Genomic DNA, 143,147 nt, shown 5'->3' with positions numbered 1-143,147 from the left:
AAGGAAATTGCTCTGACCGAGCTGTCAGATGCCCCACGTTGCACAACAATCAGTGTCTGAAGGAATTTGTTCCCATGGTAGTTCCACCTGCACGATTGGCTGTGCTTGTTCTCTTCCGGATGCAGCCTTTCCAGAGCCTGGGTTTAAGCTACACTCTTCATTCAAGCACAGATCTTCATTGAATCAAGCCAACAGGAAAGAAAATCAGCATTCAGTCTTCACCACCCCACTCGAAGAAGTCAATTATAAAAACAAATTAAAAAATAAAATCAACGCAAACACATCTCTGACAAGTGGACAGTAAACGAAGAGATGCCTGGATGAGACACGCGGGTGCTGGGGACAAAGAGAGGGAGATCTGAAAGGTTCCCCACCCCTGGGAGCATCCTGAAGGTGCACACATGACCAACACAGGGCTTCAGGTGCTTCTCCCAGCGGTGGAATTGCAGTTGGGAAGGGCCAGGCTGTTCCTGGCTGTGGAAAAGGGGCTCAGGCAGCAGGAAAGGACCCACAGAGCCGACCCATGACAGCAAATCCATGATGGCAGGAATGGGGAGAGCTTGGCTCTGTAGTCTCAGCCACCTTCCATAGCCCAGACCCCATTCCCAGACTGGGAACACACATGGACACACACAGGAACGTGTCAAATGTGGTCCCAGGTACCACACAACATGCAGAGGCCACATTCCCACTCTTATGGGAAACTGAGCCCTGATTTTCCAAGCCCCCCATTTAGGATTGAACCACAAGCTTTGAGTGTCTTTTTTCCTCCCCTTAAAAAAAAAGAAAAAGACAACAAAGGTGCTAGCAAGTGTTTGCCCAAAAGCAGGAAGGCAGGACAGAATGTGGCAGAACTGTCACCATCTGCTCCCAAAGTACCAGACAGCAGCACAGGGGACAGCCAGGAACTACTCCCACCACCAGGATGTCCCCCTGCCCTCGGAGGAATCAGCTGCATTGCTTTTGGTGTCAGGCCAAGGTGCTTTGCTCAGGTAAAGCCTTTGCATCCCCAAGCAGCTTTCCCTGAGCAAGGGCCCGAGTCAGAGGCTTCTCTGGGAACATTCAGCTGGTCTAAGGTACAGTAACAGCGACCTGAAAAGGCTCCTCCTCCTCCAGCTCCACCCAAAACCCGAAGCTTGCAGGGATGGAAGAGCAGCAGGAGCCGGCCCGGCCCGGCCCCGCCCCGGCTGCAGCGGATCCCGCGTGTCCTTGGCCCTGTCCAGAGGATAGTTTGATCTGTGGTGATGGCTGAAGTATTTACAGGTATTTGCAGCAGGTATTTACAGTCCTTCTGCAGCCCGCAGGCCGATTTTCTCCTCCTCTGCTCCCAGTCAGTCCGGAGTGGGCTTCCGTAGGGAGAAGGGCCGGATGTTGAAGTGCCTGCTCAGCTGGCTCACCTGGGGAAGGCAGACACGGGACTGGGTTATCCTGGATCCCGGGGGGTTATCCTGGATCCCGGGGGGTTATCCCGGCTCCCAGGCATGAGCAGCAGAGCCCCAGACCTGCTCCTTATTCCCACCAAGCCCCTGCCAGCCACTGTGCCCAGCCCACCCCTGCCCAGCCCCATCCCTGTCCCTGGTTCCTCAGGGAACAGCCCTGCTCCCTTCCCAACCTTCCCAAACAACATCTGGGAGCAGGCTCACCCTCTACAGGGGCAGGAGTTGGGAATGCTGAGCCCAGACCTGCAGGATTTTACCCTCCTCCTTCATTACTCTGTTTAAATTCATTTGATCATCTCAGATATCTCTATAAAATATTCCTGAATCCATTCAAAGTCAGAGCTGGATAATTTACTTCCTGCAAAAGGAGGCTGAGCTTGACAGAGTCAGGGCAGAGGCTTTAATCCTAATCATTCTCCCCAAATTCAGAGCAGTTTGGGATTAAGCCCCAATCCCAAAGCCTTTAAAGGCTCTTCAGCTCAAAGTGAAGAGGAGCTGGCACAGATGGGCCCTTGGAAAGGCAGAGGGAGGGAAAGAGGGAGCAGAGCACTGGGAATCTCCCAGGAGGGCAGGGGCAGGAGGATTACACCACCAGCTCAGCCCCATCTCCAGCTGTGATTCCAAGACCAAATTTATTTAAGCTTCTTAGTAATTCAAATCCTTCTTGCCCAGAAGCCTCATTACACTAATTGGAACGACAAGGCAACCTGGCTATTACTCCTTGGCTGTAATTACAGCTGGGACACGACTCCGTAGGCTCTGGGGTGGAACTGGGGCTCCCAGGGGAAGGGGCTTCCCAAGGAGGGTGTCCCCACTTCAGCTGGGACACGTGGCCCCGTGCCCTCCTTCCTCAGCAGCTTCCTAGTGGGACTCTGGGCTTCTCCAAGTTTGTTCTCTCTGTTAATCCAAACTCAGAGAAGGAAACCAATCCCTGGATCTGTGCACAGATGGACAGGAGGAAGGGAGGCCCTGCAACTGCTGTGTTCCCACTTCCCCCAGCAGCAAAATCCCCACTCCAGCCTGGCTCTCTCAGCACCTTGGAGACCTCAGTGGGAGACTCAGAGCCCCTTGCAGGGCCTGAAGGGGCTCCAGGAGAGCTGCAGAGGGACTGGGGACAAGTCATGGAGGGACAGGAGCCAGGGAATGGCTCCCAGTGCCAGAGGGCAGGGATGGATGGGATACTGGGAATTGGGAATTGTGCCCTGTCAGGGTGGGGAGGGGCTGGGATGGAATTCCCAGAGCAGCTGTGGCTGTCCCTGGACCCCTGGCAGTGTCCCAGGCCAGGCTGGACACTGGGGTTGGAGCACCCTGGAACAGTGGAATGTGTCCCTGCCATGGCAGGGGTGGCACTGGATGGGCTCTGAGGTCCCTCCCAGCCCAAATTCCAGGATTTTGTGCTTGGTTTCCCACTCATCTGACACACCCCAGGGGAAGGACAGCCCCTGACACATCCTGTGCAGTCCCCTTCAACTCCATGCAACCTCCCCAAGCCTCTCACAAGGAATCCACCCCAAATCCCACAGGGCTCACAGAACCATTCCCAGTTTCACACAGAGCACTCCCTGCCCCAAGCAGCAGCACTCCCAGCCACAGCCCAGCCCCAGGAGGTGTCACCTACCACGACCACTCCGTAGTGGATGTGTGCCAGGGTGAGGAAGGCAGTCAGCAGGTACAGCAGGAGCGTTTCACTGCCTGGAGCCAGCCCAGACACCACCAGGAGCAGCACGGCCGCAATGGGCAGCAGCATCCAGTTGAGGGGCTGGCACCGTGTGCTGCTCATCTGGCACACGATCAGCTGGCACTGAGGGGACAGGGACAGAGCCTGAGCCTGCTGTGGGCTCTGGGAGCAACAGATGTTTGTCCCCAGAGCAGAGGGGATGGTCACTTGTGTGATCTGTGACACTGTCCCCAGTGCTGGCACTGCTGGGGCACCTCCAGTGCTGGGGGCAGCTCTGGGCCCCTCCTGCCAGGAGAGACCTGGAGGGGCTGGAGCGTGTCCAGGGAAGGGAACGGAGCTGGGAAGGGAATGGAGCCCCAGGAGAGGCTGAGGGAGCTGGGAAGGGAATGGAGCCCCAGGAGGGGCTGAGGGAGCTGGGAAGGGAATGGAGCCCCAGGAGAGGCTGAGGGAGCTGGGAAGGGAATGGAGCCCCAGGAGAGGCTGAGGGAGCTGGGGAGGGGCTCAGCCTGGAGAAAAGGAGGCTCAGGGGGGACCTTGTGGCTCTGCACAAGTCCCTGACAGGAGGGGACAGCCAGGGGGGGTCGGGCTCTGCTCCAAGGGAACAGGGACAGGACAAGGGGAAATGGCCTCAGGCTGGGCCAGAACAGGCTCAGGGTGGACATCAGGAGGAATTTCCCCATGGAAAGGGTTGTTAAACATTGGAAAAGGCCCAGGGCAGTGGTGGAGTCCCATCCCTAGAGGGATTTTAAAACCTCCTGGATGTGGCACCAGGAGCAGGGGTGACCTTGGCAGTGCTGGGGGACAATTGGACTCAGTGGTCTCATAGGGCTTTTCCAACCTTAACATTCCCATTATTCTACCACTAGGCAGCTAAATTAAATTTTGACCAAAAATTTAGCCCTCCCATTTTAAGTTTATCCCCAAAAGGAGGCAGGAACTCCTTTCCCATCAGCACTTTGCTGCTCACAGCACATGTGAAAACTCAATTTAACCAATTCTCCAGTCCCTCAAGCATAAAGCAGAAGCTCTTACAGAGATGTTGGCAAAGGCTGTTCCAACCATGAAATAGAAGAGCCTGGGCTGGACCTCCAGGATGTCAGTGGGGGACAGGAAGATCCAGGTGGTGCAGAGCAGGAACAGCAACACCGGGGACACCAGGGGCAGCAGGATTTCATACACAGAGTGGTGCTTCAAGGTGTTATTTTTATAGGCCCTGAAACACAAGCAAAGAAATGAAAATACATGGAATGACTGAGAAATCCCTGGTGCTGCCTGCAGTAAGAACCTGAAGGGGCTCCAAGAGCGGCAGAGGGACTGGAGTGATAGGACAAGGGGGAATGATTTCCCACAGCCACAGGGCAGGGATGGATGGGATGTTGGGAATTAGGAATTCTTGGTTGTGAGGGTGGTGAGACCCTGGCACAGGTGCCCAGAGCAGCTGGGGCTGGCCCTGGATCCCTGGCAGTGCCCAAGGCCAGGCTGGACAGAGCCTGAAGCACCCTGGGACCGTGGGAGCTGTCCCTGCCCATGGCAGGGGGTGGCACTGGATGAATTTTCCACCCCCTTCCCACCCAAACCCTGCTGGGGTTCTACAAAACTCACTTGTAGAAGTTGTACAGGCTCATGGGCAGGGTCACAGTGAGGGCACAGGCTGGAAGAGAAAAGTGCCACGTTAGTGCCCCAGGGCACAGGGGACATCCCATGCACCCCGAACAGGAGGCTCTGGCTGGGCTCTGCTTTAAATTCCCTGCACCAAAAATAGCTCCTGGTGCCCCAGGAATAGCTCAGCACATTTGGAAGAAGCTGCTCTCAAGTCTGGCCCAAGAGCTGTAATTAAAAGTTAAAGTCTGCTGTAAGTTGAAGACATTTCCATTTGAAAGGGCTGCATTAAGGAGCTCGGGGTTTGTGCTTTTAAACAGTGACAAAGCTTAATTATAATACAACTCTAATGAGACACCAGTGCACACTCCTCAAATGACGTGGCTGGGCACAAAAGTTTTCACAAGAAAGACAATTTGCTGTTTCTCTGGCTGTGTGCAGACATTTCCAGTGGCCACGTTGCCAAAAAGTTGTCATTTAACTGGATAAATGATACAAAGCACCCACGTAACTGAAAAATCCTGACCTAAATCAGAACCATCAACATTATCCATGATATTCCAGCACAACTCCTTCCCTGTTTATCTAGCAGAAGGTATGTGAACAGAGCTGGAAATATTCCTGCTTTAATAACCCAGCTCCTCTCCCCCGTGTGGGAACTGGGCTCAATTTCTCATATAGGAAAAGCATATTCATTATTCATGTCAAGTCGCAGCTGTCAAAGGAAAGCTGGGAACATCTACCTGATAAAAGTGCAAGTACATTTAACACACTAATTAACTCAAAATTAAGCAATTACAATGAACACCTGAAGGGAAACAGAAAATAAACTGAGCAGAACTTGTGATTTAGGCAATGGCATTGAACAACATCAGCTCAGCTCTACCCTTTGCAGTGGCTTATTTTGACTGACCACACTCAGAGAGTGAGGCTGGGCCTTTATTTCAAATTTTTTATAATTATTATTATTATAATGATGTTCAGGTGGGTGGATGGAGGGCAGGATCCCCAAACAGCAGAGCTCCCACCCACCTCCATGGCTGCAACCTCCCTCCCACGCTGTGTTTGGGCTCTGGGGTGAGAGGGAGCCCCAGAGCAGCAAAACAAAAGTGTCCTGACCCCTCCAAACCAGCCCAAGGCTGGGGAGGCTCCACTGACAGCCAGGTCCCACCACCCCCTGCACATTGGGCTTTATCCCCTGGAAACTCTGGGTTTACCGCACTGGTTTTACCCCCAGGCTCTCACTGAGGACAAACTAAGCTTGGCTGGAGTGAAGTCAGCCCAGGCAGAGCAGAGTTAAGTTCTCCAAAATAACTCTGCAGGAGACATCCCTGTTTTGAAATCCTGGGAAAGATTTTCAGGCTGTGAGAACACCCTCAATTAGTCACTTCAACAACAGCCCGGGGGCAGCAAACAGAGCAGTGTTAGCAGGTCATTAGCAGGGGGTTTGGGAAAAAGGTGAAGTTTAAAAGACAGGCTTCAACATGGAGTTTCTTACCAATAATCATTGCAGTGAATAGGTCTCTATATAAGAAATTAAACAGGAAAGGTGCATACCAGGCCTCAACTCCCACAAAGGCTGTCACTATGTAGACAATTGAAATGGTCTGAAAGAAAGCACAGGACAAGCAGGGGTGAGAAATGAGATGGGCAAGTCTGGCAGCACCTGGCTGGCAGCACCTGGGCTGGCAGCACCACACGTGTGCCAGGCAGCTCCAGGGAAAGGCAGCTCTAAGCTATGACATGTTCAGTCCTACCCACCAGCAGGAAGGAGAAAAATAAAGCAAATCCACAAATATCCCATGTGAGCAGGTGTAGGAAGGAAGATCTGCTGAGAAGGGATTGGATTGGGCAGTGCCCATGCCCTGTGCTGGCACTGCTGGGGCACCTCCAGTGCTAGGGGCAGCTCTGGGCCCCTCCTGACAGGACAGACATGGAGGGGCTGGAGCGTGTCCAGGGAAGGGAACGGAGCTGGGAAGGGAATGGAGCCCCAGGAGGGGCTGAGGGAGCTGGGAAGGGAATGGAGCCCCAGGAGAGGCTGAGGGAGCTGGGAAGGGAATGGAGCCCCAGGAGGGGCTGAGGGAGCTGGGAAGGGGCTCAGCCTGGAGAAAAGGAGGCTCAGGAGGGACCTTGTGGCTCTGCACAAGTTCCTGAAAGGAGGGGACAGCCAGGGGGGTCGGGCTCTGCTCCCAGGGAACAGGGACAGGACAAGGGGAAATGGCCTCAGGCTGGGCCAGGGCAGGCTCAGGGTGGACATCAGGAGGAATTTCCCCATGGAAAGGGTGGTCAGGCCTGGCAGGGGCTGCCCAGGGAGGTGGTGGAGTCTCATCCCTGGAGGAATATAAAAACCACGTGGAAGTGGCACTTGGGGCCATGGGCCAGCGGTGGCCTTGGCAGTGCTGAGGACAAGGCTGGACTCGATGGTCTCAGAGGGTTTTTCCAACCTCACTGATTCCATGAGGAGGACATGACCAGGAGCTGCAGGAGAGATGCCCCAGCACAGCCTTGAACTCTTGAGGTGACCACAGCACAGGTTTTACACAAGTTGCAGTGACCCTGGAGGGGTCATTCAGGGACTCTTCCTTATCCATCAGCTGCTGGATTACAGGGAGAAGCTCACCAGGGCTATTTCAGCTTTAATAGTCCCCTGAAGCTGGGTGGAACACGCTGCTCTGCCCTCCACCCCTGCCTTTCTCCAGCAGGCAGCTCAAAGACCTGGGTTAAGCAACATTTTGGGAGAAAGGATCAGAGTACAGTCAGGGCCCAGCTCTGGTCTGCTTGTAGTAGGAGAAATGATTATTCCAATTAATGCAGCTGCATTAATTGAACTCTCCAACTCGTTGCATTTCCCACCCAGCATCTGACAAACCAGAGGATAATAAATGGACATAAGATAATGAGGTAAAAGGAAGAAGCTTTTTTACAATGAGGGCGCTTGCCCAGAGAAGCTGTGGCTCCCTCATCCCTGGAAATGTCCAAGGCCAGGCTGGACAAAGCTTGGAGCAGCCTGGGCTGGAGGAAGGCACTGCCAGGTGAGCTGCCTCATCCCCAGGTCCCAGTTCTCTTCAGGAAGAGCTTCCTGCAGAGAATTCCTTAAGGAGGGATGGACACACCAACACCCGAAGGGGCCCATCACCATCAGTCTCCACACCCACTGCCCAGGGACCATGGTCTGGAGGGGCACCTCCCCAGGGATCTTTGCTTCGGGAACAGCAATTAACAAGCCAATTACCTCTGCTGAATTTTTGAGCAAGATCCTGCTAGTGCCAAAAGGCATCCCAAACTTCCAGGCTTTACCCACACTGGTACCACGTAGGGAACTACACAAAGCAACCATTCCAGTGGGCAAAACATGCAGGAAGCAGGGAGAGGAGAGCCAAGGCCATGTCCATCCTTCAAGCCTTGTTTGTCATGGAGAGTCCCTGTCCATGGACTGACTCCATGACTGACAATGCTTTGGATCCACAGCAGAACACCCCTCAGTGGGCAGCACTGCACCCAGCACCTTCTCAGGGTGTCAACTCACCACCTGGCTGACGTCATATCCCCAGGGCAGGAAGAGAATCCCTGTGTTATACTTCTCCCAGTGGGAGAGGATGAAGGAAAACAAGACCACCCACAGCAGGAGGTAGAGCACGAAGACGCTGACGCCGGTGGAGCCCCGGCCGAAGGTGGAGTACACGGTGACCACAAAGTACACGCAGGCCCAGCTGTCCAGGCCGTGGTCAAAGAGCTCTCCCAGGGGGGTGCTGGAGTTGGTCCGGCGTGCCTGCTTCCCATCAACACCATCTGGGAAGAGGGAGGGAAAAATGGATGATGTGTTAGTCTTTGAGCCAGGTCTTAGGAGCTCTCAGAGAAATACATCACACCTGAGATAGCTCAGCTACCCAGAACAGCATAAAATTAGCAGGATGGCTTCTGAGGTAGTGTTGGAAACAGAAAAAGGTTTGATAAAAGGCAAATTAACAAAGCTCTTACGGAGAAAAAATGAGCCAGGGGCAAGAGGTTCTTGCTCCTGCTAAAACACCCCACATCCTTTGTTCTCTTCTTTATCTAGTGAATTACCTAGGTGGGACCTCTTGGCCTCTGTCTAATCAGACAGCACCAGGTTTGAGTGGAAGTCCAAAAGGTCCTATGAGGTGTCTTTTGAACCAAATTGGGAGAGAAACTTCTGGGCTTTTTGCCTTTTTAAGCAGATAAAGAACAATTTAGTCACTCCATCAACAGGGGGCACATTCCTACACATGGAGCTCTCTTGGACACTCCACACAAAGCAGTGGGCCAGGGAACAGCAGCTTCCCCGACCTCCACCCTCAGTCAGTGAGTGGACTTCCCACTCCTGCTCCATGGGAGGCTGGAAAATGCAACAGGTCTGATGAGATTATATTTATTTCCTTATGTTTCCTTTATATTCCTTAGAGCAGCCTCTTCCTGTGCCTAAAGGAGGTCCAAGAGAGCTGGAGAGGGACTTGGGACAAGGGATAGAGGAACAGGACACAGGGAATGGCTTCAAAGTGGAAAAGGGGAAATTTGGGTGGGATACTGGGAAGGAATTCTTGGCTGTGAGGCCTTGGCACAGGTTGGCCAGAAAAGCTGTGGCTGCCCCTGGATCCCTGGAAGTGTCCAAGGCCAGGTTGGATGGGGGTTGGAGCAACCTGGTGTTGGATTAGGCATGTTTACACAGGCGTGTTTTGTTTGTTTACAAACAAATACATACTATGTGAACCTTTATCAGACTTTAAGAATTCTCTACAAATTCATTTCCCACATTTGGGATAGTGGAAAGTGTCCCTGCCCATAGCAGGGGGTAGAACCAGAGGATTTTGCAGGTCCTTTCCAACCCAAACCATTCTGGGATTCTCTGATTCTTTAGAGCAGACCCAAGACAGAGTTTCACAGTTCATCTCACAGTCACTTCCAGTATCCTCCTTTCCCATCAGATGCTCAGAGACAACTTCCTTGTCTCCACATTGCAAAGCAGCTCCCAGAAACTGCTGGGAGCACACAATATAACACTTCCCACGGGGAGAGAGGGAACACAATCACAGCATGAGTGGGTGACCCTGAAAACTCTTACCTAACGTGTAGGCCATGAAGTTGAGGAGCCCCACCACGATCCACACACCATTTGGAACATGCTGGTGATCAGGAGCTGCAGGGATCAGACAGACCAGAGTCAGGACAGTTCAGGATGTGCTTCCTGAGGGTTTATTTTGGCCCAAGAGGCAGAGCCACACAGTGAATCTGGGATGTGAGCTTTGCAGGATGTGATGGCAGAGCTGCCCCATAGCAGCTCATGAAACCAGGTCAGTGAGGACTTTGCCTTTCAGGATATATTTGTCCTTTGCTCCCAGCTCTCTGAAATCATGGCATCTGAGAACTGGGGCCAGTTCTGCAGTGCCACTGCAGGCTGTGTGGAAGTGTGTGCAGAGGACACTCCTCAGTCAGTCACTGGCTCACAGAGCATCAAGTGGAGCCTCTTTGATGTGGCAACTCCCTGCCCCCGCAGGAACATGCCAGGATTCCCCGCCCAGTCTCCAGTCCCATCCTGCCAATGGAAACCGAGCTCGTCCCTAACAGCACCTCCACCTCCTCCAGCACGGCTCAGGCAGTGAGCCAGCAGAGCTGGCTGCACCTCACCCCATACCCACACTCGTGCAGCAAGGCTTTGTGAATTTCCTGGGATCACACCTTCAATTTCTCCTCTGATGGACAATGTTTTATTTTGTATCATGAGAAAAATGGAATGAACATGAACATGATCCAGATTCAAGCTACTACCTAAAATAAAACCTAATTTGGGACTTTCAGCATGCTGATTAATACCCACACTGTGTTGGTTGTGGTAGAAGCAGAGTAACAATTAATTCTTCTTGTCCAGCACCTTTCTCCCCTGTTAATATTTATTTCCTAATGGATATCATGGTAGGCTGCAATCAGGAAGCCCAAAGAGAAGGGCAGGAAGAGGCATGGATCCTTGGCAGCAGGAGGGCACAGGGAGGTCTCTGGGGGAACAGTGAAATGCCACCTCCTGTTTCCTCAGGGCAGCAGGATGGTGCCCTTCCAGCAGCAAAGGGAAGGAGGGTACCACATCTGCAAAGCCATCCAAGGAGGAGGGAAGGCACAAAATTCTGGAGCAGCACCAGGAGAAGTTCTCTCTCCGAGCAGGACATGTAAAACATGTATGTGAAAGGGTCCCAAGCTATGAGCTTCTCCATCCTTCCAAAGCCAATTTTTGAGAGGCTGGGAGAGTTGGGGATGTCCAGCCTGGAGAACAGAAGGCTCCAGAGAATTCTGAGTCCCTTCCAGGGCCTAAAGAGGCTCCAGGAGAGCTGGAGAGGGTGGAACAAGGGGGAATAGATTCCCACTGCCAAAGGGCAAGGATGGATGGGACACTGGGGCTTGGAGCAACCTGGGATAGTGGAAGGTGTCCCTGCCCCTAGCAGGAGGTGGGACCAGATGGGCTTTAAGGTTCCTTCAACCCAAACCATTCTGGGATTCCATGATTCTGGATGTCTGATGTCCTAGAGGTTTTCACCTTGAGCTACTGACAGCTTTTGCTCCCATGGCTCATGGCTCTTTACAGCCCAAACCCCGGCCAACAGCCACAGGTGTCACCTGAACCTTCAACAGCTTTGACTTATCTACCAATAAAGGCAATCCCAAGAAAGCAGGATTTCTGCCATGTAACTGTGTTTTGATGATGGGTCCAGTTTAGAACTCCACAAACTCTCCTGAGCAACCGAAACCAGACCTGGCAGGGTCTAAGGGAGAGAAAAACACAGAGGAGAAGCTCCTGAGAATTATCACACTGCATTAATGCTTTCCCTGGGACTCCTCCATGTGCAAAGGAACACGACTGAACTATTGGATTCGCAGACAGATGAACATGGGGACTGTTAGAAAAGTTTAAAGCTGTGAATGATGAAGCTCAGAAAGAGGATTTGGCCTTGTTAGTCTGATGTGCTGGTGGTTTTGCCAAGAGGGGAACGAGCCGGGATGTGAAAAACAAGGCTCTACCAGCTGATTTCAGGGAAGCAGCACTTCCTAACATTTTCCTGTTAGATTTTCAAACAAGGGCACTGGGTTGTTTGCTCTGCAGGCAGAGCCAATTCCAACCCAAGATTCCAGCTGTCTCCTCCTCCCTGTCCCACCCGCTGCCAGCCAGGAGCACCTTTCCCTGGCAGCCAGAGGGAAGGTGTCACACTCTGACAAGTCCTTGTCACAAAACCCAGAGAGTTCAATCCCCTCCACTGTCCCAGTCACTTTGGGAAGGCCCAGACCCAGAGGCCTCACCAATTCCCAGCAGAGGAGGTGACACAGATTTCCCACCTGACCAGGAACATGCAGCCTTACCAGAAGCATAAAAGTCAGGGTCGAAGTATGCCATGAGGAAGAAGTTGAAGACAAGCAGCAGGAAGCCAGAAAACGTTATCAAATTTGGGGCCAGCCAGGTAGGGAAGATCTATGGGAAAGCAGCAAAAGAACAGATGAACTCATTAAAACATGGACTGAGGAGCAGACGCTGCTCCAGCCATGGCTGCACTGTCTGGGTGTTAGACAACACTGCCAGGAGCATCCTGGGGCAGCAGGAAGCATGGGGCTGGGATGCAGGCATTCGGGGATTGGGGGCAGGCTGCAGGCAGCCCCTCACTCATTAGTGGCACCACAAACGAAGCAGCTGATGGTGTTACAGAGCTGACCTGGGCTGTGCTGTCCTGCCCAGGGTGGGACAGGGACTCACCTTCACGATGGCGTTCCAGAAGGGATGCATGACATACAGGGACAGGGGGTTGCTGTCCACGGCGCTGTACTGGGAAAGGGAAACAAAAACCAACACTTAGGACTCCAGCAATGTGCAGAAACAGCCAGACATCTGGAATCTTCTGAGCCACATCTGTGTGGAACCCCCACAGGACTCCTGATGTACCCCCCAGCCTTTGGAAATGCCAGCTCCAGCTCTCTGAATGGACACAAGCAAGGAGAAAAATGCTCATCCTTTCAACTGCTTCCAACTGCTCTGCCCCACCTGGATGAGGAGAAATGCTGTGGGTCCTGTCCCCCGACAGGGCCATCTGTCACCTTTGGAAATGCCAGCTCCAGCTCTCTGAGTGGACACAAGCAAGGAGAAAAATGCTGATCCTTTCAACTGTTTCCAACTGCTCTGCCTCACTTGGATGAGGAGAAATGCTGTGGGTCCCCCCAACAGTGCCATCTGTCACCTGCTCTGCTGTGACCCCTTTGTTCCCTTGCTGGTCTCAGTCTCCATCTTCACTTCCAGCAGTGGGACTGGGAGCCCCTTCAGCAGGATGGATTTCAGAGGTCCCCTCTCCACTGAGGAGCTGAGATTTCACCAGAGGCGGCTTTGGGAATGGGGAGGGAGAGCTCTTACCCCTCACCTCATCACTTTCATAACATTTGGGGTGCTCAGGGTGTGTTTGTGGTGGGGGAAATAAAAATAGAAATAAAAATCAATGATCTGGACAAGGCATGAAACAACCTCCAGATAGAAAGTTAAAATTTGACATCATTTGGCTCTCAAGAGCAGCACGAGCCATTATCTGCTCCCACAGCCCCTTCCACACACAGATTACCCTGGCTAAAGTCCTCTTCTCCCAGGAACACTTTGATAAGAATGCCAAGAACAATTCCATAGGCTACCAAACTCCTGGGCTCACATGCTCAGTGCTGGGCTAGGCAGAACCTGCTGCTCACCCACTGGCCTGGGACAGCACCCCCAGCTCCAGCAGAGCATCTGCCTGAGTCCAGTCCCAACCACAGAATCCCAGAGTGGTTTGTGTGGGAAGGGACCTTCCAGAAACTCCAGTGCCAGCCCCTGCCATGGGCAGGGACAGCTCCCACTGTGCCAGGGTGCTTCCAGCCCCATCCATCCTGGCCTTGGCCACTGCCAGGCATCCAGGGGCAACCACAGCTGTACTGGGCACCTGTGCCAGGGCCTCACCCCTTCACAGCCAAGAATTCCTTCCCAATATCGCACCTAACTCCCTTTTTTCACTTTGAAGCCATTCCCTGTGTCCTGTCCCTCCATCCCCAGTCCCTCTGCAGCTCTCCTGGAGCCCCTTCAGGCCCTGCAAGGGGCTCTGAGCTCTCCCTGGATCCTTCTCCCCTCCAGGTGAGCACCCCCAGCTCTCCCAGCCTGGCTCCAGAGTAGAATAGAGGGACCCCAGCCCATGGAGCAGCTCTGTGGCCTCCTTTGGACTCATTCCAACAGGTACCACATTTGGTTTGGTTGGTAAAAGGAAACCCCTCAGCAAAGAGCAGCTCCAAGTGATCCCCCAGCCGATGGCATTGAACCAGCCCCTGTCACTGTACCCATGGATTGCTCCAACCTGTTCCTCTCCTTGTCTGCATTCTCCACTTTTCCCTGGAAGCCCAGAAGTGGTGGGAAAGGGCAAAGCAACACCCCCCAAGAAATACAGCAGGACCAAGAAGGGATAAGGGACCAAGATGGGTCTCGCTGGGGTCCCATCTTACAGCATTTGCTCCCTCCTGGGTGAATCCCATCCTTGACAAGGATTTCTGTACCCCCTCCCTGGGGGTCAGTCCATCTCCCTGGGATTCAGCCCCAGAGGCTGTGTCCCCACAGGAGCAGCAGAGCAAGAAGCAACAAACCCCAAAGCCGTATGGAGGCAACTCTAAGCCGCAAGGAATTTCCAATCTCAGCTTAATGCAATTTTGGGGGGCAGAATTCCAAATGCTTTACAAGATAATAGGATTTTGAAGCACCAGTTAGGGGAGGAGGAGAGACTGATTTAATCTCATTATCCCCAAAACAGCCTGGAACAAGAAAACAGATGCAAGGCTTGGAGTGAGGCAGGGGAAGAGCTCCACAGCCTCCATGCCCATGCTTGGAAGGTACCTCAGGGAAATTTCACCAGGCTCATGGCTTGGGAAGTTTCCCTTTCTCCCTGCAAGAGCTGGGGATAATATTCAATAAACAGCTTTCCCCATGGCCACACATGTTCCCCACCTTGCTTGCAGAACTCAAAGCTGGCAAGAGCAGTTTCTTGCAGAAAGGGCAGCTGCTCTGCAGAGGTTTGTTAATGCAACCATGGAATATCCTGGGTTGGAAAGGACCCACAGGGATGCTGGAGTCCAACCCCTGTCCCTGCCCATACCCCCAACAATCCCACTCTGCACATCCCTGAGAGCATTGTCCCAATGTTCCTGGAGCTCTGGCAGCCTTGGGGCTGTGCCCATTCCCTGGGGAGCCTGAGCAGTGCCTAGCTCTCTCTGGGGGAAGAACCTTTCACAATATCCACCCTAAACCTCCCTGGCACAGCTCCAGCAGTTCCCTTGGGTCCTGTCCCTGTCCCAGAGATAGAGCTGCCCCTCAGGAGGAAGTTGTTGACATCCATGAGCTCTCCTCTCAGTCTCTTCTCCAGCTGAACAAGCCAAGTGCCCACTGTGTGCCCCCTCCAGACCCTTCCCCATTGGGTCTGTGCCCCTCTGGATGCTCTCCCACAGCTTCAGATCCTTTCTATGCCCCCCCAGCTCCTGCCAGGCTCCAGCCAGGGCACTCCTCTGTGTGCTGAGCAAGGTCAGCCATGCTGTGCCCATTCTGGGGACACCCTTGGGCACAGGGACAGAACCAGGGCTGGCTCTGGTGCCAGGCTGGCTGCCACCCTTGGGGACAGCGCTCTGGACAGCCAGGACATGGCTGTCTGCCCAGGACAGCTGCTCCCAGAATACCAATGAGCTGCCAGGCACCTTCAGGGACAGATCCCAAGACATCCTGGCCATGCTCAGCCTCCTCCAGCTGCTTTTCCTGTCGGGGTCTTCCTTATAAACATTACTAAAGTTGTCCCTTCCACCTCTTCACTTGTCAACCCCAAACCCAGCAGTGTTTGAGCCTGGCACTGGCTCCATCATTCCCTCACCTCATCCTCACTGGAAATCAGCGTCACCTTCTGTATTTTGGACCTCCACACACTGGTCTAGTGACTCACATCCCTCTATAAAACGTTCTTCTATCACGACCAGTGATTCCCACCAGCCTGGACTCTGGATTTCCACCCCTTTTTCAGGGAAAGAAGGTTAAAGGAAAAGGAGAAGTGCCCAGAAGGAATTTCATACACCCCAGAGTCTCCTTCCCAAAGCAGCCAGGCACTTGTAAATGGCCCTGCTCTAAAATAGCTCCGTGCTCACAGACAGCTTCTCCTCACGGCTGCAGGGAGGAGCCAACCAGCCCAGACAGCTCCCTTGGGATTGGGGTCAGAACTCCTCAGGGAAAGAGCAAAACCAGCAGCAACAATCCCTGGCAGCACACAGGAGCCTCCTGTCCATGCCAGGACGGCTCCAGGGAGCCACAGGCACCCCAAGAGTTGGGGACAGGCCCGGTGGCTGTGGTGCCATCGCAGACGAGCTGGCTGGCATCGTTATGGGATTTACAGACACAAATGGCTTGTATGGCTTCAACCCAACATTAATCCTGCAACCAGGACACCTCTGGGAGATCCAATTATGTGTCCAAAGAGGACAAAAATACAGATTTATAGCCCAGATTCTACTAATGGTCTTCCTGTCCCGGAAAAAACAATTCTGCTTTGAAGTAATCTGGTTACCCAGAGCCAGCAGCAGAACAAAAACTGCCACAGAATCCTGGAGAATCCTGAGCTGGGAGGGACCCACATGGGTCACCAGGTCCAGCTCCTGGCCCTGCAGAGGACATGCCAAGAATCCCACCATGTGCCTGGTGTGATTCACACCATCACCACTGTCTGGGCCCAGAGGTGTTGGGGTGTGACACCCAGGTGGGCTGGGGCAGCGCAGCACTGGTGGCACCTGGGCTGAGGACAGAACAAAGATGGATTTGCACATCCCATCTTGCTCCAGGCAGGATCAGGGCACTCAGCAGAGCTGCTCCAGCAAGTCCACAAGGCTGCTCCCTACAAATCTCCTTAAATACAAAGAGGGCACAAGGCTAAGAACCTTCTCCCCTCAGGCTCAAGATAAGGCAGGAGGCAGAAAACTCCACCAATCCCAGCAAATGGAAGCGAGCAGAGCCGTGCCAGGTAAAACAAGGCACGTTTGCCCTATGCCCACCCTTGGCCAGCGCGTGAGGAGTCACCTCACCCTTTAATGGTACTGATTAACTCAAGCCCTATTTGCCTTTTCCAAGGTCACTTCTCAGCTGGCAGCAGAAGGGAGAGTGTTGGCAGTGCAGAGCTGCACCCACCACATGAGCCCATGGGTTTGGAAGCTGCAGGAAGGATGTGGATGTCCTGGCTGTGTGTCCCAGCTGCAGCTCCAGCGTGTCCCTCCTCCTGCCTGGGTTGCACTGTGCAGGGTTCAGACATCCAGCAATGAAAGATGCTCCAAAATAAAGCATAAAGTCACAGAATCACTGAGGCTGGAGAAGTTCTCTCCAAACATCGAGTCAAACCATCCTCTGGCACTGCCAAGGCCACCACTGTCCAGTATTCCCTGGTGCCACGTCCACAGGGTTTTTAAACCCCTCAAGGGATGGAGACTTCAGCACTCCCCTGGGCAGCTGTGCCAGGGCAGGAGAGCCCTTTCCAGGTGGGAATTGTTCCCAACATCCAACCTGAGCCTGCCCTGGCCCAGCCTGGGCCATTTCCCCTTGTCCTGTCCCTGTCCCCTGGCTGTCCCCTCCTGTCAGGGACTTGTGCAGAGCCACAAGGTCCCCCCTGAGCCTCCTTTTCTCCAGGCTGAGCCCCTTCCCAGCTCCCTCAGCCTCTCCTGGGGCTCCATTCCCTTCCCAGCTCCCTCAGCCCCTCCTGGGGCTCCATTCCCTTCCCAGCTCCCTCAGCCTCTCCTGGGGCTCCATTCCCTTCCCAGCTCCCTCAGCCTCTCCTGGGGCTCCATTCCCTTCCCAGCTCCCTCAGCCCCTCCTGGGGCTCCATTCCCTTCCCAGCTCCCTCAGCCTCTCCTGGGGCTCCATTCCCTTCCCAGCTCCCTCAGCCCCTCCTGGGGCTCCATTCCCTTCCCAGCTCCCTCAGCCTCTCCTGGGGCTCCATTCCCTTCCCAGCTCCCTCAGCCCCTCCTGGGGCTCCATTCCCTTCCCAGCTCCCTCAGCCTCTCCTGGGGCTCCATTCCCTTCCCAGCTCCCTCAGCCCCTCCTGGGGCTCCATTCCCTTCCCAGCTCCCTCAGCCCCTCCTGGGGCTCCATTCCCTTCCCAGCTCCGTTCCCTTCCCTGGACACGCTCCAGCCCCTCCAGGTCTCTCCTGTCAGGAGGGGTCCAGAGCTGCTCCAGGATCCAACTTTCTCTTCCCAAAGCTGCCTACAGGAATTACAGCAGAGAATTACTCTCTTGTTGGCAGGAGCCCAGGAGTGAACACCTGCAGGGTCCCAGCAAGGCCAGAGCCCCATTCCTCAATAAGGAACTGCCACACTCAGCAGAAACCTCCCCAGCCCCCACAGCACGTGCTAATTCATTGGGAAAAGCACATTCCTGCCCTGCCAACACGCTCTGATATTCACAGCCTTGCTTCTCAGACATCAGCTGGGAGATTCATGGAATCTCAGATTGCTTTGGATTGAATGGAGCTTAAAGCCCATCCAGCGCCACCCCTTGCCATGGCAGGGACACCTTCCACTATCCCAGGGTGCTCCAAGCCCCATCCAACCTGGCCTGGAACACTTCCAGGGATGAAACAGCCACAGCTGCTCTGGGTACCCTGTGCCAGGGCCTGCCCACCCTGCCAGGGCAGAATTCAGTGCAGTCTCTCCCTCCAGCAGGCTCTGGCTCTGTCCTGGCACTGGAATCACGCCAGGGTGGGAAGGAGCTGACCAAGTCCTGACCCCATCCCACTGTTGTGTTGGGGAAGTCATTTCCCCATGGATACATCAACACTTGATGTTGATGGCAGGCTCTGGCAAGCAGCCTGCCAATTCCAGTTGCATCCAGCAGCTCCCTGTGCTTGGGAGCAGCAAATATCCATGAATATGGGTCAGCACCGCTTCTGCTGCAGTGGGAGGCGATCAGCTGCACAGGGCTGCACAGATGGTGAGCTCAGGGCTGGGAGTGATGAACCTTCAGGGGTGCAGGCAGGAGAGGATCAGTCAGCAATGAACCCCTGGAGTGGCAATGGAGGGATCAGAGCAGCGACTTGGGGGAGGGGGAAAAAAGGGCAGAGTCAAAAATGCAGGAAAAGGAAACTTGTTACAATAACACTGGGACAGCCAGAAGAATTTCCTACGTTGCCAGAGCTGGTCTGGGCTTCAAAAAAAATAGGGGGGACATACCTGAGAGGGGGATCAGACCATCTCTGTGTGCCCAAAGAGAACAGGAGGGACCAGGAGAGCAAGGCAGTGACAGCAGAGAAGGCAGCAGCCTCGCACCACCCCCAAACTTCCACAGCCCTGTGCTCTCCCCAAGGGCATATCCCAAAACCTGCTGCCTGCAGGGTCAGTGAGCTGCTCCGGCACCTCCAGGCTGGGATGCCCCTCACAGAGGGCATGAGCCTCCAGGGAGATCAAACACTGGAAAGACCTCAGCCCCTCTGGATTTGATTTGGATTTGATCCTAACAAACCAACTATGACAACAGGACAGGGGGAATGGCCTGAAGCTGAAGGGGGGTGAGTTTAGATTAGGCCTCAGGAAGGAATTATTCCCTTTGAGGGTGGGCAGACCCTGGCACAGGGTGCCCAGAGAAGCTGTGGCTGCCCCTGGATCCCTGGCAGTGCCCAAGGCCAGGCTGGATGGGGCTTGGAGCATCCTGGGATAGTGGAATGTGTCCCTGCCCATGGTAAGGGGTTGGAATTAAATTATCTTTAAGGCACTTCCCATCCAAACCAGTCTGGGATTCTGTGTCAATGCACAAATCAGTGGAATAAAAGAGAATTTCTTACAATCCCTAGAAAAAGAAATCAAGTTGAACTTTTCTATTCAAGGAAGCCACAAGCCCAGACACATCAGGGGATTATTCCAGGTAAAGCAAGGCACTGCAGGGAAGAAGGGGCAATGCTACCCCCATGTTTCAACATTTTATAAAGGTTTTAACCTTTTTTTCCAAAAGCACATTTCTGCCTCTCTCTCATGCTGCCTCTCCACAAAGAAGAAATTCACAATTAACAGGAAAAACCCCACACTTCACATCCAGCTTTGTGCAAGACGTGAGGCAGAGTGGGTCAGGTCACTGACACAAACCCTTGTAATGTGGCCATTTTTGGAGCCAGCCACGGGAAGTGATACTTGAATTTCCACAATGCCTTCCCAGTTCTCTTCCAAACCCTCTGGACAGCCAAAGACTCGCTGTTCATTAGCAATGAGTAACTTTTCTGATGGAATTCCCTGCAGCCAAGACTCAACAGACACCAGTAAACATTGCAGCAAAATTTCAGTGCAATTAAAGAGCCCCAAGATGGGCTGACAAGCAGCCCACGCTCTGTTTAAGTGAGAGTTATGCACACCTTGCAACACTCAAGGCATAAACTGGGACCCAGATCTGCTTTGCATGCCAAGGAGAGAGTGCAGGAAAAGCCACCCAGCCAAAGGCACCGGCAGGCTCAGCACTTGTCACCACTTCAACTGCTCCTTCTTCTCCACAGGCCTGTGGCTGCTCATCACGGCACCTCTGTGCCCACACTGACAGCTGGGGTTGGCAATGCAGCTTCCTGCTGCTCCACTGGGCTCACATCCATGAGAAATCTGCTTTTAGCAGATGGCCCCAGCCACCAGCTGGGAACAGCAACCTCCTGCTTCAGGTGGGCCTGAGGCTGCAGGATGTGTGCAGCAGGAAATGGGCGCAGCAGGAGCTGTGTCTTTCACCAAGGGAAGAGACCAGGGGGTTCCTGCTGTGGGACAGGACAAGGAATCCAGGAAGACGGACAGCACCTGGCTGTGTGTGCTGACACCTGGAAGCCCCCAGTCCTGGGCTGATCCCCCACTGTGGGCAGCAGGGCAGGGGGATTCTGCCCCTGTGCCCAGGTGAGAGCCCACCTGCAGAGCTGCCCCAGCCCTGGGCACTCCAACAGCACAGGGACCTGGAGCTGCTGCAGAGAGCCCAGAGGAGCCACCAGAGCTGCTCCAGGGCTGGAGCCAGGCTGGGAGAGCTGGGGGTGCTCACCTGGAGGGGAGAAGGATCCAGGGAGAGCTCAGAGCCCCTGGCAGAGCCTGAAGGGGCTCCAGGAGAGCTGCAGAGGGACTGGGGACAAGGATGGAGGGACAGGACCCAGGGAATGGCTCCCACTGCCAGAGGGCAGGGATGGATGGGATATTGGGAAGGAATATTCCCTGGGAGGATGGTGAGGCCCTAGCACAGAGAAGCTGTGGCTGTTCCATCCCTGGAAGTGTCCAGGGGAGGTGTGGCAGCCAACACAACCACAAGCTGCCTGTGCCTGGGCGAGTCATTGTCTCATACAAAAACCCACAAAGGTTTGAAGTTCCTCTTGAAAACCCTGCAGGACCCACTGGGGACTGAAGGTGCAGTAGGTCCTGACCACAAAGAGCTTCATCACCACCACTGTGTGGCTAAAACAGACGAGTTTGGGAATCCCCCACCAAAACATGGTTCAGTACCTTTGACACCCTGTAGAGCAAAGGCCACTGCTCAGAAACCAGCAGCACCTCAGCAGCAAGTTCAGGGCTGCTCTGGCTGAAGAGATGCAAACACAGCCAGAGCAAAAGTCCCAGGAGTGGCACCAGCTCATCACTCATCAAAACCCTCCAGCACGTCAGAAGTGTCCCTAGAAAGCAGCACAAATCCCTTCCCCTCATCTCATTGCTTAGCACAGGGGAGAAGCTCAGCCAAGGCTCGTGAGCTGAGTCGCTCCCAGTTAATCCATGAGCACTGCTGCCGTCTCCTCCAACCACGGCACTGTTCAGACCACCAGAGCTGCAAGGGACATGCTAAGCTGGGCAATGGTTCAAACCCCTGAATTAAATCACAGAAAAGGAGAAGAAAGAATAAAACCAGCTCTAACTTGGAAATTACAGAGTCTAGGAGGTGCTCAGCAGGTGCCAGGCAGCACCTTGGGAAGCTGCATGTGTTTAATGGCAGGCACACACCCCGCTGTCTCAGAGCAATTAGAGGAGCCCTTGGGGAAGGAGTTAAGTGATTCCAGAGCTGGGCTCAAAGGCTTCCCCTCCTTCTCATCCTTCCTGCTATGGAAAAGCCGAGCTCGAAGGCTGGGGGGTGGCCTTTAATCGCTGTGGCCTTGAGCCTCAGGGCCACGGCCCGGCAGCAAAACACTTCCCTTTCCTGCTTCCCTTGCTCCTGGTGTTGATGTTCCATCGGTTTGAGCTGCCATCGGTGTTTCTGAACACCCTGCAGAGATCTCTTCAGGGCTCCTGTCTGCAGAGCAGCCTAGAGAATCCTGCCAGGAACAGCTCCCAGCCATCTGCTTCCCACAGCCCAGCATCTGCACAGCCCGGTTCCCTGTGGCTCTCCAAGTCTGGAGGAATGGGATTTCTGGTTGAGGAGCAGAGCACCCTCTTCTTCAGGGCACAGATGGGACCAGCAGCTGGGTTCCCACCTGGAAGAAGGGTGCAGGGAAGGGAAGAGAGCATCCAGAAGGAAAATGCTTTCTACAATAAATTACAATCCCTGAAGCCTGACCCTTGGGTGCATTCAGTGCCCCAGGTCTCCAAGCTCCTCTCTGAACATCCTTTCCATCTAACACTGGAAATTAGGAATAGAGTGGTTTCCCTGTAAGAAAACTCTTTAAGAATTTGAATAATCAAATGTGGGAAGGATTTTCTACAGATGGGGCCTGACAATCACATGGATCAGAGGTCCATTTGCTGCTCCCTCACGCAGGATTCCCACTATCCAAATGGATGTAGTATCTATACTTTTCCCTCCTTAGAGTGTCAGCTCTAATAAACAGCATTTCAAAGGGCATCTTAAGGTCCCTTAAGGTCACCACCGGCTCCTGCTGGACAAAGAATGGAGGGTTTTTGGAGCAGCAGCTTTGCTATAAAAGGTCCTTCCCAAGCTTCATTTCAGTTTCCTCTTGCTGAATTCACACTGGTTCCAGAAGCTTCTGGGGTGAACCACCAGCATGGTCCACCTTTGGACTCAAACATGACACGTGTCATCACCTGCCCTCTCCATTCCTCCTGCGCCTCAGGTAAGGAGTGGCATTCCCACCTCCTCCTTCGCTGGCATTTACCCCAGATCAAGATCCCTGAGGATAAGATCCCAGGAATGCCTGAGGCCCACGTGGCATCATGACAAAGTCCTGTACTTGTGCTTCACAGGGAGGAAAGCAGGGCAGCAGACACTCATGTGCAGCCAGAGCCTCCTGCACAACACTTGTCACCCCAACACCTTCCCTGCTCCTACAGGACCTGGATCAAAGAGCCACAAAGGGATCACAGCCCCTGGAATTGTCACCTGCGGCTCCATCACACCAGAGACACCAACAGAGGACAGGATCCCTTGGGGTAGAGCTGGACAACGTGGAATCACAAGCAGCTCAGACAAGGCTGGGAGAGAAAAGGCTACAGAGAAGGCAGGGCACGTGACTGGAATACAGAGAGACAGGGACAAACCATCAGAGCTGGCTGCAACTGCCAAGGACACGTGAAGCTGCAGAGCTGTGTCCTCACCTAGAATCATCAAATCCCAAAATGGTTTGGATGGGAAGGGACCTTAAAGCCCATCCAGTGCCACCCTTGCCATGGCAGGGACACCTTCCATTGTCCCAGGTGCTCCAAGCCCCAATGTCCAGTCTGGCCTTGGGCACTGCCAGGGATCCAGGGGATGCCCTCACTGGAAACAGCCGCTGTGGATGTGGCCGGGGAGCTGTGGGACATGGCAGGAGCTGTGACAGCCTCCCCTGGCACAGGGGACACTCCTGCAGGGGCACAGTCTGTACGAGCCTGAGCTGCCCTCGCAGCCCATAGAAACAGCAATCCATGGAATGGGTTGGGCAGGAAGGGGCCTCAGAGCCCATCCAGTGCCACCCCTGCCATGGCAGGGACACCTCCCACTGTCCCAGGTGCTCCAAGCCCCAATGTCCAACCTGGCCTTGGGCACTGCCAGGGATCCAGGGGCAGCCACAGCTGCTCTGGGCACTCTGGGCCTGTCCACCCTGCCAGGGCACAATTCCTCATTCCCAAGATCCCATCCAGCCCTGCCCTCTGGCAGTGGGAGCCATTCCCTGGGTCCTGTCACTCCAGACCCATGGCCAAAGTCCTCTCCAGCAGAGGAAGCACAGCAGAACAGTCACCTCTGTGAACACTCCCAAGGGCCCCATTTCACACTCGCCCATACATTTACAGAAGGAGGTTGCCCAGAAGCTGGCCACAAGGCCATCTGCAGACAGCTGTTAAGAACTCGACCTCTGGCATCCAACTGCAAGTTTCCACTCCAAAACAGCAGCTGGTTGCAGCTTTCTTGGCAGGGGACACCCCACACCTGACAGTAACAGTGTTGGGGTTTGGCAGAGGACATTCAACACCCAACCAGAGCAGGGTGCCTGGATTGCTTTTTCCTGGGCATGTGGACACACAAATCCTGCTCCATGGCCTCAAAACAAGCACTGGAGTTTGGACACTGAGACCTCCAGCCTGCCAGGAGCAGCCATCACCTGTCCCAGGCTGGCAAGTCACAAGTGCTGGAGCAGACAGAGCTGGCATTTGTCCGGCCTCAGGGGAAGCCTCAGCAGCTGCCAGGCAGGGCTGGGACACATCACCTACAGAGCATGGATTTGGTCCCTCTGTTCCCAGCTTAGGTGAGCCTGTCTCCAGAGGGATATTTCCTCCAGCCAAAGAATTCCCTGCTGCAGGAGCGTTACAGGCACAGAATCCCAGGATCACTGAGGTTGGATAAACCCAGACCATCAAGTCCAGCCTGTGAGTGATCCCCACCTTGTCACCAGCCCAGAGCATTGAGGGCCACATCCAGGCATTCCTTGGACACCTGCAGGGATGGGCACTCCAAACCTCCCTGGGCAGCCCCTGCCAAGGCCTGACCACCCTTTCCATGCAGAAATTCCTCCTGATGTCCAACCTGAGCCTGCCCTGGCCCAGCCTGAGGCCATTTCTCCTTGTCCTGTCCCTGTTCCCTGGGAGCAGAGCCCGACACCCCTGGCTGTCCCCTCCTGTCAGGGACTTGTGCAGAGCCACAAGGTCCCCCCTGAGCCTCCTTTTCTCCAGGCTGAGCCCCTTCCCAGCTCCCTCAGCCTCTCCTGGGGCTCCATTCCCTTCCCAGCTCCGTTCCCTTCCCTGGACACGCTCCAGCCCCTGCAGGTTTCTCCTGGCAGGAGGGGCCCAGAGCTGCCCCCAGCACTGGAGGTGCCCCAGCAGTGCCAGCACGAGGGATGGGCACTGCCCTGGCCCTGCTGCCACCCCAGAGCTGGCACAGCCCAGGGGCCATTGGTCTCTGGCACACCTGGGCTCATGTGCAGCTCCTGGCACCAGCACACCCAGGAAATCTCCAGCACCACTAAACCATGACCCCCTCTCTGCCAGCTCTGCACCTTGTGCTGCACGGCTTCCTCAGGCTCAGGAGCTCCTCAGTGTCCCTTCAGGAGCAGCCAGAGAACCGTTCCCTCTCTGCCCCTGCCAGCCTGGCACAGCAGGAGCACACTCCTGCCTCACCCCAGCCAGCAGGAACGTGCACACTGCAAACTGAGACCATCTGCACTCCTGACTCCATGGCAGGAGGGACCCAGCCAGGGCTGGAGAAGGCTGGGCATCATCCTGCATGAAGCTCCTCTGCTCCTGCTCTGTCAGCTCCAGGGACACCAGCTCCTCTCCAAGGAAAAGCTCCTTCCCTCTTGGGGACACGCTGCCTCCTCCACATCCCCCCAAATCCACTGTCTCTTCTCCAAATCGATGGTGTGTGGCCAGAGAGCTTCTGCCAGGCACAGCTCAAATGCTGAGGCACAGCCAGGGACTGGCACAGGGTGCCCAGAGAAGCTGTGGCTGTCCCTGGATCCCTGGAAGTGTTCCAGACCAGGCTGGACTGGGCTTGGAGCAACCTGGGATAGTGGAAGGTGTCCCTGCCCATGGCAGGGGGTGGCAGTGGATGAGCTTTAAGGTCCCTCCCAGCCCCATTTGTGAGTCTGACAAGGTAACCCAGCTTTGGAAGCTGCAAAGGGCAGAGCACACCAAGCCTCAATGCCTAAATCAAGGCTGGAATAGGTGACCCAGTACTGAGATTTGTGCTGGATCAGCCACTTTCCCAAGGCTAAAATAGCCAGGAACAAAGCTCCCCAAGGAAACAAGACACGGAGCAAGCAAGGAAGGCAGCAGGGCAGAGACACGAGTGGGGCACAGATGCTGCCCTTGGAGCACTCAGTGAACCCACCCACTCCTGTCCAAGCCTCTGCTGACTCAGTAAAGCCCCAGGCTCTGGGGCAAAGCTCTCCTGTCCTCGGGCACAGCTCCATCAGAGCCCTGCTCCCACATTCCAGCCCTGTGCCCCCAAAGCAAGGCCAGGGAGCACCCCAGCAGTGCCTAACTGGGGACAGGCTGAGGCTTTTGTGCTGTGGGACTTTCCTCCTCACCCCGGGTGCCTTTCAGGGTTCTGCTCCCAGATTCAACTGCAGCAGCGTTTCTGTCAGAGGAGCCTTCAGGAAATAACCTGGCAGCAGTTTTGGTCCCTGCCACATGATCCAGAAGGGTGGTGAAGTTGGGACCCCCTTGTCCCTGCACTGGTGCTGAGAGAGACAGCAGCAACCCCAGCAATCCCTCCAGCAGGACTGGAAACAGGCTGAACATCCAACAGTCTCCCTCTTGGAGCAAAAGAGTTGTCTTTGCAGGAGCCAAACCAGTCCCTTTGGGAGGCCTGGCTCACAGCTGAGTGTTTTGATTACCTTTCTCCAGCACCCACACAAACCCACAGTCGTTCCCTGCCTTTCTAAACACGCAGACATTTTCCTGATGAATCCCCACACAGCCAGCCTTCCACAGGGAATCTTGTGCACCCTGACACATCATCCCAAGTCCATTTCTCTCTACCTGACCAGGGTGCAAGAGGAGTGTGAGCAAGCCCTGGCCACCCCAGCCCCCACAGATGGCTCCAGGAGGAGCTGTGCTCCATGAAGGCTTCAGACATGTCCTGACTGTCCCACACTCTTAAGTGACACCCCACAAGCCACCCTGGAAGGATGACTGGAACATGACAGGTCCCATAAGAGCAAAACAAAGAAGGTGAGGTGAAGACTTTTTACTTCACAAAAGAAGAGTGTGGGAGAAGAAAGAAATATGGAAAATACGGAAAACCCTCCTCTCCACATAAACACAGGATCCAGCATTCCCCCGTGTTCAGGATGTCGCCTACTTTGGCCCAAAATCAGGCCCCAGGGATTTAAATGCCATGGCAGAGGCTGCTGCCACTTCCAGCAATTCCTTCCAAGCTTCCCAGCACTTTGAACAAGACACAGCTCAGCATGAGGAGATGGGAATGATGTGGGTTCCATGGGTCTGACTGCAGGGAGCACCCACGGGGCAGAAGCACAATGGTCCTGAGCTCCATTGGGGCAGTTCCTGGGCTGGCCCTGCTCCAGGGAAACCCACAGTCCCTTCATTGTGGGGGACAGCCCCAGAGCTCGCTGCGTGCAGGGACAGGTCACCACTGCCTCCCCGGACCCCAGCCCAGGAGGAAAAGCTCCCAGTCACATCCTGATCATGCCAGCAAGGGGGATCCTATGTCACACACGGTCCCACCTTTACCACACTGGTCCTCACTGCACCCACAGCCCCCCAAATCCCAGCTCTCACTCACTGCAATTCCTCTGCCACACAGCTCCGGATGTCTCTGCAGCCCCCCAGCATACAAACCTCGGGTCTCACTGCAGCCATTCCTCCAAACCCTGTGTTTCCCTGCCACCACCCCCAAACCGGGGTCTCACTGCAGAGCTCTCTGTAACCCCAATGTCTCACTGGAGCTTCACCCCAAAACCCAGATTTCACTGCAATACCCTGTCCCCAAACTCCAGGTTCCCCTGCAGCCTCCTGCCACCATCCCAGGTATCATTACAGCACCAACCCCCAGTCCCCAAGCCCCTGGGTGTCACTGCAAAGCCACCAAACCCTGGGGCTCACTGCAGCACAAAACCCCCTGTCCCCAAGCCCCTGGGTGCCACTGCAAAGCCACCAAACCCTGCGGCTCACTGCACTTCCCACCCCTTCCACACCCGGGTTTCAGGTCTCACTGCAGTCCCCCAAAACCCCGCACACCTCTGCAAACCCCCTCACCCCAAAACCCCACATCTCACCGCAGATCCTCCCAACACTCGGACCGCCCTACACTTCCCCCTCGCTCCCTTTAAATCTCAGGTTTCACAGCGGCCCCTCCCTCCGCCCCAAACCCCCGGACTCCCTCCATATCCCCTCCCCACACCCCGGCTCTCCCTACAGCCCCTCCGGATCTCCCACCACGGCTCCAGGCCCCGCCGGAGCCTCCCCTCCTCCGTGCACTCCAACCCTGCCCAACCTTCCCTCCCAGCCCCGGCTGCCCCTCAGCGCCCCCCTCACAGCGCCAGGCCCCGAGCCCGGCCCCCGTCAGCGCCGCTACCTTGTACTTGCTGAAGCCGGCCAGCTGCTCGGGGCTCACGTACTCCATGCTGGCGCTCCTGCTGTTGCCGCTGCCGCCGTTCGCAGTGCTACCGGCGCTCCCGGTGCCGCTGTTCCTGCTGTTCCCGGGGCCGTTCCCGCTGCTCCCGGTACCGCCGCCGCCGCATCGGCCCACCCGGCGTGGCAGTGACGTCACCACTCCCCGCCCCACCGCGATGGCGCCCCCTGGCGGCCGGGAGGGCCCCACGCGTGAGGGGAGCCAGGAAAGCGGGAAAAGAGATCCCAAAAAACACATCCAGGCCTGGCCTGCGTCAGTGTGGAGAGATTCTCCGTGTCCTGGCACTCCATCCCTGCTAAAAAGTCTCTCTTGGATCTCCTTTAGGGGCCAGAAAGGGCTCACAGGTATTCCTGTACCATTCTCATCTCCCTAAGTCCTCATGGATTCCGTGTGGAAGGAGACCCTAATGCCCATCCAGTGCCACCCCCTGCCATGGACAGGGACAATTCCACTGTCCCAGGGTGCGACAAGTCCCGTCCAGCCTGGCCTTGGACACTGCCAGGGGTGGGAGAGCCACAGCTGCTCTGGAGTGGGAGGGAGAACATGGGGAGGAAGGGAAACTAAGAGCAAGACTGGTCTTCTTAGGCCTCCCCTGTGAAAAATGCCAATCTCTTCTTTTAAAAGCTTTAAAAGTTTAATAGTAATAAACTGTTTATAAAATAGTAATACTAATTAGAGCAATACAAATTTGGACAATCAGAATTGGGACAATAAAGGATAATAAAAGCAAAGAATTATGAATATTCAGACATTTTCCTCTAGAAAGCATGGCTCACTCACAAAGGATTAGCCCATAAAAGCAACAGCCTGTTGCACATGCATATATCTCATACATGATGCATACATTACTTTCAAACTAGGGATTTCTCTGGTTATTCTCAACTTTCCTCCATAATCCTCTTGGCACCTCAAAGATGGGAAGGAGATGGAATAAAGTTTGTCTTTTCCAATAAGGTGTCTTCTTGGGGATTTTGGTGTCTTGTTGCTGTTATCTCTGTGTGACAAATTTCTTAAGCTAGTTAGAAAAAGTATCTTACATCGTATAGTTTTTATTTTTATATTATGTTGTAGCCTTAAACTATATTTAACACACTACTAATATTATTAATGCAATATAACTTTTTAACATAACAGATACAATATTCATGTTAATATTTGCGAAAAGCCAATCATAAAATATGCACATTTCACACCAGCCCTGCTAAAAAGTCTCTCTTGGCTCTCCTTTAGGGACCAGAAAAGGCTCAAAGGTATCCCTGTACCATTCTCATCACCCTAAGTCCTCATGGATTCTATGTGGGAAGAGACCCTAAAGCCCATCCCGTGCCACCCCCTGCCATGCACAGGGACAAATTCCAGTGTTTCAGGGTGCTCCAAGTCCTGCCCAGCCTGGCCTTGGACACTGCCAGGGGTGGGGCAGCCACAGCTTCTCTGGGGAAGGAAGGAGTAGAGAAGAGGAGGAAGGGAAACTAAGAGCAAAACTGGTCTTCTCAGACCTCCCCACCTGCCCTTCCATCTCCATGTTATAAATGAAGTCCCATGTGTCTAATTTAATAAACCACAAACTTAAAATTTAGCAGCAGTTTTAACTGGGATAGAATAATACAATCAAATAGAATTCAGTTGTTACAAAAAGAAATTTGGCAGTGGTTCAGAAAACGCATAAGGAAAAAACGATTGATTGGTGTACAGGGTGGGCTTCCCACCCTGCTTCATGTACAAAGGCAAAAGGATCCAAACACAACTTATATACTGCATGCTAATACATATTCATTGTGAAAAACACCAATCACTTCTTTTTAAAATTTTAAAAAGTTTAATAAGAATAAAATGATTATAAAACTAGCAATATAATTAGAGTAATAAAAATTTTGGAAAAGTTGCATTAGGACAATGTGAGACAATAGAAACAAAGAGTTACGGATGTCTGGGTAACTTTTTCTGGGCAAAATAAGCCAGAAAATTGACACACGTTAACAGAGGATTAACCCTTAAAAACAATAACCGGTTGCATGTTCATACACTTCATTCATGAAACATAAATTCCATTCAAACACAGGACTCTGTCTGGTCAGTGTCAGCTTCTTCCTCTTAATTCTAACTGCCTCTTCAGGGCTGAGCAAGACAGGAAGAAGCTTGTTTCTTCTGATAAGGGAGCAATAAATTCTATTTCTCTGAAAGATTTAGGTGTCCTGTGGCTTCTATCTCAGTGAAAGTACCTCATTCCTCTCTTTAAAAAAAGTATCTTACATAGCATAGTTTCTATTTTAACATTATGTTATAACCTAAAACTAGATTTAACACGCTACTTAAGAGAATTACTACAGCATAACTTTCTACCATAACACATATAATAACACATATTTAATATTTGCAAAAAGCCAATCATAAAATACGCATTTTTCACAGCATGCTAATACATATTCATTAATATTTTCCCATAAATCTCCTCCTATTTTTGATTCTTGAAATCTACATCACCATCCTACAGCCCTTGCTCCACTTGTCTCCAAGGGTTCTTCTGGCTCTTCGGTGGTCTTTTCAGAGGAATGCTCATTGTCTTCCTTACTGTCCTGTGAATAACCTGGCACGAGGCCCAAGCCTTGTGTTACAGAAGCCAGCATTATATTCCAAAAATAAGGCATATTATTTCATAGACACCTGGAATCATTTCAATTCTGTCCATTTCAAGGCTGATTTTGCTTTGGGATTCGTAACTTCTGCCAACTATGTGTAGGGAATTTTTCCTCCTCAAGGCCATTTCTACTTTTGAATATTCTGCTTACATCCTATATCCTGTTTCTCACAAGAATCATCTGTAAGAGAACCCCCCTGCTCTTTAATACTAATCATCTATACTTTTTCTTATTATTGGATTACCATTATTTTCTAAAAAATATTTTCTAATATGAAAAATGTTACAGTTTATTTAGCACTAATCATGTCCATTTTTTACACCCATCTCAGTTCCTCCCAGCCAGGCACCCCAGGCCTGTCCCCCTCCATCTCCAGCCCCATCCTTCTCAGCATGTGCAGCAGACAAACCCCACTGGAAAGTTCCTGCTTTGCTTTACAGTCACACCTGTTGGGAAAATCAATTCACAAACATCAGAGGTTTATGTCCAAAAATTTTTTGTGAAAAATGCATGTTATGTTATTGGCTTTTCACAATCATTAAATTCAATAATATATGTGTTATGTTGGAAAGTTGTGCTGTATAAATCCTTTTTAAGTGGTGCTATACTAATATTTTTAAGTAGATTGGTGAATATAGTTTTAGAAACTATACATACATACATACAGAAACTATGCGATGTAAGATACCTTTTCTAACTAGCTCAAGGAGAGATAACAGTAACAAGACACCAAACATCCCAAGAGAAGAATTATTGCCTCACTGTACGGAAGAACCAGACTTTGAGGGACCAAGACGATTGATTTACAAGAGGAGGGGGGGTTGACAATAACCAGAAAACACCCTTTGATTGAAAATAATTTTTGCACCATGTATGAGATATATGAATATGCAGCAGGCTATTACTTTTAAGGGTTAATCCTTTGTTAGCAAAATGTGCTCTGTGGCAGAGCAGAGCACCGACTTCTGTAATTCTTTGCTTTTGTATTGTCCTTTCTTTTCCTAAATCTAATTGTCCAAATTCTTATTACTGTAATTTTTGTTACAGTTTTTTAACTATTTTATTACAATTAAACTTTTAACATTTTAAAACAAGTGGCTGGCATTTTTCTGGCTTTATTCCAATAAAGGGAGAGGCCATGGGGCATTCCCCTGAGGTCTCTCCAATTTTTGGAGGATGCAGCCTCCTTTTTATTCCAATTTCCCGGCCACATTTCCCTTCTCTCTTTCCCCATTGCCTGAGATACTTGAGAGGCACAGACTTCCCAAAACACCTGATACCAGAGATTTTCCCTTTAATGTATAAGCCTTCCTTTTAGTTTTTAATTCTTATGGAATTTAGGAGTTTTCCCCATTGTTTCTTTAATATTTCAGTGTCCAATTTAATTTATCAGAAAACCCCAAAGTTTATTTGTAAATCTTTTTCCATTCATCAATCAGTGGAGTCCTTCCCTTTGTTTCATCTCCCAGTGCTAGTTTTACCTACCAGCAGACCCACAGTTTGTTTGTAAAGACAAATCCACCATTCCTTTCACACCCCAACACCATCAGCTCTCCTCGGGACCCAGGCAGGCTGTCATAGACTGGAAAAAGTTGATCAAATTCCTTGATTTTCTATCTTTTGCCACCAAAGCTCTTTATAATTTTGATCGCTTGAGAATATCTGCTTGGTATTTTTTCTGTGTGACAAGCCAGAGTAAAGAAACCCCAATTTAGCCTCTTACATTTCAATGTTTTAAGTTGTTACACAGGGTAACCTCACCCTTAGTCCCTGCTAGTGCAACCTGGGAGAGCTGCTGCATCCCAGTATGAAAAACGCCATTCACTTTTGGTAAAATTTTAGAAGTTTAATACTAATGAAAATAGTAATGAAAAAAGTAATAAAACTTAGGACAATAAGAGACAATAAAAAGCAAAGAGTTACGGATGTCCTGGTGCCTGGCACTCTGCCAAAAAGCACACCTCGATAAAAAAAGTTTACCCTTTAAATGCAAGAATTTATTGCCTACTAATATATTTCATATATGATTTAAATATTTTTTTAACTAAGGGTGTTTCTGCCTAATTTCATCTTCGCCCCCCATCTTCTGAATCAATCTTCTTGGTTCCTCGGAGTCTGAGCTTTCCCGATAAGGAGGCAATAATTCTTCTCCTGGGAGCTTGGTGTCTCTTGCTGTTATATTTATCCAGAGTGGATCATGAGAAGAATTTCTTGATTATCTTTTCCATTCCTTGAGCTAGTTACAAAAAGTATCTTAACATCGCATACTTTCTATTTTAATATTGTGCAATTGACTAAAAACTGTATTTACCACACTACTTAATTTAATACAGCACTACTTAAAAGAGATTAATTCAGCATAACGTTCCAACATAACACATATGGTATTCATTTTAATATTTGCCAAGAGCCAGTCATAAAATATGCATTTTTCACACCAGTGTCACTGGAAGGCACTGCATCCAAGAATTGTTGAGGTTGGAAAAGACCTTTGATCTGTTTGTGCTCCTCCCCACAGCAGGGCCTGCAAGGAAGGAGGTGCCAGACGATGCCACTGAGGGAGACTTCGGCCAAGGAGTCCTGGCAGAGACAGGGAAAGGTGCAGAGAATGGTCTGGCTGTACTGGAGAGGGAGCTGGGACAGGTGAGGGACCCTGCACCCTCCTGATACCCCAGCCCAGGCCTGAGGCCACCCCCGCCTTGCTGCACTGGATCCTCTCCACTGCCCCCCTTGTGGCACTGGGAACCCCCAGTCATTCCAGTGGCCACACTGGGACATTCCCCACACAGCCCAAGAGGTGACACCATGGCCAGGGGCACCTCCACTCCCAGTCTGGCTCCTGGATCCCAAGAGCACACCAGTTAACTGAAAACAATTTTCATATATGCTTTTTCATTACATTGGTCAAATGCATATTCATGAGGATTATACATATTCAAACATTCCTTTGAGTTTACATGTTCAGGGAATTCTTTTGCTTGGTTCAACACTTGATCCGTCTTCTTAAAGCATGTGCCACTCTGCAGATGAAATTTATATTATTTATTTCCTCACCAGACCCCCTTTTCCGTGGTTTGGGAGTTCTTGATAGCCTGGTTCTTTTCAATGTTATCTTATCATATGGATAAGATACTCCACAAGTACATGAAATCAGTATTATCTGTTTCACACAATTATCTGAGTTATTCTCACCACTGTTAGTTAGTTACACAAAAAAATAAAAACCAGTAGCTACTTCAGTGTCACCGACACCTTTTCATAAAAATCCTTTCTTTGGGATTTTTCCCCCTTCTGAGAAGCTGTGGCCTCAGCAACAAAATGTAAACAATGGTTATATGTTGGTGTGGAATGCAACAGGTGGATCCGTGATTGGTCTCTGGTGGATGTTTGGATGAGCTGGGTCTCACTCTCTGATGGGACACAGACCTTTGTTCTTGATTCCTTTTCTATTCTTAGCTTAGCTAGCCTTCTGAGAACTTTTCCCTCTATTCTTTTTAGTATAGTCATAATGTAATATATATCATAAAATAATAAATCAAGCCTTCTGAACATGAGGTGAACATTCTCGCCTCTCTCTTCATCCTGCAACCCTTGTGACCACTGTGACACTTCTGCAACAGTTAATGTGATAATAAACAGCAAATAGTCTCTATTTTAGTATTTTGCAGGAGCCTAAACTATATTTATCACACAAAAATATATAATCTACACTGGGATTATGGTAAAAAGGCTGACAAATTAGACTGTACAAAAAGCGGTTAAAAAGTGATTACAAACTGTACTATACCAAAATAATTTGGAAAAGCCAATATGACAGTGAACGGCAATGACTACATGGTTATTTCTTACAGACCATGGCAGCAACACAGCAAGGCCAGGTGTCCCCAGTCCCTGGCAGTCACCCGTGCAGCACACGCTCACATGGCCCAGCTCTGGCTCCTGTCACTGGCTCTGGGTCTGCTTGGCCAGGGCTGGGCTTGGCAAGGTTTGGGCCCATTCCCCTTTTATCCTGCAGGTTCCCAGCTGAGCAGCTCCAGAGCACAGAACCTCTCTGGGATCAACCTTCTCAGCCCTCCCTGTGTGTGACAGGCCAGGCTTGGTTCCCAGCCCTGCCTCCCTTGGCACCTGCCACCGACATTGGTTTCCCTGCATGTTGTGGTTTGGGGCTTCCTACCCTCTCACTGTCCCTGCAGACAGTGAAGCTGCTCCTGGAGCAGAGACCCTGAATGGAGCAGAGCCTCTGCTGTCCCACACCCTTCCCCAGTGCCACCCCCTGTCCCCTGCCTGTCTGCAGCACACAGAGCTCGAGTCACGCCAAGCTGTGGCTCCCCTGAACACAAAGGAGACACAGAGCAGTCCAAATCAACTCCTTTATTAGCACAGTGTGAAAAATGCCAATCACTTGTTTTAAAAATTTAAAAGTTTAATAGTAATAAAATGAAAATAGTAATAACAAATTAGAGCAATAAGCATTTGGACACCCAGGTTAGGACAATAGAAGACAATAAAAAGCAAAGAATTATAGACATATGGGTGCATTTTACACCTTCTGCCAAGCAAAAGCACACCTTGTTAACAAAGGATCAATCCTGAAAAGCAATAGCCTATTGCATATTCATATATCTCATCCATGATGCAAAAATTATTTTCAAACAAAGGGTCTTTTCTGGTTATTGTCAACTCCCCCCACATCTTGTAAATCAATCATCTTGGTCCTTCAAAGTCTGATTCTTCCCAATAAGGAGGCAATAATTCTTCTCTTGGGATTTTTGGTGTCTTATTGCTGTTACCTCTGTGTGAAGAATTTCTTGATTCTCTTATCCATTCCTTGAGCTACTTAGAAAAGTATCATCCATCACATAGTTTCTATTTTATATTATGCTATAGCCTAAAATTTATACTTACCACACTACTTAAAAGACATTAATACAACATAACTTTCCAACATAACACATACAGTGTTTATTTTAATATTTGCATAGAGCCAAGCATATGATATGCGTTTTTCACACAGAACCTGCAGGGGATGAAGCTGAAGCAGCCCTTCAGCAGCTCTCCAGGAGGGCTTGGCCCTCCCATTGCCAGCGGGGCTGCAGCACCTGCACAGCAAAAGCCCCCACAGCTCCCTGGGGCAGAGCCAGCTGGTGCCACCTTCTCCAGAGCACGGCTCCGGTGCCACCAGCCTGCCTGGGCAGCACCAGCACTGCCCCGAGGGCTGCTGCAGAAGGTGCTGCAGACAGGATTCTCCACATGGGACACTCCAAAGGCTTTTGCTCAGCAGAGAGGCCAAGGGCAGGAGCAGCTCCTGCTGGGGCTGAGGGCTGGAGGGAAGGGCAGCAGCCCCAGGCACCTGAGCAGGAGCGGCTCCCCTGGACAGAGACACAGCACCTCTGAGACAGGGAGTGAAAGCACTGCCTGAGCCTGGGGCAGTCGTGTCACTGCTTTCCTGAGCCTGCAGGCACAACAGCTCCTGCTGGGAGAACGGCCTCAGTTGATGCAGGAGGCTGCAATGAGGGAGGGAAGGATGACACCCAAAAACCAAGCAGCCAAGCTTGCAGCCAGTGTGGAGCTGGCCTCAGGCCCCTCAGGCCTTTCTCCAAGCAGGACAGCTCCTTGCTGCAGGAAAACTGTCCTTGGGGTGTCAGATTTTAGGTGCTGTAAGAAGGTCAGGCAAGAAGGCAAGAGCATTTTGGCTTTCTCATGAAGTGAGGCATTGCTGAGCAACGGCCACAATAACTTGCCTTATTTCACCAAATTTGGGAAATTTAGATGCCATTAGGTGAACATGGTTTGAGAGTGTCATCATTGTAACTGCATTTTGTCGAGAGCCTGGTACAAAGTTCTCCTAAACTACAAAGCTGTTGACGTTCTTCTTCCACATTGATGTGGCCTAACGCTTATCCAGCTCAGACAGTGCTTCCGCCTTGGTAATTCTCCGCCACGCCTCAGGGATTTCTCCTTTTCCCTGAAATTTCCCATTGTACAAAGCTTCCAGCTGTGTCCTGAAATGAGACACAAACCATTTCCAGTACGCCTGCATGGATGAATCAGGAAGAATGTTCCAAGTGGAAAGAGGAGGTCCAGCATTACGGTATGTTTTGTAAGGGATCCATGGGCCATCACCAAATCTGAATGTGCAGTTACTCGCAACAAGACTGGAACAAATATCGATCGTGAGATGGTCTGTCCCATGCCACTTCATTCCCGTCAAAGCTTCTGGGCGATGGAAGACCAGCTGATGGTCTCCGTCATGTTTCTGCATGGTGTTTGTGCAGACAGCCCCACAAAAGGGACACTGTGCCCAGCACCCTGAAAAATGCTCGGCCAGGATGGTGTGAGGCTGCCTTGGAAACGAGCTCAGGTCAGCACCAGCCAATTCTTTCATGAGCCTTTCCCTCAGATCATCCAGAGCTTTTGCCATGGCACTGCTGAGGAATTCAATGTCTGTGACCTCCTGGTGCTCGATGCCCTTCAGGTCACTTCTGGGCAAGTTGATCACCTCTGTTAGTTCCCTGCAAAATTCATCCAGCCAAAGAGAGACATTGTCTTCTCTGTCTTTTCTGTCTTTGACAATTTGGGTTGATAAAGAAACAGCTGAAAGGATGTTTTTATAGAGAATACGAAGGGAGGAACCTAAAAAAGTCTCCAGCCTCCGACTCCCATCTAAATAGTGACTCCTTACACGTTTCTCAATGTAACTCTCACAAAACTGTTTTGGAGACATAAGGTACTGCTTGAAGTACTCAAAATTTTCCTGTTCTGCCAGGAATCTCAGAATGCAAACTTCCAGATTGCCTCTGCTGCCCTGGAAATCTGGGGATTTCTGCATGTCCTCAGCAATGTCTTTAGCTGTCCTCTCATAGACTGCCTGGCGAAGAGCTGATTCAATCTTGTCACAAAGGAAAACAGCAAAAGTTGTGACAGAAGTGGCTCCTTGGCAGGATATCTGGAAACACTGGAAGAAATCTTCTCTCCTGCTGTTCAGGTACACAACTGGGTCATTTGCCTTTCGGAATGCTTCGTGCATGGCTTTAAACCTTTCTGCTGCCATTCTGCACAGATACAGAGACAAATCCATGCTGTACTGTTTGTTAAAAGTATATTTTGCATCACTGGGGACAGAGTTGACACCTTTCTGTACTTCATTGAGTATTTCGTGAATAAAATTTCTACTGTAATCGCGTTTCTCCTCTTCCTTCTTAGCAATGTTTGCCATCACACAGGCTATGATGTTGTCTGTCATTTGCTCAAAGTTGCTCAAATCAGCATTGAAAACGCTCCTGAAAACTAGCGTTATGTCAAAAGACCTTTTCGTCATGATGTGTTTTTTTGGATCAAAAGAAAACCCTCTGCCTCTGGCAAATGACCTCATCCGTGCATGGAAACCTGGCTCCTTAAAGTGCTCTACAAGGACATCTTCGATTTCAGCATCAATATCCACCCATTCCAGAGGACGAGCAGCACGGGAGACTTCGGCAATCCACTGGTTCCAGACATGAGTAAAGTTGTCCTTCAGTTCTCTCTCACTGAGGCTCTTCCCTTTCAGAGTCACAGCCAGTTCCCGACTCCTTCTCAGGAGCTCATCTTCATAGTCCAACTTCCTTGCGTCCAGTTTCTTCTGCTCCTTCTGTAGCTCAATGAGATTCTCACATTTCTTTTTCGTTTCATGAAGAAGAGTCTCTTTTAGTTCTTTCAGCTTCAGCTCTGTGCTTGATTTCCACTGGACCAGTGTCTCACAGTCTGTGTCTTCCGTGAAATACTTTTCCACTTCTTTCTCAATGGCATCACTTGTCTCTTGCACCTGCCCTTCAAGGTCTTTTATCGTGACATTCTGCATCTCCCCATTCCGAATTTTGTTGACCAGTCTCATCTGTACATCTAAGATGTGACTCCTCAGCCTCCAGGTCCACTGACTAAAGGCAGTTTCCAGTCTCCTGTACACAGCAATCTCCAGGGAATTCTTGAAGCTGAACACAAAGTTTTCATTCAGCAAAGCATTCCAGAGGTCACCAATACGATCTTTCAGGCTTGAGAGCCTCAAAATGCTGCGCTGTGACTGCTTCTTGGCAGCCTGGAGGATTTTGCTCTTGAGTTGCTGGATGTGCTGACTGTAGGTGGGGTTGGGTGGTGCCATTGGGGGGTTTCCTTCCCACAGGTGAGCAAAGTAGTGAATGTGGGTGTTCACATCAAAGCCAATGACATCACTGAAGGAGGAGACATCACAGAATTCCTGCTGAGCAGCTACCACAGTCATTTCATCCAGCTTTTCCTGCAAGCGCCTTTGTCCTTCCATGTTCTGCTCCTTGGCAGTTATTTCTCCCACGTTTTGATGGACAAAGAGGCAGCTTGGGGAAAGATTGACTTTCTTCATCCTCAGGAAAGCCTGCACAGCGATCTGGAGAACATCCTGCATTTCTGATGGATTTTCTCCAAAGATATTGATCACAGTCAAGTTGCCAACACCAATGACAAAGGTGGCCAGCTCGTTATCATGGTTCAGGGACTGTTTATTGGCCATCTCGATGGCACGAAGTCCCTCTGTGTCAACCACCAGCACAAAATCAAAGCCCAAGTCTTGCTGCAGCTCCTCGCCCACTGGGATGAGTTGCATGAAGGCCCCGCGGGTGCATCTCCCTGCGCTGACGTTGAACTGCAGACCAAACATGGCATTCAGCAGGGTGGACTTGCCTGTGCTCTGGATGCCGAGCACGGAGAGCACAAACACTCGTTTGTCCCCCAGCCTCTCAATTAAGCTGTCAAAGATTGCTCCCACCCAGTGCAAGGGCAGGTAAGAAGCGTCCCCATCCAACAGCTCCACTGGGTACCCTGAAACCATCAGCTCTGCTGCAATTTCTGGCAGTTTCACAAAATTGTCTTTTTTGCAGTTCATTAATTCCAGAGCTTCATAAATCTGCCCTACCTCCCTCAGAAGGTGCTCCAGGCCGATGGATGAATCGTTGATTTCATCAGAGAGGGCATTTAAGCGACTCAGTAACTTATCATTGCCACTGGTTTTCTTCTTGCTTTTCTTTCTGGAAAGGATTTCAGACCACAACTTGTGATAGTCCCTCCTCAGTTCTTCAAGGTGACCACAAGACAGCTCATGCATAAAGACCTTCATCCACTGCAGGAAGTATTTCTTGGTATCTGCTGGCTGAGCCTGGAGAAAGCCAAGGAATGATTTCATCAGTGCGTTGAGAGGGAAAGCTTGGTCAAGTTGCTTTTTTCTTATTGCTTTCTTCTCATATTCAATTTGGCTCCGATGATGCTCAATGCTCTTGTTCCTCTTCTCCTGCAAGCGAGTGAGTTCTTTGTCCTTTTGGCACCACTGGTACCACAGTTTTCCTTGAAGCGGCAGCAGCCGGGATTTGATCTCAGACAGCTTCTCTTTCTTCAGAAGCTCCACCAGCTCTTTTGCCTTTGCTTTGGCTGTCACACACGCAGGTTGATCTGCATCCACTATGAATCCATGCTGGCGAGCTTTGTCCACGCAGGCCTCCAGACTGCAACATGTATTAGAACCCTCCAGGAGATTCCCAATTGTCTTGGTCAGCTCCTCCATCAGTTCTGCTTCATTTCTGTTCTTGATCCCTATTGTTACAGCTTTGCTGGCTTGTCCAGCTGTAACGTGCTCTTTTTCTGTGAGAAGACAAACAAAAGGCCTTTGTGACTGCCACAGGCCCTGCAGAAGCTTTTTCCCCCTGTTGTCCATGTGCTCCCAGTCAGACACAAGAGCCACATTTACAGCAGATATCTCCTGCAGAAACTGCAGCTGTGCTCCGTGGTCCCTGGCATCTCCATGCAGGTTACAGAAAGCCACGCAGCGCTCAAAGGTGTCACTGGGGCTTCCACCAGGGCAGTACCAGGTGATTTCCACCAGCCCTTCCACCAGCAAACGCTCTCTGGTGCTGCCTCTGCAGTGGCGGTGGAAGAAAGTGTCATGTTTGTGTTTGCTGAGCAGAGCGTTGAGGATCTGGGACTTAGAAGAGGAGGCTGAGCTGCCAATGCGGATGAAGGATACGATGGGTGTCTGTGCCTGAAAGATGAGTTTGTTGCTGAAACTCTTTGTTTGGGCTGGCTTTCCTGACTTGTCCACCTCTTTCCAGCTCCTTTGGATTTGGCTGAGGGCGTAGAGCGGCAACTCAATGCATGAAGTGCACGGGTTGGGCACCAGCAGAGGCAGCGCCAGTTGGCAGAAAGCCAGCTTGGTTGCCAGGGACTGTCTCAGGAAGTCATCAGCACAATGGAAAATGGCCATCTGCAGGTCCATGGGGTGCACATGGCTGTCCCTGCTTGCACATGCAGGGGCTGCTTCCATCAGCTTATCAAGAAAGTTTTCAAAGGAGTCTGATTGCTGGTTCTCTTGCTCCCTGGTTTGTGGCGCAGGTGCAAGGCCTGGGTTGCTCCCTTCCAAGCAAGTCAGGTACCTCACCTGGTAATCCACAGTTAAAAGCTTCTGCAAGAAGTATAGGGGCAGTTCCTTGTCCTGGCTGGGCTGGCCGTCCTGCAGAGATGTCTTGCAGATGGTGCGGAAATCTCCCATCCCCATTTTCCTTGGATAGTGACTTTCCAGTCCAAGGCGCTTGAGTAACTGGAGGAACTCCTGGTTTGCAATGGCTTCATTTTCTTTGGATTGGCTGCTGTCTGACTTGGACTGGGACTGACTGGGGGCCTCAGCTGTTGGAAAAGTGTCGTCCAGGTCTCTGAGTATGTTCTGCAACTTCTGTTCATCCCATTTGTCATCCAAGCACCCATTGATCAAGGAGTCCAAGTCTCGTTCCAGCCTCTCCCAATCTTCGTCTCCACTGTGCCTTTGGAGGAGATTCTTTATCCGTGTGGACCACAAGCCTTTCATGTGATCTTCTATGACAACTAAACGCTCCCTCTTCTGCTCAAGGGACAGCTTTTGACTTTCAGGTGTCACAGTCAGACCTGTCAGCAGGAGGGAGGCCTCAGCTCTGTCGGCATCTTGCTCCTTCAGGTTCACATACTCCGCATGTGCCGCTTCCATTTCTCTGGCCAAGTACTGAATTTCTGGGTGTCCAAGGAGGTGCTGGAAAGTGCTGCTTTCTACCTGGTACCCTGTGCTGGTCGCAATCAAGAGCACCAACAGTTCCATGTCCTTGTGAGCCTGTTCCTGGAGAGACTGGAGTAAGGAATAAATGGCCAGGCTGCTGGTCAGGGTGGCTTCTATCTTTGCTTCATGAACATCAGAAGCAGAGCTTCCTGGTGTGTAGGTGACAGCATGGATGTGCTCCTTCATTTGCTGCAGTGTTTTGATGAGCTCTTGAAGCTCAGAGACTTTGGGAGATCTGGGAAGTGGGTGCTCAGTCTGGAAGATCCATTGCATAATAAAGGAAGCCTCAGGGAAGTCCTTGACAGAGTAGATATGAGGATTCAGGAGGCTCTTCAACTTTACCTTGATAGAGGTGGTGTTTTCTGGAGGTGATTCCTGGCATCTGCGCACGGTATTCACCAGGAAGTCCTGCAGGGCTTTGTCTGACAGGCACACGTTGATCCACACACTGGGGTTCCGGGTTTTTGCGCTCAGATCATCTTTAAGATCCATTAGCATGAGCAGCTTGTTTTCATCCACCATCACCTCCCAGGTCTTCACAGTCACCATGAAATCTCTGGCCTCTTGCACTGCACTGCCCAGTTCCTCTCCAAAAACGGTGCCGACGCTCTGATTTGTCAGCACTTTGTACCCAGCCCTGAGGGCTCTGCTCATCTGACCAGCAGACTTAAAATCCCCGCAGTGATTGCACAGGATGATGTCCCACACTGGGATCAGCTCAAAGCCACGGTCGATAACGCACCACGTTGTGTTATCAGACACGAGCCCCGTTTTCCACTGAGGAAGGGAAGATGTGTCTGCTGGGCCCCCTGTATTGACCACGTAGAGCTGAATTGCTGTATGAGAACTCGCTCCGGCTCTCCCCAGGACAGAAGCCTGTGAGCTGGATTTGGAAACATCCAGGGTCCCTTCTACACTGGCCCCAAAGCCACCCCAGCTGGCCCCAACAAAGCTGTTCAGTGCTTCAGATGTTTGTTGCTTCACCTCTTCCCACTGCTCAGCTTGGAATACTTCTGTAGATGCCTTCCACCAGAATATCCCCCCAAAGTGGAGGGGACCCTGGTTTATGTGGGACCCAAACCTGCTGAAGAAGCTCTCACACATCTTCACCAAGTTGGGGTTGTCTTCTTCCCAACTGAAGCTCAAAAGCTGCTCCATGTCTTGCAGCTCCCGCAGAGCCGCATCCGAGAGGCGAAGCTGATGCCTTTGGAAGTAGCAGGAGGCCAGAGGGATGTACTGGTACTTGGTGGTGCAAAAGTAGCTCTGCTCAAACTGAGACTGGTGGGTGTGCTGTGATTGCGAGGAGCTGCTCTGATCTACACCCGCTCCAAGACTAATCCCCCAGAATGAGGATTTGGCAGAAACGCTCATGCTGAACCCCAGCTGCTCCATGGACTTGGTGAAAGTGGATTCTGCTGCAGAGGAGGAGAACTCCTTCCTCTCAAGCAGCGATCCTTGCTCCGGACCGGCGAGCTGGAATCCCTCAGGAACCCTGAGGAGCTGCTCTCGCTTTGCCAGCACATCTTCAGGTCTGCTGGTTCTGTAGATGCCCTGCAGGGCCAGTCCCCCTGATGCCCGCCTCAGCACCTCCGTGTCAGGGATGTTCTTCCCACTACCTGCTGACAGCTCCTGCTGCTCCAGCTGCTTCTGGATGCTCTCCAGCACATCTGCCAAGGGTTTCTTTGGTGCTGGCCAGAACTCTTTGGGAATCTCCATGGCTTGCCACAGAGTCTCTGCTTTCTCCCTCAGAGCATCCTGGCTGTGGCTGTGGCTGTTGAGCATTTCTGTCAGATCCTTCAGAGCTTGTTTGGCCACTTCTTGTCTCTGCTTTGTCTTCTCCGAGTTATGCTTTTGCATCTCCTCACACGTTTTGTCATCTGTTATTTTCAGGAGTTTCTGGAGTGCCTTTTTCTCCCAGGGGTGCTTTACCTCACACTCCAGCCTGAGGTAATCTTTATATTCCAGATGCTGCAGGGCTTCTCTGCACTTGATTCCCAGGATCTGTGTCACTTTGGGCAGCCAGTATCCAGCATCCAGTCCTTCCTTCTCAAATGCCTCTGCCAGGAGCTGGGCCTTTGCATCCTCCTCCTGTGTGTCCTCCTGCAAAGCCATGTCTGTGGAGGAAGAACAGAGACTTTCCCTAAGGTGTTTTCAGAGGCACCCAGGTTCCTGACAGAGGCTCTGCAGCAGCTGCAGCCGTGGGGATTGCTCCAACCAGGCTGCTGGAGCCTGGTGTGGGATGGCACAAGAGCCAGGGTCTCCTTCCCAGCACCCTGGATGTGCCTGTTGCTTTCCAGTTTGCAGGATCAACCCTGAAGGTGAGTGTGTATCCCAGAGACTGCACAAACAGAAAGAGATACACAGACACAGAGACCCAGACACACACAGACACACACACAGACAAATGCGCACACACACACACAGACACACAGACAAATGCACACACACACACACAGACGGACACAGAGACAGAAACACAGGCACACACAGACTCAATCAGCCACACAACCTGCCCTGGAAAAGGTGCTGCCTTCACCATCACCCACATCCTCCCAGCACAACTCCTCCATCCACAAGTGCAGACAGCCGGGGCCATTCCTGGCTCCCTGGAGCACTGGCACAGCCCCTCTGCCCATCCAACAGCCCTGCCTGCATCCTGCACCCTCTGCCCAGCCCACGTCTGCCCTGCTCGCTGCCTGGCCCAGCCTGCTGCTCCCAGCACCCGGAGGCAGCGCTCACACACTCCCCCCATGGCACCCCACACTCCCCAGGCACACTCCCCCCACACCCCCCACGGGCTCTGAGCTGTGCTCCTGCTCCAGCTGCCAGCGCAGCCCCTCCCTCACCCCTCTCTGGCCTCTTCCAGGAGCTGCTTCCTGGCACCTCAGGGGCCCACCCCAGTGCAGGGGGAAAATCCACCTTGTCCCTGCCCACAGCTGTGCCTGGGACATCCTGGTGGCCCTTCAGGAGAGACTGGAGATGCTGGGAGCAGACTCAGAGAGGTGCCCTCTGAGATCTGCTGCTCATTAGCGCAGATGATCTTGTCAGCCAAGTGCCCATTTGGTTTAGTCTTGGCTTCAGCCACCACAGAGCCACTGAGCTTAAAATCTCTAGTGGCAGGAGGAAAAGTGCCAGCAAACCTTCAACCCTGGCCTTGAGGGGAGCAGACTTCAGGCTGCTCAGGTGCAACTTATAGAGGGCCCCAGGGAAACGGCTCTGGAAGGTGCTCGGGTCCTGTCTGGGGGTTTGTTCTTATCCCATAGCCAGTTTGGTTTTTAATTTGGTTTGTGTCTGGAGTTTTTACTGTCTCCCCTCTGATTCAGGAGTATCACGATTGTTGAAGAGTGGCCCAGGATTCTGTGTGGGGTTGGGGACCAGGGGCTGCTCTTCCTTCCAGCAGGGGTGATCAACACAGGGGCCATGCAATAAAGTGGGTCTGACCTGAGATCCAGTTGCCCTATGTTTTTTTCCTTTCTTTCCCCTCTTCCTTTTTTCTTGTTTCAACACTGTGACCAGGGATTGCCAGCTTGCTTCTCTGCTCCTCTGCTGCTTGGGACCTGGGAGCACCCCCAGCCCCACTCGGCTCGACCTCAGGCCCAGCCATCACCGGTAAGCCGTGCAAAGGAGCGGCTCCCCACCCCGCCCCTAGTGCTTCAGGGGTTTTTGCTACACTTCAGTACACCGCCCTGAGTTTTCAGTGGCACTGAGAGCAGCTGCTCCCTGTAGGCTGTCCAGGGGAAGCCAACTCCTCTGTCCCCTGTCGCCAGAGCCGCCATTGCCAGCGGAGAGGCGGCCTAGCTTGTGCCACAGCGCCCCCTTCAGCCGCGGAGGAATCATCGCACCTGCCCTGCCCAGCTGGGAGCCAGCAGCGCCCCTGCTGGCTGTGCCCGGAACTGCACCGCAGGGGCAGTGCGTGATGGGTGAGACAAGGCTGGGATTGGGTTTCTGGTTTTGGTTGTTTGTTTGTTGCCACTGCTGTTGTTGTTTGTTTCTCTTGGTAAATATATATGTATATATACACACTCTAGTAAATACCTGTTATTCCTTTCCCTATATCTTTGCCTAAAAGCCCCATCATTTCAAAGTCATAATGATATGGAGAGAAGGGAGTCATATTCTCCATTCCAGGAAGGTTCCTGCCTTTCTTGCTGGACACCTCCTTTTAAACCAGTACAGGTCCATCACTGCTAGTCACTTTTCATTGAAAAAGCCCTGAAGGATAGGGCAGTCATGGGTGACAGTCAGTACGGACTCAGGAGAAAAAATCCTGCTTGTCACCCTAAATTTCCTTTCACAACACATTAACACATGGAGTTGATCAAGGACAGCCAGTTAATCTGAGCTTTATGGATTTCAGTAAAGCTTTTGATCCTGCCTCTCCTAGCACCATGGTGTGTCCCTTCCAACTCAGGCCATTCCATCATTCCACAATTCTGTACCTAACGGACCTTGTGCTTTCACTGGGCATCTACCTTTAAATCTTTGGGATTTCTGACTCTTTCACACAACTCCAAGAATTGCCCAAGTCTCAGTTCAGTTGGATACTGGAGAGATTTATTCCTTGCAAAAAATCCTTATGAGCATTCACCTTCCATCCCACCAAAGCCACAACACTCTTACCAGAACAGGAATTGACCTGAGGGGCTTGGACTCAGGTCCAATAGAGCCGAGGGCTCCTGCACCCTTCCAGAGCCTTCAGGGGCAGCTTTCCCTTGGGAATCCCCGCAGATTTGCGCAATCTGAGCAAGGGCTGTGGGCTCAAATTCCACTCACCCAACTCACAGGAGAGGCTCCCGTCACTCCCTTGGCTTCCCAGCAGACACCAGCAGCTGAGGGCCCCAGCTCAGGGGACACAGCACCGCAGCAGGAACAGGCCTGGGGTACACGGTGGGTGTGGAGAAGAATATGGGAACCCCTTGATAAATGAGGAGGAAGAGCACCAGGAAGGAAAGGCCCAAAATCCTAAAGGAGAAAAACAGACAGTCAGGAGAAAGTGACCCATGAGCATGGCAGATTGTGTTGTAGTGTGCTATTATATGTTTTAGTTGCATTAAGTTGTACTTCAGTTTATCACAGTTCCCCCCTGTTAGAATGGTTCTGCCCCTGCTGCCTCTTCCCATCCTTTTAATATCAATCTCCCTACCCCGTCCCCCTGTTCCCCAAAAGTGGCTGAATCCTTCCCTTAACCTCTCCCCAGTGTCCTGTCCTTCACTCGACGGCCCATCTCCTCCCTCTAGAAACTGCTACTAAGGGTGTGATTGGTTCAGGCACCAGGGCCTCTCCCTTGGTTGGTGTGGGATCTCAGCACAGCAGTCCTGATGTGCAGAGATACCAAGATAACCCTTGGGGGGCTCGGAGGTCCTGGAATGTTGCCAGAAGTGTCTGGTGGCTGGACTTTGATCCTGCACAGGAGACGACACCTGTATGAGGATGGGAGGATTTCACGGGGATAAATGGTGAAGGGATAGGTTAATTGTAGTGTGAAACACAGGTTTTAGAATTTCGGTACAGGGGGGTCTAGAGAACTAAGATGGAGGAATTGGGGCATGTCCTGTCCTTCTTCTTCTTGGCCTCCATCTTCTGTGGTGGTGGTGGCACTTTGGGATTGGTTCTTACTAAAAGTGCACTTGTCAATAAGGGTGAAAAGCATTGGGGAAAATAGGTAAATATCTTATACGTAGTTTTAAGTATAAAGATAAGTGACCGCCCCGAGGGCACGGAGTGTGCTCATGGCCAGCGTGCTGTGCGGACCTCTGTCGGGCCGAGAGAAAATCTTGTAGATAAAAACTAATAAACACTGAAGACCGAGAAAAAACCTGAAGACTCTTTTCGTCCTTTGGAGCGCGGGCTGTCCCAGGGCCATCCCCAGCCTTTCCAGGCCATCAAAAACAGCCAAGGAACGGGACAGGTTGGCTCATATTCGTCCCCCTACCTGCCTGTTTCCCTGATCCCCACGGCCTCCTGTATCCCCATTGGTAGGTGGGCAAACCCATCCCTGGTTTATCCACTCCCCCACCCCTCCTTATAACAACCTGCAGACCCCATTCTGGCCGTCTCCAGCTGGCTGATTTCCTTTGGTTAGGAATCTCATTAGAGCTCCAGAATAAACCAGGAATTGTCCCCAATTGGAGTCCACTCTCCTTCTTCTACCAACGTTGTGCTAGTGTCTTGTCTGAAAGGCGAAAGCCTTAGCTGCTCTCCCGACCTCCCGAGGAATGGGAGAGTGTCCCTTGCTGCCTGCAGTGCCAGAGCAAGCTGCGGTGACTCCGAGCACACACTCAGAGAGGCACTGCGACAAGATTAATTCCAGGAAGCACTGGAGGTCAACCTTTCTCCATTGGGGACCACAGAAGCAGGAAAGGCCTCTGGCTTGAAACAAGGGCAGTTCAGCAAGAGAGGAAAGCTGACAGAGCTCGGGAAGGATTTCAGACACCAATTGTTTTCTTTGGCCTCATGTCCAGCTGCTCCCTGGTGTTATGAACAAAAATTCTGCTAATTTTTTTTGTGAGAAAAAGGTTACCACTGTTGCTGCTGGGGTGCTGCTTGTATGTTATGGTAATTATGGGTCATTGTTGTTAATAGTTGTTTTTGTATCAGTAAAAGCCTAGCTGGGGCCGAGTTAATGGCTCTCCTCTGGGACAGTGAAGGGTGAGGACCTCCCCAAACAGTGAGGAGAAGAGACTGGGGGTGGGGGGGGGATATGCAAAATAACTCCAGGACCAGCATGCCATGAGAAGCTACTGCTTCTAGCTTGTTAAAAAAAACCCCAAACAACGAGCCAACATAGAGTTGAGAGATTTGAGTGATGTCTGGACATCAGGAATGGAGTGCTGAGCCTGCAGACATGCTGAGCACCTTCGTAGTCCCTCTCACCCTGAGCACAGGAGTCGTCCCAAAACCGGGAGCAGATGGGGCGAAGCAGTGAACAGCAGCATTCGAAGGGGTCACCACGCCCTAAAGGCTCCCACGAGGACTGGACCCCCAGCTCTGCCCCTAGTGGATGAAGCTGCGCATATCCTCCTCCTCCTCCTCCTCGTCCTGGGAGAGATGACGGGAAGTTGCAGCCCTGATGAGCTGCCCAATCCTGAGCTGATCACTTTTAATAAAGGCATTAAAAGGAGAAAAAATCTCCTGCCCTGTTTATTTCAGGTGGGGTACTCGTCTGGGATAGCCACACTGGAAGAGGACACCAGGACTGGCCATCTTGGACCTCCAGGACAGCTGGCTATCACGACCAGAGGGATCGGCTCAGGACCAGCAATGCAGAGGAACACCGGAGCACCGGACTGGTGAGAAATCCGGTGGCGAGAGTGGGAGACAAGCACATGTGTGTGTGAGTGAGACGAGGGCCGGCAGCCAGACCTCGACCTGAGAGTGGACCCCTCAGTGCCACATTTCCATTCTTCCACGAGGAAGCCGGCCAGGAACAGGGGGAAGGGAGTGGAATTAGTGTGAGTGAGTTGTCTCCTAAGGGGGAAAGAGCCCCCCCCTCCCCCCCACCGGGCGTGCGGAGGGAATAGTTGTATGAGTGGCACGCACCCAAAAGTCCTGACAGAGGGAAGTCAGGCAGATTGTAAGTCCCGAGAAGGATTCGGGTAAGCTCACAAGCCCTGCAGGCAAAGTAAGTCCTGACAAAGGGAGTCAGGCACAAATCCCAGCAAAGGAGGCTGCGGTTTGTTTTTAAGTCCTGATACGGTGAAGCCTAAAAATTGGTAGGTTAGGCAAACTAAAAATCAGGCAGTTGTTTTTCCTGACTGAGGGAGTAGGCATGACCTGGATTCTTATGCCAAGGTTTCGTGTGTTCAAGTCCTGATAGATGTAAGACCTGATGTTAGGAAAGTTGGGCAATCAAGAGATCGGGCAGTTATTTCAGTATAAAGTCCTGAGCATCAGGCAAAAATGTGAAGTTCAGTGGAGGAGGCTGAAGCTCCTCAAACAAGATTTTTCTTAAAATTACCTGTCAGTAGAGGCACCTTTGGGACTTTTTACTGTTGAGACCTGAAAAATGGGAGGGTGTAATAGTAAAAAGACCGGCAAGAGACTGAGGAAAATACCTCCCAATAGTCCCTTAGGAGAACTGTTAGAGAAATGGGATTCTATAGAGGCCACAGAGGGATTAGATAAAGTGAAAATGATCCACTACTGTGTAGAAGTCTGGCCAGAATTAGAGGTGTAAGGAGGATGGCCTTGGTGTGGGACAAAGGATAAGTGGATGTGCCAACAACTAAATAATTATCTGACAGCTCGAGGAGATACTGATCCTGAGCAATTATTGTATGTATCTTGCTGGTTAAAGAATGCTATTGGGGATGAAGGGGTGCAAATTTGTAAGGTACAGAAGAAGAAAGAGGGGAATGAAGGAGGGGATGATGGAATTAGTAAAAGATGAGACTCCCTGGATTATTTGCCTCCTTCTGCCCCTCCACCTTATAATCCTCTTCTACAAGCACCTCAAATGGCAGGTCCGGTTCTTCCCCCGGCTGCCATCTCATTACCACCTGCTCAAATTCCTCCTTCCACCTCTTCAGCTTCCCCTATGATAAACCCAGTATCTCCCCCAGTAACCACTCCCTCACCACCTTCAGCTCCTCCAGTTCCTTCTGCATCACCACAAGTGCCTACACCTGCTGCATTCTCCACCCCTTCTCCAGCTCCACTTAATATCCACTCAGGCTCTTCTCCCCCTCCTATTGCTGTCACTTTACCTCCTCCTAGTTGGGACACAAATACCTCCTTGCCCGGTAAACAGCTATCACCAAATACACCTGCTGATGTGCAGAAAGTTCAGGGTAACCCAGATATCCCTCAAAGTAGTTTGGCATCTGAAGATGGGCCGTACTGTAGCACCAGATCCAAGACCTCCAAGGCAGAGAGACTCTTTCCCCTCAGAGAGGTTCCTATGGGAGGAGTAGCAGGAGGTGTTGGCTTTGTGAATGCTCCCCTAACTGCTTCTGAGGTGAGAGGATTCAAGAAAGAGTTGGGGCATTTAGTTGAGGACCCAGTGGGCATAGCCAACCAAGTGGATCAATTTCTAGGTCCAAATATCTACACTTGGGGGGAGATGAATTCCATCCTCAATGTATTATTTTCCCCAGAAGAGGTCCAGATGATAAGGGCAGCTGGCATAAGAATTTGGGAGAAAGAGAACCATCCAGGACCTCAGGTGCCAACAGGTGAACAAAAATTGCCACTAACAGATCCCAGTTGGAACCCTAACCAGGAGGAGGGGAGGAAGGCCATGATGGAATAAAGGTCTTTGATAATACGGGGGATCAAAGAGTCAGTTCCCAAAGGAACTAACACCCAATTGGTGTTTGAGGGTGCACAAGAGAAGGATGAAGCTCCTGCTACTTGGCTTAACCACCTAAAGCAGAACTTCCATTTGTACTCTAGAATAGACCCAGACACCCTAGAAGGTCAAGTGCTACTAAAAGTCCAATTTGTTACCAAATCTTGGCCTGATATAAGGAGAAAATTGAAAAAGATTGAAGATTGGCAAGAAAAGGATTTTAATGAGTTACTAAGAGAGGCATTGAAGGCGTATTTAAGGAGGGAGGAAGAAAAAGCAAAAGCTAAGGCTAGGATTATGGTTGCTGTAGCTAGGGAAAGTGCAGTCCAAGGTAACCAAAGAATGGGTGAATCCACCACCAGGAGGAGGCAGAGATAGGCCAGTACTGACAGGCACACGAAGGATGGAGAGACCTCAAGTCCCTTTGAGAGAACGACAATGCTATTACTGGTGGAGAGGCATGGCACATCAGGGGGTTTTGTAGAAAGCTCAGTCTCGATGAGGCAATAGCCAGGGAACAAGATAATTTAGGAAGGATCCTTAAGGGTGACAATTAGGGATGTCAAGGGCTTTTTACTATAGGGGACCCAATGTAACATCTAGAAGAGCCCTTGGTAAACTTTGAAGTGCGACCCCTAAATGAAGAATTTGAATTTTTGGTTGGCACAGGAGCAGATAAGTCCTGTCTCAACAAAATACCAAAAGGTATGGAAATTGGGAGAAAATTTTGTGAAGTGTTAGGTGCGGAAGGGAAACCATTTAGAGCATCAGTGATTGAAGAAGTGAAAATAATTAGAAACTCAAGACAGTGTGAAGCTAATTTTATTTATCTGCCTAAGCTAGAAAAAAGTTTGTTAGGAAGGGATCTGCAAGTTGATTTGGGGGTTGGGATTGTTCCAAGGGAAGGGAGGATGGTAGTACAAGTGATGAAGGAGATGTCGCAGAGATAAACCCTGACGTATGGGCTGAGGGGGGAAAGAGAGGCTTATTAGACATTCCACTAATAACAATAAAGATGCAGGATGATACCTCACCCATATGGGTTAAACAGTATCCGATTTCCCTAGAAGGAAAGAAGGGGCTTGCTATAGTCATTGAGCAACTGTTGCAAGAGGGAATTTTAGAACCCTGCATGTCACCACATAATACCCCTATACTGGCAGTTAAGAAAGCTGAAGGAAAATATAGGCTGGTACAAGATTTGAAGGAGGTCAACAAAAGAACCATTGCCAGACATCCAGTGGTGCCCAACCCGTATAGTCTCCTAAGCCGAATTCCAAGAGAACATGCTTGGTTCACTGTTATACATTTGAAGGATGCTTTCTGTGTGTGTCCTCTGGCAACGGAATGTAGATTGGTTTGCCTTTGAATGGGAGGACCCGAGTACAAAAAGGAGACAACAGCTAAGGTGGACCCGATTACCACAAGGGTTCACTGAATCCCCCAACCTCTTTGGACAAGCTTTAGAGAGTTTGTTGGAACAATTTGTCCCTGAAGAAGAAGTGCAGATCCTGCAGTATGTTGATGACCTGATGGTGTCAGGAAAGGGAAAAGATCAGGTCAGACAAACTAGTATTAAGCATTTGAATTTTCTAGGGGAAAAAGGACTAAAGGTTTTCCCAAGGGAAACTACAATTTGTGCAATCAGAAGTAACATACTTGGGGCACATAATAGGAGGAGGGTATAAGAAATTAAGCCCTGACAGAATTTCAGGTATTTTAGCTCTCCCAGCCCCAAAAACAAAAAGACATGTGAGAAAACTCCTGGGCTTGTTTGGATATTGTAAGTTATGGTTAGATCAATACACACAGAGTGTGAAATTTCTATACAATAAATTAGTAGCTCCAGATCCCCTAATTTGGACAGCTGAAGATGATCAACAATTGGAAAACCTAAAAGACAAATTGTCTTCTGCCCCGGTCCGAAGCTTACCAGACCTCAGGAAGGGCTTTGACCTGTTTGTGAGTGCAGAAGGAGGTATAGCCTATGGAGTATTAACTCAAGAGTGGGGAGGGTGCAGGAAACCCGTGGCATACATCTCCAAATTGTTAGATCCAGTGGCTAGAGGCTGGCCAGTTTGTATACAAGCAGTAGCAGCAACTGCAATCCTGATAGAGGAGATCCAAAAATTGACCTTACAAGGAAAAATTAAAGTGCATACTCCTCATGATCTTAAGGCAGTACTGAGACAGAGGGCTCAGCAGTGGCTAACCGATGCTAGAATATTAAAATATGAGATAATACCAATGAACACAGAAGACTTAGAATTTATCACATCCAATGTCCTCAATCCAGCACAATTCCTAATAGGAGAAGCCTGGTTGTGCTTTAAATGTGATGCTGCTGAAACAAGCTCAGTATATCTAGTAAAAAGAAAAGAAATGGTGAAAACAGTTAAGAAAGATGGTTTCCAACAAGTATTTAACAGTGAAGTATTAAGCTACCCAGTGGATCCTAAGAGATCCAAATAAATTAGAATCTATTGAGAAAAAAGAAAGAGACAAGTGTACTCACCATGAAGTTTATGAATGTTATGAGTGTACTGAAAAAGAGATAATCCCCTTTTGGAAAATGAAAGAACTGTGTAAATGTTGAGAATGCCCAACAGAAGCTGAAAACACATTTCAGGGGAGCTCTGAACACCTAGGTTTGATCTCTGATACCACAGCACACACCAAATTGTCAGGAGACTGGTCTGGCAGCTGCACAGCTAGAATGATAAAACCAATTTTCTTCTTATTACCCAAAGAAACTGGATCAAGTTTAGGAGTTCCTATATGCAATTATTTGGGAGAAACTAAACAGAACAATCAAAGTTAAATAGAAATTGAGAAAATTCAAAATTGTAAAAGCCAAGTTCAGACCCCAATATCTATGTTAAACAAAGTCATCAGGCTCCAGGCAGTATTAAAAATAAAGAACGCAATTATTAGAAACATTTCAAACAAAATTAAAAAATTAGCATGTGTAAATAATCAAAAACAAACTCCTACACTTGATTCCAGTTGGTGAGAGATCCTGGAGATTTTCAAAAAGGATGTATGGGAAAAAGCATTTTTTCTCACTTTGTGCATACTTGGAGGATTGCTCTTTTTACTATGCTTATTTATCTGTTTCATTGAAATAGTATTTGCCCTGCAGACCAACCTAAAGAAACCAAGGTAAGTAACAAGGTTAAGTAACTGTGATTACCAAAGTGCTCAAGAAATTCATAGTCAATACAAAAAATTAAATATGAAGCTCATTAGTCAAAAATTGCAGGTTGATGCAAGCTTAAAATTTAAGTTCGATCAAAGAAAAAGAGGGTGGACTGTCATGAACAAAAATACTGCTAATTTTTTTGTGAGAAAAAGGTTACCACTGTTGCTGCTGGGGTGCTGCTTGTATATTATGGTAATTACGGGTCGTTGTCGTTAATAGTTGTTTTTGTATCAGTAAAAGCCTAGCTGGGGCTGTCCTCTGGGACAGTGAAGGGTGAGGACCTCCCCAAACAGTGAGGAGAAGAGACTGGGGGAGAGGGGGGAATATGCAAAATAACTCCAGGACCAGCATGCCATGAGTAGCTACTGCTTCTAGCTTGTTAAAAAAAACCCCAAACAACGAGCCAACATAGAGTTGAGAGATTTGAGTGATGTCTGGACATCAGGAATGGAGTGCTGAGCCTGCAGACATGCTGAGCACCTTCGTAGTCCCTCTCACCCTGAGCACAGGAGTTGTCCCAAAACCGGGAGCAGACGGGGCGAAGCAGTGAACAGCAGCATTCGAAGGGGTCACCACGCCCTAAAGACTCCCACGAGGACTGGACCCCCAGCTCTGCCCCTAGTGGACAAAGCTGCGCATATTCTCCTCCTCCTCCTCCTCCTCCTCCTCCTCCTCCTCCTCCTCCCCGTCGTCCTGGGAGAGACGACAAGAAGTTGCAGCCCTGATGAGCTGCCCAATCCTGAGCTGATCACTTTTAATAAAGGCATTAAAAAGAGAAAAGTCTCCTGCCCTGTTTATTTCACCTGGGCAGCAGAGCTTCAGTGCAGGGCAGCTGCTTAGGATGGGACCTGCTGGCTCAGTCACTGCTGGAGCTTGTCCACTTGAGCCATTTGTCCCAGCCCTGTCCTCTCCCACACTGTCTCCCACTGGACCACTGTGAGGAGTGGTTAAGTGTCAGGAGCCAGAAGCTGCCCTGGACAACATCAGTCCCAGCCCAGCCACACCCTGAACCTGCCCCCAGGCACCCTTGGCACTTCCTGCACGGCTTCCCAGTGCTGCAGGAATAGGGAACATGTCCCATGTGACTGTGTCAGTGCCCGCAGAGAGGCACTGAGCACATTCAGGGCATAACTCGGGACCGAGCTCCTCCTTGGAAGCAAAGGCGAGAAGCAGCAAGGCTGGCACCAGGACCTGCCATGGGAATGCCTGCACCCCGTTTCACTGCTACTCCCCGCTCCGAGAGTGTTTTCCACAGCCCTGGCCCAGGGAAAGGGGCTCTGGGAACACCGCTGCCTTTGTGTGGCTGTCCCAGGGACCAGAGCGCTCGGGGTGGTGATGCTTAGACTGTAAGAGAGGAGAATCGCACCCTCCCTGCATGGGCAGGAAAAGGAATGATCCCCCCGGCTCCTGCCCTCAGGGGAGCGCAGCCATCCGGCCCCACGGCGGGGCTGGGGGTGCCCGGGCCGGGCAGGGTCGGCCCCGCCTGCGGGGAGCGTTTCCCGGCCGGGCACGGGCTGGCGGCAGGGAAGGGGCTCCGCTCGCCATCTGTGCCCAGCCAGCCCCGCTGCCGGCTCTCGGGACAGCCTGTGCGCCTCTGCAGCCTTCCCTGTGCCCCTGCATCCCCGCATCCCTCCTCCTTCCCCCGCCGCTCCGCTCCCACCGCTCTGAGCCCGGGGCCCCTCCCAGCTCAGCCCCCGCAGCGCACACGGCTCCCCCGAGCTGCCCAAAGCGGTGCCAGCAAAGGCGGCTTCCTGCAGCCCACGCTCGGAGCGCACAGCGCCCGCCCGCTGCCCTCAGCCCCCTCTGCTCCTGCCCTGCCATCTCCCCAGCCCTGGCAAAGCACAGGGAACAGGAGGGAGGAGAGCAACAAGATCCCGCTCCCGGCTGCTCCCGGCTCCCAGCCCCGCAGCTCATCCCCATCCTCATCCCCATCCTCATCCCATCCCCATTCTCATTCCCCATCCCCATGCCCATCCCCATTTCCCATCCCCATCCTCATCCCCATTCTCATCCCCATCCCCATCCCACCTTCTCTCTCCGGGCCCCGCAGCTCCCGTGCTTGGAGAACTCCAGCACAGCCCAAACAGCTCTGGCTGTTTTGTGTGGAGCTGTAACCCCTTTTATGGGGCCTGTGGGGGAGCAGCTACAGCTTTCCTGTAAATCATGTGTTTTCCTGCAGCAGTGTGAAAGCGAAACTGCTGCTGCGTGTTTTGGGGTGAAAACATTTCCTGTAAGAGATTGACTTGAGGATGTTGGAGGTCTTTTCGAACCTTAATGATTCTGTGATTCCATGGAAAGCAGAAGGAGCTGGGCAGAGCCTGGGGCTCCTGGCTGGATACCACCCACCCTGCTCCCCTTAGCCTGGATCATGGAATCCCAGAACTGGACGTCCTGTTCCAAGGCCTGTCGACCCTTACAGGGAGGAATTCCTAATTCCCAATATCCCATCCTGGAACCCCTTCAGGCCCTGGAAGGAGCTCAAAGGTCTTCCTGCAACCTTCTCCTCTCCAGGTGAACACCTCAAGCTCTGAGGAGAGGAGCAAAGTGGGGAGATGTTTGTGCCATCACATCAGATCTATTCTTTGAACAACTGAGGGACACCAGAGGCAAACTCCAAAGCCATCAGCTCCTGAGCTGGAGTTTGGATACTGAGACCTCTAGCCCGCCATCACCTGGGCCTGGCTGACAAGTCACAAGTGCTGGAGCAGACACTGCTGGCATTTGTCCGGCCTCAGGGGAAGCCTCAGCAGCTGCCAGGCAGGGCTGGGACACATCACCTACAGAGCATGGATTTGGTCCCTCTGTTCCCAGCTTAGCTGAGCCTGTCTCCAGAGGGATATTTCCTCCAGCCAAAGCATTCCCTGCTGCAGGAGTGTTACAGGCACAGAACCCCAGGATCAATAATATTGGAAGAGACCTCCCAGAACATTGGGTCCCGCCTGTGATTTTTATCCACCTTATCCCCAGCCCAAAGCATTGAGGGCCACATCCAGGCCTTCTGTATACACCTCATGGGATGTGACTTCACCACCAACTTGGGCAGTCCCTGCCAAGGCCTGACCACCCTTTCCATGCAGAAATTCCTCCTGATGTCCACCCTGAGCCTGCCCTGGCCCAGCCTGAGGCCATTTCCCCTTGTCCTGTCCCTGTTCCCTGGCAGCAGAGCCCAACACCCCCCGGCCGTCCCCTCCTGTCAGGGACTTGTGCAGAGCCACAGGGTCCCCCCTGAGCCTCCTTTTCTCCAGGCTGAGCCCCTTCCCAGCTCCCTCAGCCCCTCCTGGGGCTCCATTCCCTTCCCAGCTCCAATCCCTTCCCTGGACACGCTCCAGCCCCTCCAGGTCTCTCCTGTCAGGAGGGGCCCAGAGCTGCTCCCAGCACTGGAGGTGCCCCAGCAGTGCCAGCACAGGGGACGGGCACTGCCCTGGCCCTGCTGCCACCCCAGAGCTGGCACAACCCAGGGGCTGGGGTCTCTGGTCTCTGGCACACTCAGGCTCATGTCCAGTTGCTGGCACCAGCACTCCCAGGAAATCTTCTCTGGCACCACTAAACCATGACCCCCTCTCTGCCAGCACTGCACCTTGTGCTGCACGGCTTCCTCAGGCTCAGGAGCTCCTCAGTGTCCCTTCAGGAGCAGCCACAGAACCGTTCCCTCTCTGTCCCTGCCAGCCTGGCATAGCAGGAGCACACTCTGCCTCACCCCAGCCAGCAGGAACGTGCACACTGCAAACTGAAACCATCTGCACTCCTGACTCCATGGCAGCAGTGACCCAGCCAGGGCTGGAGAGGGCTGGGGATCATCCTGCATGATCTCCTCTGCTCCTGCTCTGTCAGCTCCAGGGACACCAGCTCCTCTCCAAGGACAGGCTCCTTCCCTCTTGGGGACACGCTGTCTCCTCCACATCCCCCCAAATCCACTGTCTCTTCTCCAAATCGATGGTGTGTGGCCAGAAAGCCTCTGCCAGGCACAGCTCAAATGCTGAGGCACAGCCAGGGACTGGCACAGGGTGCCCAGAGAAGCTGTGGCTGTCCCTGGATCCCTGGAAGTGTTCCAGACCAGGCTTGGATAGTGGAAGGTGTCCCTGCCCATGGCAGGGGGTGGCACTGGATGAGCTTTAAGGTCCCTCCCAGCCCCATTTGTGAGTCTGACAAGGTAACCCAGCTTTGGAAGCTGCAAAGGGCAGAGCATGCCAAGACTCAATGCCTAAATCAAGGCTGGAATAGGTGACCCGGTACTGAGATTTGTGCTGGATCAGCCTATCGGAGGAAGGAGACCCAGACACCAATTGGTTCATCCAAGTCCGATTTATTGATCGAATATGGCGGGTTAAATACAGTTCTTAATAAGCTTCATACATATTGCAAAAGTTGAGCTCAGGATTGGTTAGTTACATATACAGCAACTACACCTACTTCTACATTCTTGTGCTTATTCTTCTGTTACATTCTGCAGATATTCAGGACTAATCTCACCTCCCTTTCCTCATGTTGCAGCAAGGTCATCCGGTTCTTGCCTGTCAGCAGTCACTGAATCAGAGACTGCTGACCTCCCTTTCAAGCTTAACCAGCAGCATTATGTCAGTATGGCCTTTCTCAGCTAACCAACTCTTAATAAAATCCTCCACATTAGCCACTTTCCCAAAGCTAAAATAGCCAGGAACAATACACAGCTTGGCACGAGGAGATGGGAATGATGTGGGTTCCATGGGTCTGACTGTAGGGAGCAGCCCCGGGGCAGGAGCATGGTGGTCCTGAGCTCCATGGGGGCAGTTCCTGGGCTAGCCCTGCTGCAGGGAAACCCACAGCAGGGGGAGAAGCTCCCAGTCACACCCTGATCATTCCAGCAAGGGGAGTCCCATGTCACACACGGTCCCACCTTTACCACACTGGTCCTTGGTATATCCACAGCCCCCCAGATCTCAGCTCTTATTTACTGCAATTCCTCTGCCACAAGGCCCCAGGTCTCTCTGCAGCCCCCCAACCCACAAACCTCAGGTTTCAGTGCTGCCATCCCCAAAACCCTGTGTGAGAAATGAAGATCACTCTTAAAATTTAAAGAATTTTAAAAATTATAATAAGGGATAATACATAAAGCAAGAGTTACAGCATACGCTGGGTGCATGGCAAAGCCAGTGGCACACCTACTTCTTCAGTGTGCAGTCCTTTACAGTTGTGTTACTTCCTCAGATGATTTTTCAGACTTATTTTGGGCTTGTTGACTACAATCTTGCTCCAGATTTTTGCACTGTTTCCACAATTCAATAGTTGCAGACATTGCTCTTCTGATGCCAGCTTTAGCTTGATACTTTTCCATTTATTGTCTTCTGCTCTCTGCCTATGCTATCTTGAATATACATTTTGCAATAGCAAGCATATCTTAAAATACATCTTTTGCAAGCCCTTTTACATCTTGTGAAAGCCTTGCTTTCGCTTTTACATTCATTTCCCCATTTACCCTACCCACAAGGGATTACAAATTTTATCATATTTAAAAGCAGTTTAAAACTTACAATAATTATTTGCAAACAACTACAATTTCAAACTTAAAGCAAATAAATTGTAACATGAGCCAACTACTACATAACTGTTTATAACACCTCTGTTTCCCTGCAACCACCCCCAAACTGGGATCTTACTGCAGAGATCCCCCTACTTTGAAACCCCAATATCTCACTGGAGCCCTACCACAAAACCCCCCAAGTTTCACTGCAATCTCCCCTTCCCAAACTTGAGGTTTCCCTGCAACATCTGTCACTGCATCCCAGGTCTCACTGCAGCACAAACCCCCCACTCCCATCTCCAAACCCCTATGTGTCACTGTGTGAGGAACCAATTTACTTTTGATTTGTCTCAGCAACCCCGGTTGTTAGAGGCCTGTGGATGAGGGGTTGCACATGTGCCATGTCCTGGAGCTCAGCTGTGGCAGGGGAGGGTGAGCAATCGACTCTGCTGCATGCCTGGTGTTGGGCCAGTGTCAAACCATGACACATGACCATTTGTTTGCAAGGCATGCTAACAATTCTTCCAACGTGAGCAACACAACTAGCTGTGATTTGCCAGGTGGCTTTTGGTGGTTGTGTGGAAATGGAATAGCCCTGAAGCAGCTACCTGGAAATTGGAGAAGTCAGTGTACTATGGGATATCTCGTCCCATCTATGAAAGTTATAAATCATACCAGTTTAATGACAAGAGTCATTAGAGGAATTTGGAGAAACCAATTTAGTCAAAGTATACCTTCTAATCCTCTGAGTAGATACAATACAGGCCTTCACAGCCTTGTCAGAGCTTTATTCCCAACTTTAGGAATTGTACGCTTAGAAAAAGCAATAGCGAACATCTTAGCAGAGGTGGAAATAATTGCAAACTCAAGAGCAGATGCCATTGGGTGGTTGAAAATGGAAATGAATTCTTTAAAAGAAGTAGTATTTCAAAACAGTATGGTAGTAGATATGATCACAGCACAAATGGGAGTAGTCTGTATGTTGATAAATATCAGTTGTTGTACTTACGTAGATCAATCAGGGCAAATAACAACAAATATACGTACACTCTGGCAACATGCAAAGATGAAGTAACCAAGGATGATATATCTTGGTCCAACTCATTTATGGGAGACATTTATGTCTTGACTCTCTGATCTAAATACGTTAAAACAATTATTCATGAGGATCTTATTGTTAAGAATAATAATTTTGTGTACATGTATATTTAACCAGTGCTTTTTGTGGTGTGACAGTGAACCACAATGTCTTATGATAATTGGAAGATATATAAATTGAAATATAGAGTAGAAAGAGGAACATATTTCTGGAGAATAAGCACATGCTATTTTGTGAAAGAATTCACAAAAGGAAAAAGGAAGGGGGGATTGAAACCTAAGTATGTAACAAAAGGTTAACCACAAGTAATATTGTAACAAGAAGTGCAGGTAAAGCAAACAAGATAGCAGTGCAAACAAGAGAGCGGAACAAACAAGATAGCGGAACAAACAAGATAGCAGTGCAAACAAGATAGCGGAACAAACAAGATAGCAGTACAAACAAGAGAGCAGGGCAAGGGAGATAACAAACACCATCAAGAGCAAGATAGCAAGTTTTAATGGAACTTGCAAACTGCAAAATTAGCTAAAAACAAGTTAAATTGAAAAACAAGAAGCACCAGGCATGCACTGAAGATAGTGCTAGAAGGATCAAATATGAGGAAGACTACAGAAGCCTTCATCAAAAGACCATTGGAAGACTCACAACAACCACAGAAGGAACTGATGCATGCGCAAAAGCAACAAACTGTTGTAAAACCATGACACAGCTTTATGCAACGATGAGTATGCTAATGATACATTGCAATTGTGACATTGACTGGAAGGACTTTTAAAATGTAACTGTAGGCTAAAGAAGATTGAGTGAGGTTTTGGCGGAGAAATCCTCCTCACTCCCAGCACTAAATATACCAATACCTGCTCTGAAGCAATCTGATTATAGAGATTTATTTTCTTGCCCAGTTTTGAGCTTTCTGAGCAATGATAGAAAGTCTTGTTTTCTCCAGGATCCTAAAGTGCCCATTAATTGTAATTCTTTCATGATTCCTCATGCATGGTTCCACCATTCAGTCCAGACTGAAGATGTTGGTGTGGAGGAGCAACAGGGCTGGACTGGGAGGGCTGTGGGGAACCAAGGTGCCATAGACAGGGAGCAGCTGCTGCTTTTCCAGCTGTGCTGTGATGTGGACACGCTCCTCCACACTCATGAAGAGCTCTGGGAGCAACGGAGCCCTGGGAATTCTCCTCATCCCCTCCCTCTTTGTGACAGACACCAGAGAGTCCCAACTCAGAAATCCCTGTCCAACTGCCCCCTGGCCAAGGGCAAAGGGAGAGGCAGCAGGAATTCCAAAAGGACATGCCCAGGAAGCAGCGGGACAGAGCAGAGGAAGACAGAAGGGCTGGAAAATTGGCCAGTGCCAAGGGGGTTCCCCACTGTATTGGGTTTTACATGGCCTAGTTTTTGGTAGTGAGAGGGCCACAGGGGTAGTTTCTATGAAAAGCCCCTGGAAGCTTGTGGTAATCACATATCCTCTGAACAGAAAGAGACATAGCTGTCTCCCAGGATTTTTCTGGGAAGCTGTGAGAAGCTGTGAGAAAGCTCAGAGAAAAGAATGAGAAACAATTCTTATCTCCACTTGCTGCACCTGATGTTGTGCACACATGGAGTGTGTTATGGAGATTGTTTACCAAAGGGTGGTTTCTTAATTGGACACTGGGCTGGTGTTTGGATGCGGGGGGAAAAATGTGGGATGTGGAGGTTCAGGGACATCACAACATAACCAATATGATCCAGTGAAGCCAAATTTATTATCCCTAAAAAGACTGTATTTATAATAATTCACTACTGTCCATGCATCTCTAGCTAATACATGATTGGTTAACCCAAGCTGTTCACACATCTAAAATAGAATGCTGATTGGACCATCTAATTTTTCATGTGTCTTTGTGGTCGTCTGGCCCATCCATGACTGCTTTTTTTTTTTTTTCACTTTCCTGACCTCACTAACAAACCTGCTGAGTCCTAGTGTCTCTTCTTCTTGTATCATTTTCAAGGATACAACATCCCCATTTCTGAATATGTCCATTATTCATTGTTTGTGAGCGTGTCCATTGTCCATTATCCCAAGAAGGCTGGATTGTTCATCGGCTGAATGTGGCCATTGTCCTGCAAAAATTCCTCAATCTGCAAGAAATCCTCAACAAGGTGAGAAATTTAGAGGTTTGGGATTTTAGTATGGAGGTAGATAGGAGACAAGATGGAGAATTGGGCATTGTCTGGATTGATTGACCATTTAGGTCAAAGCTATATCAGACTGTCTGTAAGGGTTACGAGCTTCTTAATAAGTATAGTATAATATATAGTATAATAGAATAAAGCAATAGATCAGCCTTCTGCAGTCAATGCTAATTATTACCTGTCCGTAGGCCTGCAGTGACAGAAGCTTCCACCATGTCTGGCAGAGACAATCTCTGATGGCTCTGAAGATGCTGCTGGGCCAGTTAGATAGGTTGGTAATGCCTCTGTGATGACATCTTTAAGAAGAAAATCAAACAGCACTCATGCAGTTGTTTCCAGGAGTGACGTGCTGCTGGGGCATCCTGGTGCAGTGCTCAGTGATGCACGGCCCCTGCCGCCACTATTTTGGCCTGGTGTGCAGTGAGCTTTGTCCTCCTGACCATCCTTAGCCAGCCACTCTGTGGGCAGAAGGGCAGGGGCAGCGGTGACTTTTCCTTCCCAGCATCCCACATGAAGAGAGGCGTTAAATAGTGCCAGTGCTGCGGCACCCACCAACACCCATACAGTGATGACAGGGGCCATGTGGTGGCTTGTTGGAACCCAGGGCACAGGGAATATTTCTCTGCCTGCCCTGAGGGGTCCTGACCCCCAGGGAAGCGCTGCTTTTAACCTTTCCCCATGGAGAGGGCTTCCTTGGAATTTTGGGATGGAGTGGAGTCTATAAGAGTGTGAAATAGATAAAAGAGAATAGTGTAGTTTGTTACAGGGTGAGAAATTTAGAGGTTTGGGATTTTAGTATGGAGGTAGATAGGAGACAAGATGAAGAATTGGGCATTGTCTGAACTTCTTCTTCATCTACTCCATTTTCTGCAGTGTTTGTGGCACAGGGTGATTGGTTGTGGGGAGCTGCAGTGCAGAGGTTACGTGGACAGACATAGGATTAGTTATTGGTAGAAATGTAGTAATAAAGTATGTTTTAAGAGTTAATTGGATAAAACAGCTTTAAAAGACCTTGAAACTGTACATCTTGTGGCCATTTCTGCTGTACTTTCTTGCATGCTAAGTCTGTGGCAGATGGTGTACTGAACTTCTGATAAGATAAATATAAACAGCAACTTGAAGACCAAAAAAAGTCCCGTGCATCTCTCAGTCCTGGCACAGAACTGTTAAAAAGAGGTTTTCCCCCATCAGGGCAACCTCGGAGGCTAATCAAGGGGCAGCAGAGTGGCTGGCAGTAGAAACACGGCGAGTGATTTCCCAATGCAGAACCTAAACAAAATAAAACTTGTCAGTGCTGCAGGATGCTGCAAGAATCTTTGAATTAGTGGAATTACTGGTACCTATTGGCAGAAGTTTTTCTTTTAGAGAAGAGGAAGAAGTGAGGACACTTCTAAGAGAAACAACATGGTAGCACCAAGGTCAGTGGAGAAGGAGGTGGAGGAGGTGCTCCAAGAATCAGAGCTGAAATTCTCCTGCAAGCCAAGTGTGCTGGTTTTGAATTAATTACCTTACATGGTAAGGACCACGGTGAAAAAAACTGTCCCCCAGTAATCCATGAAAAGTCCATGGGGGATGCATAGATCCACTCACAGCCCATAAGAAAAGCGCTGACGTTGGAGAGAGTGGATGCCAAAGAAAGCTGTAATCCAGTGGGAGACCCAGAGAAAGAGAGAGAGGGCCCTCGGTTCCAAACTAGAGCAGCGTGTCCTTAAAAGGCTACACCCTTGGACTAGACAGCAGCAGGCATAAATTTCTCAGGCATTTTCCTGGGGAAGGCTGTGAGAAGATCAGAGAAAAGAATGAGAAACAATTCTTATCTCCACTTGCTGCACCTGTTATGGTGCACATGTGGAATGTGTTATAGAGATTTGTTTACCAAAGGATGATTTCTCAATTAGACACTGTCTGGTGTTTGGATGGATTATCAAATTAGGTCAAAGCTGTATCGGACTGTTGGTAAGGGTTACAACCTTCTTAATAAATATACTATGATATAGTATAATAAAGCAATTGATCAGCCTTCTGCAATCATGGAGTCAATGGTAATTATTTCCTGGCTGGGGGTCTGCATTGACAGTGACCCACACCATAGCAGTTCTGGTAAAACTGCTTTGTCCATGGGAAGGAACCCATGGCATAGCAGAGAAACGTCTCCTCTCCCTAAGCAAGCAGAATAAGATCTCAAGTAACAAACTGACCAAAACCTCCCACGCCCTGTCTGTGGGAAAGTGTGAGAAGAGAGAGAAGATGGAATTGAGCCGCAGGTGATGCGATGCGCCTGCAGAACGCCATGGCAGCACAGAGAATCTTGTCTCCACCTGACCGTGGGGAGAAGAAATGTGATGTGGCAGATGCCCTACAGATGATGTCCCAAGTATAACAAAGAATAAACAGTGAATTGAGGGGAGCAATCTGGGAGGATGGGATTGCATAACCTGAAGCTGTAATTGGACAATAAACACCAAAATGGAAATTATACAAAACTTATAAAAGGGTGAAAACTCATGACCCAGCGTTCATCTTGGGTATAGCCACAGCCAGGTTCTTGCACTGCCCCAGGTGTATTCTTTAAAGGCCTTTTAATATATACCTACTTTTTTATTCCTTTAACTCTGTGTAGCCTCTGTTCTAGGTGGCCTCTCAAGGCATCACAGAGAGGAGCCTGCTGGATGAGTGAACAGCACATGATCACCCACATGTAAGGACATCAAATTATGTTGCTGATGTGGCAATGTGTGATAGGTTGCTTAGTGAAGAAATGCCTTATAAAGAAATACTGTACCTTGAAGGAGTGTGTAAAACCAGCTATTTTCTTGCAAATGTCTCAGTATCCCCACTGATCTGAGTCTGTGCATTAGTGGTTCACAGGAAAGAGGGAGTGGCTTAGGTGGAAAAAGAGGGTTTTAAAACCTTCTTTTATTTCTCATTATTCTCCTATGACTCTGTTAATAATAAATTCACTTTATAGCTTTAAATTTGATCCTGGTTTGCCCTTAGAGTGTTTTTCTCCAAATCCTCATCTCAGCTCATGAACCCTTTGTTAATTTTTTTTTTTCCAAAAGAACAGCTTTCATAGGTGCCTGGCATTTGGTCAGAATCAAACCATGAGAGCCTGGACATGAAACTGGTTTTTATTGACGGATTGGAATAATAATATCTTCATTAAAACATGTCTGAGATGTCCTCAGTTCTTCAGTGGGGGTCTTGTGCACCCGGAGCTGGAAAAGGCAGTTCTGCAGCAGCTGGATATCGCGGATAGCTGGAGGATAGAGCCCTTCCTGAGGACATACGGCCAGAAGGACTCCAGCCACAAAATTACCAAGTCAAACAAAATACACGGAGAATCCAGAAGGATGCTGGGATCTCATACTGTGCCAGAGGAGCTGTGAGCCCTGGGGATGTCCAGCCACAGCCACTTCTGGGTGGGTGATGTTGGGAAGATATCTGAGCTGTGGGACACATCCCAGTCTCTGCTGGAGCCATGGGAGAAAAGGGCAGGGTCTGGCCCTGGCTCACCCCAGGGCTCGCTGTCGGACCTGCTGGATGTAGCAGTCTGAATTGCTGCTAGCATAGTCCATGGTAAATGTCATGGTTTAGGCCCAGCACAGTAAAGAAGCAAAAAGGACCTTTACATAATATCCACAGATGTTTTATTCAGCCGCATGGTGAGATGTTCAGGTACCAGCACCCAGAGAGGCTCACTTTGTCTCTCTACTGGGGCTTGGAGGCTGACCCTGGTCTTGGGGCAGTAAAAAGATAAGGGCAAATCAAGGAATTGGGAGGGAGTGGCTCAGAGACATACGAACAGACATAGGAACAGGGGAAAGAGCCAATGGGGTCTAGCAGCTTTTTGAGGGAAGCTTCTTGTGACTCCCTAGACCAAGGAATGCCCCCCACCCCCAGAGCTCCACAATTCCCCATTTTTTATGTTATTAAGAAAGCTTCTCTGAAAGATCAACTAAATCAACATAAAATGACAAAAACAATCAAAAGCACTCACAAGACAATTTTCCAAATGCAAACAATTCTGAGTTCCCAGTGTCCCAACAGATTTCTTGGAGTGTCTTAGAGCTGGCAGGAGGGATGCGGGGTTTTCTTAGCACGGTTTATCAGGAAACTGAGTCAAGAGAAGGTTCCTTCAGCAGGGACTTGTTCTCTACCACCTGAGGCAGCGTTGCTGGCTGTTAATTGGCTCTGTATGAGGTGATGGTGTGTCCACTGAAAACTCCAACTAGAAATCATTAACTTTAAGAAAAATATGGTTACTTTAGGGAAAACTTTCTTTCTTTCCCCCCCAATCACCCTCCCTCTGGTATTACGAAGGAACTCTGGGGGAAGGGATTAGTGGAGGGAGGCCATGGAAAGAAGGAAAAGGAGGTAGGAATTTGTAAGAATATAAAAAAGGGGTAATAGGACAATGGAAAGGCAAAGGGGAAAGTGGGAGGGGGGCAGAGAGACCACAGGAATTGGGGAAGGGTATTAGAAGAAGTGGGACTTATTGGACTGGAAGGTTCTTTCATTATGGAGGTGGACTCTTGGATGGAGGATGGCTCAATGGTGTTCTGTGCTCTTTCAGCTTTTAGGCTGTTGCTGGGGCTTGGTTGTTGGTTTTGGGTTTTATTTCCTTGGTAGAAGTGTGGAGGACTTCTATGACATGGGCAATATTTTGCAAGTTTGCAGTTTGGTGCATGTTTACTACCTTGCACTGGAACTCTACCAGGTCCTGTCACATTGGCTGCTTGGAGGCCTTTTCTTCCTTGTATTATATTAAATTCCTCAATTTCTCCATCTCCTAGACTGTGGAGGTATTTCTTGGGGTTATTCTTTTTATAGCAGTCTGATGAACAAACACATGTTCTTTGTTATCATTCTGGGTTATCAAGCCGTATCAGTTTTTTACATTGAACCATTTCACTGTCCCCAAAATATTCACAGCAAGGACTTTTTTACCTTTGCCAGTGCTTTTGTGTTGTGTTGCTGGACATGTTGTTGGTGTTGAGTGTGGAGAGTATTATTAATAATTGGTTAGCTGAGAAAGGCCATACTGACATAATGCCGCTGGTTAAGCTGAAAGAGGGAAGTCAGCAGTCAGCAGGCTGAAAGGAGAAGTCAGCAGTCAGTGACCAATGACAGGCAAGGACAGAATGCCCTTGCCACAACATGAGGATAGGGAATAGAGATTCTTCCTGAGAATATGTAGAAAGTATCAAAAGTATAACCATAAGAATGCAGAAAGTAGGCGTAGTTGCTGATATGTAACTGACCAATCCTGAGCTCAACTTTTGCAATATGTATGAAGCTCATTATGAACTGTATTTAACCCGCCGTACTGATCAATAAAATGAGGCCTGTGATGATCTAATTGATGTCCTGGTCTCCTTCCGTCGACAAATGGTGGAGAATGCGGGCAACGCCGACCTTCTGCCCTTTTTTCTCAGATTAAAAGGAAAAAGGGAATACGCCACGGTCGAGGAAGTTGGGTTTGGGTCCTTGCAGCCAGGACGGTGCCAGAACTTGAAGTACCCTTGAGGATCACAAAGGTGACTCAAGCCAATACGTGTCACAGGAGCCTGGAGAGCTGCAACAGCGCGCGCTGATTAATAGGTATGGACAGGCAAGCGGCATACGACCTCTTCGCCACATATTTAGAAAGGCGAGGAATAAAAGGGATACATTTAAAGAAGGAGTTACCGGGGTTATTAGCTTATGGCCATGCTAAGGGTATCTTTGCCAACCCGCATACAGTTCATGAGGTATCAGAGTGGAGAAAGTTTGGGGAAATACTGTGGGATACAGTGTTAGACGATGATAAGTCAGCAAAGAAATTAGGGAAGTTATGGCGGGTGGTGTATAACACATTACTTCAGCAGGTCTCTGAGAGAAAGGCAGCAGAAAGGGCGACAGAAGATCATAAGAGGAATATAGGGTATGGTCGTGAGGATGATCCCTTGGCACCTTCTGTAACTAAGATACTTATGCCTAAGAGTCCCCAGCAAAGTGGTGTGGAGGATTTTCCTATAGGCACAGTGGAACTGTCTGCACCCTTCCTGTCGGAGGGGGAGGGCGAGTCGGATGGGGGAGGTAAGAGCAAACCAGCTTTGCCTCCGCCACCAGCTTCAGGCGGGTCGGATGGTGGGGGTGGGAGCAAGCCAGCTTCGCCTCCGCCGCCAGCTTTGCCTCCGCCGCTTCCCCCGAGTGAGCCGGCTCCGCTTACAGCTTCGGCGGGGGGGGCACTTCCCCCGCACGAGCCGGCTCCAGCGGGGGGGCTGCTTCCCCCGCGCGAGCCGTCTCCGCTCGAGCCGGCTTCGGTTTCACTGTCAGCTCCAGCGGGGGGGCCGCTTCCCCCCTCACGAGCCAGCCTCTGCTCCACTGCCTTCCCTGTGCGAAAACTCGGTGTCTGCACCGAAGTACCAGCAGCATAGCACCCTTAAAGAGCCAGCTCCCATCCCAGGGGCACACCGTGATCTATGGGGGGAAATGGCTAAACAGAGAAGGGAAGCTTGGGCTGCTTTGGCAAAAGAAGTAATGCAAATGGGGGATGGCGAGGCAGTGGAAATAGCTTCTAGCCTTGCATGTCCGGTTACATACACACCACAGTATGATGCACAGGGGAACCTTACGCATAATATAGCTGCATATACTCCCTTAGATTGGAAATTGTTAACCCAGCTACGTTCTACAGTTAGTCAGTTTGGAGTAAAAAGTGAACCTGTTAGGCAAATGCTAGATTATCTTTTTAATACTCAGGTTTTATGTCCAAATGATTTAAGAGGGATAGTTCGGTTGATATTTACTCAGCATCAGCAGTTATTGTTTAATGCACATTGGCAAGCTTTGGTTAATGAGTCAGTTGCTGTACAACGAGCCCAGGGAGACCCATTACATGGAGTAACAGTGGAGGAGCTTATGGGCTTAGGGGCATATTTGTGTACAGAGGCACAGATGATATCGGGAGCAGATAAGCTTAGGGAGTCTATGCGATTAGTGCGTGCTGCAATAGATATGGTTAAAGAGCCAGGAGGGTTACCGGTCTATATGGGCATTAAGCAAGGTAGAGAAGAATCATTTGGAAATTTTATCGATAGGGCAGCTACTGCGATAGATCGGGCTGGTGTTGCAGAATACATGAAGGGGGCACTATTGAAGCAGTGTGAATTACAAAATAGCAATCCAGCAACACAAAGAGTGCTAGCTACTTTAGGGGCACATTGGACCATTGAGGAGGCATTAGAGCGAATGGCATTAATGCCAACAGCTTCACAGGCATTTATAGTAGAAGCTTTAAAGGAATTAGGATTAGGGTTACAAAAGCAAGCAGAGTCTACTCAGAATCAGGTGTTAGCTGCTCTTGCTCCTCTCTGAAGTGGCTCACTGGCATTCACACAAGGAGGATTAAAGCCATTCATCAAGTGTTACCGATGCGGCAATGAGGGACACACACGCCGAACATGCCGAGCAACTGGCATATGGTGTCAACACTGCCGATCCAGCTCCCACAACACTACGGCTTGTAGGCGCCGGTCGGGAAACCATCAGCAGAGCACGCAGGGGGGCCGCGCCCAGACACAAGTAGCTGCTGTGACATCAGAGACACCAGCTGCTGCCGTAACACCACTGTCACCTCCTGTCTGCAACCAGCAACAGCAGGGAGCCTCGGTTTGGACTTATCAGCAGCAGTAGACGTCACACTAATGACGAATCGGCCTGAGAGGATACCAACTGGAGTAAAGGGTCCTCTTATACTAAATGGACAAACATGTGGAGCATTATTACTAGGACGTTCTTCCACAACTATGTTGGGATTATTTGTTTTGCCTGGTGTTATTGATGCAGACTTTACAGGGGAAATACAAATCATGGTTTACACCCTTTATCCTCCGATTAAAATAACAAAAGGACTACGCATCGCACAATTGGTACCACTATCACAAATGACATCAGGAATACAATCATTTACTGGGCAAACACGGGATGAAAAGGGTTTTGGTTCGACTGGTGTTACACTTTTGACTGTGGATTTACAAAATAGACCACAGCAAAAAGTTGAAATTACCTATGGGCATCAAAGAATAACCCTTTATGGATTATTGGATACAGGAGCAAATAAACTACTAAGGAAACAGAGGTCTGGGTTAAGTATAAGAACCCGAGTACAGGATTATGGGAAAAACCTGCAAAAGTATTATATTGGGGTCGGGGGTATCTTTGTGTTTCCTCACCTACAGGGCCTTTGTGGGTGCCTGCTAAGTGGACTAAACCTGTTTTTGATGCAGCCTCTAGTGGACCGTCTCACGGAGGAGGACAAGGAGCAACTGGGGAAGAAACTGCTTGTAGTCCTACAACCGCTACTGTTACAGTTGAAGGGATATTCAAAAGCAGTGGACAGAGCATTGACACGTCACTACCGGACGGCCCAGGAGCTGACTGGTTTTATTGACTCATTATCAACTTTTCGTTTAGCAAATCCAGCAAAGGGACATTGCCTTGACTGTCACGATCCACATTGTGCTGCCTGGATAGCCCTACGTTGTGGGGGTTGTGATAGAACTTTTTGGATAGAACAATCATTATTATGGGATTTGTGATGTCACACTTGTGAACACGAGCACAGGTGGGGTAAAAGCTGGCAAGATGAATTAAGGAGACAAACAGGGCAAAATGCATATATAGCTTTAAATCTTTATGAGTCTCCTGAACAGAAAGTTCTTGCTTATTATCGATGGGAGGTACAATGTGTTGTGAATAGAATTAAGGTTCAAAGTAAATCACATATAGTCTCTGTAAGGTGTAGAAAATTAGTACCTTTAACACAGAGCTCGATTGTAGGGCCCTTCAAGGGGAATCCTGATAGAGCACTAGATTGCTGCATTGAAAAGTTGCAGAAATTGAGTTTGCAAGTGGCAGGACCAGTAAGATTAGGAGCAGCAAGATTGAAGATAGATAAGAAAAGGAAGGCAGGAAAGGGAACGACCTCATCTAAATAAGGCTATTGGTGATTGCTAATTAATTTTCTATGATTAGGACAATTTTACAGTTGTGGGACCCTCGGGAGGATATAGTTGTTGAGGAAGATAACGAACAAGAACTACGATTACGAAATAAGATACACCTTGTGTTAAAGAAAGACCTTGAACTATTAGCCTCATATAGTAAGAAAGGTGAAGAGGCTTTGGAATCACCACCATTGAATTGGTTGCATTGGATTGAAGAAACAGACTTTCATACTGGTCCTTACTTACATTCACTTCCTTGTTATGTTTGTAAAAGGGATGTTGATAAGTGCTATGCATGGATAGCTTTGCATTGTGCAGATTGTAATCAGGTTTATTGGTATTCACAGAGGTCAATAGGATATTTATGGTGTGGACCTTGTTGTGGAAGGTGGATTCGAAATTTTATCTGGGTTAGAGCTCTTGAACAAAGTACTGGCCTGCCAGGACGGACAGGATTACAGCTTTTTGAAAGTGCAGAACAAGTGGTTATAGCATATATTAGGTGGAAGTTGCAGGAAATACTTAGAATATTTGAAATTACTAAAGCCTCACGCATCATAGCAGCTCGCTGTAAAGCTGATTTGCCTTCAAACTTACCTCACGCTATACCTGTAATCAAAGATGCTGATTTAGAATTAGATCAGTGTATTCAAAAATTGACTCAGCCTTACAATAAGCAATCTAGCAAACCAGGGAGAAGACAACAAAGAAAGGAAAAACAGAGACAGCAGAAAGAAAAATGAGGTTTGTTTTTATTATACTGCTCAATGCTGTAGCTAGTGAAGCAGTAGGAATAACACGTTTTAGTCAGCCAAGAGAAAATTTATGTGTGACACTTGCTAATCAAATTAACCAATCATCGCTTTGTCTTAGTCTTGGAGGAGTCACTAACCCATTTCAAACATGCCTGGTGGGACTTCCGGTGTGGTCTCCTGGAGAATTTTGCAGTTTGATAAGCAATCGAACCTTATGTATGCCTAACATGTCAAACATCAAATTGCCAGGGCATCAAGGGTATACTGCAGGTCAGAGTGATGGCTATCGTCAATGTTTACTGATCCAATCACTTAACACTCCTTTGCATTCTCCTCCTGAGGAATTGGATCTTTTTGGCAGTACAAACGCCAGCATGTCTAACACTACAGCTGACGGATGGTTTAGCTTCGAGTTTTTGGATGCTCAGAAATCAAACCGACCTAAAGAAACATGGGCCACCCTAGATTCATTCCTGAATGTGAGTGGAATCTCTCCGCAGCATTACAGTCAATGTAACAGCACAAAAATCACGGCACCGATGAAATTACCCACAGGAATATTTTTAATTTGTGGAGACAGGGCGTGGAATGGCATACCAGCTAAACCACAGGGTGGACCCTGCTATTTGGGAAAATTGTCATTGTTTCACCCTAATGTATCTTTGCTAATGCAGCTGAGTCACAATTCAAACAGGAAAAGACGTAGCATCCATGACTTGGACTGCAGCCAGATAGGAGATCCACAGTTTTGGGGTACATTCAAACAGGTGGTAGTTTCAACTATCTTGCCAGGAGGATCTGCCAACAAAGCTATGAATTTAGCAAAACAATTAGGATGCTGGGCAAAGGATGAGCTGAACAAGACCTCACAAATTCTAGACATGCTAACCGCAGATGTGCAGAGTGTTAACCATGCTGTTTTGCAAAATAGAGCTGCTGTGGATTTTTTGCTCTTAGCACAAGGGCATGGATGTGAAGAGTTCGAGGGAATGTGTTGCATGAATCTGTCTGATAATTTGGTGTCCATTCACACTAAGATAAAAGAATTGCAACAGGGACTTCACAATCTCAAGGAAGAAGAAGGTTTAGGAATTGACGAATGGCTTAAAAGCTTAGGACTTGGGCCATGGCTGAGGAACCTTGTGATCTATGCTATAGGACTGCTGGGTGTAATTTTACTGTTTTTGCTTATTTTGCCTTGTGTCTTTAATTGTATTCAAAACATGGTCAGCCGTACAATAGCAAAAACCTGGCAAACTAATCTCCTTGCTCAAGAAGACAACGGGAGAAATGTGGAGAGTATTATTAATAATTGGTTAGCTGAGAAAGGCCATACTGACATAATGCCGCTGGTTAAGCTGAAAGAGGGAAGTCAGCAGTCAGCAGGCTGAAAGGAGAAGTCAGCAGTCAGTGACCAATGACAGGCAAGGACAGAATGCCCTTGCCACAACATGAGGATAGGGAATAGAGATTCTTCCTGAGAATATGTAGAAAGTATCAAAAGTATAACCATAAGAATGCAGAAAGTAGGCGTAGTTGCTGATATGTAACTGACCAATCCTGAGCTCAACTTTTGCAATATGTATGAAGCTCATTATGAACTGTATTTAACCCGCCGTACTGATCAATAAAATGAGGCCTGTGATGATCTAATTGATGTCCTGGTCTCCTTCCGTCGACAGTTGAGGTTGGTGCGCTGCCCAGTGGGGTTTGTCTTGCTCACAGTGCCGGCAGCCACGCTGAGACCTGGCTTTTTCTTGGGGGTCTCTCTCAGCTGAAGCCCGCTGGCACTGCCAGTGCGGGGCCTCCAGAGCAGTGGCGGTAGCTTGGGCCCTGTGGGAGGGTGGGAGGCACTGGTTTCACTGCCAGGACTGTGGTTCTGAGCAATGCCCAGCAGGGCTGCCCGCCCACCTCTCTTGCCTGCCTGTCCTCGATCGTAGTGCTGAGGGCTGCTGCTACTTGGGCTCAGCTGTGAGTTTTCCATGGAGGCAGCTGGTCGGTGTGAGTGGGGATGGCTCTCGCCACCTGCGCTGCATCCTGTGGTGCTATAGCAACCAAGATAAACACATCTATTTTTTTGTTTACTGTCCCTTCCAGCACTGTGAGTGCACGTGGAGTTTCTTTCCCCTTTGTGGTAAGAAAGTGGTGCAGCTTTATATTGCCAATCAGAGACAGGTCCTCTGACCTCCCCCCGCCCTCACTCCTGGGACTGTGGAAGCTATGGGAGGAGGCGAGGGGAACCAGAGGGTGGAAGGGGAGACCCTGTGGCTCCTGCCATGCAATCTCCACCATCTTGAGCACGTGAATGCGACCACGTGGCCACGGCCATGCAGTCACAGCAAACCTGGGCAGCAGGAGTAAAAACAGGAGAGCTTGGAGAAGGGGTTTTCAGCTGGGGTTCACTATTTTTTAACTGTTCCTCAAGATTCTGAACGCCTATCATCATCATATTAAAAAAAGGATAGAATTCTTTATGGAGTTATGGAGTTCTTCTTCATGTCTTAATTTTTCCCAAACTACTTCCAGAAAGTCCTTGGTTAGGACTACATTCCACAAAATTTAAGGAAGATGCCTAAACAACCACTGTATAAAACACTTCAACTCCCCTACTGAAAAACCAAAGTCTGCTTGAGGATAAGACTTTTTAAGGTGGAGAAGAACTTCTAGTTCTGTGTGGGCGAGCATTGTTTCCATCTTAAACCAAGTCTTTTCCAAACACCTGAGAGTAAAAGGAGGAAGTAACTAAAATTTCAAAGTCATCACACTAGGCAAGACAAGGAAATTCTCGGGGTGGTCTAGTGTAGATGTTTTCTAGGAGAAGATGTCCCTGTTTGGGCGCCATTTGTAGCAGGCTGAATTGCTGCTGGCGTAGTCAGGGGTAAGGAAGCAAAATGGACCTTTCCATAATATCCACAGATGCTTAATTCAGCCGCGCAGTGAGATGATCAAGTCCCAGACACACACACACTCAGGGTCCAGCTTTTTCTCCCCAGGGGCTTGGGGGCTGACGCTGGTATCGGGGGACTACAAAGATAAAAGCCAATCAGGGAAATGGGAGGGAGTGTCTCCGGGACATAGGAACAGACATAGGAACAAGAGCCAACAGGCTCTAACAGCTTTTTGAGGGAAGCTTCTTGTGTGTCCCTAGACCAGGGAATGCCTCCCCAGGGTCTCGACAACAGGGAACATTTCAAAGACAGCCCCAAATACACTGGACTCACATCATAAGTGATCAAAGACCTAATATGATCCATCTTCCCCAGGACCACAAGCAACATCCGCCTGATGGCCTGTCAAGAAATATTGTAGAGCTGTGGGTGGAACAGTGGTGGAAACAACTTGTTCACCTACCTCAAGGGAATCTGGGACTCTTGAAGTGACAGCTCATTTAAGGACCCTATTTGTTTACAAACTGGTTTTTCTGTTTACAAACAGTTTTTTCTGTTTGCAATTTGTTTTTCTAGTAATTGGGGTTTTTCTAACGGTTCTAAAAGTTAGATGTTTTTTTAGTTTCAGTGTTAAGTTGTAATTTGCAACTTTATGTAGCTAACCTGTAGCATGCTAGCCTGACAGATTGTGATCTTGCTAACAGCTACTGAAAGGGAGTGCTGCAACTCTAGTAGTACATGGAACACATTGTTAGCTGGAGAAGCTAGGTTTGTCAAATTAAATAAAAGACCTCATTCAAATTAAAATCATGTTTGTGGTATTCACATATTCTTTGAATAGAGAAAATCTCCAGGATTTTGCTGGGGAAAGTCTGTGAGAAAGCTCAGACAAAGAAGAAAAACAATTCTTATCTTCACTTGCTGCATCTGTTGTTTGGCACATGTGGAATGTGTTACGGAGATTGTTTGCCAAAAGAGATTTCTCAATTGGATACTAGTGATGGTGTTTTGATTGATTGACCAATTGGATCAAAGCTGTGTTGTGACTGTCTGTAAGGGTGTGAAGGTCCGCCCAAAATAAACGGGTGACGAATGATTTTTGGGTGCAAAAATAACCAACAAAAGGCACAGGGGTTTTGCAGTAACAAATTAACAAGGTGCAGTTTTATTGATTATAACCACAGCTAAATATGCGTTTGGTTAAGGGATCCGGGGAAGAGAAGGGTAAGGCAAGGAAAAAAGGGAGGAAAGAAGGTCAGGGAATGGGGTATAGCTACCAAAATGTGATGTCTTTGGGGTTCCGCCGCCGAAACTCGCTGGTACACGTCTTGGGGAGTACTCAAAAGGGCAGTCGAACCGAACCCCAATATATATGCTGTTCTTGGTTAGGGGAAGGGTGGCTGAAATTAGGTTTCCATGGAGGGGAGAAGAATAGGAGCAGGAGGAGGGGTAAGACAGTTCCATTGTTTTCATGGCCGAATGCTCACAGGTACATTAGGTTTTTCCCCCTCCCTGAGTTGGGAGGGAGTACAGTCCCAGTCTCTGGAAGGAGGTTGCCAGGGGGGTGCCATGGGGGTCCTTGGTTCTTTGATGAGGGGATTCGCATCTCGGTTGGTCCATCACGGTGGTTGAAGACAGGCAAGAGGGGTCTTCTCATGGAGCAGGGGGGAGCCACCCCAGAGCTCAGTCCAGCCAGGTCAGGAGTTTGGAAGAAAGTCCAGTTCAATTGTCCAGAAAAGGGCAGCATGCCCCCTTCGAGTACAGCATGGCGTGTTCTGCAAACATCACTTGTGAACACAGTAGATAAGCAGGAGACTTTCTTTCCCAACTAGCTCAGCATCTTTAACCCTTCGGTAGTCTTTTCTCATGACAATTGTGAGGCAAAAAATGAAGGATTTTCAGATGGACTTCTACAAAGGGTCATGGATCTTTCTTTAGCATAGTATAGTATTAGTATAGTACATAGTATGGTACAGTACAGCTTAATAAAGCATTTCTTCAGCTTTCTGAAATCATGGAGTCAGTGCACGTTATTCCCCAGCTGGAGGTCACCTGATACAATACACATTATCCGTGTCATCCTACCTGCAAAGGACCCTTGCAGATAAGATAACAAAGAACATTTTGGATTTTTTAATAAAAAGGAAAAGGGGAATTGTCACAGCACAGCTGGTCTGTGGCTGGGAAATTAATTCAGCTATAAATAAGAAACCCAACCCCGTTCCATAAACCGCTTCCTGGGTGAACAATGATAGGCCGCATTCAAACCCAAATCGGGATTTCACCCAATCATGTTCCATCCTACGTTGCAGATATCTCACTGGTCAAAGAGCTGGACAGTGTTAAAAGCAGAGTAATCAGCTATCTAAGCCCAAGAAATTCAAATGCCCATTAAAAGGGGAGCCATATTAAACTCATTATTCTTTGTGGATGATTCTTGTTCTGTTCTGTTGAATGTTTTTGTACAACCCACGACCCCACATAACAACCTCCCAAACTTCGCAAGCCTGGGTTCCCCCTCTCTCCCTTTAAATCTCAGGTTTCACTGCGGCCCCTCCCTCTGCCCCAAACTCACGGACTCCCTTCAAATCCCCTCCCCACACCCTGACTCTCCTTACAGCCCCTCCGGAGATCCCACCACGGCTCCATGCCCCACTGGAGACTCCCCTCCTCCATGCACCCCAACCTTCCCTCCCAGCCCCGGCTGCCCCTCAGCGCCCCCCTTACGGCACCAGGCCCCGAGCCCGGCCCACATCAGCGCCACTACCTTGTACTTGCTGAAGCCTGCCAGCTGCTCGGGGCTCACGTACTGTTATGAACAAAAATTCTGTTAATTTTTTTGTGAGGAAAAGTTACAAAAGGGCAGCCAGATCACTGTCGCTGCCAAAGTTCTGCGTGTTTTGTTATTGTAATCACGGGTCGTTGTAGCTAATCGCTCCTTTTGTATTAGCAGAGCCTTGCCCGAGGCTAAGGTGTACTTTTCCCCAGAATAGCGAAGAGACCTGAGAGGGTGGGGGGGGGGGGCTATGCAAAGTGACTCCAAGGACCAGCATGCTGTGGGACCCCTACTCCAAACGTGCAGGAACCCCAAAAACCACAAGCCACCTAAGAGTTGAGAGACTGTTGGAAAAGAAATGAAATTTAGCAAAATGTTTCATTGTAGTGAGTTGTGTGTGAATTGGTTTGTTAAAAGTAGTTTTGTAGCCGTTGAAATTGTGTTGGGTTTTGTGTGTAACCTAGCAGGTAGTCTTAGGGATTTAATAAATATTTAAACTAGTGCAGGAAAGTAAGAATGCTAACCTGTCTGGAGGCAGCATACAATGCTCTTAGAATAAGATAAGCAGAAGATTAATGATCTTGTTTGTGAACCAAGGAATGTATCACAAGGGGTCTGTGACTAGGCAAGGGGAACGGGGAACTGTTTCTTGGAGACTTTGTTATGAATCGCATGTATAAGAGGGAAGCACCCATACGTGAAATCGGGGGCTCAGGCTTGGGACGTTAGTCCACCAGCTCCTCGGGCCCTTAATAAAGCACCCACAAAACTTATCCGAGTTTTGTTTCATTTATCAATCGGGCAACAAGACTAGAGTGATGTCTGGACGTGAGGAGCCGAGTGCTGAGCCTGCAGAGATGCGGAACACCTTCAGAGTCGCTCTCGCCCTGACCATAGGAGTCGTCCCCCGCGGTGAGACGGAGCCGACTGGGCCGGGAGGGGTAACATCGGATGGGAACTCCATGCCCTAAAGGCTCCCACGAGGACGTGATTCCCCAGCTCTGCCCCTAGTGGACAGAGCTGTGCATATCCTCCTCCTCTGAGTCGCCCTGGGAGGGACGGCGGGAGACTGCAGCCCGGCCGAGCTGCCCAATCCTGAGCTGATAACTTATAATAAAGGCATTAAAAAGGAGAATAAGTCTCCTGGCCCTGTTTATTTCACGTACTCCATGCTGGCGCTCCTGCTGTTGCCACTGCTGCCGTTCGCAGTGCTACCAGCGCTTCCGGTGGTGCTGTCCCTGCTGTTCCCGGGGCCATTCCCACTGCTCCCGGTACCGCCGCATCAGCCCACCCGGCGTGGCAGTGACGTCACCACACCCCGCCCCACCGCGATGGCGCCGCCTGGCGGCCGGGAGGGTCCCACGCATGAGGGGAGCCAGGAAAGCGGGAAAAGAGATCCCAAAAAACACACCCAGCCCTGGCCTGTGTCAGTGTGGAGCTATTCTCCGTGTCCTGGCAATCCATCCCTGCTAAAACTCTCTCTTGGATCTCCCTTAGGTACCAGAAAGGGTTCAAAGGTAACCCTGTACCATTCTCATCTCCTTAAGTCCTCATGGATTCCGTGTGGAAGGAGACCCTAATGCCCATCCAGTGCCACCCCCTGCCATGGACAGTGACACCTTCCACTGTCCCAGGGTGCTCCAAGTCCCGTCCAGCCTGGCCTTGGACACTGCCAGGGGTGGGAGAGCCACAGCTTCTCTGGGGAGGGAGGGAGAACATGGGGAGGAAGGGAAACTAAGAGTAAGACTGGTCTTCTTAGGCCTCCCCTGTGAAAAATGCCAATCTCTTCTTTTAAAAGCTTTAAAATTTTAATAGTAATAAAATGGTTATTAAAATAGTAATACAAATTAGAGCAATAAGAATATGGACAGTCAGAGTTAGGACAATAAAGGACAATGAAAGCAAAGAATTCTGAACATTCGGATGTTTTCCTCTTGAAAGCATGGCTCACTCACAAAGGATTAGCCCATAAAAGCAACAGTCTGTTGCACATTTATATATTGCATACATGATGCATACATTACTTTCAAACTAGGGATTTCTCTGGTTATTCTCAACTTTCCTCCCTAATCCTCTTGGCACCTCAAAGATGGAAGGAGGTGGAATAAAGTTTGTCTTTTCCAATAAGGTGTCCTCTTGGGGATTTTGGTGTCTTGTTGCTGTTATCTCTGTGTGACACATTTCTTAAGCTAGTTAGAAAAAGTATCTTACATTGTATAGTTTTTATTTTAATATTATGTTGTAGTCTACAACTATATTTAACACGCTATTGAATATTATTAATACAATATAACTTTTTAACATAACAGATATAATATTCATGTTAATATTTGCGAAAAACCAATCATAAAAGATGCACATTACACACCAGCCCTGCTAAGAAGTCTCTCTTGGATCTCCTTTAGGGACTAGAAAAGGCTCAAAAGTATCCCTGTACCATTCTCATCTCCCTAAATGCTCATGGATTCTATGTGGGAAGAGACCCTAAAGCCCATCCAGTGCCACCCCCTGCCATGCACAGGGACAAATTCCAGTGTCTCCGGGTGCTCCAAGTCCTGTCCAGCCTGGCCTTGGACACTGCCAGGGATGGGGCAGCCACAGCTTCTCTGGGGAGGGAGGGAGAAGAAAGAGAGGAAGGGAAACTAAGAGCAAAACTGGTCTTCTCAGACCTCCCCACCTGCCCTTCCATCTCCATGTTATAAATGAAGTCCCATGTGTCTAATTTAATAAACCACAAACTTAAAATTTAGCAACAGTTTTGATCAAGACAGAAAATTTACCAGCAGTTTTAACTGGGATATAATAATACAATCAAATAGAATTCAGTTGTTACAAAAAGAAATTTGGCAGTGGTTCAGAAAAAGCATAAGGAAAAAACGATTGATTGGCGTCCAGGGAGGGCTTCCCACCCTGCTTCATGTACAAAGGCAAAAGGATCCAAACACAACTTATATACTGCATGCTAATACATATTCATTGTGAAAAACACCAATCACTTCTTTTTAAAATTTTAAAAAGTTTTATAAGAATAAAATGATTATAAAACTAGCAATATAATTAGAGTAATAAAAATTTTGGAAAAGTTGCATTAGGACAATGTGAGACAATAGAAACAAAGAGTTACAGATGTCTGGGTAACTTTTTCTGGGCAAAATAAGCCAGAAAATTGACAAACGTTAGCAGAGGATTAACCCTTAAAAACAATAACCGGTTGCATGTTCATACACTTCATTCATGAAACATAAATTCCATTCAAACACAGGACTCTGTCTGGTCAGTGTCAGCTTCTTCCTCTTAATTCTAACTGCATCTTCAGGGCTGAGCAAGACAGGAAGAAGCTCGTTTCTTCTGATAAGGGAGCAATAAATTCTATTTCTCTGAAAGATTTAGGTGTCCTGTGGCTTCTATCTCAGTGAAAGTACCTCATTCCTTTCTTTAAAAAAAGTATCTTACATAGCATAGTTTCTATTTTAACATTATGTTATAACCTAAAACTAGATTTAACACACTACTTAAGAGAATTACTACAGCATAACTTTCTAACATAGCGCATATAAAATTCATTTTAATATTTGCAAAAAGACAATCATAAAATACGCATTTTTCACAGTATGCTAGTACATATTCATCAATATTTTCCCATAAATCTCCTCCTATTTTTGATTCTTGTAATCTACATCACCATCCTACAGCCCTTGCTCCACTTGTCTCCAAGGGGTCTTCTGGATCTTCGGTGGTCTTTTCAGAGGAATGCTCATTGTCTTCCTTACTGTGAATAACCTGGCACGAGGCCCAAGCCTTGTGTTACAGAAGCCAGCATTATGTTCCAAAAATAAGGCTTATTATTTCATAGACACCTGGAATCATTTCAATTCTGTCCATTTCAAGGCCGATTTTGCTTTGGGATTCATAACTTCTGCCAACTATGTGTAGGGAATTTTTCCTCCTCAAGGCCATTTCTACTTTTGAATATTCTGCTTACATCCTATATCCTGTTTCTCACAAGAATCATCTGTAAGAGAACCCCCCAGCTGTTTAATGCTAATCATCTATACTTTTTCTTATTATTGGATTACCATTATTTTCTAAAAAATATTTTCTAAAATGAAAAATGTTACAATTTATTTAGCACTAATCATGTCCATTTTTTACACCCATCTCAGTTCCTCCCAGCCAGGCACCCCAGGCCTGTCCCCCTCCATCTCCAGCCCCATCCTTCTCAGCATGTGCAGCAGAAAAACCCCACTGGAAAGTTCCTGCTTTGCTTTACAGTCACACCTGTTGGGAAAACCAATTCACAAACATCAGAGGTTTATGTCCAAAATTTTTTTGTGAAAAATGCATGTTATATTATTGGCTTTTCACAATCATTAAATTCAATACTATATGTGTTATGTTGGAAAGTTGTGCTGTATAAATCCTTTTTAAGTGGTGTTATACTAATATTTTTAAGTAGAGTGGTGAATATAGTTTTAGGCTATAGAAACTATGCAATGTAAGATACTTTTTCTAACTAGCTCAAGGAGAGATAACAGTAACAAGACACCAAACATCCCAAGAGAAGAATTATTGCCTCGCTGTACGGAAGAATCAGACTTTGAGGGAACAAGACAATTGATTTACAAGATGAGGGGGGGTTGATAATAACCAGAAAACACCCTTTGATTGAAAATAATTTTTGCACCATGTATGAGATATATGAATATGCAGCAGGCTATTACTTTTAAGGGTTAATCCTTTGTTAGCAAAATGTATTCTGTAGCAGAGCAGAGCACCGACTTCTGTAATTCTTTGCTTTTGTATTGTCCTTTCTTGTCCTAAATCTAATTGTCCAAATTCTTATTACTGTAATTTTTGTTAAGGTTTTATAACTATTTTATTACAATTAAACTTTTAACATTTTAAAACAAGTGGCTGGCATTTTTCTGACTTTATTCCAATAAAGGGAGAGGCCATGGGGCATTCCCCTGAGGTCTCTCCAATTTTTGGAGGATGCAGCCTCCTTTTTATTCCAATTTCCCGGCCACATTTCCCTTCTGTCTTTCCCCATTGGCTGAGATACTTGAGAGGAACAGACTTCCCAAAACACCTGATACCAGAGATTTTCCCTTTAATGTATAAGCCTTCCTTTTAGTTTTTAATTCTTATGGAATTTAGGAGTTTTCCCCATTGTTTCTTTAATATTTCAGTGTCCAATTTAATTTATCAGAAAACCCCAAAGTTTATTTGTAAATCTTTTTCCATTTATCAATCTATGGAGTCTTTCCCATTGTTTCATCTCCCAGTGCTGGTTTACCTACCAGCAGACCCACAGTTTGTTTGTAAAGACAAATCCACCATTCCTTTCACACCCCAACACCATCAGCTCTCCTCGGGACCCAGGCAGGCTGTCATAGACTGGAAAAAGTTGATCAAATTCCTTGATTTTCTATCTTTTGCCACCAAAGCTCTTTATAATTTTGATCGCTTGAGAATATCTGCTTGGTATTTTTTCTGTGTGACAAGACAGAGTAAAGAAACCCCAATTTAGCCCCTTACATTTCAATGTTTTAAGATGTTACACAGGGTAACCTCACCCTTAGTCCCAGCTGGTGCAGCCTGGGAGAGCTGCTGAATCCCAGTGTGAAAAACGCCATTCACTTTTGGTAAAATTTTAGAAGTTTAATACTAATGAAAATAGTAATGAAAAAAGTAATAAAACTTAGGACAATAAGAGACAATAAAAAGCAAAGAGTTGCAGATGTCCTGGTGCCTGGCACTCTGCCAAAAAGCACACCTTGATAAAAAAGGGCTACCCTTTAAATGCAATAATTTATCGCCTCTTAATATATTTCATACATGATTCAAACATTTTTTTAACTAAGGGTGTTTCTGCCTAATTTCATCTTCGCCCCCCATCTTGTGAATCAATCTTCTTGGTTCCTGGAGTCTGAGCTTTCCCAATAAGGAGGCAATAATTCTTCTCCAGGGAGCTTGGTGTCTCTTGCTGTTACATTTATCCAGAGTGGATCATGAGAAGAATTTCTTGATTATCTTTTCCATTCCTTGAGCTAGTTACAAAAAGTATCTTAACATTGCATAGTTTCTATTTTAATATTGTGCAATTGACTAAAAACTGTATTTACCACACTACTTAATTTAATACAGCACTACTTAAAAGAGATTAATTCAGCATAACGTTCCAACATAACACATATGGTATTCATCTTAATATATGCCAAGAACCAATTATATAATATGCATTTTTCACACCAGTGCCACTGGAAGGCACTGCATCCAAGAATTGTTGAGGTTGGAAAAGACCTTTGATCTGTTTGTGCTCCTCCCCACAGCAGGGCCTGCAAGGAAGGAGGTGCCAGACGATGCCACTGAGGGAGACTTTGGCCAAGGAGTCCTGGCAGAGACAGGGAAAGGTGCAGAGAATGGTCTGGCTGTACTGGAGAGGGAGCTGGCACCGGTGAGGGACCCTGCACCCTCCTGATACCCCAGCCCAGGCCTGAGGCCACCCCCCCTTGCTGCACTGGATCCTCTCCACTGCCCCCCTTGTGGCACTGGGAACCCCCAGTCACTCCAGTGGCCGCACTGGGACATTCCCCACACAGCCCAAAAGGTGACACCATGGCCAGGGGCACCTCCACTCCCAGTCTGGCTCCTGGATCCCAAGAGCACACCAGTTAACTGAAAACAATTTTCATATATACTTTTTCATTACATTGGTCAAATGCATGTTCATGAGGATTATACATATTCAAACATTCCTTTGAATTTACATGTTCAGGGAATTCTTTTGCTTGGTTCAACACTTGACCCATCTTCTTAAAGCATGGGCCACTCTGCAGATGAAATTTATATTATTTATTTCTTCACCAGACCCCCTTTTCCGTGGTTTGAGACTTCTTGATAACCTGGTTTTTTTTCAATGTTATCTTATCATACAGATAAGGTACTCCAAGAGTACATGAAATCAATATTAGCTGTTTCACACTATTATCTGAGTTATTCTCACCACTGTCAGTTAGTTACACAAAAAAAATAAAAACCAGTAGCTACTTCAGTGTCACCGACATCTTTTCATAAAAATCCTTTCTTTGGGATTTTTCCCCCTTCTGAGAAGCTGTGGCCTCAGCAACAAAATGTAAACAATGGTTATATGTTGGTGTGGAATGCAACAGGTGGATCCGTGATTGGTCTCTGGTGGATGTTTGGATGAGCTGGGTCTCACTCTCTGATGGGACACAGACCTTTGTTCTTGATTCCTTTTCTATTCTTAGCTTAGCTAGCCTTCTGAGAACTTTTCCCTCTATTCTTTTTAGTATAGTCATAATGTAATATATATCATAAAATAATAAATCAAGCCTTCTGAACATGAGGTGAACATTCTCGCCTCTCTCTTCATCCTGCAACCCTTGTGACCACTGTGACACTTCTGCAACAGTTAATGTGATAATAAACAGCAAATAGTCTCTATTTTAGCATTTTGCAGGAGCCTAAACTATATTTATCACACAAAAATATATAATCTACACCGGGATTATGGTAAAAAGGCTGACAAATTAGACTGTACAAAAAGCAGTTAAAAAGTGATTACAAACCGTACTATACCAAAATAATTTGGAAAAGCCAATATGACAGTGAACGGCAATGACTACATGGTTATTTCTTACAGACCATGGCAGCAACACAGCAAGGCCAGGTGTCCCCAGTCCCTGGCAGTCACCCGTGCAGCACACGCTCACATGGCCCAGCTCTGGCTCCTGTCACTGGCTCTGGGTCTGCTTGGCCAGGGCTGGGCTTGGCAGAGTTTGGGCTCGTTCTCCTTTTGCCCTGCAGGTTCCCAGCTGAGCAGCTCCAGAGCACAGAACCTCTCTGGGATCAACCTTCTCAGCCCTCCCTGTGTGTGACAGGCCAGGCTTGGTTCCCAGCCCTGCCTCCCTTGGCACCTGCCACCGACATTGGTTTCCCTGGACGTTGTGGTTTGGGGCTTCCTGTCCGCTCGCTGTCCCTGCAGACAGTGAAGCTGCTCCTGGAGCAGAGACCCTGAATGAAGCAGAGCCTCTGTTGTCCCACACCCTTCCCCAGTGCCACCCCCTGTCCCCTGCCTGTCTGCAGCACACAGAGCTTGAGTCACGCCAAGCTGTGGCTCCCCTGAACACAAAGGAGACACAGAGCAGTCCAAATCAACTCCTTTATTAGCAGAGTGGGAAAAATGGCAATCACTTGTTTCAAAATTTTCAAAGTTTAATAGCATTAAAATTACTATGAAAATTATAATAAAAAATTAGAGCAATAAGCATTTGGACAATCAGAGTAGGACAATAGAAGACAATAAAGAGCAAAGAGTTACAGACATCTGGGTGTGTTTTACTCCTTTTGCCAAGCAAAAGCTCATCTTACTAACAAAGGATTATTCCTTAAAAGCAATAGTCTATTGCATATTCATATATCTCATACATGATGCAAAAATTATTTTCAAACAAAGGGTCTTTTCTGGTTATTGTCAACTCCCCCCACATCTTGTAAATCAATCGTCTTGGTCCTTCAAAGTCTGATTCTTCCCAACAAGGAGGCAATAATTCTTCTCTTGAGATTTTTGGTGTCTTATTGCTGTTACCTCTGTGTGAAGAATTTCTTGATTCTCTTATCCATTCCTTGAGCTAGTTAGAAAAGTATCATCGATCACATAGTTTCTATTTCATATTATGCTATAGCCTAAAATTTATATGTACCACACTACTTAAAAGAGATTAATACAACATAACTTTCCAACATAACACATACAGTGTTTATTTTAATATTTGCAAAGAGCCAAGTATATGATATGCATTTTTCACACAGACCGTGCAGGGGATGAGGCTGAAGCAGCCCTTCAGCAGCTCTCCAGGAGGGCTTGGCCCTCCCATTGCCAGCGGGGTTGCAGCACCTGCACAGCAAAAGCCCCCACAGCTCCATGGGGCAGAGCCAGCTGGTGCCACCTTCTCCAGAGCACGGCTCTGGTGCCACCAGCCTGCCTGGGCAGCACCAGCACTGCCCCGAGGGCTGCTGCAGAAGGTGCTGCAGACAGGATTCTCCACATGGGGCACTCCAAAGGCTTCTGCTCAGCAGAGGGGCCAAGGGCAGGAGCAGCTCCTGCTGGGGCTGAGGGCTGGAGGAATGGGCAGCAGCCCCAGGCACCTGAGCAGGAGCGGCTGCCCCGGACAGAAACACAGCACCCCTGAGACAGGGAGTGAAAGCACTGCCTGAGCCTGGGGCAGTCGCGTCACTGCTTTCCTGAGCCTGCAGGCACAACAGCTCCTGCTGGGAGAACGGCCTCAGTTGATCCAGGAGGCTGCAATGAGGGAGGGAAGGATGAAACCCAAAAGCCAAGCAGCCCAGCTTGCAGCCAGCGTGGAGCTGGCGTCAGGTCCCGCAGGCTGTTCTCTGAGCAGGACAGCTCCTTGCTGCAGGAAAATTGCCTTTGGGGTACTGTCACTTCTTGTCTCACAGCAGCTGATCCAAGGGTTGCTTTGAGTGCTGCCTTTCCCCATCCCTAGCCCTTGGGCTCAGGCTTGGCCATGAGGCTGATTGCCCCAAGGAGTGGGTTTGGTTTGGCTCTAGGACAAAGCTGAGAGGAATGTTTATGGCAAACTGGCAAGAGGATTCTGACTTTTCCATGAAGCAAGGGAGTTGCTGAGTAATGGATGCAATAATGCAGCTTATTTCAACAAATTTGGAAGCAATTGGATACCATTGTCTTTCCTGGACTTGAGAGCATCATCATTGTAACGGCATTTTGTAAAAGACTGGTACAACATTTTCCTAAACTGCAAAGCTGTTGTGGTTCTTCCTTCCCATGGACATGGCCTAACGTTTCTCCAGCTCAGACAGTGCGTCCGCCTTGGTAATTCTCTGCCACGCCTCAGGGATTGCTCCTCTACCCTGAAACTTCCCATTGTACTGAGCTTCCAGCTTTGTCCTGAAATGAGACACAAACCATTTCCAGTACGCCTGCATGGATGAATCAGGAAGAATTTTCCAAGTGGATTTAGGAGGCCCAGCATCCCGGTATCTCTTGTAGGGGATTTTTTTACTGTCAGAAAGTACTAAATAGCAGTCACTTGCAACAAGGCTGGAACAAATATCAATGACCAGGTGGTCTGTCCGATGCCATGTGACTCCCATCACAGCTTGTGGGCGATGGAAGACCACCTGATGGTCTCCATCGTGATTCTGCATTGTGTTTGTGCAGACAGCCCCACAAAACGGACACTGTGCCCAGCATCCTGAAAAATGCTCCACCAGGATGGTGTGAGCCTGCCCTGAAAATGAGCTCAGGTCTGCACCAGCAAATTCTTTCTTGAGCCTTTCCTTCAGGTCAGGCAGAGCTTCTGTCATGGCCCTGCTCAGGAACTCAATGTCTGTGACCTCCTGGTGCTCAATGCCCTTCAGGTCACTTCTGGGCAAGTTGATCACCTCTGAGAGTTCCCTGCAAAATTCATCCAACCAGAGGGAGATTTTGTCTTCTCTGTCTTTTCTGTCTTTGACAATTTCGGTTGATAAAGAAACAGCTGAAAGAATGTTGTTATAGAGAATACAAAGAGAGGACCCTAAAAAGTCCCCCCGACTCTGACTCCCATCTAAACAATGCTTCCTAATTCGTGTCTCAATGTAAGTCTGAAAAAACTGTCTTGGGGACCTAACGTACTGCTTGAAAGACTCAAAATTTTCCTGTTCTGCCAGGTATCTCAGGATGCAAACTTCCAGATTGGCTCTGTTGCCCCTGAAATCTGGGGATTTCTGCATGTCCTCAGCAATGTCTTTAGCTGTCCTCTCATAGACTGCATGGCGAAGAGCTGGCTCAATCTTATCACAAAGGAAAACAGCAAAAGTTGTGACAGAAGTGGCTCCTTGGCAGGAAATCTGGAAACATTGGAAGAAATCTTCTCTCTTGCTGTTCAGGTACACAACTGGGTCATTTGCCTTTCGGAATGCTTCGTGCATGGCTTTGAACCTTTCTGCTGCTATTTTGCACAGATACAGAGACAAATCCATGCTGTACTCTTTGTTAAAAGTATATTTTGCATTGCTTGGGACAGAGTTGACAGCTTCCTGTACTTCATTGAGTATTTCATGAATAAAATTTCTACTGTAATCACGTTTCTCCTCTTCCTTCTTAGCAATGTTTGCTCTTACACATGCTATGATGTTGTCTGTCATTTGCTCAAAGTTGATCAAATCAGCATTGAAAACGCTCCTGAAAACTAGCGTTATGTCAAAATACCTTTTCTTCATGATGTGTTTTTTTGGATCAAAAGAAAACCCTCTGCCTCTGGCAAATGACCTCATCCGTGCATGGAAACCCGGCTCCTTAAAGTGCTCTAGAAGGACATCTTCAATTTCTACATCAATATCCACCCGTTCCAGAGGACGAGCAGCACGGGAGACTTCGGCAATCCACTGGTTCCAGACAAGAGTAAAATTGTCCTTCAGTTCTCTCTCACTAAGGCTCTTCCCTTTCAGACTCACAGCCAGGTCCTTACTCCTTCTCAGGAGCTCATCTTCATATTCCAACTTCCTTGCATCCAGTTTCCTCTGCTCCTTCTGTAGCTCAATAAGATCCTCACATTTCTTTTTTGTTTCACGAAGAAGAGTCTCTTTGAGTTCTTGCAGCTTCCGCCCTGTGCCTGATTTCCACTGGACCAGTGTCTCACGTTCTTTGTCTTCCCCAAAATACGTTTCCACTTCTTTCTCAATGGCATCACTTGTCTCTTGCACCAGCCCTTCAAGGTGTTTTATGGTGACATTCTGCATCTCCCCATTCCGAATTTTGTTGACCAGTCTCATCTGTACATCTAAGATGTGACTCCTCAGCCTCCAGGTCCACTGACTAAAGGCAGTTTCCAGTCTCCTGTACACAGCAATCTCCAGGGAATTCTTGAAGCTGAACACAAAGTTTTCATTCAGCAAAGCATTCCAGAGGTCACCAATACGATCTTTCAGGCTCGAGAGCCTCAAAATGCTGCGCTGCGGCTGCTTCTTGGCTGACTGGAGGATTTTGCTCTTGAGTTGCTGGACATTCTGGCTGTAGGTGGGGTTGGGTGGTGCCATTGGGGGATTTCCTTCCCACAGGTGAGCAAAGTAGTGAATGTGGGTGTTCACATCAAATCCAATGACATCGCTGAAGGAGGAGACATCACAGAATTCCTGCTGGGCAGCAACCATGGTAATTTCATCCAGCTTTTCCTGCAAGCGCCTTTGTCCTTCCATGTTCTGCTCCTTGGCAGTTGCTTCTCCCACGTTTTGGTGGACGAAGAGGCAGCTTGGGGAAAGATTGACTTGCTTCATCCTCAGGAAAGCCTGCACAGCAATCTGGAGAACATCTTGCATTTCTGATGGATTTTCTCCAAAGATATTTATCACAGTCAAGTTGCCAACACCAATGACAAAGGTGGCTAGCTCGTTGTCGTGGTTCAGGGACTGTTTATTGGCCATCTCGATGGCATGAAGTCCCTCTGTGTCAACCACCAGCACAAAGTCAAAGCCCAAGTCTTGCTGCAGCTCCTCGCCCACTGGGATGAGCTGCATGAAGGCTCCGCGGGTGCATCTCCCTGCGCTGACGTTGAACTGCAGACCAAACATGGCATTCAGCAGGGTGGACTTGCCTGTGCTCTGGATGCCGAGCACGGAGAGCACAAACACTCGTTTGTCCCCCAGCCTCTCAATTAAGCTGTCAAAGATTGCTCCAACCCAGCACAAGGGCAGGTAAGAAGCATCCCCATCCAACAGCTCCACTGGGTACCCTGAAACCATCAAATCTGCTGCAATTTCTGGAAGTTTGTAAAAATTGTCATTCTTGCAGTTCATTAATTCCAGAGCTTCATAAATCTGCCCTACCTCTCTCAGAAGGTGCTCCAGGCCGATGGATGAATCATTGATTTCATCAGAGAGGGCATTCAAACGACTCAGCAACTCAGAATTCACCCTGGGTTCTTTCTTGCTTTTCTTTCTTGACAGGATTTCAGACCATAATTTGTGATAGTCCCTCCTCAGTTCTTCAAGTCGACCACTCGACAGCTCGTCCATAAAGACCTTCATCCAGTGCAGGAAGTATTTCTTGGTATCTGCTGGCTGGGCCTGGAGAAAGCCAAGGAATGATTTCATCAGTGCGTTGAGAGGGAAAGCTTGGTCAAGTTGCATTCTTCTTATTGCTTTCTTGTCATATTCAATTTGGCTCTGATGATGCTCAATGCTCTTGTTCCTCTTCTCCTGCAAGCGAGTGAGTTCTTTGTCCTTTTGGCACCACTGGTGCCACAGTTTTCCTTGAAGTGGCAGCAGCTTGGATTTGATCTCAGACAGCTTCTCTTTCTTCAGAAGCTCCACCAGCTCCTTTGCCTTTGCTTTGGCTGACAGACACTCAGCTCGATCTGCATCCACTATGAATCCGTGCTGGAGAGCTTTGTCCACGCAGGCCTCCAGGCTGAAACATGGATTAGAACCTTCCAGGAGATTCCCAATTGTCTTGGTCAGCTCATGCATCAGTTCTGCTTCGTTTCTGTTCTTGATCCCTATTGTTATGGTTTTGCTGGCTTGTCCAGCTGCAGCATTGTCATTTTCCGTGAGAAGACAAACCAAAGGCCTTTGTGACTGCCACAGGTCCTGCAGAAGCTTTCTCCCCCTGTTGTCCATGTGCTCCAACTCAGATACGAGAGCCACGTTGACAGCAGATATCTCCTGCAGGAACTGCAGCTGTGCTCCATGATCCCTGGCATCTCCATGCAGGTTACAGAAAGCCACACAGCGCTCAAAGGTGTCGTCAGAGCTTCCACGGGGGCAGTACCAGGCGATCTCCACCAGCCCTTCCATCAGCAAACGCTCTCTGGTGCTGCCTCTGCAGTGGCGGTGGAAGAAAGTGTCGTGTTTGCGTTTGCTGAGCAGAGCGTTCAGGATCTGAGACTTGGAAGAGGAGGCCGAGCTGCCAATGCGGATGAAGGACACGACGGGTGTGTGTGCCTGAAAGATGAGTTTGTTGCTGAAACTCTTTGTTTGGGCCTGCTTTCCTGACTTGTCCACCTCTTTCCAGCTCCTTTGGATTTGGCTGAAGGAGTAGAGCGGGAACTCGATGCATGAAGTGCTCGGGTTGGGCACCAGCAGAGGCAGTGCCAGTTGGCAGAACGCCAGCTTGGTTGCCAGGGACTGTCTCAGGAAGTCATCAGCACAATGGAAAATGGCCATCTGCAGGTCCATGGGGTGCACATGGCTGTCCCCGCTTGAATGTTTAGGGCCTGATTCTTTCAGATTGTCAAAAAACTGTTCAAAGGTATCTGAGTGTTGGTGCTCTTTAACTGCAGTTTGTGACACATGTCCAAGGCCTGGGTTGCTGTCATCCCAGCAAGTCAGGTACCTAAGTGTAGAATCCACAGTTAACAGCTTCTGCAAGAAGTATAGGGGCAGTTCCTTGTCCTGGCTGGGCTGGCTGTCCTGCAGAGATGTCTTGCAGATGGTGTGGAAATCTCCCATCCCCATTTTCATTGCATAGTGACTTTCCAGTCCAAGGCGCTTGAGCAACTGGAGGAAATCCTGGTTTGAAATGGCTTCATTTTCTCTGGATTTGCTGCTGTCTGACTTAGACTTGGAATGACTGGAGAACTCAGGTGTTGGAAGAGTGTCATCCAGGTCTCTGAGTATGTTCTGCATCCTCTGTTCATCCCATTTGTCATCCAAGCACCCACTGATCAGGGAGTCCAAGTCCCGTTCCAGCCTCTCCCAGTCTTCATCTCCACGGTGCTTTTGGAGGAGATTCTTTATCAATGTGGACCACAAGCCTTTCATGTGATCTTCCATGAAAACTAAACGCTCCCTCTTCTGCTCAAGGGGCAGCTCTTGACTTACAGGTGTCACAGTCAGACCCGTCAGCAGGAGGGAGGCCTCAGCTCTGCTGGCATCTTGCTCCTTCAGGTTCACGTACTGCTCACATGCCGCTTCCATTTCCTTGGCCATGTACTGAATTTCTGGATGTCCAAGGAGGTGCTGGAAAGTGCTGCTTTCCACCTGGTACCCTGTGCTGGTCACAATCAAGAGCACCAACAGCTCCATGTCCTTCTGAGCCTGTTCCTGGAGAGACTGGAGTAAGGAATAAATGGCCAGGCTGCTGGTCAGGGTGGCTTCTATCTTTGCTTCATGAACATCAGAAGCAGAGCTTCCTGGTGCATAGGTGACAGCATGGATGTGCTCCTTCATTTGCTGCAGTGTTTTGATGAGCTCTTGAAGCTCAGAGACTTTGGGAGATCTCGGAAGTGGGTACTCAGTCTGGAAGATCCATTGCATAATAAAGGAAGCTTCAGGGAAGTCCTTGACAGAGTAGATATGAGGATTCAAGAGGCTCCTCAACATTGCCTTGATAGTGGTGGTGTTTTCTGGCGGTGACTCCTGGCATCTCCGCACGGTGTTCACCAGGAAGTCCTGCAGGGCTTTGTCTGACAGGCACATGTTGATCCACACACTGGGGTTCCTGGTTTTTGCACTCAGATCATCTTTTAGCTCCATCAGCATGAGCAGCTTTTCATCCACTGTCACCTCCCAGGTCTTAACAGTCCCCATGAAACTTTTGGCCTCTTGCACTGCACTGCCCAGTTCCTCTCCAAAAACAGTGCCAACGCTCTGATTTGTCAGCTCTTTGTACCCAGCCCTGAGGGCTCTGCTCATCTGACCAACAGACTTAAAATCCCCGCAGTGATTGCACAGGATGATGTCCCACACTGGGATCAGCTCAAAGCCACGGTCGATAACGCACCACGTTGTGTTATCAGACACGAGCCCCGTTTTCCACTGAGGAAGGGAAGCTGTGTCTGCTGGGCCCCCTGTGTTGACCACATAGAGCTGAATCGCTGCATGAGAACTCGCTCCGGCTCTCCCCAGGACAGAAGCCTGTGAGCTGGATTTGGAAATATCCAGGGTCCCTTCTACACTGGCCCCAAAGCCACCCCAGCTCGCCCCAACAAAGCTGTTCAGTGCTTCAGACGTTTGTCGCTTCACCTCTTCCCGCTGCTCAGCTCGGAATCCTTCTGTAGACGCCTTCCACCAGAATATCCCCCCAAAGTGGAGGGGACCCTGGTTTATGTGGGACCCAAACCTGCTGAAGAAGCTCTCACACATCTTCACTAAGATGGGGTTGTCTTCTTCCTGACTGCAGCTCAAAAGCTGCTGCTCCATGTCTTGCAGCTCCCTCAGAGCCGCATCAGAGAGGCGAAGCTGATGCCTTTGGAAGTAGCAGGAGGCCAGAGGGATGTACTGGTACTTGGTGATGCAAAAGTAGCTCTGCTCAGAGTGAGACTGGTCGGTGTCCTGTGACTGTGAGGAGGTGCTCTGATCTACACTCCCTCCCAGATTAGTCCCCCAGAATGAGGATTTGGCAGAAACACTCATGCTGAACCCCAGCTGCTCCATGGACTTGGTGAAAATGGATTCTGCTGCAGAGGAGGAGAACTCCTTCCTTTCAAGCAGTGATCCTTGCTCTGGACCAGCAAGTTGGAATCCCTCAGGAACCCTGAGGAGCTGCTCTCGCTTTGCCAGCACATCTTCAGGTCTGCTGGTTCTGTAGATGCCCTGCAGGGCCAGTCCCCCCGATGCCCGCCTCAGCACCTCCGTGTCAGGGATGTTCTCCCTCCTGCCTGCTGACAGCTCCTGCTGCTCCAGCTGCTTCTGGATGCTCTCCAGCACATCTGCCAAGGGTTTCTCTGGTGATGGCCAGAACTCTTTGGGAATGTCCAAGGCTCGCCACAGAGTCTCTGCTTTCTCCCTCAGAGCATCCAGGCTGTGGCTGTTGAGCATTTCTGTCAGATCCTTCAGAGCTTGTTTGGCCTCATCTTGTCTCTGCTTTGTCTTCTCTGAGTTCTGCTTTTGCATCTCCTCACATGTTTTGTCATCTGTTATTTTCAGGAGTTTCTGGAGTGCCTTTTTCTCCCAGGGGTGCCGTACCTCACACTCCAGCCTGAGGTAATCTTTATATTCCAGATGTTGCAGGGCTTCTCTGCACTTGATTCCCAAGATCTGCATTACTTTGGGCAGCCAGTATCCAGCATCCAGTCCTTCCTTCTCAAATGCCTCTGCCAGGAGCTGGGCCTTTGCATCCTCCTCCTGTGTGTCCTCCTGCAAAGCCATGGCTGTGGAGGAAGAAAAGAGACATTCCTTAAGGTGTTGTCTTAGGTCCCAGGCTCCTGCCAGAGGCTCTGCAGCAGCTGCAGCCCAGGGGATTGCTCCCACCCGGCTCCTGGAACCTGGCCTCAGGTGGCACAGGAGCCAGGGTCTCCATCCCAGCACCCTGGATGTGCCCGTCGCTTTCCTGTTTGCAGGATCAACCCTGAAGCTGAGTGTGTATCCCAGAGACAGCAAAGACACACAGAGACACAAACACAGACGCACACAGACTCACTCAGCCACACAACCTGCCCTGGATAAGGTGCTCTCTTCACCATCAACCACATCCTCCCAGCAGAACTCCTCCATCCACGAGTGCAGACAGCCGGGGCCATTCCTGGCTCCCTGGAGCACTGGCACAGCCCCTCTGCCCATCCAACAGCCCTGCCTGCATCCTGCACCCTCTGCCCAGCCCACGGCTGCCCTGCTCGCTGCCTGGCCCAGCCTGCTGCTCCCAGCACCCGGAGGCAGCGCTCACACACTCCCCCCATGGCACCCCACACTCCCCAGACACACTCCCCCCATGCCCCCCATGGGCTCTGAGCTGTGCTCCTGCTCCAGCTGCCAGCGCAGCCCCTCCCTCACCCCTCTCTGGCCTCTTCCCAGGAGCTGCTTCCTGGCACCCTCAGGGGCCCACCCCAGTGCAGGGGGAAAATCCACCTTGTCCCTGCCCACAGCTGTGCCTGCGACATCCTGGTGGTCCTTTAGGAGAGACTGGAAATGCTGGGAGCCAACTCAGAGAGGTGCCTTCTGTGATCTCCTGCTCCTTAGCACATAGGGTCTCATCAGGGCCCATTGTTGGCAGTCTTGGCTTCAGCCACCACAGAGCCACTGAGCTTAAAACCTCTGGTGACAGAACTTGAATCCTGGCCTTGAGGGGAGCAGACTTCAGCCTTCTCAGGGATGTGTTACAGAGGGTCCCTGGGAAACGGCTCCGCAAGCTGCAGAGGTCCTGTCTTGGGGGTGATTCTCATCCCTTAGCCAGTTTGGTTTTGGGTTTGCTTTGTGTGGAGCTGTAACTTCCCCCACCCATTTCAGGAGTATCACGATGGGTAAAGGGTGGCCTAGGGTTCTGTGTGGGGTTGGGGACCAGGGGCTGCTCTTCCTTTCAGCAGGGGTGATCAAAACAGGGGCCACATGGTACAGTGGGTCTGACCTGAGATCCTGTTGCCGTAATGGTTTTTTCCTTTTTTTCTCCTCTTGCTTTTTTCTTTTTTCAACACTGTGACCAGGGCATGCCAGATTGCTTCTCTGCTCCTCTGCTACTTGGGATCTGGGAGCACCCCCAGCCCCAACAGGCCCAACCTTAGGCCCAGCCATCACTGTTAGGCTGTGCAAAGGAGCGATCCCCAGCCAGCCCCTACTGCTTTGGGGTTTTTTGCTACACTTTGATTCGCCACCCCAGGTGTGCAGTGCCATTGAGAGCAGCTGCTCCCTGTGGGCTGTCCAGGGGAAGCCAACTCTCCTGTCCCCTGTCGCCAGAGCCGCCATTGCCAGCAGAGAGGCGGCCAAGCTCAAGCCACAGCGCCCCCTGCAGCCGCGGGGGAATCATCGCACCCACACGGCCCGGCCGGTAGCCAGCAATGCCCCTGGTGGCTGTGCCCGGAACTGCACTGCAGGGGCGGTGCCTGGCAGGTGAGACAAGGCTGGGATTGGGTTTCTGGTTTTGGTTGTTTGTTTATTGCTGGTGCTGCTGTTGTTTATTTCTCTTTGTGTGTATATATATATATACATATATACATACTCTAGTAAATACCTGTTATTCCTTTGCCTAAAAGCCCCATAATTTAAAAGTTACAATAAAATAGAGAGAAGGCGGTCATATTCTCCATTCCAGGAAGGTTCCCACCTTCCTTGGCAGACACCTGTCTTTTAAACCAGTACAGGTCCACCTCTTCTGGTCAACTTTTATTGAAAAATCCCTGAAGCTCAAGACAGTCATGGGTCACAGCCACTATGGACTTGTAAGTCTCTGTCCAAAGTTTCTCTCATCGGCCTCACAATCGTCATAAAAGGACAGAAACTGGGACCACCGAAAAGAGCCTAGTCAGAATTCTGGCCTTGTTTGAGATGGTTGCTCACCATCCTGAGAACCTTGCCGGTTTGCCAAGCTCTTGTTTGCAGGTGTGTTTGCTGCTATGGAACACTGAGCCTGGTGAAAAGAGGAGGGGCAGCTCGCCCTATCTGCTTGCAGCTGCTTCACAACAATAGCCCAGGAATTGCCCCACCTCTTGGGCTGGTTGGTCTTTTCTGGGGTCACCATTGGTGGTCCCCAGGGAAGACCCTTCATCTGCTTTACAGCCACTGTGACAGATGGGCTGAGATGGGAGAAGCCTCTCCCTCAAGGACTGAGACATGAAACTCCCAAATGGAAAAGCTACCCCCTCCCAAGGACTGAGACCGAAACCCCTAACATGGGGGAGGTGTGTGGGGGAGCCAACCTGACCAAAGCGAGATGTTTGCCTGTGGGTGTGTTGACTGGGCCCAGACTGGTTATCCCTAGAAACCAGTCCTGAAACAATGGGTCCCGCTCACTGCTGATATTGACTTATCCTGCTGAGAACATGGACTGTCTGTACCCATCTTCAATGCCTTCTTTCCCCTCAGTAATTTCAATAGACATATTCTTTACTGTATCTGTTCTCCCTCAGTGATTTTAAGACTTGTTCCGCCCTCAGTAATGGACTATATTAAAACCTTGAGTAAACCAGGATTTCAAGATCTCCCCCTACATGACTAGGCAAACTCCATCAACTGGACTTTGAGGACTTTGTTTTTCTACGTTTGGTAGCTTCGCTCACTTTCTTTTTCTCCCTTTCTTTCCCTATTCTTTTCCTTTTCACCCAATTCCTGCAACACATTAGCTGTGGTCATTCAATAAAAGTGCATTCATTTTGATTGATACTGCAATCCCCTTTCCGTGTTGGTTTTTTGCACTCTGACGTCAGCAAAACGAACCATCATGACTCCCATTCATAGAGCGAATCGTTGAGACAGAGTAGAAATTCTCCAGAGTAGAAATCCATTTTGATTTAGGTGAAATGTACATCTTTGAGTCTGTGATTAGAAAACATAGCTATGTAGCCTGACTGCAAAGCCTAGGCTCAGGGAAACTGATTCAGTGAAGGACAGAGATAAGGGGGGTAGAGACAGAGAGTGATAAAGAGAGACAGAGAGACTGCTGTGAAAGCAGGTCAACCTGACCTAGGAATTCTTTCTGATAAAGAAGAACTAGTCGCAAATGTCACGCAAAATTCGTAAAAATGAATATGTATGAACCTATTGTAAAATTGTATGCATATGTATTTGAGAGGGGGATAAAAAGGGTCCTGAAGTTCCCAGAGGTATGCATGTCTTTTAAAGAGAGTAATCTCCACATGTGTCCGGCGCTGTAATAAACATACCGGCTTTACAGCTTTCACAAAATTGTGGAGTTTTTGGCTATCTCCGCAAAACATTCTGGTGAAGCCAGCCAGGAGGAACTGTCTCTGTCCCTGCAGAGGCAGGGGAGAACAGACAGACTGCTAGATGTGCCCTGGGATTTTCCTGGAGAGCTCTGCTTGTCTCGGCTTGCCTCCTGCAGAGACAGACAAGGACCTGCTGGTGTGGGGAGGATACAGTATGTATTGAAGGACCCCCAGGGGAAAAGAGAGATAGAAGAGAGATAGGACAGCTCAGTAAGTCATTCAGAGATATCTGAGTGCTTGGCCTGTGCTTGCAGCCAATAGAGTGGCTAAACTAGAGATGGGGCTTCACTGACTGATAGAGCGGACCGCTAGTGACCCTGGGAGTGGGTCGAGTGAACCTGTGTTTGTGTGTGTGCGTGTGTGTGGTGTCCGGAAACTGTATCATTGTATGGTTAATGCATTGTGTGGTTAATGCATTGTGTTTGTAATCGTGCAAGTCCATGGTGTACAAAAGAGAGTATATCTACAGTGCAGGGGGGTTTCTACCCGTAACTGAAGGGGCCAAGTGAGGCCTGAGGCACTGGCTGGGGCAGGCTGTGGGCACAGGGAGCACCCGGCAGAGAAGCAGAGCAATTAGTGGAGAAGCGTGGGTGAGGACGTTCATTGAGTAAAGGTGGTGAATTGTGGTGTGGACTGTGCACACTTTTACTGTGGCTAGATGAACCCAAGGGGTTCCTTTGCCCCGGTGGTTTGGACTCGACCCCTGGGAGTTTGTGAATCCTGTGAATTATTGGATAGATAGAGGAGACGAACGAGTTCATTTAGAGGGGCTTTACCAGACTTCAGCTGGTACAACAGTAAGTCTGGACTGGGAAAAACCTGCCATAGAGGATTTAGAGTTCCATGTAATAAATGGAATAGCCTGCCTTTGCAGGCAAATCCTGAGAGCCTTTGGTGCATCAAGAGGCTGGCACGCTGTGTGGGTATTATTGCAGTGTGGAGTTTGTGAGAGACGCTGGTATTGCTGTTCTAATAAGTGATAGGGCACATGCCCCGAGTGTAAATTAAAGTTTCCTGATCAAGATGATTCAGAACCTAAGATCTTAAAGTTTGTGTGTGAGAAATCACATCTGATACCTGCCACCTGGAGCTGTGTGTGGGAGGAAGATTCGGAAACGACTGTGCAGTTCTGTGAAGAGAGGTTTGGGTGGAAGTGAGATAGCGCAAGGAGAAGGAGATAATGGGAACTAACCAGAGCAAGGAAGTTCCTTGGGCTAGCTCCTTGGGGTGCATCTTGGCCCACCGGAAGGAAGTCACCAGTAGGGGGCCTCTGAGAATAAAAAGGATCTAATCCCATATTGCACATGCTGGTGGACTTTGTACAGGTTAAAGGACGGAGAAAAGTGGCCACCCACTGGAACTTAAGATTATAATACTTTACTGCAGTTAATGCTGTTTTTAAGATGGGAAGGTAAATAGGATGAGGTTTCGTATGCTGATATGTTTTTTGTTTTAAGAAATAACCAAGAATGGCAAAAGGACTGTGAGATCAGACCACCTTCAGATCCACTGGTCTTAGCCCTTGAAAAGGAAAACAAGACAAAGAGAGGGCAAATCAAATGTTGCTGTTCAGCATGCAGTATAGGACAACAGTGTATGAGATCAGACAAGGTTTATTATTCTGAGGAGCAAGAACGAGAGACATTTGAGTGGATGAAAGCTCCTCCTAGGAGGAGGGAGGTTGAGGATTAGGATGAAGAGGAAAGGGACTTCCCCAAAAAGGAGGAGGACTCAGGCTGGGAAGGCACATCCACTAGAATCTACCCCCCCTCCCTGCCCCCTGACAGTCCAGTTGCATCCAGAACTGGGAGGCAAGCAGTGTTACAGGCCCCTCTGCGAGAGGCAGTGGGACCAGAAGGAGTGAGATTAATGATTAAAGTGCCATTTACCACTCTTGATTTAGAGGCATGGGAAAGGATTGCTAGGAATTATCATATCGATCCAATAGTTACTGCCAAACATCTACGATATCACAGAAATTACAGAATCACAGAAATTCAAGGCTGGAAGAGACCTATAAGATCATCAAGTCCAACCCATGTTCTAACTATTCAACTAGATCATGGCAGCAAGTGCCACATCCAGTCTTTTTTTGAATTCCTCGAGGGATGATAACTCCACCACCTCACTGGGTAGATGATTCCAGTATCTGACCACTCTTTCTGTAAAATACTTCCTTCTTAATTCTAACTTGCATCTCCCTTGACGCAGCTTGAGACTGTGTCCTCTTGTTCTATCTGTTGTTGCCCGGAGAAAGAGACCGACCCCCAACTCACCACAGCCACCCTTCAGGAAGTTGTAGAGTAATGAGGTCGCCCCTTAGTCTCCTTTTCTCCAGGCTAAACAACCCCAGCTCCCTCAATCGTTCTTCATATGGCTTGTGCTCCAAGCCCCTTACCAGCCTCGTTGCCCTCCTCTGGACAGGCTCAAGCAACTCAACGTCCCTCCTAAAGTGAGGGGCCCAGAACTGGATGCAATACTCCAGGTGAGGCCTCACCAGTGCCGAGTACAGGGGAAGAATGACCTCCCTGCTCCTGCTGGCCACACCATTCCTGATACTGGCCAGGATGCCATTGGCCCTCTTGGCCACCACGGCACTCTGCTGGCTCATATTCAATCGACTGTCAACCAGCACCCCCAGGTCCCTTTCCATCTGAGCATTGTCCAGCCACACCGTCCCCAGCTTATATCGGTGCAGGGGGTTATTGTGGCCGAAGTGCAGGACTCGGCACTTGGACTTATTGAAGTTCATCCCGTTTGATTCTGCCCATGCATCCAACCATTCCAAATCTTTCTGCAGAGCCCTACGTCCCTCTAGCAGATCTACACACATTCCCAATTTAGTATCATCAGCAAATTTACTAATAAAAGACTCTAAGCCCTCATCCATGTCGTCAATAAAAATATTGAACAGAACTGGCCCCAACACAGACCCCTGAGGGACACCACTGGTGACTGGTCGCCAGCTGGATGCAACACCATTCACCACCACTCTCTGGGCCCGGCCATCCAGCCAGTTCTGAATCCAGCAAAGGGTATTCCTGTCCAGACCACGGCCTGCGAGTTTGTCTAGGAGTAAGCTATGGGAGACAGTGTCAAAGGCCTTACTGAAATCCAAGTAAACAACATCTACTGCCTCCCCTGCATCCACTAGCCGGGTTACCTGGTCATAAAAGGTGACCAGGTTAGTCAGACATGATCTACCCCTCCGAAATCCATGCTGGCTGGGTCTGATACCCTGGCCATCCTGCAAATTTTGCATGATGGTGCGTAATATAAACTGTTCCATTATTTTGCCAGGTATAGAGGTCAGGCTGACTGGTCTATAATTGCCAGGATCTTCCTTTACACCTTTTTTGTGAATGGGTATCACATTGGCCAGCTTCCAGTCATCCGGAACCTCACCAGTAAGCCATGACTGTTGGTAAATGATGGAGAGTGGCTTTGCAAATTCATTTGCCAGCTCTCTCATTACCCTGGGGTGGATCCCGTCTGGTCCCATAGATTTATAAATATCCAAGCATTCCAATAGTTCTATAACAGCCTCCTCTTGGATAATGCGGGGACCATTCTGCTCCCTAAAACCATCAACCAGCCCAGGCAGGCGGGTGTCTTGAGGGCAAGTCATCTTCCCATTAAAAACTGAGGCAAAATAGGCATTAAACACTTCTGCCTTCTCCTCATCTGCAAATACTAACTTCCCACCTTTGTCCAATAAAGAACAAAGGCTGGTCTTACCTTTTTTCCTACCATTATTATATTTATAAAAACATTTTTTATTATCCTTAACAGTAGTCGCCAATCTGAGTTCAAACTGAGCTTTGGCCTCCCTAATTTTTTTTCTGCATACTCTATGTTATCAAGCAACACAGTTCAGATTGGGCTGGCATCCAGTTACTACTGGATGCTTTCACTGAAATGGAAAAACAGCTGATCTTAAAGACAGCAGGGACTTTGGCAGAGGATTACTGCAAGAGCAAGCAGCTAGATGTAAAAGAATATTTCCCCCTACAAGACCCAGAATGGGATCCTAATGTATCAGCAGGGGTAAAGAAATTAGCAGAGTATCAAGAGTGGATAGCAACAGGGGTGGAAAGAGCTACTCCAAAAACCATAAATTGATCTGCCTTAGATTCCCTTAAGCAGGGGCCTTCTGAGACTCCATCTGAGTTTCTAGAGCATTTAAGGAATGCTATGCATCATCATACATCATTAGATCCGGGGTCTGAGATAGGGATGAATCAACTAGTTAATTCATTTTTGGGGCAGTCTGCTGGAGATATTAGACGTAAACTTCAGAAAATTCTTAACCAGAAGGGGGAAATCTCAAAGTCTTGCTAGAGGAGGCCTGGAGGGTATTTAGTAACCAGGAAGAAGGATATAAACAAGGAATGAAAAAGTTGGTGGCAGTGGTACAGGAGGAAAGGCAAAGAAAACGCAACCAGGGACCACCCAGACAAGGACCACCTCGGCTGGGCAGGAACCAGTGTGCAATCTGCAAAAGAATTGGTCACTGGAAAGATCAATGCCCAGAACGGAGAAGGGATGACCAACAAATGGCTGCACACATACAAAACTGAGGAGGACCGGGGAATTCTGCCCCAGCGGATCCACTGGTTATAACAGTGAGGCTGGGGGAAGAAGGGAAAAGGGTGGGATTTTTGGTTGATCCCAGGGCTACATATTTAGTTTTAAATAAAGCTTTAGTACCTGTGCAAAATTATTATGTTGTAGTGCTGGGGTCAACTGGCCAGTCTGAAAGGGCATATTTTTGCAAACCTTTGAGGTATAATTTGGGAAAAAAATGGGGTATTCATAAATTCTTGTACATGCCCAATTCACCAAAGGCACTTTTAGGCAGAGATTTATTGGAACAGTTACAACCAGCCACTACATTCAAAAACGGAGAGGTTACTCTGGAGGTGAATGACCAAAAGTACATAGAGGTATTAAGTTTAACCTTAACAGCTACTCAAATCGAGGAGGAAATTGATGAAGAGATACTAAGCCAAGTATTTCCCAGGTTGTGGATCTCTGATGTACCAGGGAGGGCAAAAAATGCCTCCCCTATAGTAATTAAACTCAAGGAAGGGACATAACTGGTAAGAATTAAGCAGTAACCCCTAAAGAAAGAAGACAGGGAAGGAATCAGCCCAATAATTGAAAATTTTCTGCGGTTAGGGTTACTGAAAGAATGCCAACCTGATTTCATTACTCCCATTTTGCCTGTTCAGAAATCTGATGGGTCATACCGGATAGTACAGAATTTGAGGGGTGTCAATAAAGTAACAGAAGATTTGTATCCGGTGGTAGCAATCCATATACTTTATAAACTTGTCTAACACCTGCACTAACCTGGTTTACTGATTTAGACCTAAAAGATGCCTTCTTTTGCCTCCCCTTTCATGAAGCCAGCCAGAAAATTTTTGCATTCAAATGGGAAAGCCCTAAAAGTGGGTGCAAAACCCAGCTCACATGGTCGAGATTGCCCCAAGTCTTCAAAAATTCCCCCACTCTGTTTGAGGAGCAACTTGCAAAAGTTTTGGAGTCCTGGGAATCTCCACAGGAGGAAGGAAGGCTTTTGCAGTGTGTGGATGATCTTCTAGTGGCCACTCGATGAGAGAAGCATGTGTGGCCTGGACGGTAAGCCTTTTGAATTTCCTAGGACTCCAAGGACACAGAGTATCAAAGAAAAAGGCACAGGTAGTGAAACAGAAGGTAATCTACCTGGGGTACGAGGTGAGTGCTGGGCAACGGACTTTAGGGCAGGCTCGCAAAGAAGCCATATGTAAAAACTCAAAACCCCAGACAACAAAGGAACTCCGAACCTTCTTAGGCATGGCAGGGTGGTGCCTGCTGTGGTTTAAAATTATGGACTGCTTGTCAGACCCCTCTATGCTCTTATTGGCCACGGAAACAGAGATCTCCAGTGGGCAAAAGAAGCCACAGGGGCCTTTCACCAGCTAAAGAGTGCTCTCATGTCAGCTCCAGCTTTGGGACTTCCAGATGTAAGTAAACCATTCTTTCTATTTTCCCATGAAAGACAGGGAATTGCCCTGGGAATACTGGCTCAGGACTTGGGTCCATATGGGAGGGCAGTTGCTTACTTCTCCGAGCAACTAGATGCAACAACCAAGGGATGGCCAGGTTGCCTCAGAGCGGTAGCAGCAGTTGTGCTGAATATTCAAGAGGCACACAAGTTTACCCTCAGACAGAAAATGACTGTACTGGTGTCCCATACAGTATCTGCAGTACTGAAAGTAAAGGGTGGCCACTGACTTTCACCACAGAGGTTTCTGAAATACCAGGCCATCATGGTAGAGCAAGATGATGTAGAGATAGTGGTGACTAATATTGTCAACCCAGCTTCCTTTCTCAGTGGAAAGAAGAAGCAGTACACGATTGCCTGGAGACCATTGAAGCTACCTACTCCAGCCACCCAGACTTGAAGGACACTCCTTTGCATGATGCAGAGACCTGGTTCACTGACAGGAGCAGCTACATTGCCAACGGAAAGCAACATGCTGGGTATGCAGTAACCACCTGCAGAGAGGTAATCGATTCTAGACCCTTACCAACAGGTACATCTGTGCAGAAGGCTGAGATAATTGCCCTCACCCGTGCCCTGAAAATGGCAAAAGGAAAGAGAATAAACATCTACATAGACTCGAGGTATGCTTTCGGAGTCGTACACGCACATGGAGCCATCTGGAAAGAGAGGGGACTGCTGACCTCATGGGGAAAGAACATCAAACCTGTACAAGAGATAATCCGGCTGCTGGAAGCAGTTCAGCTGCCTGAAAAGGTAGCAATTATGCATATTAAGGCACACCAGAGAGTGAGCTCAGAATTGGAGGAAGGAAATGAGCTGGTGGATGGAGAGGCAAAGAAAGCAGCAAAAGGTGAGGTAATTATGGGCAGATTTCCCTTGAAGATAAGCCAGAATATAATAATACTAATCAAAAGGGACATACAACCACATACCATTGAAAGGGAGCTGGTAATCCCTTTCCATTTGCATGGTCACTAGTAAGGGAGGAGCACCAGAAAACACACTGGGGCCTAACTACTTAAAAGCTTTTATAAAGTGTAGCTCCTTTCCCAGAATGACCAAGACTGCCAGTGTTACAGAGTGCATTGAAATGAAATGTTGACTTTTAAGTAGTAGTTTCCACAGGCTTTCTAGAACACACATCTGATTGAAAGAATCATTGACAGGAATTTATATGCCACTATTACTCAGATAAACTGACAGTGAGATCCTTGACTCCAGACTAACCCCAAGAATACCCTCAGACCAAAACTAGGTCAGATTGGGAATGGTCATGGAACCGGACAGCAGTGGCAAATTGACTTTTCAGAACTCCCATGGAAAGGGGGGTTGTCAGTATTTATGAGTATTGACAAATACATTTTAAGGGTGGCCAGAAGTGTTCCCCACCAGAACTGCCAAGGCTTGAGAGGTGACCAGAGTAAACAATACTGCTTTCAGAGTTCCAGCCACAATACCTATATGGTGGCTTTAAGTAGACAGCTCAGAGAAAATGGAAAACATGTGACTGGAACTCGGAGAAGGGAGCTAGATGGACCAGTACATAACATACAGCCTGGGGATTATGTATATGCTAAGTCTCTTACAGAAAAATTTTGGAACCACAGTGGGATGGACCATTCCAGGTGCCCCTCACCACCTTCACCACAATCAAGATCAAGGAGCAGAATGCCTGGATTCATCACTCTTGAGTGAAGAAGGCCTGAAAAGCCCCTTAGACAGTGACATCAGGAGACAATGAACTGAGACTAAAACTTACTCAGGCAAAATGAGTATATTGCGGCTGGGAGTAGTTTGTAATTTCATTTACAGAATTGTTTTGTATATAATTATAACTGGAGTCTTAGAATTAGAGAGCACCTCTATCCAAAGCAGTGCTGAATACTTTTGGTCCCAGGCTTTTTATCAGTATACTGGATCCATGGGAGAACTTTCTGAGATAAAAGATTTAAACCTATCCACTGTAGAAATTCATGGGGATCAGGTATATGAGGACCAGGTGTGGCAGAAATGGGAACTGTGGACACTTCAAGGGATCAGAGGAGAAGAAATCAAGGTAGGGTGCTGGGTAGTCAATGGGAAGGCTCATGAGAGACCAGATGCTGTTAGTGTCTCAACCTGTCTACAAGCACCAGGAAGTTTGTGATAGCCCAAGCAAATCAGACTGTTGGTGTAATTTCACCTTAATACAGCCTGTAGAAGTGACTTGCCTTTGGGCTCATGATGCTATCAGGTTTTCATTTAAATTTAAAATAGATACTACACTTTTTACAATATATACAACTTACACAACTCACACCAGTACTCAAGCAGTTCAGACCCAACCCAAACTTGAACCTGAAGTGTATGAAATAGGCCCATACGTAGTAAGGAACATGGGTGAACAACAAATGTTGTTCAATCCAGAATGGTCTCTCACACGTGTTGAGTTGCTAATGCAAATTAACATCTCAGAAATCCAACCAGCCTGCTCCTCTTTCCTAACAACATCCTTTGAGAACTGGACAACGTGGTTACAAAGACAAGTACACCTCAGGAGCAGAATAAGAAAGGATCTAACTGGGATATTAGGGACACAACTGAGAGTTTTAAATGGAAATGATTCAAAAATATTGATGAATAATCTGGCCACTTCAACAGGTGGCCTACCAAAATTGAAGCAGCCTTTACAGTCATCTCTATTGGCATTAGGAACTAGCCAGTGGCAGATTACAAAAGTACTGCCAAAGTGGGGAAAGGCCGGGGACCAAGACCACATGTTAATAGTAGAAGTACTTAGTACAGTTCAAGATAACATGTCTTTAGTTTTCAGTTGTATACAAGCACAGTTATGGATGCAAGCAACAGCAGCTCTGATCATATGGGAAGGGGGTGAAGGTAATTTTCCAAATGAAATTAAGAAAATTGTCTGGGATAATGCAATTGATTTTGAAAGGAAGTTTCAATCCTGATGGACTATGGTAAATTTCACCTAAGATCCTGCTTCTAATGTGGCCACTGTCTTTGTGCTTACCATATGTAATGCCAGTGTTTATGTTATCCACCCCATCATTGCACTAGGATTAAACCATGAAAAAACAATACTCTATCCTTCAGAACATAGAGTGTGGGCACAAAAGGTGAATGAAAAGTGGCAAACAGTAACTAAGAATCCTGCATTACTAGAGAACAGATGGGATTCATTTGTGAAAGCAATACTATTAATGCTCAGGATGTGTGTTTAGACAGTGAACAGAGTATTTGCCACTTCGAAGTTCATCCAGTCACTGACCAGAAAACTGTGCTCATATATACTGGAAAAGGGTGTGTGTGCTTGAGAACTGCTTGTGCTGCTGTAAAAATTGATAACAACGATGTTATTTTGTCCAGTAGAAATCATTCTAATTTTTGTATTTGTAATTTTGTTAAGATTATCAAGTGTGATTATTCGTACATGGCCCCAGTGACATCCCACCAGTTGATTAAAACCAATTATACAATGTATCACAGACTATCACCTACTCCTATTGGAATAGACCTCACATTGCTAAAACAATTAATTAAACACCAAGACCTACTGGAAATCTTGAAGAAAACCCAAGAAAGCGGAGAGAAAATCCTAATTACTGTCCAACATGATACAAAAGAAATAACCAGAATTCTGCAAAGAATAAAACAAAATGCAGATCATCACTGGTTGGATGTAATCTTTGGGTGGTCACCAACTGCAAATGGAATCTTTAATAAGTTGTGTCATCCCATTGTAGTTTTTTTAATATTAGTTGGAGTAAGTTTAGGGTTATCCTTAATATTGTTAATTTTGAATTGGAAAATACTACAGCGAGTAGCTGTGTTAACCTCCTGTGAGACTGTTTGAAGTTCTTCTCATCTGCCTCTTGATTGTCATTGGGGACCACTGAAGAAAAGACCCCAATCTGAAATTGTTGGAATCCATAAAGTTAGAGGATTTTTAGGAAATGGTTAAAAAAAGTATGTAGGCCTCAGACTGAAGTTCTGTTAGCATTGCAGATACAGCAGAAAAGTTTCCCAAGCAAGCAGAAAAGTTTCCCAGGCAGTAGAGCATACGTGACAAATAACAATAGGCCTCTGTAGAATTGGCTTTAGGATGGCAACAAGGTTATTTAATGTATATCTTTAGAAGGTTAGCATGAATAGAGCTCTGTTCTTTGTCTCTTATGAACCAGTCTTTGTTTTAACTACCATTACGTGTGTTTTATAAGATTGGATAGAATTCTTGTCAATATGTGTTTTTCTATGTATGATTGGCTGAAATCTAGACTGAGATGATTTTATGTCTTTCTGTATCATCCCACCCTCGGGGGACATTTTGTGTGGATCAGTGAGCTGTTAACATCATGTCTCCATTGTATTTCTTGAGACTGATGTGCTGGAAATAAAAGCAAAAATCTCTTCACTGGTCTGGTTCCAATGTTGTCCATATCTGGACGTTGTTACAGCGGCCCATGGTTTCCTCAGTAATGCGTGGGTTCCTGACACAATTGGACCTATATCTACCCTTTAACCCGATAGAAATCTCTAGCCCTGTTGAAGAAAGTTACATGCCAAAGGCCCCAAGACCTGAGCACATTGCTAAGCTATTGTTCACAGGTGTGTTTGCTGTAGGCTACACTGAACCCAATGAAAAGGAGAAGGGGCCACCTTGCCCTTTTTGCTACAATAGCCTTGGAAGTTGTCCCACCTCTCAGCCTGGCTGAACCTCTCCTGAGTTTTGGGTGGTCCCCCACAGAAGACCCCTCTCACTCGTTTGCAACCACCATGACAGACAGTCTGAAATGTAAGAAGACTCTCCATCAAAAACCAAGACATGAAATCCCTATGTGAAAAGGTCTCCCCCTACTCTTTCCAAGGACTGGGACTGAAACCCCCAACCCACGGGAGGTGTGTGGGGTGAGCCAAGCTGACCAAAGCAAGATGGATGTTGTAGGTGTGAGCAGTGGACCAAGAAGACAATGGTTCTTGCCCACTGCTGAGAACATGGACTGTGTGTACCCTTCTTAAACACCATTCTTTGCCCCCAAAGACACAATAGACTACCTTTGATTTGCTTTCAAGATTCATCCCCTTCCCCCATCAAAAAAGAGTATAATAAGATTTCAGATGAACTGCACTCCTGAGATCTCCCTGGACATGACATGGTGAACTACATCGGTTGGACATCAAAGGACTTCGCCGTTCTATGTTTGGTAATGATATACCTTCCTTTTTCTCTTCCTCCCTCTTTTCCTTATTTTTCCCTTTTTCCCCAATTCCTCCCCAATTTGTGGTGGTTATTCAATAAAGATGCATTTGTTTTGATTATCACTGCAAACCCTCTTGTGCCGTGTTGATTTTTTGCACCCTGAGATCAAATACACGAACCATCATGCAACCCATCCGTAAGGACGGATCGTGACATCTCCTTATCAAATGTACAAGATAAAGCACTAAGGCACGCTTATTGTCATAGGAATTTGCATGAAGTAAATGAATTTACGTATTCCTTGTAGGAAAGGGGGAAATGAAGAAGAGCGGAAATTTTCCCGAGTAAAACTCCATTTTGATTCAGGTGAAATGTACATCTTTAAGTCAAGTCTGTAGCTTGCAGTTTAGTCTGACTGCCTGTTCTCTTAAAGAGCCTGTCCTTGGAGGAACTGCTTTAGCCAAAGAATTAGAGGCAAGTGCCACGTGAAATCAGTGGAATGAATATGTATGAACCTATTGTGAAATTACATTCATATGTATTTGAGAGGGAGATGAAAGGGGATCTGGAGTTCCCCTTCCCAGAGGTACGCATGTCATTTTAGGGGAATGATTCCCACATGCGTCCAGCCCTGTAATGAACATATCAGCTTCACAACTTCCACAAAAATTGTGGAGTTGTTTGTTTCCACAGATCAACACACTCCCCCCCCAAAGGCACCCCACACTCCCCCAGACACACTCCCCGCAGGGGCTCTGAGCTGTGCTCCTGCTCCAGCTGCCAGCGCAGCCCCTCCCTGGCCCCTCTCTGGCCTCTTCCCAGGAGCTGCTTCCTGGCACCCTCAGGGGCCCACCCCAGTGCAGGGGGAAAATCCACCTTGTCCCTGCCCACAGCTGTGCTTGGGACATCCTGGTGGCCCTTAATGGGAAACAGGAGATGCTGCAAGCCAACTCAGAGAGGTGCCCTCTGTGATCTTCTGCACGTTAGCACAGAGGGTCTCATCAGGCAGGTGCCCATTGGTGGCAGTCTTGGCTTCAGCCACCACGGAAGCACCAAGTTCAAAATCTCTGGTGACAGGAGGAAAAGTGCCTGCAAACCTTCAGCTGGGCATCTGCCTTTAAACCTTTGGGGGTATTACGGGCACGGTCACACAACTCTGAAGATTGTCCCAGTCTCAGTTCACTTGGATGAACTGGATGAGAGATTTATTCCTTGCAAAAAATTCTTCTGAGCATTCAGCTTCTGTCCTGTTGCAGTACAAGCTGATTTGTATGGCATTTTAATCAAGTTTTAAATAAGAAACCCAGCCCAGTTCCATAAACCAGCCTCCAGACTGACTGACAGAGGTTTCAACAAATAATAAGTCTCCTCAAGTACCACCATTTGACTGGTTCAGAGTCTAGGGGGCATGGAGATTAGACCAAGGGCTGTTTCAAGCAGGGAGCTTTGAACTTCTTATAAAAGCCAGCCCTGAACAATAAAACGGGCTGTTTGGCTGATGAACAATGGAGGTCTGTCGTGTGTTGAATCTCAGACACACAAACAGCATGTGTCACAGTCCCACAAAGGTCACAAAACTGTCACCAGTACAGGGACTGACCCAGGGGCTTGGACTGGACTCCTGCACCCTTCCAGAGCCTTCAGGGGCAGCTTTTCTGCTGCAGTTAGTGTTTGAGTTAACCCAATTTTCATTTTTGTAATCAGGATTCTATGACAATGGTTGCTTCCAAAGCTGTCCCTATGTTGTTCCAAGTTGGTATCTCCCTAAATTGTATCTACCCCTGATGTAAACCACGCCCTTTTCTCCTCCCCTTTGCTCTCATTGGAACTGCCTCTATAAACCACTCCACTTACTCCTCCCCTATGGTTATCCCATTGGCTGGCTGTTTGTATCTGCCCACCAGTTTTGGCCTGTATATAAACCACTGCAGATCTGTGCTCCTTCTCTTTTACTTCTGAATCTCTGGATTAAAGACTTTCTGCACTATCAGGTAGAGAGCATCTGTCAACTCCTTTACTTTTCTCCCTGACACTGGAACAGCTAATCCTTCTGTAGAGCCACAGCTCTAAAGTTCAGCTCCTGGTGAATTCATCCGGTGAGTTGTTCCAGACACCTTGGCATGGCTGCTGGTGTTCTAAAAGAGCTAGCTAAACACTCCAGTGGTCACGTCACTTTCCCTAGGGAGTCCATGCATGTGAGAAATGAAACCCTGACGATGGGAGCTCTTTTTCAGAGTGGAAACTGCTAGTTGATGTTGATGAAGTTGATAGGGTCTTAATTTGAAGTGTTGGTCTGTTGTTGAATATTGAATGTTAGAGTTCTGGGATTTGCCTTTGGTTGCCACTGTTAAGTGTTACTGTCTTACCCTGTATTTGTATCCCTTTCCATAGGGAACCCCTTCACCTGCTCCCAGAAGGACTCACATCCGGACTGAATTTAATGAGGGGCTGCTGGTACTATATGGACCCTCTCAAAAACATCAAACCAGCACATAAATTATGATTTTAACCCGAAAGAACCACAGGAAATCACCCACCATTGACCAGAGCTGGATTCCATCCTGTCACCATAAGTTTAATAGCACTCAGTTTAGATGACACCCCTAACCTACGAGCCAACTTTGTCTTCCGAAGGACTCCTATGAGTACGGAAGCTCCAGCTCTGCCAATAGACAAAGCTGCATTCCTCCTCCTCAGCAGTGGTGTGGTGTGGTGTGCACAACCCCTCAGGTTCCCCACACAGAGCTGTTTTTAACAAAGGCCTTTTTAAAGGAGCTGGTATCCTGGCCCTGTCTATTACAGTGCAGATTTGGGCAATGCGTGCAAGGGCTGTGGGCTCTGATTCCCCTCACCCACCTCACAGCAGATGCTCCCGTTGCTCCCAGCCTTGGCTTCCCAACAGACACCGGCAGCCGAGGGCCCCAGCTCAGGGGACACAGCGCAGCAGCAGGGGCAGGCTGGGGTACACGGTGGGTGTGGAGAAGAAGACAGGAACCCCTCAAGAACTCAGGAGGAAGGGCACCAGGAATGACAAGCCCAAAGTCCTAAAGGAGAAGAGCAGATAGTCAGGAGAAAGCAACCCACAGAGGATTCATTCCAGGGAGCACTGGAAGCCAACCCTTCTCTGTAGCAGGCACAGGGACTGCAATGCCTCCATGGTGTTCAGCAACCTAGGAAATGCCGAGTCGTGTTGACTGGACCTTAGAAGCCCCTCTTCTGCCTTTGGACGCTTGCTTGTCTCTCTGTAAGTTTATGGGTTACTTGACCTTTGACCCTTACAACTGGACCATTTATAAAACTCCTGTACTCTATATAAAGACCTACTTTTGCCCAGTTTGACAGAAGTATTGTCACCAAGAACCTTTGCAGAAGACAACAATAAAGGACATCTCTATGGAACCTCATACAACCTTCTCCTCTCCCTGCATCTGTCAAAGGAAATTAGCAAGCAAACAGCTACAAATCACTAAAGAGGTGAACTGCTTGCTAAGGTTGCCTGCGGCTGGGAGCTGCCTGGGAGCTCAGTCAGGCTGTGCTGAACAGGACAGTACTTTTGGACTTCAGGCAGCCAGCCGGCAATACCCTGAAACCCAGCTGAGGTATGCCCTATATTTCTCCTCCCCTAGCAACTCCCCAGGCAGCAAAGACTCCTCAGGGCTCTTCTGGGCATGTGACCAGAGCAGAGTTTCACCTGGGACCTACATCCATGTTCCCCCACCAGAAGGAAGCTGGACATGCTGAAGAGGTGGGACAGAGCAAAGCCCCCGAAGGTCACCAAGGCCAAGTGCAGGTGCTGCCCCTGCGTCTGCGCAATTCCAGGCCCAGACACAAGCTGGGAAGAGAAGGGATTGAGAGCAGCCCTGAGGAGAAGGACTTGGGGGTGCTGATGGGTGAGAGGCTGTGCAGGGAACATCTGTGCTCTGGGGGCAGCAGACAAGGTGAGGAGGGGGCAGAGCCAGGGGAACAGCACTGCCAGTGGGGCAGCAGGGCCCTGTCCCACCACTGCCCACAGCACGCAGCTGCTGCTGGGGGGAAGCTCAGGGCCCCGGAGAGGGGGGAGAAGTAGCGCTGGGCTTGGATCCCAGCAGGCACTGAGCCCCCCCAGCAGCTTGTGTGCTCCCACCAGCAGGATGGGGACAGGAGGGGGACAGCAGAAGCAGGAAAAGCTGCTGGCTCAAGATAAGGGCATTTCAGCAGCAGAGGAAAGCTGGGTGTGCTTGCAGAGCACAGGAGGGATTTCAGACACCAATTGTTTTCTTTGTGCACATGTCCAGCTGCTCCCTGGGCAGCAGAGCCTCAGTGCAGGACAGCTCTGCTGGCTCAGGGTCACTGCTGGAACTTGTCTACTTGAGCCACTTGTCCCAGCCCTGTCCTCTCCCACATTCTCCCCCACTGGACCACTGCCAGCGCTGGTTCAGTCTCAGGACCCAGAGGCTGCCCTGGACAACATTAACTCCAGCCCAGCCACACTGTGAACCTGCCCCCAGGCACCCTTGGCACTCCCTGCACGGCTTCCCAGTGCTACAGGAATAGGGGAAAAGCCCCATGCGACTGTGTCAGTGCCCGCAGAGAGGCACTGAGCACACTCAGGGCATAACTCGGGACCGAGTTCCTCCTTGGAAGCAAAGGAGGGAAGCAGCAAGGCTGGCAGCAGGACCTGCCATGGGAATGCCTGCACCCCGTTTCACAGGAACAGCCCCCCGAGAGTGTTTTCCGCAGCCCTGCCCCAGGGAAAGGGGCTCTGGGAACACTGCTGCCTTTGTGGGGCTGTCCCAGGGACCCGAGCGCTCGGGATGGTGATGCTTAGACTGTAAGGGAGGAGAATCCCACCTTCCCTGCATGGGCAGGAAAAGGAATGATCCCCCCGGCTCCTGCCCTCAGGGGAGCGCAGCCATCCGGCCCCACCGCGGGGCTGGGGGTGCCCGGGCCGGGCAGGGTCGGCCCCGCCTGCGGGGAGCGTTTCCCGGCCGGGCACGGGCTGGCGGCAGGGAAGGGGCTCCGCTCGCCATCTGTGCCCGGCCAGCCCCGCTGCCGGCTCTCCGGACAGCCTGTGCGCCTCTGCAGCCTTCCCTGTGCCCCTGCATCCCCGCATCCCTCCTCCTTCCCCCGCCGCTCCGCTCCCACCGCTCTGAGCCCGGGGCTCTCCCAGCTCAGCCCCCGCAGCGCACACGGCTCCCCCGAGCTGCCCAAAGCGGTGCCAGCAAAGGCGGCTTCCTGCAGCCCACGCTCGGAGCACACAGCGCCCGCCCGCTGCCCTCAGCCCCCTCTGCTCCTGCCCGGCCATCTCTCCAGCCCTGGCAAAGCACAGGGAACAGGAGGCAGGAGAGCAACAAGATCCCGCTCCCGGCTGCTCCCGGCTCCGTGCCCCGCAGCTCATCCCCATCCCCATCCCCATGCCCATGCCCATGCCCATCTCCATGGCCATGCCCATGCCCATGCCCATCCCCATGCCCTACCTTCTCCCTCCAGGCCCCGCAGCTCCCAGGCTGGGAGAAGCCCATTCCCAGGCTTTTATAGCCCTGGCTCTCTGGTGGGTGTGGGGTTCCCACCTCTGTTCCAGAGCCAGTGGAGTAATTCCTGGAAATCAGGCTTTTTACTGCTGCAGAGAGTGAAAGTGAAACCATCCTTTTGGAGTCAGATAATTAATGTAGGCTAAAAATTCCACACCAATTCACAGTCAACATTCATCTGTTGCAGATCACTGACCCTTAACTCCTGTGCTGACTGCTGGTAATAATATTGTAAACTGTGAGAGCTGGATATGCATACATGTGAAAAAAGGAGGAGACGGACTTTGTAGAAAGGCCTGAAAGGACAGGACAAGGGGGAATGTCTTTCCACTGCCACAGGGCAGGGATAGATGAGACATTTGAAAGGAATTCTACCCTGGGAGAGTTGCGAGGGGCTGGGATGCTATTCCCAGAGAAGCAGTGGTGGCCCCATTCCAAGACAGGGACACCTTCCACTGTCCCAGCTTGCTCCAGGCACCCTCCAATCCAGCCTTCCCTGGACACCTCTCCAGTAGAGGAAGCAAAGCAGGAAGAGGGCCTGGCTGCAGCTTTCTTGGCAGGGGACACCCCACACCTGATAGTAACTGTGATAAATAGGTATGATTCATGCTGATAAAAATTGAAACAGTAATCAATATTGATTAATATTTAAGAATAATAAATAGTTAAAAAGTTGTAATGCCAAAGAAGAGAGGGAGAGGAGGGGCTCCACCCCCCCCCCAGCAGATGTTTTCAAGGACCACAGGAAAGAAGCTGAGGATATAATTGCTAAAAATGAGCAAGAACCTGGTTCGGTCCCAACAAATGCTAATTATAAGGGATTTATTGCCTTGATATGTAGATGCAGTGATATGTTAGTCTTGGCTTACATTGTACTGGCTTGGTGCGCATGTGTAACCCAAAGGTGAATTAAAGGACAACGAAGAAGACTACAGGGCCTTCATCAGTGATGACCCCCAAAGACTTGTGCGACCACCACCCAGTGGTGGCGCATGCATGATAAAGGTGGTAATGAGGGCGGAGACAGAAAAGTGACGAACCGAAAATAGGAGGAGATGGCATTGACACATGGCATATAAGGGGTGACTTTCACTTGGCAAGCTTGTACGTGAAGTGGCAAGGGTCAAGAACTCTGCCCTCCGTACCCCGCGGGTGTTTTCGCTTATGCGCTATTATTTGAACCAAATTATCCCTTATTCATACATTTTTTTAAACTATTTAATTAAAATTGCTGCTACCTTAAATATTGTTTGGGGTTTTTTTGATGGGATAATTGGGCAAACATAACAGTAACAGAGCATTGCGATTTGGCAGAGGACATTCAACACCCAACCAGAGCAGAGTGCCTGGATTGCTTTTTCCTGGGCATGTGGACCCCCAAATCCTGCTCCACGGCCTCAAAACAAGAACTGGAGTTTGGATACTGAGACCTCCAGCCTGCCAGGAGCAGCCATCACCTGTCCCAGGCTGGCAAGTCACAAGTGCTGGAGCAGACACAGCTGGCATTTGTCCAGCCTCAGGGGAAGCCTCAGCAGCTGCCAGGCAGGAATGGGACACATCACCTACAGAGCATGGATTTGGTCCCTCTGTTCCCAGCTCAGCTGAGCCTGTCTCCAGAGGGATATTTCCTCCAGCCAAAGAATTCCCTGCTGCAGGAGTGTTACAGGCACAGAACCCCAGGATCGCTGAGGTTGGAAAATGTTGGATTTCTGGGCTGTTTAGAAGGTCTGGGAAAAAGCCCAAAGATGGCCTTGGGCCCCCGGGTTCGAAAGGACGAGAGGAAGCTTCAGATTTGTTCTCGGTCTCGGTGTTTATTAATTGCTTATCTAAAAGATTTTCTCTTGGCCTGACAGAGTTCTGCTCAGCAGTCAGCCATGGGCACACACACTGAAAGCCCCTGGGGCGGTCACCTATCTTTATACCCGGAGTTACGTATACAATATTTATCATTTTTCTCCAATACCCTCTACCCATATTAACCAGTGTTCCCCTAGTAAGGTCCAATCCCGGAGTGCCAACATCACCACAGAAGATGGAGGCTTAGAGGAAGAAGAAGAAGGAGAAGGGCACGCCCCAATCCCTCCATCTTGCCTCTCTAGACCCCCCTGTACAGAGATCTTAAACCCTGTATCTCACACTCCAATTAACTTGTCCCTTCACCATTCACCCCAGTGAAATCCTCCCGTCCTCATACTGATGTCATCTCCCATGTGGGATCAAAGTCCAGCCACCAGACATTTCTGGCAGCATTCCAGGACTCCCGAGCCCCCCAGGGGGGGTCTTGTTCACCCTGCACCCCAGTTCTGAGAGACTGAGATCCCACATCTCCCCCTTCTGTTTGCACCAAAAGACCTTTTTTTTGCTTTTATGTGAAAGCCCCCCGAAGTCCTTAGTTTCTTTTATTTCTCTTCTGGGTCGTTTTTCGCAGTCTGAGTCTCGACTTCTGTCTGAGTACTCGTCTCTTTGTTTCTCGGATCAGCATTCTCGTGTTCTCGCGTTCGGAATGGCTTCACGTGCCGTGCCGACACCCACTTCAGACCTCGATCTGTGGAGATACAAGCGAAACCCTTTCCCCAAGTGATTAGTCTGAAAGGACCCTCTATTTGTCCGGTCTCTGGGTTTCTGATCAAAACTAAAGGATTTTCCCTTAGCTTTGCCTGTGTGTTGTTTAGAAAATGTCTCACGATCGGTGGATCAGGTTCCGAGGATGAGCTATTTAGGAAATTCAGCACATACAGTGCCTTATTTAATTTCATGTGAGGTGTTGCCTCTGGCTCACCCCTTCTCTGTCTGTCCAGAAGGGATTTTAGGGTGTGATGTGTTCTCTCAATGATTGCCTGACCTGTGGGTGAATGCGGAATACCAAACGTGTGTCTGACACCCCACCTTTTCAGGAATCTGTCAAGCACCCTGCCTGTGTATGTTGGACCATTATCTGTTTTTATCTCCTGAGGCACACCTAATGCTGCAAATGCCTGTAGAAAGTGTCGGCAAGCATGATCTGCTGTTTCCCCAGCATGTGCTGAAGCAAAGACTGCACCTGAGAATGTATCTACAGAAACATGAACATTTTTGAGCCTCCCAAAAGATGGGTATTTTGTGACATCAGCTTGCCACAACTGAAGACTTTGCAGCCCCCGCGGATTGATGGCCCCGGTAGAAGAAGGTGGCTGCACAAGCTGACAGTCTGGACAAGCACTAATGATCTCCCTCGCCTGACTCTTTGTGAGACGAAAGGACTCCATCAGTGCTTGTGCATTCTGATGAAAGAACGCATGACTTAACCTTGCCTGCTCAAAAATGTCCGGCAGTGTTTGCAAAATGGGCATTGTCAACCTGTCCGCCCGAGCATTCCCTTCCGCTAAAAACCCCGGAAGTGTTGTGTGCGCTCTAATGTGTGTGATAAAATACTCTCTCTCCCTGCTCTCTAGCAGTGTTTTCAAGCTTGTCAGGTATGAGTATAAAACCTCATTACTGACTTCTTTCAAGAGCGAACCCTCCAATCTCTTGACCACACCCGCAACATATGCGGAATCTGTCACCAGATTGAGAGGCTGTTTGAACAACTGAAATGCTCGGACAACGGCTGCCAACTCCACAATTTGTGGAGAGCCCTGAACCATCCTCACGTCTGATTCCCAATCCCCTGTCGTTGAGTCTCTCCACGTGATCACTGACTTGTGTGTCTTCCCCGAGCCATCCGTGAACACGGTGATCCCATCCAAAGGTTCTTCACTTATCTGTGGTTTTGCTCTATAGCATATTTGCGATTGCAGTATTCTGTGTTGGGGAAAGTGGATTGTGCAAGTTCCTGGGAACGCTAACAATGCGATTAACAGGTCTTTCGATTGTTGCATTGCCCAATCGAAGTAGTCTCGTTTCAGAGGTAACCTGATGACTGAGAATTCTCTTCCTGCCATTGTCAGCAGCCTTGTTCTCGCCTTTATGATGATTTGTGCTGCCATCTCCAGATCTGTGAGAATCGTTTTCGCGGGCCTGTGCGGTAGGAAAATCCACTCTATGATTATCAAAGAGTCCTTTTGTGATTCATCCCATTGGAAGATCAAACCATGGAACTGCGTTTTCTTCCCCAGCACTGCCAACTGAAAAGGCAACGATGGAACAAATCGATGTGCCTGCCTTTTCTGTATCGCATCCGAGATTTTCTCCAACTCTTTTCTTGCTTCTGGTGTGAGTGTCCTGGGAGAACGAATGTCTGTGTCTCCTCTCAAGAGATCAAGCAGTGCTGGAATGTCACTATTTGTGATTCCCAAAACTGGTCTCATCCAGTTGATTTCTCCCAAAAGCTGTTGCAGATCATGCAAATTGTTGACCTTCGTGCTGATCTCCACCTTTTGAGGCTTTATTGTTTTCTCTGAGATTTTCCACCCTAGATATTTCCAAGGTGCAACCTCTTGAATCTTTGAAATGCTGATTTCCAGACCTGCCTTTTGCACCTCTGCGATCACACAGTCGCGAGCTTCTTGCAGCTCCTGTCGTGTTGATGCTGCAATGAGCAAATCATCCATGTAATGAATGATCTTCGCCTTCGGAAATTTCTTTCGTGCTGGTGCCAAAGCTCGCGCCACGTACCATTGACAGATCGTCGGAGAATTTTTCAGGCCTTGTGAAAGGCAGACCCAATGGTACCGCTGCAGAGGCGTTTCCCTGTTGATACTCGGGACTGAAAAGGCAAATCTCGGAGCATCATCTGGATGGAGTGGGATACTGAAAAAGCAATCCTTGAGGTCAATGACCACAAGCTGCCAATCTCTGGGAATCATCGAGACAGATGGAAGTCCCAACTGAAGTGGCCCCATGTCTTCTATGACTTCGTTGATCTTCCTGAGGTCGTGTAACAACCTCCACTTGCCCGACAGCTTTTTCTTGATGACAAACACCGGAGAATTCCAAGGGCTGTCTGTTGGCTTGATGTGTCCCTTCTGCAATTGTTCTTGGACCAGGTCTTTCAAAGCACTCAATTTTTTCCGCTCAAGGGGCCACTGATCCACCCAAACTGGATCATCTGTTTTCCATGTCAGCTTCAGTGTGGCGAGTGCTGCAGTGACCCCTATTAAAAATCCATTTCGATCTTCGCGCCCCATTGCGCCAAAAGGTCTCGACCCCAGACTGTGATCGGCTTTTGAACGACAAAAGGATGAATGATCGCCGTCTTATCTCCTGGTCCCATGACAACAACGGAATTCTCACTTTGCAGACACAGAGATGCTCCCCCGATGCCTGAGAGAGAGCCCAATGGCGCGACCAAGCTCCAATTGCGTGGCCAAAAGATGTACGATATTACTGTTACATCCGCCCCTGTGTCGAGCATACCTCTGATCGATATTGTCCTGTCCCCACATGTCAATTGGCACGTGAGCGTGGGTCGGTCTCGACCTATGTGCTTCACCCATGTTGTATGTACTTCAACATGCTCTTTCATAGGGAGACCTTCTTCGTCGAAGATTGACATGACCTCTCCAACTGCGTGTGGTGGCAATGCAAAGGCTCTCGCAACCACAGTATTTTCCGGTACAGTCAATGGTGGACGAAGCGCTCTTGCCAAAACTGTTAACTCTGTATTTTTGTCTGCTGAGACAACTGTCGGATAGACAATGAGCCCAAGAATACTGCACTTATCTTGTCCAACTATCAAAAAATCTTGTTTCTTGTATGAGTCCCCGCAGATACCTGTTGGTATCTCCGCATGACTTTCATCTAGAAAGCATACTAGTTTTGAAGCTGCCAATGCACACTGTGCCCCTGGTGGGAGGAGGTCTGGGTCACTGTGGAATCGACTGAGGGTTTTGCTGAGGGCATCTGCTTGTCGCTCACTGATGACTGCCCTGTCTGTTCTTGTGACACCGCCAGTACTTGTGTCGGAGCGCGCCGGGGATTTCCCGCGCTCAATTTCCCGTTTCCCGGATGCGGCAACGGATTTCCTTCCACATCTGTCCGGGAATAACATTCTTTCACAGAGTGTCTTCCTCTTCCGCACCGTGCGCAAATTGGTCTTTCCGCTCTCTGGACTGGCGTTGGTATATGTGTCCGTGGGCAATTCCTTTTCATGTGCCCAGATTCCCCACATCCGTAGCACTGTCCTCCTTGGGGTCTGTTCCTTTTCTGCATTGCCGCAAGAACTTTGTTGATATTTTCGTCCTGTTGATGAAGTAATTTCTCGAACATCTTCTCCAATGTCTTGTCCTCTGATTGCCCTTCTGAGCGTCCCTTTAGCTGTTTCTCCCATTCCTCTTTTAATTCATCCTTTACAATCGCTGCGACATGCTGAGGCGTCCCCACCTTGCTGCATGCCTCCACCATCTCTGCCAAGGATGGCCGTCCTGGCATGGTGCTAATCACCCGTTGACAATCCGGGTTGGCATTGCCGAAAGCTAAATTTTCCAAGAGAGGCCTCTTCACTTCTTCTGTTGTCACCTGTCGATCCACGGCTTGCGTGAGTCGGTCGATGAATGACATGAATGGCTCTGTGGGACCTTGCCTGATGCAAGAGAACGGGACATCCGGAGCTCCTGTCGGCGTAATTTGCATGATTGCCAATCGCGCTGCTTCTTTGATGTCGCTTAACACTCTCCGTGGAAGCCGCGCTGCTTGTTCCCCTGGATTGTCATCTGGAGGATCCCCTGCTAATTGCCCTTCTGTGAGGTTCGCATTCGGCCCACCTTGGTATCTGTTCCGCAACTCAGCAAGATATTTTCTCCACCTTTTTTCCCAGACAAGACTCTGTGTGTCAGTGAGGATCATTGCCACAATACTTCGAATGTCATATGGTGTGAGATCATACATAGAGAATGTCCCTCTTAATAGCTGTTTGAAGTATTGTGAGTTCAGCCCAAAAGTCTGAGCTGCCTTCCCTAAGTCTTTGAGTGTCTCATGACCCATCCTTTCCCACCTTGGATTCTGTCCCTGGGCATCATATGTCACTGGCATTGTCAAATCCCCTGATCCCGGGAATAAATGCTTTTCCTTTTCCAATGCTTCTCTGATTTGCCTCCAATCCATTGTCTTCACCGGCTCTTGAAACCCCTCTTCATCAGATTCCATTGGGATTTGCATGAATAATGGTGTTGTAGATGTCATCGGTGATTCATAGTGTCTCATTTTTCGCCTTGAGGTTTTTGGCCTTGCTCCTAAATCCGAAAAGGAAACTCGAGGATCCTGTTGATATTTCTTCTTTACTGCATCGAATGAATGCAAGAAGCTTTTTGCTGCTTCTGCTGCTGATAGCATCCATGTTGGGACACCTTCCGATGCTGTGATCCTTATGACATCTTCCCCTTGTAGCTGTTCTTCATCTGAGCTTTCATCATCTTCATGAAATCCCGAAGTGGATGGATAATCCCTTTGTCGTGTTAACATTGTTTTCTTCGAGGTGCTTTTCTTTTTATATATTGTTGGAAAAAATTGCTGCATTGTTGCAGTCTCGCCACGAGATGGCGCTGTGGCTCTGCCGAGCCGACTCGGCATGTCGTGCACTTCTGCCCTCCTGCCACTAGGTGGCGCTGTCACCGGCCTCCCTGGCTCGGATGACGGTGCAATCTCGACTGCCCCACTTCCTCTTCCGGCTCGGCGTCTCCCATGAAGGGAAGGAACTGAGACTCCGAGGCTCTTAACCAAAGGCGCCAGATCTGGAGACGGTGTGGAGCCCTGGGACGTAGAATCCCTAGCACGGCCCCTCCTCACCCGCGACGTCACAGGGGACCGGGCTCGGGCCCGCCCGCGTCTTACTCTCTGCGCGTGCGTACTCTCTGAGCTACTTCCAGTGTCCCCCAAGGTGACGTCATCATCGTCTCCCCCCTGTCTCACCTCCGAGGTCCCAGCCCCTCGGTCTGTCCCAGAATCCGACCCCTCCTCCTCTGACGTTGTGTTCGCCTCTCCCGCCGGCACCCTGGCTCTACCTGCGATTCGAGCCGACCGTCGCACCAGATTTGACGTCACAACCGCGCGCCTCCTGCGTCCCGCCGCGGCGGCCCTCTGAGGCTGCAAATTTTCCCTCAGCCCGCCTTCCGCGTTCGCGTGTGAGTCTACACCCCGGTTTTTGCGAGTTTCGCCCTCCGCGCGCGTCTCCTCATCCTCACCCACGCTGCTCGCGTCCGCCGCCGCCGCTGTGTCGCCGCTTTCGCCGCGAACAGGCCCCCCCCCCGATCCCTTATCTTCCTGCTCCCCCCCTTCTGCTCCTGACTCCTCCACACTCTCTGGAGTTTCAGGACGCCCTTGGGGTTTGTTGCATTTTTTGATCGGGGGTTTTAATATTTTTTCCTGCTCTCTTTTTTCGAGAGCCCTTTCCCCCTGGCCTTTCAAAGCCAGAGCAATTTCTTTCCCGGAGCTCTGCCGCTCCGCCCCCTTCTCTGAGGGTACCGCAGCTTCTCGCTGCTTTTCCAGTCTTTTAGACTGCACTGAAATACCTTGTAACATGATTCTTGCCGGCGAGAGTAGCTTTAACGCTGTCTCATCTTTTTTTGTTGCTAAAATATATAAATGCCTATTAATTTCTTGCCAAAACCCCACTTCGAACAGCAGATATGTCTCTGCAAGTGGATAATTGAGCCTTGCCCATAATAACAGCTGTTTTAATTCTTTCTTTGGGATCCCTTCTGTATATAGTTCTGCTACACTTTGTAAGGTGGATAAGATTTCCCGTTGTTCTTGGGAGAGTGTTGCCCCCATGATTTTATTTTGGCCTTCTTACCGAATCTGTCGTCAGAGTGGTCTGGAGGCCCTTGTTCTCCGTCCAGCAGATTACGAGGGATGGATCAGAGGCGCCTTTCTGGTCCCAGTCCAGGCCGCTCTGCTACGAACTGTCTTCAGCAGAAGCTGAGAGATGGAGTTTCTCAGTGACTGCTGATTTTTGCAGCTTCTCCCGGCCGGTTTTTTCTTTTTCTTCTTTCTTTCTTCAGGCTTCCCTCCTCTGGAGTTATCAGTGCTGTTCTCTTGGCTCTTCAGCTCTTCAGGGCTTTCCCCCCCCCGAAAGGTTTGGTGGGAGATAGCCCGCACAGCGGACGCCAGTTGTTGGATTTCTGGGCTGTTTAGAAGGTCTGGGAAAAAGCCCAAAGATGGCCTTGGGCCCCCGGGTTCGAAAGGACGAGAGGAAGCTTCAGATTTGTTCTCGGTCTCGGTGTTTATTAATTGCTTATCTAAAAGATTTTCTCTTGGCCTGACAGAGTTCTGCTCAGCAGTCAGCCATGGGCACACACACTGAAAGCCCCTGGGGCGGTCACCTATCTTTATACCCGGAGTTACGTATACAATATTTATCATTTTTCTCCAATACCCTCTACCCTTATTAACCAGTGTTCCCCTAGTAAGGTCCAATCCCAGAGTGCCAACATCACCACAGAAGATGGAGGCTTAGAGGAAGAAGAAGAAGGAGAAGGGCACGCCCCAATCCCTCCATCTTGCCTCTCTAGACCCCCCTGTACAGAGATCTTAAACCCTGTATCTCACACTCCAATTAACTTGTCCCTTCACCATTCACCCCAGTGAAATCCTCCCGTCCTCATACTGATGTCATCTCCCATGTGGGATCAAAGTCCAGCCACCAGACATTTCTGGCAGCATTCCAGGACTCCCGAGCCCCCCAGGGGGGGTCTTGTTCACCCTGCACCCCAGTTCTGAGAGACTGAGATCCCACAGGAAAAGACCTCCCAGACCCTCGAATCCAACCTGTGCCTGATCCCCACCTTGTCACCAGTGTCGGAGGAAGGAGACCCAGACACCAGTTGGTTCATCCAAGTCCAATTTATTGATCGAATACGGCGGGTTAAATATAGTTCTTAATAAGCTTCATACATATTGCAAAAGTTGAGCTCAGGATTGGTTAGTTACATATCAGCAACTGTGGAGGATTTTATTAAGAGTTGGTTAGCTGAGAAAGGCCATACTGACTTAATGCCGCTGGTTAAGCTTGAAAGGGAGGTCAGCAGTCTCTGATTCAGTGACTGCTGACAGGCAAGAATGCCAGATGGCCTTGCTGCAACATGAGGAAAGGGAGGTGAGATTAGTCCTGAATATCTGCAGAATGTAACAGAAGAATAAGCACAAGAATGTAGAAGTAGGTGTAGTTGCTGATATGTAACTAACCAATCCTGAGCTCAACTTTTGCAATATGTATGAAGCTTATTAAGAACTATATTTAACCCGCCATATTCGATCAATAAATCGGACTTGGATGAACCAACTGGTGTCTGGGTCTCCTTCCTCCGACAAGCAACTACACCTACTTCTACATTCTTATGGTTATACTTTTGATACTTTCTACAGATATTCAGGACTAATCTCACCTCCCTTTCCTCATGTTGCAGCAAGGTCATCCGGCATTCTTGCCTGTCAGCAGTCACTGAATCAGAGACTGCTGACCTCCCTTTCAAGCTTAACCAGCGGCATTATGTCAGTATGGCCTTTCTCAGCTAACCAACTCTTAATAAAATCCTCCACATTTCCCCCGTTTTCTTCTTGAGCAAGAAGACTAGTCTGCATTTTTGCTATCATACGGCTAACCATGTTTTGAATACAATTAAAGACACGAGGCAAAATAAGCAAAAACATTAAGATCACACCCAGTAAGCCGATAGCATATGTCACAATGTTCCTTAGCCATGGTCCAAGCCCTAAGCTTTTAAGCCATTTGTCAATTCCTAAACCTTCTTCTTCTTTGAGATTGTGAAGTCCCTGTTGTAGTTCTTTTATCTTAGTATGAATGGACACCGAATGATCAGACAGATTCATGCAACACATTCCCTCAAACTCTTCACATCCATGCCCTTGTGCTAAGAGCAAAAAATCTACAGCAGCTCTATTTTGCAAAACATCATGGTTAACACTTTGCACATCTGCAGTTAACATGTCTAGAATTTGGGATGTCTTGTTTAGCTCATTTTTTGCCTAGCACCCTAATTGCTTTGCTAAATTCATAGCCTTATTGGCAGGTCCTCCTGGTAAAATAGTTGAAACTACTACTTGCCTGAATGTACCCCAAAACTTTGGATCTCCTATCTGGCTGCAGTCCAAGTCATGTATACTACGCTTTTTCCTGTTTGATGTTTGACTGAGCTGCATTAGCAAGGATACATTAGGGTGAAACAATGACAATTTTCCCAAATAACAGGGTCCACCCTGTGGTTTAGCTAGTACACCATTCCATGCCCTGTCTCCACAAATTAGAAATATTCCTGTAGGTAATTTCATTGGGGCCGTGATGTTTGTACTGTTACATTGACTGTAATGCTGTGGAGAGAACTCACTCAAATTCAGGGATGAATCCAAGGTGGCCCATGTGTCTTTAGGTTGATTTAAATTCTGGGCATCTAAGGGTTTGAAACTAAACCATCCTCCAGCTGTAGTGTTAGGCATACTGGCATTTGCACTTCCAAAAAGATCCAATTCTTCAGGAGGAGAATGCAAAGAAGTGTTAAGTGATTGGATTAGCAAGCATTGGCGATAGCCATCACTCTGACCTGCAGTATACCCTTGTTGCACTGGCAGTGTGATGTTTGACATGTTAGACATGCATAAAGTTCGATTACTTATTAAACTGCAAAATTCTCCAGGAGACCACACTGGAAGTCCTACCAGGCATGTTCGAAATGGATTAGTAACTCCTCCAAGACTAAGACAAAGTGATGATTGGTTAATTTGGTTAGCAAGTGTTACCCATAAATTTTCTCTTGGCTGACTAAAATGTGTTATTCCTACTGCTTCACTTGCTACAGCATTGAGCAGTATAAAAACAAACCTCATTCTTCTTTCTGCTTTCTCTGTTTTTCCTTTCTTCGTTGTCTTTTCCCTAGTTTGTTAGAATGTCTATTGTGAGGCTGAGTCAATTTTTGAATACACTGATCTAACTCCAAATCAGCATCCTTGCTTACAGGTATAGCATGTGGCAGATTTAAAGGCAAATCAGCTTTACAGCGAGCTGCTATAATGTGTGAGGCACTAGTAATTTCAAACTCTCTAAGTGCTTGCTGCAACTTCCATCTAATATATGCTATAGCCACTTGTTCTGCACTCTCAAAAAGTTCTAATCCTGCCCTTCCTGGCAGGCCAGTACTTTGTTCAAGAGCTCTAACCCAGACGAAATCTTGAATCCTCTTCCCAAAACAAGGGTGACACCATAAAATTCCTACTGTCCTCTGTGAATACCAATAAACCTTATTGCAATCAGCACAATGCAAAGCTATCCATGCTTAGCACTTATCAACATCCCTTTTACAAACATAACAAGGAAGTGAACGTAAGTAAGGACCAGTATAAAAGTCTGTCTCTTCGACCCAAAGCAACCAGTTTAATGGTGGTGATTGCAAAGCCTCTTCACCTTTCTTACTATATAAGGCTAATAGTTCAAGCTCTTTCTTTAGCGCAAGGCGTATTTTATTTCGTAATCGTTGTTCCTGCTCGTTATCTTCTTCAATAACTATATCCTCCCGAGGGTCCCACAACTGTAAAATTGTCCTAATCATAGAAAACTAATTAGCCTTATTTAGAAGAGGTTGTTCCCTTTCTAGCCTTCTTTTTCTTATCAGTTTTCAGTTTTGCTGCTCCTAATTTCACTGGTCCCGTCACTTTCAAACTTAATTTTTGTAATTTTTCAATGTAATGATCTAATGCTCTTTCAGGATTTCCCCTGAAGGGCCCTACAATAGAATGTTGTGTTAAAGGTACTAATTTTCTACACCTTACAGAAATTATACATGATTTACTTTGAACCTTAATTCTACTTACAACACATTGTACTTCCCAACGATAATAAGCAAGAATTTTTTGTTCAGGAGACTCATAAAGATTTAAAGCTACATATGCATTTAGTCCCGTTTGTCTCCTTAATTCATCTTGCCAGTTTTTACCCCACGTGTGCTCGTGCTCGCAAGTATGACACCATAAATCCCGTAATAATGATTGTTCTATCCAAAAAGTATTATCACAACCCCCACAACGTAGAGCTATCCAGGCAGCACAATGTGGATCATAACAGTCAAGGCAATGTTCCTTTGCTGGATTTGTTAAATGAAAAGTTGATAATGAGTCAATAAAACCAATCAACTCCTGGGCTGTCCGATAGTGACATGTCAGTGCTCTGTCCAACACTTTCGAGTGTCCCTTCAGCTGTAGCAGCAGCGGTTGTAGGACTAGAGGCAGTTTCTCCCTCAGTAGCTCCTTGTCCTCCTCTGTGAGGCAATCCACTAGAGGCTGCATCAAAAACAGGTTTAGTCCACTTAGCAGGCACCCACAAAGGTCCTGTAGGTGAGGAAACACAAAGATACCCCCGACCCCAGTATAATACTTTTGCAGGTTTTTCCCATAATCCTGTAGTCGGGTTTTAATTTCCTGACCTGACCTCGGATGATGTTTAATTGCAGGAGGGATATCGTCTTCCCCAAAAATACATAAATGATTAATCACATACAGAACCTTAGCCAAGCATGATTGTGGATCTCTCAAATCTTGATGCTTTTTAATATACTGTTTAAGGGTACCATTTGCTCTTTCCACTATTGCCTGTCCAGTAGGAAAATGTGGAATACCTGTCACATGCTTAACAGACCACTGATTCAAAAATTTCTGGACCTCAGCACTTATATAAGCTGGACCATTATCTGTTTTAATACTCTTTGGAACTCCCATGACAGTGAAACAACTTAACAGATGCCTAATAACATGTATAGCTTTCTCTCCTGCGAGAGCCATAGCCCATATGTAGTGACTATATGTATCTATAGTGACATGCACACACTTAACTTTACCAAATCTAGCTACATGTGTAACATCCATTTGCCATTTCCAATGCCTAAACCTATTCCACCATTATGATAACTACATGTTGGACATGCTCTAACAATAGCCTTAGCTTCTGACAAACTCAGCTCAAGTGCTTTGCTAATCCCTTTGCATTTTGATGATATCTACTATGTGCTTCTCTGGCCAATGTAAGCTTATCAATAGGACAAGAGTTATCAATGGGTAGGGTAACCAATTTATCTGCACGTTCATTCCCTTCTCCTAAACCTTCAGACCATTTAAGGCTCCTAATATGAATCACAGAATACGCTGCATTTCTCTTCCATAAAGCTTTCCTTAATTGTACCAGTAACTCATACAATCGTTTATTATTCACTTCCTTAATTGCTGTATTCGTCTGACTACTCCTGCAACATACATAGAATCTGTGACCACATTTAAAGGCTCCTGTAAGTTAGACATTGCCCATACTACTGCTAACAATTCCAAAGTTTGTAAGCTATCTGCAGGGTCTGCTGTAAGGAGTTGATGCTTCCATTGTCCTTTTTCTTGCCGGGTGACAGCAGCACGCCTTGATTTCTTTCCAGCATCTGCAAAAGCAGTAATAGCTCCTGTATCCAATAATCCATAAAGGGTTATGCTTTGATGCCCATGGGTAATTTCCACCTTTTGTTTTGGTCTATTTTGTAAATCCACAGTTAAAAGTGTAACACCAGTAGAGCCAAAACCTTTTTCATTCCGTGTTTGCCCAGTAAATGATGCTATACCCGATGTCATTTGTGATAACGGTACCAATTGTGTGATGCGTTGTCCTTTTGTTATTTTAATAGGAGGATAAAGGGTGTAAACCATGATTTGTATTTCCCCTGTATAATCCGCATCGATAACACCAGGCAATACAAATAATCCCAACATAGTTATTGAAGAACGTCCTAGTAATAATGCTCCACATCTTTGTCCACTTAACATAAGAGGACCCTTTACTCCAGTTTGTATCCTCTCAGGCCGGTTCGTCATTAGTGTGACGTCTATTGCTGCTGATAAATCCAAACCAAGGCTCCCTGCTGTTGCGGTTGCAGACAGGAGGTAGCAGTGATGTTACGGCAGCAGCTGGTGTCTCCGATGTCACGGCGGCTACTTGTGTCTGGGCGCGTATGTCCCTCATTGCCGCATCAGTAACACTTGATGAACGGTCTCGAGCTCTGCGTGTCCACCAGTGAGCCGCTTCGGAGAGGAGCAAGAGCAGGTAACACCTGATTCTGAGCAGCTAACACCTGATTTTGAGTAGACTCTGCTTGCTTTTGTAACCCTAATCCTAATTCCTTTAAAGCTTCTGCTATAAATGCCTGTGAAGCTGTTGGCATTAATGCCATTCGCTCTAAAGCTTTCTCAATAGTCCAATTTGCCCCTAAAGTAGCTAACACTCTTGCATTTGCCTAACAGGTTCACTTTTTACTCCAAACTAACTAACCGTAGAACTTAATTGAGCTAACATTTTCCAATCTAAGGGATTATATTCCGCTATATTATGCGTAAGGTTCCCCTGTGCATCATACTGTGGTGTGTATGTGACCGGACATGCAAGATTAGAAGCTACTTCCACGGCCTCGCCATCCCCCATTTGCATTACTTGTTTTGCCAAAACAGCCCAAGCTTCCCTTCTCTGTTTAGCCATCTCCCCCCATAGGTCACTGTGTGCCCCCGGGATAGGATCTGGCCCTTTAAGGGTGCTGTGCTGCTGGCACCTCAGTACAGAGACCGAGTTCTCACACATGGAAGGCGGAGGAGCGGGAGCCGGCTCGCGCGGGGGAAGCGGCCCACCCCCCCGCTGGAGCTGACAGTGAAACCGGAGTCGACTCGCGCGGGGGAAGTGGCCCCCCCGCGGAGGCGGCCCGCTCGGGGGAAGCGGCGGAGGCAAAGGTGGCGGCGGAGGCGAAGCTGGCTTGCTCCCACCCCCACCATCCGACCCGCCTGAAGCTGGCGGCGGAGGCAAAGCTGGCTTGCTCTTACCTCCACCATCCAACTCGCCCTCCCCCTCTGACAGGAAGGGTGCAGATGGCTCCACTGTATCTAAAGGAAAGTTTTCCACACCATTTTGCTGGGGACCCTTAGGCATAAATATCTGAGTTACAGAAGGTGCCAGGGGATCATCCTCACGACCATACCCTATATTCCTCTTATGAGCTTCTGTCGCCCTTTCTGCTGCCTTTCTCTCAGAAACCTGCTGAAGCAACGTGTTATATACCACCCACCATAACTTGCCAAATTTCTTTGCTGACTTATCATCATCTAACACTGTATCCCACAGGATATCCCCAAACTTTTTCCACTCTGCTATCTCATGAACTGTATGTGGGTTAGCAAAAATCCCTTTAGAATAACCATAAGCTAATAACCCTGGTAATTCCTTTTTTAAATCTATCCCTTTTACTCCTCGCCTTTCTAAATATGAGGAGAAGGGACCGTATGTCGCTTGCCTATCCATACCTATATATCAGCGCGCGCTGTTGCAGCCCTTCCAGGCTCCCGGCGACACGTAGAGACTTGAGACACCGTTGTGATCCTCAAGGGTGCTATTAAAATCCGGCACCGTCCCGGCTGCAAGGACTCTCACCCAACTTCCTCGACCGTGGTGAGTTTCTTTGTAATCCAAGAAAGCAAGCGTTCAGTGGGTTGCCCGCATTCTCCACCATTTGTCGGAGGAAGGAGACCCAGACACCAGTTGGTTCATCCAAGTCCAATTTATTGATCGAATACGGCGGGTTAAATATAGTTCTTAATAAGCTTCATACATATTGCAAAAGTTGAGCTCAGGATTGGTTAGTTACATATCAGCAACTACACCTACTTCTACATTCTTATGGTTATACTTTTGATACTTTCTACAGATATTCAGGACTAATCTCACCTCCCTTTCCTCATGTTGCAGCAAGGTCATCCGGCATTCTTGCCTGTCAGCAGTCACTGAATCAGAGACTGCTGACCTTCCTTTCAAGCTTAACCAGCGGCATTACACCAGTCCAGAGCACCGAGTGCCATGTCCAGGCATTCCTGGGACACCACCTGAGATGAGACTCCACCATGTCCCTGGGCTGGTGTCCCTAGAACTGACAGAGCAGGAGCAGAGGAGCTTCATGCAGGATGATCCCCAGCCCTCTCCAGCCCTGGCTGGGTCACTCCTGCCATGGAGTCAGGAGTGCAGATGGTTTCAGTTTGCAGTGTGCACGTTCCTGCTGGCTGGTGTGAGGCAGGAGTGTGCTCCTGCTGTGCCAGGCTGGCAGGGACAGAGACAGAACGGTTCTCTGGCTGCTCCTGAAGGGACACTGAGGAGCTCCTGAGCCTGAGGAAGCCGTGCAGCACAAGGTGCAACCCTGGCAGAGAGGGGGTCACGGTTTAATGGTGCCAGATGAGATTTCCTGGGTGTGCTGGTGAATTCCCTAGTACCGACATCAGCTCTTTTTTCCGTATGACAAGCACTTGTATAAAAATTTCTTTGAAAAACTACCCTGCTTCTGATACTTGTCAAATTTTAGACACTTGATTGCATCTTTCCTGCCATGACTAAAGAGTTCTTTGTTTTCTAGCTAAAAGCTCTTTGTTCTCTTCTTACAAGTTCTCATTGTTTCCTTTTCCCACAGCCCTACATACCCCAGAGCTCCCAGGCTGGGAGAAGCCCATTCCAGCCCCTCTTTTTCCAGCCCTGGCTCTCAGAGGGGTGTGGGGTTCCCACCTCTGTTCCAGAGCCAGTGGGGTAATTCCTGGAAATCCAGCTGTTTACTGCTGCAGAGAGTGAAAGTGAAACCATCCTTTTGGAGTCAGATAATTAATGTAGGCTAAAAATAACACACCAATTCACAGTCAATATTCATCTGTTGCAGATCACTGACCCTTAACTCCTGTGCTGACTGTTGGTAATAATATTATAAACTGTGAGAGTTGGATATGCACACATGTGAAAAAAGGAGGAGAGGGACTTTGGAGAAAGGCCTGAAAGGACGGGAAAAGGGGGAATGTCTTTCCACTGCCACAGGGCAGGGATAGATGAGACATTTGAAAGGAATTCTTCCCTGGGAGAGTTGTGAGGGGCTGGGATGTTATTCCCAGAGAAGCAGTGGTTGCCCCATTCCAAGAGAGGGACACCTTCACTGTCCCAGCTTGCTCCGTCAGGTGTGGGCTGTCCCCTGCCAAGAAAGGTGCAGCCAGGCCCTGTTCCTGCTTTTCTTCCTCTGCTGGAGAGGTGTCCAAGGAAGGGCAGGTTGGACACTGCCTGGAGCAAGGTGGGACAGTGGAAGGAGTCCCTGACATGGAATGGGGCAGCCACTGCTTCTCTGGGAATAACATCCCAGCCCCTCACAAGTCTCCCAGTGAAGAATTCGTTCTCAATATTTCATCTCTCCCTGCCCCCTGGCAGTGGGAAGCCATTCCCACGTGTCCTGTCCTTTCAGGCCTTTCGCCAAAGACTCTCTCCTCCTTTTTATACATGTCTATGTATCCAACTCTCACAGTTTACAACAGTATTACCAGCAGTCAGCACAAGAGTTAAGGGTCAGAGTCTGCAACAGTCACTGCTACAACATTGTTGACTGTGAGCTAACTCATACCACAGGTGGTGTGAAATTTAAACCATAGCTCAGTCATCTGACTCCAAAAGGATGGTTTCACTTTCACTCTCTGCAGCAGTAAAACGCCTGATTTCCTGGAATTACCCCACTGCCTCTGGAGCAGAGGTGGGAACCCCACACCCACCCGAGAGCCAGGGCTGGAAAAAGAGGGTCTGGATGGGCGTCTCCCAGCCTGGGAGCTCTGGCATATGGAGGGCTAAGGGGAAAGGAAACTAAGAGAAGTTGTAAGAAGAGAACAAAGAGCTTTTAGCTAGGAAACAATGAACTCTTTAGTCATGGCAGGAAAGATGTAATCAAGTTTCTAAAATGGAACAAGTAGCAGAAGCAGGGTAGTTTTTCAAAGAAATTTTTATACAAGCGCTATTTCAACATCTGCTTGTCTTAGCATGGAGGCCTTTGCTCGATGTCAATTTGAACACTTTCATCTCCCCATAGTTTCATACATTATAAAAAAAAAAAGAGTCTTTTCTCCATAGTTTACAAGAGAATTTCAGCTCCAAAAACAAGGCATCTCCTCACCCCTTCCATCTGGGACTCAACTTCTTCTTCACTGACCTCGATGTATTCATGCTGTTCCTTTACATGCCTGCGTCTTGTTCTTTTCTCACACTCGAGGGAGGATTGAAGCACTGAAAGGGTTAACATCACACCTGGGCTCTTCAAATGGCCACCTGAGACAGTTCCCGGGCTTTTTCGTCTTTAGCATTTGTGTTTCACAGAGGCATGTCCAGCTTCTCAGTGGTTCAACAGACTGTCAGTTACACAAAAAGGTTTGCATCACTTCCCTGAATTTCCTCCCATTTTAAACCAGGACAGGGGCTAAACTGTGGAAGGATCTCCGGAGCACTGGGCTGAAGCAGTGGAGTTGGGCAGACCCAGGACAGAAAGCTAAATTGTAGCAATGTCCCTGCAGGAGCCAAATGCTGTTGATAGCATACACTACAACTATCCTCAACCACTGAGCCAAAAAAGCGGCCATAAACCAGCCCCCACATCCCAGACAGAGTCCCGGAGTCCACCCCAGTACAGCTCATGGTATTATGCCACCACTCCTGAAGAACCTACTCCTCCTTCCCCTGGCATGACTCCCAAACTCTTGTTCCCCTGGCCAAGCCACTACAGTGGTATGTGAGTGCTTGGCCATTTTTTTCTTTTTTAATTGCCCCCAATTTGTCTCCTGGATAACCTCTGTCCTTCACAGTGTCTTTCTCCCAGATAACAAATGGGACAAAATTCCCTGAAAAAATCCAAACCCACAACAGGACAGGAAGAGTATTTCAAAATGTTGGTAGCTCCTTGACCCTGTGGATGAAGAGGAAGGAGGGCAGACACAGATTTAGAGGAATTTAGGCCAGTGGCGGGGAGAATATGCTCAGGAAGAGAGAGAAAAAAATGAGGAAAGGAGGCAATTCAAACCTCTCTCAAGTAGGTACAGATGGACTGGTCATGGTAATGATGCCTTTTTCAGAACCAAGTTGAAGTCCTGGAAGGACTTGGTAGGGACTTAAAGGGAAAATCCTCAGAAGGCAAGTAGGGTATTTGAGGCCATTGCAAGGAACCAGGGTCCTGACTGGAATGATATTCAAGTGGTTTTAGATACACTGCTGAATGTAGATGACAAGACAATGGTGGTAGCAAAGTCAAAGGAAGAGGTAGAATGAGTTCATGCTCAAAATGTGCAACCAGGAAAAGCAGATCAATGTTTTCCACCTGCTGATCCAAGACTGGATCCCAACTGTCACGAAAATTAATCCACAAACACCAGAGGTTTGTGTCCAAAAAGGAGACAGAGGAGTCCAGCTGCTTTATTTGAATAAAGAGAAAGGTCATAGGTGTTGTATTGCACTAAACAGTTTATTTAGTAGTTGTTTTGCGCTGGGTGATGGGAAGTTTCTACTGAGTATGGTATGTCATGTAGATTATTCTCCCTTTCTTATCACATTGTCTTTCCCACATGCACCCCTTTCTACACACCTGGTGGTCTGTCCCATGGATACCCCTCCCCTCGCCCCTCCCCAGTGTTATCCCATTGGCTGGGTCCTCTTTCCCCGCCCCCATCCTCGGGTATAAAACCCCACTGCAGGCGTGCTTAGCTCTCTTTTCTACCTGGGTGGTTGCCGGAAGCGGAGCATCCCATCCCAAGCCAATAAACAGGACTCCTGTCCCCACATGAAGAAGAGCGCTTCTCGTCTCTTACTTTCTGTCCATGCAAGGCCGTGTGGGCTTGGGTTTGAGCTAGCTGGAAAGAACCCATAGAAAGCCCAGAGAGCCACAGATTACTGCACATAGGCATTTCCCATGGGGTCTCTCAAGTTGTTGGAGGTTGCAGCCTCCTTTTTATCCTCATTTCCTGCCTTCATTTCCTTCTCTCTTTTCCCATTGGCTAAGATACTTGACAGGTACAGACTTCCAACATCACCTACTACAGACCCCCTTCTAATCTGTTCCTGCCCCCGCTTTCCTTCTTCCTTGTGTCCCTGTTATTTTTCTTGAAGTCCAGGGATTTAGTACAGCCTTCAGTGAATAACAGTCTGTGTCAATTAGTGGAATTCCTCTGGAATTTATGATTCACTGCATTGCTTCCTAAACCCTCTCAGTATCTGGCTTTATTCACCAGCAGGCCCAAAGTTTGTTTGTAAAGACACCTCCTTCTCATTCCTTTCACAACCAACCAGGACACAGGGATCTTTTGACTAGATATCAGAGATTAACCATTTTCATATGAAACATGCTATTCCAAAGGCTATAATTATGTCAGAATCATATCACGTAATCCAAGGAACGAGTAAGTCTCCTTCCAATTTCCATCAATGATTAATGGATGCAGATGGGAAATTTGCTAACATGGACCCTGACAGAGAAGGACATGTGTTACAAATGGCAGCCACAATTATGGGACAATTGGCTCTAGACATTATGAGGAAGCTAGAGAGACTGGGGGCAGAGGACTCCAGAAATGTAAATAAATTGTTAGAAACTGCATGGAAATTATGTAATAACACAGGGTTGGCTTGGGGAGGTAATAGATGGAGAACTAATGATGGCTGCTCTAATAGGTCGCAGAGGAGGCAGGGGAGCTGTTGGGGAAGAGGCAGAACATGTTGAAGACATTTTCAATGATGACCATTAGGAAAAGATCAGTATGCTATTTGCAAGGTAACAGGGTGTAGGGATGATTTTATGATGGTACTCTATTTCCTTATTTTCTGCTCTATGCCCAGAAATGGCACTTTAAGGTGGGTCTAGAGAAGGGACAGTGATGCCTTAGGATTCAGCTTTTACATTTTTTCGATCCTGTACTGCTTTAGGGTATAACTCTAAAACTCCAGTAGCCTGTCAGCTACTGTTCTCTCATTTTATTCAGACAAAACAATTCCTCTAGGCCTTAAACTCAAGGACACCCTACTGTCTCAGGCCCCAAAAAGTGAGTTGGGGAGGAGCAAACTGGAAGTAAGTTACTTCATTACCTGAAGCTGTATTTGGAGGATTAACCTCTGATATGTAAATGGACCAAAATTATAACTGTATTAAAAACTTGTGACCATCATCTATCTTGGGTGTAGCCTCTGGGAGGCTTCTGTCTGCCCATGGTGTCCCCATTGAAGGCCTTTGATGTCGGTGATTGAGAGACAGGACTCCACGTAGGTATCAGCAAGGAGTTGTTTATTGTTGATACAGCGAAGCCATGAAGTTGTCTATTATCTCTACAGCTGGGTATATATAGTCTAACAGCTTTAGATAAAATTTTCCATTGCCAAGCAGTAATCACATTCCTAATGTTTCTTAGCTACATTGCTTAACTCCAAGCACCTGCAGTCTTACATGACTTACTTAAAGCACTACATTCCTTTTTGCTTCCCCCCTTACATTTCTGTTTGAGCTTCCCATGGTTTCTTCCCCACAAGAGCCAGGATGTCTGGACCATCCATCATCTCCACACTACTCCCTGCTCCACTGCCCAGCTGCCTCCCCATACTTCAATAAATGCCTGCTTTTATTTTCTTAATCTTGTCTAACCTCTGCTCCAGGTAGCCACTCAAAGGCACAAATGAGAGCCCTGGGGCTTTTGCGCAGGCTTGGTTCAAAGCCTCACTCCTGGGTGTGCTTGGATGCCCTGTGGCAGCATTATTTTGTTGCTTAGCTGGCTTGGTTTTTTGTTAGCTGAAGCAAGAAGTGTTTTTCCCTTTCCGTGGCCTTGCAGAAGCTGCAGCAGCAATCCTTGAGCATTTTTTTTTCCTTGAACTCTTTGGCTTTGTGTTGCAGTGTGATTTCATGGTTTACCCCAGAATCCCAGGTTTCTCGCCCGAAGATTCCCTCCCAGGTGTGTCAGTCACCTCTCATTTCCCCACACTGGCCCCTGTCAAGCACTGTCTGTCAATCCTGGAATTCCAGAAGGGCATTGAGTGATTGGGCAGATTCAAAAGATGCCCTCTACCCCTGGGGGGCATTGGGCCATCCAGGTGTCCTTTGTCCCTTGAGACCTTCCCTCCTGTAACTTGTCGATGGCTCCCTATCCCTTCCCTCCTCCCCCAGGGTTAAAAGGAACAGCAACCACACAGTCAGGGAGTTCTGTTGGAGCTGATGCTGCATTCAGAGGCCTGTGGGCCAGAATAAAGCTCTGGATTGAAACCCTCCATTCAGAACCAACTCCTTTCCTTCACCATCTCCTAAAGCTTCTCCAGTAAAGGTAAACCTGCGGACTGGACCCTCTCATGGAAGAAAGCTCCATCCCACCACCACCGGAGCCCCAGCATGTCTGAACTTGCCTCCAAGCACCCAGCTGCGACATCCAGCCAGCCAAAAGTGTCTCTGTGTTGAAACACCACGGTTGCCACTATTTGGTTCAGCCACAGGGCCCAGACAAGCCAAGGAACGTCCTGTTCACAATATTGGTAATAGCTTTGTTTTAGTCAAAGATCAGGAAATAAACAGGAGATGCTCAGTAGAGCCTGGGGGAGCTGCTCTGCTGATGAAGTGAACGGAGACGACCCATCCTCTGATCAGCATCGAACTCCGATTTATTGATCAACCATGCACATTTTATAACGGTGTTAATTAAGTTCATACATATTGCAAAACCCAAGCTCATCATAGGTTACAGATTAGACATCAACCCCTCCTTTTGTTTTCAATACCTGTGGTTTGTTATTGAAACCAAGATTTGTGTTCTCACCCTGATATGAATGGTTCTCAAGGCCTCCATGTTTGTCACTTTTGCTGTCCCATACCTTATCCAAGGACGAGGTATTTACTTGTTATTGAAGACAGGCTTGAGAACTCTTGCTGTTTACAGAAACGTGCCTGAGAAACAGGCTTGAGAATTAGCTGCTTACAGCTGCCTTTTACTTTTCCATCAGCTGTATATTTTCATGGCCTTTTTTCCTTCAAGCCATGTCTGAGCAAAATTCTCCAACACTCTGCCTGGCCACAGACCTCAGAAAAAGCTGAACCAAGAAGAGAAAGGACCCTGAATCCGAGAGCTGCTGCAGAAGGTGCTTGTTGTCATTATATTACAAAGGTTCTATTGCCATTATACTGCAAGGGGTCCATATTGCTAGAGTTTCATACCTCCTTGATGTTTCTTGTAGGCACCTCCTCTAGGCATTGACTCTTCCTTGTCCTTACAGTTTCCAGCTGATGCCTGTTCTCTCTCAGCCAACCAATCTATTCTTTTATAACACTCTTCTTCTTATTGGCTGCAGCTGTGGCCTGTTAAAATCAGGCCTGCTCCTAATCTTTAATAATTGGCTCAGCTAAAACTCTTTTGGGGGTAAGATTACTTTCTACACTACTTTTATTTACTTATATTCTATCCCCCTTCAATTCCCCCTTTTTCTTTTAATTATAGAGTTGCAGCATTTCTAGAAGGACATGTTCAAATACATTGACATTATGAGACATTTATACATTTCATTCGGAACTAATAGTTATACAAATCTTCAGACAACATATTATAGTACAAATACATATACATATATACTTCTGAGTGTTGGTTCAGATTTGCAGCTTTTCTCAGTTTACAAAGTACTTGTCTTCAAAATCATTTATACTTACGTTTAAAAAACATTAATAGCTGCAATTGACATATTTTACCAATAGTTAATAGTTTACTATTCAAGTCCTTTTCCCCGAATCCACAGGGTTATATAGTCGAGTCCTGTTTCTCCGAATCCATGGGGTTATATAGTCAAATCCTGTTTCCCCGAATCCACAGGGTTCCCAAATCCATGGGGTCATATAGCTTAGTGTTGGAGAGTTTTGTTCAGACATGGCTTGAAGAAAAAGGCCATGATCATATACAGCTGGTTAAGCAGTAAAAAGCAGCTGAAAGTAGTAAGTTCTCAGCCTTTTTCCTTACGAGAAAAACAACAACACTGCGTCCTTGATCAAACGCTGAGAAAAACAAGGTGAAAAACATGGAGTCCTTGAATGTAGTCAATAACAGTCAACAGCAGGATGTAAAAACAAGTATTAGCCTCAACAAGTCAAACACAGGTATTAGCAACAAAGGAGGGGTTGGCATGTAATCTGTAACCAATGATGAGCTCGGTTTTTGCAATATGTACGAGCTTAATTAACACTACTGTAGAAGTATGTAAGCTGGATCAATAAAGCGGAGACCAATGATCATCAATAGGATGTGCACGTCTCCCTTCACTTTCCTCAGCTTAGTCCTGAATCCCTGGGGTCATCCCGAATCCATGTCATTATATAGTTTAGTATTTAGGTCCCTTTTCACGACTCACGTTGGGGTCACCATTGGTTGTCATTATATTACAAAGGTTCTATTGTCATTATATTGCAAAGGTTCCATATTGCTAGAGTTTCGTACCCCCTTCATGTTTTTTGTAGGCACCTCCTCTAGGCACTAACTCTTCCTTGTCCTCACAGTAGTCACCTGATTCTAGTTCTCTCTCAGCCAACCAATCTACTCTTTTATAACATTTTTCTTCTTATTGGCTACAGCTGTGGCCTGTTAAAATCAGGCCTGCTCCTAATCTTTAATAATTGGCTCAGCTGCAACTCTTTCAGGGGTAAGATTACTTTCTATACTACATTTATTTATGTGTATTCTATCCCCCTACAGGTGATGGCAGACAGGATTCTCCACATGGCGCATTCCAAAGACTTTTGCTCAACAGTGAGGCCAAGGGCAGGAGCAGCTCCTGCTGGGGCTGAGGGCTGGAGGGAAGGGCAGCAGCCCCAGGCACCCGAACAGGAGCGGCTCCCCTGGACAGAGATACAGCACCCCCGAGACAGGGAGTGAAAGCACTGCCTGAGCCTGGGGCAGTCATGTCACTGCTTTCCTGAGCGCAGGGGCACAACAGGTCCTGCTGGGAGAACAGCCTCAGTTGATCCAGGAGGCTGCAATGAGGGAGGGAAGGATGACACCCAAAAGCCAAGCAGCCCAGCTTGCAGCCAGCATGGAGCTGGCCTCAGGCCCTGCAGCCCCTTCTCCAAGCAGGACAGTTCCTTGCTGCAGGAAAACTGCCTCTGGGGTATCGGATTTTAGCCCTTTGCTCACCCACAGAATGGGGCAACTGAGCGGCGTTTTTAAAAGTTTTCATTCTATTTTTCAGTCTCATATGAAGGATGAGACAATACAGATGGTACAATTCATGCTATCACGATTAGAATCTGACTTTTTCTTAATTACAAAACATTATAAATGTTTCTTGCCTTATTAGTTTTTGCTACACCATGCTGTAGATGCCTTAAAGCAAATTATTTAAAACTACCCCTCATGGGTGCTCTTACAATGTATTGTTTACTGTTCTATTTCTCTAAAGAATCTAACCTTATTTGCAAGGCCATTTTTCAAAACTTTTTTCTAGCTCTATCTCTCTCTCAACTATATCTGTCTTATTCTATGGCATTTCTAAGTTAGCATTTCTTATCTCAAAGTTTGCATGCAGATGCTTACTGTGTGAGTCTTTTGTCAGGCCTTGAGAACTCTCCACAAATCTATTTCTCACATTTCTCCTCTCTCTTGGATAGAAAAAACTTTTTTGATGGCCTTGTTCATCATTTTTCATGCACAGTGAAGTACACAAGGCATTACCACTAACAATATATGCTATGATAACAATTAACATGTGTGAACTTATTTGGCCAAGTTCTTTTGTCTAAGTTGTAAAACTCATCCTTCAAACAAGGCATCTAACTATGATCTATCATTTGTTTTCATTTGATTTGTACAATCTCTCAGTTTTTGAAGTTGTTTGTGGATAGACACTGAATCGTCAGACAAGTTCATACAACACAGTCCTTCCAAATCCTCACAACTATGTTTACGTGCCAGTAAAGGAAGATCCATGGCAGCTCTGTTCTGTAAGGTTGCATTTTGACAGCACTAACATCTGTCATCAAATTACTAATTGCAATGGAAGTAGTATTGACTTCTTTGCTCAGCCAACACCACAATTAGTTTAATTGTTTTAATGCCTCACCTGAGGGAATTGAGGTAGAAATAAAGCTGATGTAACTCATTTTGCAGGGCTCTAGGGATTGAAATTGCAATTACAGTTTTCTTAATAATGCTGGGTAAATCCTTTTTCTCTATGTTTTCTCTTGATGACTTTTTTTAACATTAGCTGTTATCATAGCAAGCTGTCCCATGCTACATTGGCCATTTTAAACAAATGAACTAATATCCTTTTGGAAACTGCTGTGGGGACTCATCTAGGTCTGCCATTTCACCCTAAAGGGCACTGGGGTAGTACAATTGCACCACAAGCTTGAGTTTCTGTACACAG

General features: G+C 48.4%; 3 protein-coding genes across 4 annotated transcripts; all 3 read right to left on the bottom strand.

The window, feature by feature from the left end:
* Window positions 1–1,331: 1,331 nt before the first annotated feature.
* Window positions 1,332–28,308, bottom strand: SELENOI (selenoprotein I). Its single transcript, XM_054293417.1, has 10 exons — window positions 28,176–28,308; window positions 12,461–12,529; window positions 12,073–12,181; window positions 9,794–9,868; window positions 8,243–8,505; window positions 6,215–6,323; window positions 4,720–4,768; window positions 4,150–4,330; window positions 3,058–3,240; window positions 1,332–1,397 (listed from the first exon to the last, which is right to left on the bottom strand). The coding sequence occupies exons 1-10, from the start codon at window positions 28,221–28,223 to the stop codon at window positions 1,332–1,334; spliced, it is 1,152 nt and encodes a 383-aa protein (XP_054149392.1). The 5' UTR covers window positions 28,224–28,308.
* A 7,546-nt stretch (window positions 28,309–35,854) lies between these two features.
* On the bottom strand, window positions 35,855–113,462 carry LOC128948653 (interferon-induced very large GTPase 1-like). Of its 2 annotated transcripts, XM_054293411.1 has the most exons (3): window positions 113,367–113,462; window positions 88,424–95,757; window positions 35,855–36,718 (listed from the first exon to the last, which is right to left on the bottom strand). In XM_054293411.1, exon 2 carries the CDS (start codon window positions 95,753–95,755, stop codon window positions 88,463–88,465), a length of 7,293 nt encoding a protein of 2,430 aa, XP_054149386.1. In that variant the 5' UTR covers window positions 95,756–95,757; window positions 113,367–113,462; the 3' UTR covers window positions 35,855–36,718; window positions 88,424–88,462. The 2 variants fall into 2 exon arrangements, with proteins under 2 accessions (XP_054149386.1, XP_054149385.1); XM_054293410.1 differs by lacking the exon at window positions 35,855–36,718 and having other exon boundaries at window positions 87,821–95,757.
* Window positions 36,731–46,847, bottom strand: LOC128948652 (interferon-induced very large GTPase 1-like). Its single transcript, XM_054293409.1, has 2 exons — window positions 46,719–46,847; window positions 36,731–44,059 (listed from the first exon to the last, which is right to left on the bottom strand). The coding sequence occupies exon 2, from the start codon at window positions 44,055–44,057 to the stop codon at window positions 36,759–36,761; it is 7,299 nt and encodes a 2,432-aa protein (XP_054149384.1). The 5' UTR covers window positions 44,058–44,059; window positions 46,719–46,847; the 3' UTR covers window positions 36,731–36,758.
* Window positions 113,463–143,147: the final 29,685 nt, after the last annotated feature.

Source organism: Melozone crissalis, unplaced genomic scaffold (assembly GCF_028551555.1).
Source record: "Melozone crissalis strain CALT ecotype California unplaced genomic scaffold, PUWL_Pcris_2 ptg000150l_1, whole genome shotgun sequence".
Lineage (NCBI taxonomy): Eukaryota > Metazoa > Chordata > Aves > Passeriformes > Passerellidae > Melozone > Melozone crissalis.
The sequence above is the reverse complement of the archived record's forward strand: the minus strand, read 5'-3'. Positions and strand labels throughout refer to the sequence as shown.

Excerpts from the sequence above, each read along its gene's own strand:
- SELENOI (XM_054293417.1), bottom strand. The coding sequence starts at position 28,223 with ATGGAGTACGTGAGCCCCGAGCAGCTGGCCGGCTTCAGCAAGTACAAG. Across the intron at positions 3,241-4,149 it reads CAGCCTTTGCCAACATCTCT|TGCCAGCTGATCGTGTGCCA; the intron begins GTAAGAGCTTCT and ends CTGTCCCCTCAG. Across the intron at positions 1,398-3,057 it reads TCCACTACGGAGTGGTCGTG|GTGAGCCAGCTGAGCAGGCA; the intron begins GTAGGTGACACC and ends TGCCTTCCCCAG.
- LOC128948652 (XM_054293409.1), bottom strand. The coding sequence starts at position 44,057 with ATGGCTTTGCAGGAGGACACACAGGAGGAGGATGCAAAGGCCCAGCTC.
- LOC128948653 (XM_054293411.1), bottom strand. The coding sequence starts at position 95,755 with ATGGCTTTGCAGGAGGACACACAGGAGGAGGATGCAAAGGCCCAGCTC.